The sequence below is a fragment of the Salvelinus namaycush genome, chromosome 1 (genome assembly GCF_016432855.1).
Source record: "Salvelinus namaycush isolate Seneca chromosome 1, SaNama_1.0, whole genome shotgun sequence".
In the NCBI taxonomy this organism is placed as follows: domain Eukaryota; kingdom Metazoa; phylum Chordata; class Actinopteri; order Salmoniformes; family Salmonidae; genus Salvelinus; species Salvelinus namaycush.
Window position 1 is genome coordinate 21,450,261 of NC_052307.1, and position 144,179 is coordinate 21,594,439.

At 43.7% G+C, this 144,179-nt stretch overlaps 3 protein-coding genes across 4 annotated transcripts in view; 1 reads left to right on the plus strand and 2 right to left on the minus strand.

Moving 5' to 3' along the window:
* The first annotated feature begins 4,932 nt into the window (after nucleotides 1-4,932).
* LOC120050996 (rasGAP-activating-like protein 1) lies at nucleotides 4,933-42,649 on the plus strand. Its single transcript, XM_038997566.1, has 20 exons — nucleotides 4,933-4,997; nucleotides 5,306-5,362; nucleotides 6,823-6,936; nucleotides 7,383-7,444; nucleotides 12,624-12,753; nucleotides 20,423-20,504; nucleotides 20,628-20,768; nucleotides 20,951-21,042; nucleotides 21,809-21,926; nucleotides 22,358-22,511; nucleotides 25,027-25,091; nucleotides 25,345-25,457; nucleotides 29,412-29,604; nucleotides 29,769-29,906; nucleotides 30,423-30,561; nucleotides 33,234-33,409; nucleotides 34,440-34,577; nucleotides 34,742-34,877; nucleotides 41,869-41,989; nucleotides 42,463-42,649. The coding sequence occupies exons 1-20, from the start codon at nucleotides 4,933-4,935 to the stop codon at nucleotides 42,647-42,649; spliced, it is 2,421 nt and encodes an 806-aa protein (XP_038853494.1).
* A 13,020-nt stretch (nucleotides 42,650-55,669) lies between these two features.
* On the minus strand, nucleotides 55,670-116,516 carry LOC120064518 (E3 ubiquitin-protein ligase DTX1-like). Of its 2 annotated transcripts, XM_039015228.1 has the most exons (10): nucleotides 116,258-116,516; nucleotides 73,996-74,561; nucleotides 73,802-73,869; nucleotides 66,746-66,807; nucleotides 66,434-66,595; nucleotides 62,065-62,126; nucleotides 61,765-61,914; nucleotides 61,284-61,445; nucleotides 60,370-60,459; nucleotides 55,670-59,935 (listed from the first exon to the last, which is right to left on the minus strand). In XM_039015228.1, exons 1-10 carry the CDS (start codon nucleotides 116,514-116,516, stop codon nucleotides 59,711-59,713), a joined length of 1,806 nt encoding a protein of 601 aa, XP_038871156.1. In that variant the 3' UTR covers nucleotides 55,670-59,710. The 2 variants fall into 2 exon arrangements, with proteins under 2 accessions (XP_038871156.1, XP_038871077.1); XM_039015149.1 differs by having other exon boundaries at nucleotides 73,802-74,561.
* Nucleotides 116,517-140,283: 23,767 nt separating this feature from the next.
* Nucleotides 140,284-144,179, minus strand: part of LOC120054485 (coiled-coil domain-containing protein 92-like) — a 6,049-nt gene continuing 2,153 nt past the window's right edge. The window contains exons 2-3 of the mRNA XM_039001913.1: nucleotides 143,786-143,827; nucleotides 140,284-141,239 (exon numbers count right to left, since the gene is read on the minus strand). Of these exons, the coding sequence (XP_038857841.1) occupies nucleotides 140,455-141,239; nucleotides 143,786-143,827 (827 nt within the window). The 3' untranslated portion in view covers nucleotides 140,284-140,454. The remainder of the gene's footprint in view (nucleotides 141,240-143,785; nucleotides 143,828-144,179) is intronic.

The following is a 144,179-nucleotide window of genomic DNA, read 5'->3' on the forward strand; positions in this document are numbered from 1 at the left end:
AAACAGCCCCCACAAACTTTGTATCATCAATTTCTCTAAGCCAATCATCAAATAGCATTGCATCTGGTCAATCACAATTTTTCCAAAAGTTTACTAAGGGTTGGTAACAGGCTGATTGGTCGACTATTTGAGCCAGTAAAGGGGGCTTTACTATTATTGGGTAGAGGAATGACTTTTGCTTCCCTCCAAGCCTGAGGGCACACACGTTCTAGTAGGTTTAAATTTTTAATATGGCAAATAGGAGTGGCAATATCGTCCGCTATTATCCTCAATAATTTTCCATCCAAGTTGTCAGACTCCGTTGGCTTTTCATTGTTGATAGACACCAATAATTTTCTCACCTCTTCCACACTCACTTTACGGAATGCAAAATTACAATGCTTGTCTTTCATAATTTGGTCAGATACTGTATACTTGGATGTGGAGTGTTAGCATTTGTTGTTGGCATGGCATCGCTAAGTTTGATGGAGCTGAGTTAGCTTTTTTCCCCAAAACTTCATTTATGGCGCTCCAAAGCTTTTTACTATCATTCTTTATGTCATTTATCTTTGTTTCATAGTGTAGTTTCTTCTTCTTTTTATTCAGTTTAGTCACATGATTTCTCAATTTGCAATGCATTTGCCAATCGGTTGTGCAGCCAGACTTATTTGCCATTCCTTTTGCCTCATCCCTCTCAACCATACAATTTTATAAATCCTCATCAATCCACAGGGATTTAACAGTTTTTACAGTCATTTTCTTAATGGGTGCATTTTTATTAGTAACTGGAATAAGCAATTTCATAAATGTGTCAAGTGCAGGGTTTACACTCTTTACACACAACAAATATTCTTTACCTAAACAATATAGGAATCACTACAAAACTTGTGTCTACCGACCTCTTATATACAATATTAGGCCCAGCCTTTGGAACTTTGGTTTTCCTAGATATGGCTACTATATTGTGATCACTACATCCGATGGATTTGGTTACTGCTTTCAAACAAATCTCTGCAGCATTTGTAAGGATATGATCAATACATGTTGATTATTTAATTCCTGTACTGTTTGTAACTACCCTGGTAGGTTGATTGATAACCTGAACCAGGATGTAGGCACTAGTTACAGTTTAAAGCTTTCTCTTGAGTTGGCAGCCTGTTGAAAGCCAGTCAATATTTAAATTACCCAGTAAGTTAAGCTCTTTATTGACATCACATACATGATCAGGCATTGCACACATGTCATCCAGATACTGACTATTAGCACTTGATGGTCTGTAGCAGCTTCCCACCAGAATGGGCTTTAGGTGATGCAGATGAACCTGCAGCCATATTACTTCAACAGTATTTAACATGAGATCCTCTCTAATCTTTACCGGAATGTGGTTCTGAATATATACAGCAACACCTCCACCATTGGCATTTCTATATTTTCTGTAAATGTTATAACCTTGTATTGCTACTGTAACAGTATAACTTTAAACCGTCCCCTCGCCCCGACCTCGGGCGCGAACCAGGGACCCTCTGCACACATCAACATCAGTCACCCACGAAGCGTCGTTACCCATCGCTCCACAAAAGCCGCGGCCCTTGCAGAGCAAGGGGCAACACTACTTCTAGGTTTCAGAGCAAGTGACGTAACTGATTGAAACGCTATTAGCGCGTACCCGCTAACTAGCTAGCCATTTCACATCCGTTACACTACCACTGTATCATCAAAGGTATTATCTAAGTAAGTTTCAGAGACAGTCAGAATATGAATGTCATCTGTTACTAGCAATTTATTGAGCTTAAGCTACATATGTTAACATGGGCTATTTTGAGCACTTTTCTTCTGGGATGCTTACTTGTTTTTATTGCTTTACTCGGAAGCTTAGCAGCGGTAGATGTGCTCATGTTCTTCATGCTAGTGCAGGGTGAGCTGCACACAGTGGACTTCCTCCTAGGGCACACCGGCTCAGTGCTAACAGTATAAATCGGGTTCGTAGGCACATTATTACTGCATACAGTAGCTGTAGGATCAGCAGAGGCACTCAGAACAGTTAGAGGGACATACATGATGTTACTTATATTGTGTCTACCGACACCTCTGGTGTAATGTACATTTGCTGAAGCATTATGACCACACTGCGTCACAATGTTAGGGATTAGCTGAGCTGGGCTTGGGTCATTGATAAGTCATTGTCTTGTGTCTATTGTCAGAATAAACAACAATCACCTGGGATCACTGGCTGGACAGTCCTTTCTTTAAAAACACAGCACATGACAGTTACGAAGTACGATCACATCTGTTACATTGATGCAGAGACCAGTCTTCTTGTCTTTGCTGGGTATCTGTTACAGAGGCACACAAGGACATTGCACCATTGTGTTCATGTATCTGCCATATGCACTAGAATGTACATTTACAAAGTGTTGATTCAACTGGGGATTGATTGGTGGTTATTTAGAACCCTGGTGTTCTGCTGGTTTATAACCTTTTGGTACATCTCCACCAAAATCTTGTCATCCATCATCTGTTCCTCTCTCATTTGAATCTCCAGAGCCTGATAGAGACAATTATGTCCTCAGACATGAACAATAGAAATCAGTTCTGTGGCTGTGATATAGAAGGAAGGATGTTTGGGATCATTTAACAGCACATCAATAACATGTGTTTGCAGTCAGTGCACAAACTGAATTTTAATAATGGTATGATGCTTTGTCAATTCCATACTTCTGTTTCTCCTTGTCTATTTGTTTTCATAACTACAAGGTTGTGTGGCTTGCAAACCTGTAGGGCTTCTTTATGCTTAAGAATCAAATCCTGCTTGAGTACTGGGCATGAGGAAGATAATATTGAGACATTGTAATGGTGAAATCCCTCAGATCCCTTGTATAATGCCACACTAACATACACTCAAGTGTTTTTAGATAAGACAGAGAACATGTGAAACCTAAAGAGAGAGAGATCTTGATGCTTACAGTGCAGCCTTTGTCTCTGGTTGTACAGATTCAGGTGCTGGATATCCAGGAGTCCCTATACTACATCATACACTATTCCATCTATGAGTCTCAGAGCCAGGTCACTCAGTGTGGTGTAGGACAGGCGCTGCTGGAAGGAGCTGGACATGGGGGTAAAACCATTAACAGAGATTACTTCCTGGACCTGGAAACAGAGGTCAAGTCCCATTTCTGTAACTCCCCATTCACTAGGAACCAAAAAGACCGAAATGGCGTGGTTCTACCTAAACTTGTCCAATAAAAAAGTTCTGACATGCTTCTGACATCTAACAACTGTAAATATTTAGGAACCATGCATGCACATAAGACATAGGGAGAATCTCAATTGCATTTTCTTGATTCCTCGTGCCCTCTCTCCTCACCTTCTCAAAACAAAAGGTCTATGGGAAGGGACATCTGACCTTCTCATCCAATGGGTTTTAAAATGCGGAGGCGACGAGGAGAGAGGAAGCGAGAAATCAAGGAAATGCAATTGAGATTCTCCAATGATGCTGGGTTGGGATGGTTACCTGGGCAAATCTTTGATAAGGGTTTGTAGTTCTGATGTATGGGGAGTTTAGTTTTCTCAGCTAGCTCCGTACTAGCAATCAAACATGCTTGCTAGCTAGCTAGCTTTACTCTCAGCCATAGCATAGGTTATTAGCATTTAGCAAACCCTTTACTGTAAAAGCTTTGAGGAACCACATAGGTACCTAGCTACAGTTATCTTTAGAAGTTCATCAAAATTCAGTATACACAAAGTAGTGTGTATTCGTGCTGTAGTTGGAGGCTAGCGACTGATGCTCGGATGCTCTGCCTGTGGAAGGACAGAAAAGTCTAAACCAAATCCTTGGAACCACAGAAGACTGCTGAGGGGAGGACGGCTCATAATAATGGCTGGAACAAAGCAAATGGAATGGCATCAAACACATGGAAACTATGTTTTAATGTATTTGGTACCCTCCCACTAATTCTGCTCCAGCTATTACCACAAACAAGCCTGTCCTCCCCAATGAAGGTGCCACCAACCTCTTGTGCTTGGGAGGTCTCAACTCTGACATCACCCCATTGAAGTTGGCATTTAAAATGGTTAATGTTAGGGTAAGGGTAGCGGTTAGGGTTATGGTTTAGGGTAGGGCCAAGGATTCCTATTAGCACTACCCATGGAAGGGTTTGTTGTCTATAAGATACCTGCTTGTAATTCATATTTTTGACTTTATTTATTACTTTTATTTTACTGCAGTTTTGTCATCATTCGTGGTATTTATCATATTAGCAAAGATAAGTTAAATGGAAATATTAAACTATTATTTTACAGAGACAAAAGCGAGTGTGGGGGTCGCGTGAACTAGCAGGAGCTAAATTCGTCCGCCAGATGGCGCGGGCTGTACACTGTCAATCGAGGGAAGATTCTACAGTTTCTAGCTGCGGTTGATCGTGTCATGTGTCATTTCGGCAAGTCGTGTGGAGGTTGATGAGAAGGCAATGACGCCTAAAGATGTTATGTTTTTAAAAGTAGCCACAGCAACAACAAAAAATGTAAAATAGTAGTATGATATAGGCTGCAAATGCTAATTTCATCTGGAAATGAAAAAAGAACGCATGGGATGATTATTTTCTTGAAATTACCCAAATTAGGAAAGTAAATGGCAGTAATTAGTAATTGGCACTATACTTTACATATTTTGTTTTTCCTTGGGTTGTTTCCACCCAAACATTTTATAACATTGTTGGCTTATAGTGACCTTACTCTTATGAATTTGCAACGTTGCTGTTAATTCTGTATCAAATAAGCCTTGAAAACGATAGATCATTGATTATAACATAGGCACGATACGCCGTCATGCGCAAAAGGTGCCAGAAATGAAGAGGACCCAGTTGCGGAGGAGGCGAGCACCATAGGGAGCACCGTTGAAAGGATCACGGATGTGCAGATTAAAATAATTGGCAAAACCATTCTTGTTAGTCAAAAATGGCCAAAAACACATCCCTATATTTCCGTATTGTAGAGGGCAGGAGCCTTCCAGTCAAAGACGTGTAAGTATGTCTTAATTGTACTTATGCAACAGGCAGCAATTACTCCTATTTTCTTATTTATAGGTTTCTCGTTGTGTGAAGTACTCTTATACTAGGATGTACACTTGTTTTGAAGTTAAGAATAGCTTTGTTTTACAGCACTTATTGAGATAGTGGTAAAATGTGACTACAAGTAGCCTAGACTTGACAGGCGTTTAAGATATTTATATCAATAATGTATTTCGCAACTGATAAGGGAAGAGCATATCTGTAGGTTTCCTCTGCTACCTTTTTCCATCTTTTAACATATCTTTTTTTTATCTGTCAAGCTCTGGGACCAGTGACCCATACTGCATTGTAAAAGTTGACAATGAAGTTGTGGCCAGGTGAGTCCATCATATCAGTCATATGCATTCTTGTTTTGTTTGCTGCTTAATTTGACTGTTTTATAAATGTGATTGATAAATGGGCTAAATGTTTACTTCAGAATTGTATGTGACAGCAAGTGGCATGCTGCTGCCAAAAACGTTAAAACTGATAGGGCACTACTGTTAATGCAATGGCAAAACATATTTATCAGTTGATAGGAAACAGTGTTGTATCCTATCATGTTGTCTTTACCCTGTGCCAAACCTCTGATTGCTCTCACACACGTTGAATTCAGAACAGGATAGGAACAGGGTGTATAATGAAGGAGTCGGTTGCTGGACTTTGGGTACCCCGCTATGTTTTATACAGGCTAGCATGGCAGGAGTGTGGTATAGTAGGCTAGGTGTGTGATCACTGATAAGGACTGTGGTGTTCTTAGGTTGAGCCCCCCAAGTGCAATTGAACCTGATCCAGGGCTGGCCTTTAAGACACCAGTAGGTAACCATGGAGAGGGGGCATAAATTATTGCAGGGAGCTCCCGTTCCCATTCCCGGCTCCAGGCAGGGGCATGCAAGGCTGATGGTAGGGGGACATGTGTTCATGCAGCGCATTGCCCGGGGTTTGGCTGTGTGTGTGTCCACACAAGTGTACTCTGTATATAAATTTAACATATGTTTCATTTGTTGTCTTTTGGGAACTATGTACTCCCCTCTGCTGGTTCATTACCTGTCGCATTGTCCTCATGTGGAATGACTAACGAGTTAATCAAAACTCCCGGCTAATCAAGACTCCCGACACTCCCAACACCTCTTTTCTGAAAAACTGATGTTTCAGCGGTTGATAAAATGCATTTGTTTTGTCTTTTCATTTAGTTGTTTCCTCTCCCACAATGAGAGGAGTTGGAGGGTTGACTGACTGCAGAGATCTGCATCAGTCTATGGCTGTCTCATTATCAGCTCACTGACTCATTGACTGTGTGCTTTCTGGACGCCTTGGTGCTTTGACCCTGCTGTGGGGTAATGGTGTCTGGAAAAACAGAGTTTCATTATAATAAAGGGATGCACATTACTGATGAAAATAGACCTTCCTGCTACCCATTGGCATAGAGGACATGATGTTAAAGTCATTCCTCAATTTCATGTCTAGACAGCAGGTTTGCAATCTCCAGTTTATGGTTAGAGCATTTGCAGTAGTTAATGTTTCATAATGGAAAGGCTGATTTAAAAATTATTGCATATTAGACTTGTATTTTGTTATTCCACACACTGCCTTTTGAAGTTATTGCATTGTTATTCTGTCACTGTTTCACAACTTTCAACACATCACAATATTCCCCACACAGCCTTCATTGTAAATTGTTGTCTTTCATTGTTACTGACATTCACAATGAAAGGGATTATGGTTATGAATAAGAAATAAGGGTCATGTAGTACTTGCTGTGGTTACGGTCACTATTATTTGCACTGTTACCTTGCAGGACAGCCACGGTGTGGAAGAACCTCAACCCTTTCTGGGGAGAAGAATACACACTGCACCTCCCAACGGGGTTCCACTCGCTCTCCTTCTATGTCATGGATGAGGACACCATTGGGTAAGATTGTCATTAACATCTGTCAGAGAGAATTATTGTAGTGTTTCTGTGTCAACAGATTAGTTATAACCTGTGGAGTTATCATAGTTTTGTAATTGAAGAGATGTTCATGATTGTGTTGGCTTGTTTACCAGAGGCTGTGATTTTAGAGTTTTGTATCCAGACTGACTGGGTGAAGAATCATGGATGTGTGTTTTGGAAAAACCTGAACGCTTTCAATAAACAAACATCAACATACAGATGGTACCACAGATTGAGAAATGAAATACTATCTCAGTCTCCTGATCAACAACCTCCTCAGTCTATGCATATACTCTTACTGTATTATGAGGTCACTTTATAGGATGTTAAGTCCTTTTTTGAGAAATACCTCATGTGAAGACCTTTATTTTCAATTATACGTTTTTGTTAATTGTGACATATGTTCTCCCTTTTTTTTGCCCTAGCCATGATGACATCATTGGAAAGATATCGCTGAGCAAAGACGCCATCGGGGCCAAGGTTAAAGGTAAACCTGATCACTATATGTCACAATACTGTTTGTGGCTTTAAATGAGTGGGTGGAACTGAGATGATGGGAAAAACTACCAGCACAGAAACACATCTAAATGCTTATTGATTTATAGAATTGTCGCGCTACGGTTGAGATCTGTGGGTCTGCTTCTCTGTATATGCCATGCTAGAGAGGGTAAACCAAAAGAGCAAAGGGTCATCAGAGAGGGGTTATTCCCATGACTCTGAGTAAGGCTCTGCCATGTAGGTCACTGTGATTGAAGAGCTGGGTCTTTTTTAGATCCTGTTGCTGGGAAAGGTTGCCAGTGTATTCTCACAAATCCATAGGTTCAGTTAGAGATTCATTTTCTGACTGCTATGCTTGTTAGTTTGATCACATAGTATTCTCTACTGATTCGTCCCTATGAGCCAAACAGCTTCCTTCTCAATGGACAGCGTACAAACAGGGAGAGAATGACCTGTACATGGTTACATTTGTTTGCAGGATTGCTCCTTGAATCAGGGTTTGCATCAACTCCAGGATCATTCATTGTACAGTACAGCTGTCCTTTTGTTTAAAACACCACTGTAGTCTGTGAGAAGAAACCGAAAGCTTTTCAAACAGCCAGCCTGCGCCTTCCTTCACCACAGCACACCTGGCTCTCCTACAGTAACTTTTAATGTGGGAATTAGTTAGAATATATAGCAATAATGTCTTTGCTGTGCTTTTCCTTATCCATGGCAACTGGGTATAAGAATTATATTGCTACTTTGAATGTGTTTTGACACTACATGAAAGCAAATGTGACACTTTCTCTGTTAGTTAGTGTCTTATACCAATGTCTCTCTCCAGGGAACATTCTGCATTCAGTCCTGATTCACTGCAACATGTTGCCACTGAGTCAACAACTCCTTCACAGGATCTTAGGAATTCTCTTCTCTTTTGGCTGTGAGACTGAAGTCACTGCCCTCGCCACCTTGTATCTCAATCAGAAATGTCAGCACCAGTCCTCATATTATCACACACAAACAATCCTCTTGTCTTTTGATATACTGTACACTATATATACAAAAGTATGTGGATTATTAGTGGATTCGGCTATTTCGCCCACACCCGTTGCTGACAGGTTTATACAATCCAGCACACAGCCATGCAATCTCCATAGACAGACATTGGCAGTGGAATGACCTTACTGAAGAGCTCAGTGACTTTCAATGTTGCACCGTCACAGGATGCCACCATTCAAATTTCTGCCCTGCTTGAGCTGTTCCAGTCAACTGTAAGTGCTGTTATTGTGAAGTGGAGACATCTAGGAGCAACAACGGCTCAGAGGTGAAGTGGTAGGCCACACAAGCTCACAGAACGGGACCGCCAAGTGCTGAAGCACATAGCGTGTAAAAAAATCTTCTGTCCTCGTGTGCAACACTCACTACCGAGTTCTAAACTGCCTCTGGAAGTAATGTCAGCACAATAACTGTTCGCCGGGAGCTTCATGAAATGGGTTTCCATTTCATGCCAAGCGTCAGCTAGAGTGATGTAAAGCTCACCGCCATTGGACTCTGGAGCCGTGGCAACGCGTTCTCTGGAGTGATGAATCACGCTTCACCATCTGGCAGTCCGACGGACGAATCTGGGTTTGGCGGATGCCAGGAGAACACTACCTGCCCAATGCATAGTGCCAACTGTAAAGTTTGGTGGATGACGAATAATGGACTAGGGCTGTTTGTCATGGTTTGGGCTAGGCCCTCCCATCTTAACGCTACAGCATACAATGACATTCTAGATGATTCTGTGCTTCCAACTTTGTGGCAACAATTTGGGGAAGGCCCTTTCCTGTTTCAGCATGACAATGTGCCAATGCACAAAGTGAGATCCATACAGAAATGGTTTGTCGAGATCGGTGTGGAAGAACTTGACTGGCTTGCACAGAGCCCTGACCTCACTAATGCTCTTGTGGCTGAATGGAAGTAAGTCCCTGCAGCAATGTTCCAACATCTAGTGGAATGCCTTCCCAGAAGAGCGGAGGCTGTTACAGCAGCCAAGGGGGGACCAACTCCATATTAATGCCCATGATTTTGGAATGAGATATTCGATGAGCAGGTGTCCACATATTGTTGATCATGTTGTATATGTACCAGCCATTTATCCAGGGTCGGACTTATCAATGGGAATGTGTTTAAGGCTTGAGTAAATGTCCACAATAACAGAGCCATGCATGGCAATGCCCGTTAGAGACACTAGGCATTATTGGTATAGTACTAGGCTGTCTGTTTTCTACGATTTCCCTGATAGGCTTTATTAAATGCCACATACAGTGCCTTCAGAAAGTATTCACACCCCTTGACTTTTTCCACATTTTGTTGTTACAAAGTAGGATAAAAAAATATTTAAATCAAACATTTTGTCAATGATTTACACAAAACACTAATGTCAAATTGGAAGAAAAATTTGAACATTTGTATGTAATATAACACTAATTATATCTTGATTACATAAGTATTCAACCCCCTGAGTCAATACATGTTAGAATCACCTTTGGCAGTGACTATAGCTGTGCATCTTTCTGGTTAAGTCTCTAAGAGCTTTGCACACCTGGATTGTACAATATTTGCACATTATTCTTTCAACATTCTTAAAAAATATGAAAAGTGGTACTCAGTGATGTGTTGTGTTGGATTTCCCCAAACATAATGCTTTGTATTTAGGACATAAAGTACATTTCTTTGCCACATTTTTTGCTATTTACTTTAGTACTTTATTGCAAACAGGATGCATGTTTTGGAATATTTTTATTCTGTACAGGCTTCCTTCTTTTCACTCTGTCGATTAGGTTAGTATTGTGGAATAACTACAATGTCGTTGATCCATCCTCAGTTTTCTCCTATCACAGCCATTAAACGCCGTAACTGTTTTAAAGTCACCATTAGCCTCATGGTAACATCCCTGAGCGGTTTCCTTCCTCTCCAGCAACTGAGTTAGGAAAGACAATCTGTATCTTTGTAGTGGCTGGGTGTATTGATACACCATCCAAAGTGTAAATAATAACTTCACCATGTTTAAAGGGATATTCAATGTCTGCTTTTTAAATCTTTACCCATCTACCAATAGGTGTGCTTCTTTGCGAGGCACTGGAAAACCTCCCTGGTCTTTTTTGTTGAATATGTGTTTGAAATTCACTGCTCGGCTAAGGGGCCTTACAAATAATTATAATCTCATTAAAAAAAAGAAACGTCCTCTCACTGTCAACTGCGTTTATTTTCAGCAAATTTAACATGTGTAAATATTTATATGAACATAACAAGATTCAACAACTGAGACATAAACTGAACAAGTTCCACAGACATGTGACTAACAGAAATGGAATAATGTGTCCCTGAACAAAGGTGGGGTCAAAATAAAAAGTAACAGTCAATATCTGGTGTGGCCACCAGCTGCATTGAGTACTGCAGTGCATCTCCTCCTCATGGACTGCACCAGATTTACCAGTTATTGCTGTGAGATGTTACCCCACTCTTCCACCAAGGCACCTGCAAGTTCAAGGACATTTCTGGGGGGAATGGCCCTAGCCCTCACCCTCCGATCCAACAGGTCCCAGACGTGCTCAATGGGATTGAGATCCGGGCTCTTCGCTGGCCATGGTAGAACACTGACATTCCTGTCTTGCAGGAAATCACGCACAGAACGAGCAGTATGGCTGGTGGCATTGTCATGCTGGTGGGTCATGTCAGGATGAGCCTGCAGGAAGGGTACCACATCAGGGAGGAGGATGTCTTCCCTGTAACGCACAGTGTTGAGATTGCCTGCAATGACAACAAGCTCAGTCCGATGATGCTGTGACACCCCGCCCCAAATCATGACGGACCCTCCACCCCCAAATCGATCCCGCTCCAGAGTACAGGCCTCGGTGTAACGCTCATTCCTTCAACGATAAACGCGAATACGACCATCACCCCTGGTGAGACAAAACCGTGACTCGTTAGTGAAGAGCACTTTTTGCCAGTCCTGTCTGGTCCAGCGATGGTGGGTTTGTGCCCATAGGCGACGTTGTTGCCGGTGATGTCTGGTGAGGACCTGCCTTACAACAGGCCTACAAGCCCTCAGTCCAGCATCTCTCAGCCTATTGCGGACAGTCTGAGCGCTGATGGAGGGATTGTGCATTCCTTGTGTAACTCAAGCAGTTGTTGTTGCCATTCTGTACCTGTCCCGCAGGTGTGATGTTCGGATGTACCGATCCTGTGCAGGTGTTGTTACACGTGGTCTGCCACTGCGAGGACGATCAGCTGTCCGTCCTGTCTCCCTGTAGCGCTGTCTTAGGCGACTCACAGTACGAACATTGCAATTTATTGCCCTGGCCACATCTGCAGTCCTCATGCCCCCTTTGCAGCATGCCTAAGGCACGTTTACGCAGATGAGCAGGGACCCTGGGCATCTTTCTTTTGTGTTTTTCAGTCAGTAGAAAGGCCTCTTTAGTGTCCTAAGTTTTCATAACTGTGACCTTAATTGCCTACCGTCTGTAAGCTGTTAGTGTCTTAACGACCGTTCCACAGGTGCATGTTCATTAATTGTTTATGGTTCATTGAAAAAGCATGGTGTGTTTAAACCCTTTACAATGAAGATCTGTGAAGTTATTTGGATTTTTACGAATTATCTTTGAAAGACAGGGTCCTGAAAAAGGGACGTTTCTTTTTTTGCTGAGTTTATGTGTTGTGTACAGAGATGAGATAGTTAGCCTAGTGGTAAGAGTGGCAGTTAGCCTAGTGGACAAGGTAAACATCTGTTGTTCTGCCCCTAAACAAGGCAGTTAATCCACTGTTCCTAGGCTGTCATTGTAAATAAGAATTTGTTCTTAACTGACTTGCCTAGTTAAATAAAAAGTTATTCAAAAATCATGTTAAACACTGTTATTGCACAAAGTGAGTCTATGTGACTTGTTACGCACATTTTACTCCTGAACTATTTAGGCTTGGGGTTGAAAGGGGTTGAATACTTATTGACCCAAGACATTTCAGCTTTTCATTTTTTATAAATTTTAATTTTTTTAGGAAAATATAATTCCATTTTGACATTTTGGGGTATTGTGTGTAGGCAAGTGACAAAAAAAATCTCAATTTAACACAACAGAATGTGGAAAAAGTAAAATGGTGTGAAAACTTTCTGAAGGCACTGTATGTGTTGTAATGTCCCCTGTGTCCAGGGCTGGATAACTGGCTGAATCTGACCCGGGTGGACCCGGATGAGGAGGTGCAGGGGGAGATCCATTTTGGTCTGGAGCTTCTCAAAGATGCCAAAGGTATAGGACTACGATGCCATTTCATAGAGGCCAGGTAAGACACATACTTTATTGGTTAATTGATGCGACTTTAAGCTGTTATGGTCTCTTGTTGAAATGTATAACTGCTTCTTCAATCTCAAAAGATTGGCAAAATGCTCATCCTCTTTGACAGATCATCATACAGTGACTAATGTGTTGTGGATGAATTCACAATATCTGCAATGCTCAGCAATCAATGTTATTGCTGTCGCCTTTATTCTTAAAGTAAATACAAGTCCTAGAGGATATTGTGTTTACCTGCCTGTTGAAGTGCCAGCAGACACCAAAGCCAAAGAGTTACAGAAAGCAGATTTTGAGGAGGATAAGCTAATTTCATTTAGCAAAAGGAACGTGCCACAGAGACATCCATAAGAAATGAGAGGCAGAGAGGTCCCTGAGAGGGCTTCAGTGACAGGATGGAGACTGACCACAGTGAGCATGGCCACCATCCAGCTTGGCTGTTTCTGAAGGCTTTATGCAATCATTGGCAACATACTCAATACCCTCTCAAGGAGGGCTTCCAACAAGATCTGGCCTTCTCTCAGCACTGCCATACGTTTAAAATTAGGGGTTCAGTTTATGTATTTTCTACTAAGAAATCCTAACATTTTTCCACTGAAGTCTTCCAGCTAACCTCTGCACAGAGGGTGACAACCAATAACAATGAGCATAGTGTTCCTGAGAATTGAGATTAGGGGATGAAGCAACTTTGTTTTCTCTCTTGGAAGCAGAGCACTGCATGGAAAACATAGTATCAAACAGCAGATTTTAGAATGTCTGGTGCTCCTTTGCCTCGGTCCTGCCCCCCCCCCCCCCCCCCCCCCCTTGGTTACACAGTTTGTTTTTTGCCCTAGCACTACACAGCTGGATCAAATAATCAAAGCTGGATGATGAGTTGGTTATTTGAATCTCACTGTCTCACTACACTTACTGTCTCACTCTCACTACACTTACTATCTCACTACACTTACCATCTCACTACACTAATTATCTCAATACACTTACTTTCTCACAACACTCACGATCCCACTACACTCATTATCTCACTACATTCACTATCTACCTACGCTCAGTATCTTACTGTCTCACTACACTTACCATCTCACTATCCCACTATACTCACTATCTCACTATACTCACTATCTCAATCTCACTACACTCACTTTCTCACTACACTTACTATTTCACTACACTTACTATCTCTTTATCTCACTACTCACTATCTCACTACACTCTCACTAATCTCACTGTCTCACTACACTTACCATCTCACTATCCCACTATACTCACTATCTCACTATACTCACTATCTCAATCTCACTACACTCACTTTCTCACTACACTTACTATTTCACTACACTTACTATCTCTTTATCTCACTAGTCACTATCTCACTACACTCTCTCACTAATCCCACTGTCTCACTACACTTACCCTCTCACTACACTTTATCTCCCTATCTCACAGTCTCTACACATACTATTTCACTATCTCACTACACTTACGATCTCACCGCACTTACATTTACATTTACATTTAAGTCATTTAGCAGACGCTCTTATCCAGAGCGACTTACAAATTGGTGCATTCACCTTATGATATCCAGTGGAACAACCACTTTACAATAGTGCATCTAACTCTTTTAAGGGGGAGGGGGGGGTTAGAAGGATTACTTTATCCTATCCTAGGTATTCCTTAAAGAGGTGGGGTTTCAGGTGTCTCCGGAAGGTGGTGATTGACTCCGCTGACCTGGCGTCGTGAGGGAGTTTGTTCCACCATTGGGGTGCCAGAGCAGCGAACAGTTTTGACTGGGCTGAGCGGGAACTGTACTTCCTCAGAGGTAGGGAGGCGAGCAGGCCAGAGGTGGATGAACGCAGTGCCCTTGTTTGGGTGTAGGGCCTGATCAGAGCCTGAAGGTACGGAGGTGCCGTTCCCCTCACAGCTCCGTAGGCAAGCACCATGGTCTTGTAGCGGATGCGAGCTTCAACTGGAAGCCAGTGGAGAGAGCGGAGGAGCGGGGTGACGTGAGAGAACTTGGGAAGGTTGAACACCAGACGGGCTGCGGCGTTCTGGATGAGTTGTAGGGGTTTAATAGCACAGGCAGGGAGCCCAGCCAACAGCGAGTTGCAGTAATCCAGACGGGAGATGACAAGTGCCTGGATTAGGACCTGCGCCGCTTCCTGTGTGAGGCAGGGTCGTACTCTGCGAATGTTGTAGAGCATGAACCTACAGGAACGGGTCACCGCCTTGATGTGAGTTGAGAACGACAGGGTGTTGTCCAGGATCACGCCAAGGTTCTTAGCACTCTGGGAGGAGGACACAATGGAGTTGTCAACCGTGATGGCGAGATCATGGAACGGGCAGTCCTTCCCCGGGAGGAAGAGCAGCTCCGTCTTGCCGAGGTTCAGCTTGAGGTGGTGATCCGTCATCCACACTGATATGTCTGCCAGACATGCAGAGATGCGATTCGCCACCTGGTTATCAGAGGGGGGAAAGGAGAAGATTAATTGTGTGTCGTCTGCATAGCAATGATAGGAGAGACCATGTGAGGATATGACAGAGCCAAGTGACTTGGTGTATAGCGAGAATAGGAGAGGGCCTAGAACAGAGCCCTGGGGGACACCAGTGGTGAGAGCACGTGGTGCGGAGACAGATTCTCGCCACGCCACCTGGTAGGAGCGACCTGTCAGGTAGGACGCAATCCAAGCGTGGGCCGCGCCGGAGATGCCCAGCTCGGAGAGGGTGGAGAGGAGGATCTGATGGTTCACAGTATCAAAGGCAGCCGATAGGTCTAGAAGGATGAGAGCAGAGGAGAGAGAGTTAGCTTTAGCAGTGCGGAGCGCCTCCGTGACACAGAGAAGAGCAGTCTCAGTTGAATGACTAGTCTTGAAACCTGACTGATTTGGATCAAGAAGGTCATTCTGAGAGAGATAGCAGGAGAGCTGGCCAAGGACGGCACGTTCAAGAGTTTTGGAGAGAAAAGAAAGAAGGGATACTGGTCTGTAGTTGTTGACATCGGAGGGATCGAGTGTAGGTTTTTTCAGAAGGGGTGCAACTCTCGCTCTCTTGAAGACGGAAGGGACGTAGCCAGCGGTCAAGGATGAGTTGATGAGCGAGGTGAGGTAAGGGAGAAGGTCTCCGGAAATGGTCTGGAGAAGAGAGGAGGGGATAGGGTCAAGCGGGCAGGTTGTTGGGCGGCCGGCCGTCACAAGACGCGAGATTTCATCTGGAGAGAGAGGGGAGAAAGAGGTCAAAGCACAGGGTAGGGCAGTGTGAGCAGAACCAGCGGTGTCGTTTGACTTAGCAAACGAGGATCGGATGTCGTCGACCTTTTTTTCAAAATGGTTGACGAAGTCATCTGCAGAGAGGGAGGAGGGGGGAGGAGGGGGAGGAGGATTCAGGAGGGAGGAGAAGGTGGCAAAGAGCTTCCTAGGGTTAGAGGCAGATGCTTGGAATTTAGAGTGGTAGAAAGTGGCTTTAGCAGCAGAGACAGAAGAGGAGAATGTAGAGAGGAGGGAGTGAAAGGATGCCAGGTCCGCAGGGAGGCGAGTTTTCCTCCATTTCCGCTCGGCTGCCCGGAGCCCTGTTCTGTGAGCTCGCAGTGAGTCGTCGAGCCACGGAGCAGGAGGGGAGGACCGAGCCGGCCTGGAGGATAGGGGACATAGAGAGTCAAAGGATGCAGAAAGGGAGGAGAGGAGGGTTGAGGAGGCAGAATCAGGAGATAGGTTGGAGAAGGTTTGAGCAGAGGGAAGAGATGATAGGATGGAAGAGGAGAGAGTAGCGGGGGAGAGAGAGCGAAGGTTGGGACGGCGCGATACCATCCGAGTAGGGGCAGTGTGGGAAGTGTTGGATGAGAGCGAGAGGGAAAAGGATACAAGGTAGTGGTCGGAGACTTGGAGGGGAGTTGCAGTGAGATTAGTGGAAGAACAGCATCTAGTAAAGATGAGGTCAAGCGTATTGCCTGCCTTGTGAGTAAGGGGGGAAGGTGAGAGGGTGAGGTCAAAAGAGGAGAGGAGTGGAAAGAAGGAGGCAGAGAGGAATGAGTCAAAGGTAGACGTGGGGAGGTTAAAGTCACCCAGAACTGTGAGAGGTGAGCCATCCTCAGGAAAGGAACTTATCAGGGCGTCAAGCTCATCGATGAACTCTCCAAGGGAACCTGGAGGGCGATAAATGATAAGGATGTTAAGCTTGAAAGGGCTGGTAACTGTGACAGCATGGAATTCAAAGGAGGCGATAGACAGATGGGTCAGGGGAGAAAGAGAGAATGTCCACTTGGGAGAGATGAGGATCCCAGTGCCACCACCCCGCTGACCAGAAGCTCTCGGGGTGTGCGAGAACACGTGGGCAGACGAGGAGAGAGCAGTAGGAGTAGCAGTGTTATCAGTGGTAATCCATGTTTCCGTCAGTGCCAAGAAGTCGAGGGACTGGAGGGACGCATAGGCTGAGATGAACTCTGCCTTGTTGGCCGCAGATCGGCAGTTCCAGAGGCTGCCGGAGACCTGGAACTCCACGTGGGTCGTGCGCGCTGGGACCACCAGGTTAGAGTAGCGGCGGCCACGCGGTGTGAAGCGTTTGTATGGTCTGTGCAGAGAGGAGAGAAGAGGGATAGACAGACACATAGTTGACAGGCTACAGAAGAGGCTACGCTAATGCAAAGGAGATTAGAATGACAAGTGGACTACACGTCTCGAATGTTCAGAAAGTTAAGCTTACGTTGCAAAAAAAAAAAAAAAAAAAAAAAAAAAAAAAAAAAAAATCTTATTGACTAAAATGATATAGTACTGCTGGCTGGTGAAGTAGGCTGGCTAGCAGTGGCTGCGTTGTTGACTTTGTTTGAAAGTGTAGCTGGCTAGGTAACCTCTAACTGGCTAGGTAACCTCGACAATTTCTCTAAATTTCTCTAAACTACACAATTATCTTGGATACAAGGACAGCAAAGACAACTATGTAGCTAGCTAACACTACGCTAATCAAGTCGTTCCGTTGTAATGTAAGTTTCTACAGTGCTGCTATTCGGTAGAAGTTGGCTAGCTAGCAGTGTTAGCTAGCAGTGTTGACTAGGTAGGAGAACGGCAGCGCGGCGGACGAAAATAGCTGGCTAGCTAACCGATAATTACTCAAAACTACACAATTATCTTAGATACAAAGATAGCAAAGACAACTATGTAGCTAGCTAACACTACACTAATCAAGTTGTTCCGTTGTAATGTAATCGTTTCTACAGTGCTGCTATTCGGTGGTTAGCTGGCTAGCTAGCAGTGTTGACTACGTTACGTTACGTTAGGACGAAAATAGCTGGCTAGCGAACCTCAATAACTACACAATTATCTTTGATACAAAGACGGCTATGTAGCTAGCTAAGATCAAACAAATCAAACCGTTGTACTGTAATGAAAATGAAAATGAAATGGTAATACTACCTGTGGAGCGAAGCGGAATGCGGAATGCGACTACTCGCTCCAACCCGGAAGTTGCAAGCGATGAAGGAGCTTGCAACGATGAAGGAGCTTAACGATGAAGGAGCTTCCTGGTTTTGTTTTCAAAGATGTCCACTGTCTGGGTGTTCACTTCCCCCACGGGTTACGAAGCAGTCTGAACAGCTTGAATGTTTCGGCATACTTTCTATCATACTACATTTAATATCTCACTACCCTTACTATCTCACTCTCTACACTTATCTCACTATCCTTACTAACTTTCCTTACTAACTTTCTGACACTACACTTAATATCTCACTACCACGCTAAACGTACTATCTCACTACACTGTCTCTACACAACTCACTACACTTAATATCTCACCACACTTACTATCTCATTATCTCACTACACTTACTATCTCACTATCCTTACTATCTCACTACACTTACTATTTCATTATCTCACCACACTTACTTTCTCACTACACTTACTATTGCACTATACTTACTATTTCATTCTCACTACACTTACTGTCTCACTACACTTTATATTCCTATCTCACAGTCTCTACACATACTTTTTCACTACACTTACCATCTCACTGTCTCACTACACCCACTATCTCACTACACTTTCTCATTACACTTACTATCTCAATGTCTCACTACACTCACTCTCACTACACTCACTATCTCACTACACTTACTTTCTCACTACACTCACTATATCACTGCACTTACTTTCTCACTACACTTACTATTTCACTACACTTACTATCTCTTTATCTCACTAGTCACTATCTCACTACACTCTCTCACTAATCTCACTGTCTCACTACACTTACTATCTCACTACACTTTATCTCCCTATCTCACAGTCTCTACACATACTATTTCACTATCTCACTATACTTACGATCTCACCGCACTGACTATCTTACTACATTTAATATCTCACTACCCTTACTATCTCACTCTCTACACTTATCTCACTATCCTTACTAACTTTCTGACACTACACTTAATATCTCACTACCACGCTATACTTACTATCTCACTACACTGTCTCTACACAACTCACTACACTTACTATCTCACCACACTTACTATCTCATTATCTCACTACACTTACTATCTCACTATCCTTACTCTCTCACTACACTTACTATCTCATTATCTCACCACCCGTACTTTCTCAATACACTTACTATTTCACTATACTTACTATCTCATTATCTCACTACAATTACTGTCTCCTTACACTTTATCTCCCTATCTCACAGTCTCTACACATACTTTTTCACTACACTTACTATCTCCCGGCACTTTCTCACTACACTTACTATCTCACTGTCTCACTACACCCACTACCTCACTATACTTTCTCACTACACTTACTTTCTCACTCTCACTACACTCACTATCTCTTTATCTCACTAGTCACTATCTCACTACACCTACTTTCTCACTACACTTACTATTTCACTACACTTACTATCTCTTTATCTCACTAGTCACTATCTCACTACACTCACTCACTAATCCCACTGTCTCACTACACTTACCCTCTCACTACACTTTATCTCCCTATCTCACAGTCTCTACACATACTATTTCACTATCTCACTACACTTACGATCTCACCGCACTTACTATCTTACTACATTTAATATCTCACTACCCTTACTATCTCACTCTCTGCACTTATCTCACTATCCTTACTAACTTTCTGACACTACACTTAATATCTCACTACCACGCTATACTTACTATCTCACTACACTGTCTCTACACAACTCACTACACTTACTATCTCACCACACTTGCTATCTCATTATCTCACTACACTTACTATCTCACTATCCTTACTATCTCACTACACTTACTATTTAATTATCTCACCACACGTACTATCTCACTACACTTACTATCTCACTATCCTTACTATCTCACTACACTTACTATCTCATTATCTCACCACACTTACTATCTCACTACACTTACTATCTCATTATCTCACTACACTTACTATCTCACTATCCTTACTATCTCACTGTCTCACTACATTTACTATCTCACTACACTTACCATTTCACTATTACAACTACACAGGCCCTCAAAGTTCTTTCATCTTTAGATATGTAGGAGAATGTAGGAGAATGATATATGCACATATCACCCCACTCGTTGAATAATTCCAGCACCCTGTAAAAGGTCAGGGGTTGCTCATGTACTAATGTGTTTCTGTTTGTTGACCTCTTAGAGACTTGGCACCAAGAGACATTTCTGGAACCTCTGATCCCTTTGCCAGAATCCTCTTCAATAACCACAGTGCAGAGACTTCGGTGAGGAGGGACATGAGCTGGATAACGTATACATGTCTGAATGAATCACCAACTTTAGCGGAGACAAAGACTGATTATGTTAAATAGTATATGAAATGTTTTTCTTCTGTGTTTGTCTGTCAGATCATTAAAAAGACACGTTACCCACACTGGGGTGAGACCCTGGAGTTGGAGCTTGAGACAGAGGAGCTGTCTGAGGGAGGGACTGTCACAGTGGAGGTCTGGGACTGGGACATGGTGGGCAAAAATGACTTCCTGGGAAAGGTGAAGCGGTTATGTTCCTAAAGTCCAATCCCTCATACTTATGTTAATCTGTGAGGACACGTGATACTTATTTCTACTATATAGAATGATTCATACTTTTACAAATACAAATATGTATTTTTGGTGGTATAATACCTTTTCAGTTTAGTGTATGATGTATTGGTTATTGTTTTCATGTTCAGGTGGAAATCCCTTTTGCTTGCCTGCACAAGACACCTCTGGTACAGGGTTGGTTTCGTCTGCTGCCCCTGGGAAACAATGAGGATGATGCTGGGTAAGGAGTGTGTGGGTGTTAGTGTGGTTGTGTGGATGTGTATCGGTTTGTGTGTGTAAGAGAGAGAGGGAGGGGGGTGTATTTTTATGTATATTTCTTCATCTTAAACGTCGCTTGTGACTTTAAGTATGACTTGAGGACATATTGGTCCCCCTCTAATGCCAGAGGCCACGATTGACGTCAGTTGTTTGTCTGGTATCCTGTCCGAGATGGTTTTTTATTTCTGTTTTTTTACTATTTTCGTTTTCAACGTGCGTGCGTGTGTGCGCACGCACGTTGAAAAAGAAAAAAAACAGAAATACTGACGTCAATCGTGGCACGCACGCACGCACGCACGCACGCACAAACACACACAAACACACACACACACACACACACACACACACACACACACACACACACACACACACACACACACACACACACACACACACACACACACACACAGAGAGAGAGAGTCATTAGGGAGTGAGTCACAGCTTTAGGGAGTGCTTGTTTGGGAAGGAATGAAAAGGTACTATCAGAAGGGAGGCCTGTCATTCCCAATATGTTAGGGGACAGGAAACTATAAAAAATAACCATTACAGGGTGGTTGTTGCACATCAAGCCACCAAACCTAATATAGTGTGGGCACATTCCCTTGGTAATGCTCAGCACTACCTGTCCTATAACATTCTTGTGCTAAGCAAACTTCTTGTGAGTATTGTTTAATTAAGAGTGTCGTGACTGTAGTGTCTCTGAGGCCTCTCGCTCTCGCTGTCCACAGAGGTAAGCTGGGTGCGCTGCGACTGAAGGTGCGTCTGGTGGAGGACCATATTCTTCCCTCCATGTACTACCAGCCTCTCATTGACCTGCTGGTGCAGTCAGTCATCTCTCCTGCTGAGGTCAACATCACACTGCTGTCACATACATAACCCATTGTTATTAACTAATTCTACAGGATATTTTTCTGATTTGTTCAACCACTAGTCTATTACATTTTTCATGCCATTTTTAATTTTAAATGTAATCTTTATTTAACTAGGCAAGTCAGTTAAGAACAAATTCTTATTTACAATGACGGCCTACCGGGGAACAGTGGGTTAACTGTATTGTTCAGGGGCAGAATGACAGATGCCATGGTGCGTGATTCCTTTCTATGAAAATAGATTTACTTTAGATTTCTTACAATATACCACATCCTTTCACCACAGAGTTTATACAGTATATAGAGCCTACTGTGCCCCATGGCTGACAGACACATAGCCAGCTTCCTCTCATAAATGAACACCTGGCTAATAGACCCTGACTGTCTCCACCCGCTGACCCACCCCAGGTGGAGGACGGCAGCCCCCTGACCATGCTGGAGGAGGTGACCACAGTGGAGAGCCGGCAGGACGTGGCCATGACCCTGGTCAAGATCTACCTGGGGCAGGGCCTGGTGGTGCCCTTTCTGGACTACCTCAACACCCGCGAGGTCAACCACACCTGTAAGATATACTGGCTGGCTGGGGAATTTAACATAGGACAGGAAAGTCATATTCCTGAGCGTAATGCTTTTCTAGATGCTCTTGTCAAAAATCATGGTTATATGACCACTAAGTCTCTTGGATGTAGTGAAACAAATCCATGTACAGCTGTGAACAACCAGACACTGTGTAGGTTAAGGTAGTGGACAGTGTTGGAAGGATCTTGCAGCTGTGAACAACCAGACAGTGTGTAGGTTAAGGTAGTGGACAGTGTTGGAAGGAACTTTGAGTGTATATGTGCTAGGCAGATTAAAAAAGAGCCCAGTTAATCACCTGCTCTTGTTCCTGCGTATCCTGCAGAGGCTCTAAGCAATGCTGGTATGTAACTCTGATTTGACGCCCTCTCTCTAATGGCAGCAGTAGCCACGGTCAGTCTGTCTGTGTGGGCGGGCGGTGCAGCCTTATATTAATCAGACCTCCTGCAATTATTCATCCTTACAGTTGTTTGACAAATTCTGGGTGTTCATTAATTATGTTCCTGTTTCCACTTGGGTCCCCAGGCTAAGTCATAAGGAGTTTAGTTGTGCTCTTTTAGTTTTTTTCACTTTCTGTTAGTGTGGCTTGTGATAACAAGCAAAGTTTCCATAGCAACTCCACACGATCTAAAAGGGAGCTCGTTGATCATAAGATCAAAATAGATATTGGGGAGTAGAAAAATGTGAGGGAAAGAAATGTGAGAAAAAATACTAGAAATTCATTTATGCTGAAGAAGGGGTGTGGTGGAACAAACTTTTAACATCCTTTTTAATATCATAAAAGAGCAGGCAGCTCTTCTCTTCTCACAAATGAGCTTCTGGCCTACAACTACACTGATCAAAAATATTTACGCAATATGCAACAATTTCAAAGATTTTTACTATCACTGAGTTACAGTTCATATAAGAAAATCAGTCAATTTAAATAAATTCATTAGGACCTAATCAATGGATTTCACATGACTGAGAATACAGATATTCATCTGTTGGTCACAGATACCTTAAAAAGGTAGGGGCTTGGATCAGAAAACCAGTCAGTATCTGGTGTGACCACCATTTGCCTCATGCAGCACGACACATCTCCTTTGCATAGAGTTGATCATGCTGTTGATTGTGGCCTGTGGAATGTTGTCCCACTCCTCTACAATGGCTGTGTGAAGTAGCTGGATATTGGCGGGAACTGGAACACACTGTCGTACACATTGATCCAGAGCATCCCAAACATGCTCAATGGGTGACATGTCTGGTGAGTATGCAGACCATGGAAGAACTGGGACATATTCAGCTTCCAGGAATTGTGTACAGATCCTTGCGACATGGGGGGTGTGCATTATTATGCTGAAACATGAGGTGATGGTGGCGGATGAATGGCACGACAATGGGGCTCAGGATTTGGTATCTCTGTCTATTCAAATTGCCATCGATAAAATGCAATTATGTTCATTGTTCGTAGCTTATGCCTGCCGATACCATAACCCTACCGCCACCATGGGGCGCTCTGTTCACAACGTTGACATCAGCAAACTACTCGACGCCATATACGCTGTCTGCCAACTGCCCGGTACAGTTGAAACCAGGATTCATCCGTGAAGCGCACACTTCTCCTGTGTGCCAGTGGCTTTTCCCAGGTGAGCATTTCCCCACTGAAGTCAGTTACGATGCCAAACTGCAGTCAGGTCAAGACCCTGGTGAGGACAACGAGCACGCAGATGAGCTGACAGTTTGTGCAGAAATGATTTGGTTGTGCATACCACACTTTCATCAGCAGTCCAGGTGAATGGTCTCAGACAATCCCGCAGGTGAAGAAGCCAGATGTGGAGGTCCTGGGCTGACGTGGTTACATGTGTTCTGCGGTTGTGAGGTCGGTTGGACGTACTGCCAAATTCTCAAAAATTATGTTGAAGGCGACTTATGGTAGAGAAATTAACAATCAAGTCTCTGGCAACAACTCTGGTGGACATTCCTGCAGTCGGCATGCCAATTGCACGCTCCCTCAAAACAGTGGCCTTTTATTATTGTCCCCTGCACAAGGTACACCTGTGTAATGATCATGCTGTTTAATCAGCTTCTTGATATGCCACACCTGACAGGTGGATGGATTATCTTGGCAAAGGAGAAATGCTCACTAACAGGGCTGTAAACAAATTTGTGCACAACATTTGAGAGAAATAAGCTTGTTGTGCTTATGGAACATTTCTGGGATCTTTACATTGCGTTTATATTTTTGTTCAGTATAAAACATTTTGCCCGGCAATAGGTCATATCACTATGACTACATCAATGTTCCTCCCTCCAAGGATAAAGGTAACTTCGGTAGCAAATGGGGTCAATGAAGTCCTCTTTGAAAATAGATTAGCGCTAGTATTGAAGTAGCCCTAGTTGACCAAGATCAGTATTTGGTTTATTACTCCTCTTGGCCCCATACACAGTGGTTTAGAAATATGATGTCCTTGAAATGTATAGCCTACATTACTCTACTCTTTAATGTATCTCTCTGACAGTGGATCCAAACACCCTGTTTCGGTCCAACTCTCTAGCTTCTAAGGCCATGGAACAGTTCATGAAGGTGAGTAGGAATTCTCATCATGTTGTCTGGGCATGCTCCCTCTGTCAATCCAACGTGTTAGCTGGATTCTCACTTTGCTCTTACCTGTCTCACAGTAAAGCACTATAGCCTAGTCCTAAAGACATGGGAATGACTTAAATCTAAGAACCATTGTTGTTCTGAATAATTGGCATTAGCTGTGTAAACTGACTGGATATATATAAAATAGCTTTGAATGGATGTTTTCTAAATGTGAGGTATTGTGCACTGGCAGGCCGTGGGGATGCTGTACCTTCATGAGGTCCTGAAGCCCATCATTAACCGCATCTTTGAGGAGAAGAAGTACATTGAGCTGGACCCGTGTAAAATTGACCTGAACAGAACCAGGTAAACAGAAAATACTGGAGTCGAAATACAGGTGTGATGATTGTTTACACCCTCAGAGATATACTAGTTTCCTGGATAACAACCCATAACATCTACAGTATATGAGACTTGCATCATAGCATAATCCCCACCTCCTCCACAGTGTGACTGGAGATGACAACATCAAGACATGAAAAAGGAATGTAAAAATGGGGGAAGTTTGTTGCCTAGCAACTAGAGAGAACCCCCTGAGATGCCTATCTCTGACACCCACCCATATCCAGTATCTATCATCCCTATATCTGCCCAGACCAGACCTGATCATTTACACAGACTGATCCTACATCTCCTTAGACTTAACCTGCTATCTACTGTACCACATTAGTGCTCAAGTTTCCACAGACGTAATAACACTGAGGGATCTATTGAGAGATGAAATGTATAAGACGGCGCCAGATTGACAAGATGTCGCCGATAGAGATGGCAGCTTCGCTTCTAGTCCTTAGGAAACTATGCAGTATTTTTTTTAATGTGTTATTTCTTACATTATTAGCCCAGAAAACCTTAAGTGTTATTACATACAGCTGGGAAGAACTATTGGATATCAGAGAGACGTCAACTTACCAGCACTACGACCAGGAATACGACTTTCCAAAAGCGGATCCTTTGTCTGCACCTCCCAGGGAATTTGAACTGATTCCAGAGGCTGACCCAAAACGCAGGAGAGGGTGCCGGAGCGGTCTTTTAGTGAGGCTTCGGATGTGCGCACACCACCCACCGCTTCCGAGTATATTACTCGCTAATGTCCAGTCCCTAGTTAACAAAATCTACGAAATCAGAGCAAGAGTTGCTTTCCAAAGACATATCCGGGATTGTAACATACTCTGTTTCACGGAGATATGGCTAGCTGGGGACATGCTGTCGGAGTCTGTACAGCCAACGGGATTTTCAGTGCATCGTGCTGACAGAAACAAACATCTCTCCGGTAAGAAGAAGGGCGGGGTGTATGTTTCATGATTAACGACTCATGGTGTAATTGTAACAACATACAAGAACTCAAGTCCTTTTGTTCACCTGACGTAAAATTCCTCACAATCAAATGCTGACAGTATTATCTCCCAAGAGAACTCTCCTCGGTTATCGTCACAGCCGTGTATATCCCCCTGCAATTGGATACCAAGACGGCCATCAAGGAACTTCACTCGACTTTATGCAAACTGGAAACCATATATCCTGAGGCTGCATTTATTGTAGCTGGGGATTTTAACAAAGCTAGATTGAGAACAAGGCTACCTAAATTCTATCAGCATATCGATTGCATTACACGAGCGAGTAACACGCTCGACCGTTGCTACTCTAACTTCCGCGATGCATACAAGGCCCTCCCCCGCCCCTCCTTTTGGCAAATCTGACCGTGACCATCTTGTTGCTCCCCTCCTATAGGCAGAAACTAAAACAGGAAGCGCCCGTGCTTAGGTCTATCCAACGCTGGTCTGACCAATCAGATTCCACGCTCAAGATTGCTTCGATTACGTGGACTGGGATATGTTCCGGGTAGCCTCAGAAAATAACATTGACGTATACTCTGACTCGGTGAGCAAGTTTATAAGGAAGTGTATAGGAGAGGTTGTACTTTCCCTAACCAGAAACCTCCCTAACCTTCCCTAATCAGAAACCGTGGATTGATGGCAGCATTTGTGCAAAACTGAAAGCACGTACCACCACATTTAATCATGGCAAGGCGACTGGAAATATGGCCCAATACAAACAGTGTAGTTATTCCCTCCATAAGGCAATCAAACAAGCAAAGTGTCAGTATAGAGACCAAGTAAAGTCGCAATTCAACGGCTCAAACACGAGACGTACGTGGCAGGGTCTACAGACAATCACGGATTACAAAAAGAAAACCAGCCCCGTCGTGGACATCGCCGTCTTGCTTCCAGACAAATTAAACAACTTCTTTGCGCGCTTTGAGGACAATACAGTGCCACCGACGCGGCCCGCTACCAAAGACTGTGGGCTCTCCTCCGTGGCCGACGTGAGTAAAACATTTCAACGTGTTAACCCTTGCAAGGCTGCCGGCCCAGACGGCATCCCTAGCCGCGTTCTCAGAGCATGCGCAGACCAGCTGGCTGGTGTGTTTACGGACATGTTCAATCCATCCCTATCCCAGTCTGCTGTCCCCACATGCTTCAAGATGGCCACCATTGTTCCTGTTCCCAAGAAAGCTAAGGTAACTTAAATAAATTACTATCGCCCCGTAGCACTCACTTCTGTCATCTTGAAGTGATTTGAGAGACTAGTCAAGGATCATATCACCTCCACCCTACCTGTCACCCTAGACTTACTCCAATTTGCTTACCGGCCCAATAGGTCCACAGACAATGCAATCACCATCACACTGCACACTGCCCTATCCCATCTGGACAAGAGGAATACCTATGTAAGAATGCTGTTCATTGACTACAGCTCAGCATTCAACACTATAGTACCCTCCAAACTCATCATTAAGCTCGAGACCCTGGGTCTCGACCCCGCCCTGTGCAACTGGGTCCTGGACTTCCTGACTGGCCGCCCCCAGGTGGTGAAGGTAGGAAACAACATCTCCACTCCGCTGATCCTCAACACTGGGGCCCCACAAGGGTGCGTTCTCAGCCCGCTCCTGTATTCCCTGTTCACTCACGACTGCGTGGCCATGCACGCCTCCAACTCAATCATCAAGTTTGCAGACGACACAACAGTGGTAGGCTTGATTACCAACAACGACGAGACAGCCTACAAGGAGGAGGTGAGGGCCCACGGAGTGTGGTGTCAGGAAAATAACCTCTCACTCAATGTCAGCAATACAAAATAAATTATCTTGGACTTCAGGAAACATCAAAGGTAGCACCCCCCTAGCCACATCGACGGGACAGCATTGGAGAAGGTGGAAAGTTTTAAGTTCCTCGATGTACATATCACCGACAAACTGAAATGGTCAACGCATACAGACAGTGTTTTGCAAAGAATGCGCAACTTCAGGAGGCTGAAAAAATGTTGCTTGTCACCGAAACCCCTCACTAACTTTTGCAGGTGCACAATTGAGAGCATCCTGTCGGGCTGTATCACCGCCTGGTACAGCAACTGCACCGTCCACAACCGCAGGGCTCTCCAGAGGGTGGTGCGGTCTGCACAACGCATCACCGGGGGTAAACTACCTGCCCTCCAGGACACCTACAACACCCGATGTCACAGGAAGGCAAAAAAGATCATCAAGGACAATAACCATCCGAGCCACTGCCTGTTCACCCCGCTTCCATCCAGAAAGCGAGGTCAGTACAGGTGCATCAAAGCTGGGACAGAGAGATTGAAAAACAGCTTCTATCTCAAGGTCATCAGATTGTTAAACAGCCACCACTAGCACAGAGAGGCGGCTGCCTTCCTACAGGCTGATATCATTGGCCACTTAAAAAAATGGAACACTAGTCACTTTAATAATGCCACTTTAAGAATGTTTACATTTCTCATATTGCTCATCTCATATGTATATACTGTATACTGTATCCTTCAGTATCTATTCTTACTATCTATTGCATCTTAGCTGCTCTGTCACTGCTCATCCATATATTTTATACTTAAATATTCTTATCCCATTCCTTTACAAGATTGTGTGTATTAGGTTTTGTTGTGGAATTATTAGATATCACCTGTTAGTTACTGCTGCACTGTCGGATCTAGAAGCAGAAGCATTTCGCTACACTCGCAATAACATCTGTTAACCATGTGTATGTGACCAATAACATGTTATTTGATTTGATTTGATAGATGTTGATGTATTGATTTGGCCAGTGCACAGACTTCATAATTAGTGACAATGCTGTCTGTACAAAGCAAAGGTCACAGTATGGGTCCCGCAGGCCTTTGTGTTTCAGAGCTCTTTTGAATTGTCAATATACATTTCATTTCAATGTAACACTGACCCCTCTATCTCTGGAGGCGTATCTCATTTAAAGGTGCGTTGTCTGAGGCTGAGGTGAGGGAGAGCAGTGTGGAGATGCTGCAGGGCTATCTGTCTAACATCGTGGAGTCCATCATTGGGTCAGTTACCCAGTGTCCACCTGTCATGAGGGTGGCCTTCAAACAGCTGCACAAGAGGGTGGAGGAGCAGTTCCCTAAGCCAGAGAATGAGGTCTGTTTCAAACCCAGAGGTCAAATGTCAAATTCAGCTACAAAGGTCACCTAGATGAAGACGTGTTTTCCTTGCTGGATAGTGAATAGACATGGGGATGTTGTTAGTGCATTTATTTTATTAATCTCTGTTGCACACCTTCCCTCCTGGCCCTATCCCCTTAGGATGTGAAGTATCTGGCCATCAGTGGGTTTTTCTTCCTCCGTTTCCTTGCCCCTGCTATCCTCACACCCAAGCTCTTTCACCTGAGGGACCAGCATGCAGATACACGCACCAGCAGGACACTGTTACTACTAGCCAAGGTACTGTGCCCTTGCACGCACACACTCATACGGACACACACGCATACGCATACGCACACACATGCACAGACAGTTTTTATCCTACAACAGTGCCACATAGTCCCGCACAGTGAAACAGCTGTGGAGAATAGAGTTGCTGTCCGTGGTGCTGAAGTCCTGTTGCTATGGGTCCTCTACAGAGAATGGTCTATTTTTACATCTGTGTGCGGCCAGGCTTGGGTTCAAAGCAGAGCTTCAGAGAGGGGTCCTTCAGAGAGGTTCCCATGCCAGGTGTGGGCAGGACAAAGAGGGCCTCACAGCAAGCCTGCTCACTGGGATGTTTGATGTTACTCAGAGACACATAGAGAGAGGGGTGTAGTAGTCTGTTACAGGAACCACAAGCACATCCTGATGATACTGTGCTGCTCATTTAATATCAGAATTGATAACGGTACTCCCTGCCCATTTGACAGATGGTAAGTTATGGTTACAGTAGAGAGTGGTGGGTGAACATGGCTGTGTTTCTCTATGCGCCAGGCAGTGCAGAGTGTGGGGAACCTGGGTTTGCAGCTGGGCCACGGTAAGGAGCTGTGGATGGAGCCCTTGCATCCCATCATCCTTTATAGCGTGGCCTCTGTTAAAGACTTCCTGGACAAGCTCATCGACATTGATAGCGGTAAGAAGCACCAGCAGGACACTGTTTATTCAGTAATGCATTTTTTAAAACCTTTATTTAACTAGGCAAGTCAGTTAAGAACAAATTCTTATTTACAATGACGGCCTAGGAACAGTGGGTTAACTGCCTTGTTCAGGGGCAGAATGACAGATTTTTACCTTGTCAGCTCGGGGATTCGATCTATCAACATTTCGGTTACTGGCCCAATGCTCTAACCACTAGGCTACCTGCCGCCCCATAAGGCCTGGAGTTTTTCCTCACCATGTCACCTTACCAGGGGGGAAACTCTAGGCCCTAGTAGTAATGTATCAGTAGCCTGCTGAAGGGCAAGCAGATAACCGTAGAGATCAGAGATAAGGTAGAGCCACTGGGGGGGACGAGGGGGGACGGACGACAGAGCAGCAGAGCTTGGCTGGGCTCCTATCCTGGTAGGCTAACCCGCCAGGTGCCAATATGGCAAGGCCAGTTATTACTGGTATCAATAGATACAATAGACCCAGTGGTGAAATATTCATAGGCAGCTGGGAGCTGATACTGGGACTAAAATGGAGTGCGGTGGGCTGCGCGTTGAACTGTGGAGCCCTCGCCACCCCTACACACCACACTGTATACATAGCACACCTATGCCCTTTTCTCATCGTCGCGTGTCAGCGAGTCTGTTGTTGTGATCCATCTTATCCCTCTGAAATATCATATTCCAATCTCCATGTCATCTCAGCCACTGGGCTCTCCCTCAAAGGCCACTTTGACATTTAATACACTTGATGTGAATGTGTTATGCAGGAGTGGATTTGTATTGTTCCATATGTCTGAGGGTGTGCCCGTGTTCATTTTGGCACTCTTTTTTAGATTTAGTCTAGTCTTAGTCATTTTGACTAAAATATCATTAAGTCACATTTTTGTCATTTGAATAATGATTTAGTCTAGTTATTGTTAAAATGACTAAAATAGTGGGCCATTTTAGCCAACAAAATGCCCTTTAATTTTAGTCACAACACATTTGTATTGCCTCAACCTATAGGTGCACAAACATACATAGCCTTGTCCTACCAACATATTTTTCTGCATAACATCCTATTCTCTTCCCAACAGCAGAAATACTGTATGAAATAATTCAGAGTAAATAGATATTGCACATTACATACAGAACAAACAGACACAAGCAAGCGCAGAAAAAGAGTTGCACAATCACCAGATGGTTCCGCAAAGTATTGCCGAAGGGTTGCACCTCCGTCCGGATGGATTGCACCTCCGTCATTCAGTCACGTCATTGCCATTGTTATCAAGGTTCCACAGACGCTGCAGCCACATTGGTGTCGACAAGTAAAATGGGAGCTAATGACTGTTTTGCCCAGTGATGTAGTAGTCACTGAACCTCAAGTCCGAATCAACTCTCAAGACGCCTGTGCTCCCGAAGTCCCTAAATCCCTAAGTCCAAGTCCCAGTGCTCGAGTCCTGGTCCAAGTGCTCAAGTCTGAGTCAGTGGGTCAACATTAAATCTAAATAAAGTAATTTACCCAGTCAGATATAGCGTAGTGGCAAGAGGAATTTAGTCAATCAATTGTTTGCTATCCCATTTCTTTCTGTTCCTCCAAATGTTTGCATATAGGCTACTAGTGATGTTACCAGGGCCACATTCAGTTCCAAAACGTTTTTGATTCAGATAGAACCCATGAATAGAGTTATTCCATATTCAACATATTAGAGAGGCATGTTTGTTCTACATAGAGATACGCTATCTGAACGTTCCAAAAGGTTGAGTCCTGCTGAACGTGTCCCAGGTTGGCTGTAGCTAGCTAATGAGATAACATGACAGAACAAGGTGTAGCCTAAACAAATTATTAACAGTCCGGTCCGGAAGTAGCCTCGTTTAGAATGGCCCGCTATGTGCTTAATGGATGTAAAATACGGCTCTCCAATGCACGATAGAAAGAAAACATCATAGCGTTGATATTATGGGTCATATCTTTTGACTGGTAAGGGCTAGAATCAAGCCGTTTTCTCTGAGGAAAAGAAGGAGACTTTGCTACGTTGGTTACAGAACCTGGCTATGAAATGCAGTGGGGAAAGTGGGAGGGTTTAGCTTACTCAAGGGATAGAAAAACATAGACTGTTGTTTTACTATTAAACTCAGTGCGACTATGGTTTTTAATTTCTTAAAGCAGCTTGTTTCCCAACCAGGCAACGGGCACCTGCACCTCAAATTTGAGCTCCTGTTTCACCTAATATAATATTAGCTCAATAATATTGTGGAGCTCCTGCACCTAAATATGAACAGTACCGGTACCCAACATGAGTACCAGCACCTGTTTCAGTCCAAGTCCAAGTATTTTAATCACTATTTTTGACAAAATTAACACTAGGGTGTGCTGAACACAAGGGTGACGAGGGAGGCAAGATGACACAAACAATGATGTACAATGAGATAATGCATCATGTGCTGTAATGTAATTCAACAATATGTATACATTAACCATAACTGTACTGCTACAGCTCCACCTTGTGTCCATATTGATAAAACGTAGAACTTCTGTTTCTGTGCTCCCGTTTTCACCCATCTTATTTCTCTCTTCCTTTCTCTCACTCCCTTCCCCTCCATCACTGTTCCTGTTCCATCTTGTTCTCCCTCTCTTTCCCCTCTCTTTTCTCTTGCTCCCTCTGTCTGTCTACAGTGTCTGAGGTGCCCCAGAGGGCTGTGTTCTTGCCCTCAGTGACAGTGAAGGAGGGCTATCTCCAGAAGCACAAGGCCGAAAGCCCCCAGCTCCTGTCCCGCTTTTCCTTCAAGAAGCGATACTTCTGGCTGAGCAGTGAGACGCTGTCCTACGCCAAGACCCCAGATCCCTGGCAGGTCTGACCCACACATACACAATCCTACCCATGACCAGCTCTATTGGCAATTCCTTCATTCTTTTACATCAGATAAAGACAAACAAGAAAACATTAAGTCCTCTGAAAGTAACTCATTATAACAAGGTAACACCATTTCCTCTGGTGTGAATTGGCTCCTGTACCCTTCAAAGGGTGTTTGATCGTCATCCTGCCTCATAAAAAAAAACAATTTTAATCACCCGTCTGCCTTATTTGTGTTTCCCTCTGTATGAGAACATCATTAGTGGGGAGGCTATTATCATGTGATGCCCAGTCTTTTGATAATGAGCTTCTCTCATTTGCCTAGCCAGTCCAGGACAGGAGTGGGGATGAGGGAGAGAGAATGATAGGGGGTAGAAGGGGAAGGAAGAGAGAGGGGCAGAGAGCGAGCGAGAAAGAGAACAAGAGAGAGAGGGGGGAGCGAGAAAGATAGGGATAGAAATAGGGGGGGTCAGAGAAAGAGAGATGTGGAGAATAGGCCAGTAAAAGAGGGTTCTCTTTGAGCGGACTTCTTCCTTTGTGGGGCTGGAATAAATGCTAGGTTCATTGAAGGCTGTGGATATTCATACTAACATTGCAAATCCAACTGTGGACCATATCCCCTACCACTGTGCTCTAGCCTGAGTGAGGCAGGCTTCCCATGGAAGCGGCTGATTTCTACATTAAAGCAGCCTTTCTGACATTTTTCTCCTGCCCTGCTCTCTCCCACTTTCTTCTCCATCTCTCCACCACTCTTTTCTCTTCAGTCCTTTTTCTTTGCGAAATGGTCTTGAATTGCTTAATGTTCAATAAAAAGTAGGGGAAGGATGAAAGCAGACATACTCTATCTACTGTACCCATAAGGGTGGCACTTGAAGCCGGGCCTAAACTCGCCTGAGGAATAGCTGATAACTGAATGATTCATTTGATGTGTATTTGCCTGCATCAGAAAATTGCCTACAAAGAGTAATACAGGAGTGCAACATGGAGCTGTGTGCATACTGATACTGTGTTATGTGTGCATCCTGCAGGTGCGCTCCTCCATCCCCATCCAGTGTGTGTGTGCTGTGGAGAGAGTGGATGAGAATGCCTTCCAACAGCAGCATGTGTTGCAGGTCGTCACCCAGGACAACGATGGACAGATGCACACCATCTATACCCAGTGCAAGGTATTGACAGACCTCCAGTCACTGACCACACTATTACTGACCACAGCACTACTGACCCTTGACTGGGTTGACTTTGTGGTGCTTTCTTTTCATCACTGTTCACTGTGGTTTGTGCGTACACTGGGACTGACCTGAGTGTTGTGTATGTCTGTCTGTGTCTGCAGAATGTGAATGAGTTGAACCAGTGGCTGTCAGCCATCAGGAAGGCCAGTATCTACAACAGGCGCATGCTGCCCTCCTTCCACCCAGGGGCGTACCGGAGTGGCAAGTGGACCTGCTGCCTACAGGCTGACCGCGCTAGTAATTAAAATATTAACTTATGTAGGAATCTTTGTTGAAGTACCACACACACTTAACATGTTAGTGCTTCCTTAACACTTCATAATGATCTTTTTATCTCACATTTATGTGCACTACTCTTAACACCAGCCCATATTTATTTGCTCACTGAGACTGAGAATCTCACAGACAGATTACCATACCCTTGTCTGTACATTATGCCTTGAATCTATTCTTCAGAGCCCAGAAATCTGCTCCTTTTACTCTCTGTTCCGAACGCACTGGACGACCAGTTCTTATAGTCTCTACCGTACCCTTCTCCTTCTCCTCCTCTGTTCCTCTGGTGATGTAGAGGTTAACCCAGGCCCTGCTGTCACATTCCTGACCTGTTTTCTGTTGTTTTTGTATGTGTTTAGTTGGTCAGGGCGTGAGTTGGGGTGGGCATTCTATGTTATGTGTTTCTATGTTGGGTTAAATGTGTTGCCTGATATGGTTCTCAATTAGAGGCAGGTGTTTGACGTTTCCTCTGATTGAGAACCATATTAAGGTAGGCTGTTCTCACTGTTTGTTTGTGGGTGATTGTCGCTGTGTCTGTGTTTTGTTGCACCACACGGTACTGTCTCGTTCGTTCATTCGTTTTTCCTGTTCGTGCGTTCTTCGTCTTATGTAGTTCTCATGTTCAGGTCTGTTTAACGTCGTTTGTTGTTTTATAGTTTATTCAAGTGTTCTTCGTGTTTCGTCTTGTTTAATAAATCATTATGTCTACATACCTCGCTGCGTGTTCGTCCGATCCATGCTCCTCCTCCGAGGAGGAGGAGGAATATGACGAACGTTACAGAATCACCCACCAACAAAGGATCAAGCAGTGGGGTAACGGGCAGCAGCGACAGCAGCAGCGGTACAAGGAGGAATGGACATGGGAGGAAATCCTAGACGGAGAAGGACCCTGGGCAGAGCCAGAGGAGTGTCGCCGCCCCAAAGCGGAGCTGGAGGCAGCGAAAGCGGAGAGGCGGCATTATGAGGCGCTAGCAAGGCAGAGCGGCTGGAAGCCCGAGAGGCTCACCCAAAAATGTCTTGGGGGGGGGCTAAAAGGGAGTGTAGCTGGGTCAAGTAGTAGACTTGAGCCAACTCCCCTTGCTTACCGTAAGGAGCCGGTCAGGGCGGAATTGGAGGTGAGCGACGCAGAGACAGTGAAGGAGTTAATGGGGAAATTGGAGGAGAGAGTTATGAGAGAGGTGCTGGTTTGGTGCATGAGGCACGACATCCGCCCGACTGAACGTGTCGGAGAGTTGATGTCACCGGGAACAGCTCTCCATACTCGTCCTGAGGTGCGTGCTAGCCGTCTGGTTAAGACTGTGCCAGCCTCACGCACCAGGCCTCCTGTGCGCCTTCCTAGCCCTGCACGTCCTCTGCCAGCTCGCCGCTACAGCTCTCCCAGCCGTGCTTCCAGTGGAGAGAGAGAGCGTCGTCCCGGGCAGGCACCGTGTTATGCGGTGGAGCGCACGGTGTCCCCGGTGCGTGTGCTTAGCCCGGTGCGTTACATCTCAGCTCCCCACATCTGCCGGGCTAGGGTGAAGATCCAGCCAGGGCGGATGGTGCCAGCCCTGCTCTCAAGACCTCCAGTGCGTCTTCACGGTCCGGTCTGTCCAGTACCACCAGTGCCTACACCCCGCACCATGTTTCCAGTGCGTCTCCAGAGCCCAGTTCCTCCTCCACACACTCTCCCTATGGTGCGTGTCTCCAGCCCAGTGCCTCCAGTTCCGGCACCACGCACCAAGCCTCCTGTGCGTCTCCAGAGCCCTGTACGCACTGTTCCTTCTCCCCGCACTCGCCCTGAGGTGCGTGCCCTCAGTCCGGTACCACCAGTTCCGGCACCACGCACCAGGCCTATAGTGCGCTTTGAGAAACCAGTGTGCCCTGTTCCTGCTCCCCGCACTAGCCTTGAGGTGTGTGTCTCCAGTCCGGTACCACCAGTTCCGGCACCACGCACCAGGCCTACTGTGCGCCTCAGCAGGTCAGAGTCGGCCGTCTGCCCAACGCCGCCTGCACTGCTCGTCTGCTCAACGCCGCCTGCACTTCTCGTCTGCCCAGCGCCGTCTGAGCTGCCTGCCTGCTCAGCGCCATCTGAGCCATCCGTCTGCCCAGCACCATCTGAGCCATCCGTCTGCCCAGCGCCATCTGAGCCATCCGTCTGCCCAGCGCCATCTGAGCCATCCGTCTGCCCAGCGCCATCTGAGCCATCCGTCTGCCCAGCGCCATCTGAGCCATCCGTCTGTCCCGAGCCGTTAGAGCCGCCCGTCTGTCCCGAGCCGTCAGAGCCGTTCGTCAGTCAGGAGCCGCTAGAGCCGTCCGCCAGTCAGGAGCTGCCAGAGCCCCCAGCCAGTCAGGAGCTGCCAGAGCCGCCAGCCAGTCAGGAGCTGCCAGAGCCGCCAGCCAGTCAGGAGCTGCCAGAGCCGCCAGCCAATCAGGAGCTGCCAGAGCCGCCAGCCAGTCAGAAGCTGCCAGAGCCGCCAGCCAGTCAGGAGCTGCCAGAGCCGCCAGCCAGTCATGAGCTGCCCTCCAGTCATGAGCTGCCCTTCAGTCATGAGCTGCCCTCCAGTCATGAGCTGCCCTTCAGTCATGAGCTGCCCTCCAGTCATGAGCTGCCTTCCAGTCATGAGCTGCCTTCCAGTCATGAGCTGCCCTTCAGTCATGAGCTGCCTTCCAGTCATGAGCTGCCTTCCAGTCATGAGCTGCCCTCCAGTCATGAGCTGCCCTCCAGTCATGAGCTGCCCTTCAGTCATGAGCTGCCCTTCAGTCATGAGCTGCCCTCCAGTCATGAGCTGCCCTCCAGTCCTGAGCTGCCATATAGTCCGAAGCAACCATTCAGTCCAGAGCTGCCTCTCTGTCCGGAGCTACCCCTCTGTCCTGAGCTGCCCCTCTGTCCTGAGCTACCCCTCTGTCCTGAGCTACCCCTCTGTCCTGAGCTACTTCTCTGTCCTGAGCTACCTCTCTGTCCTGAGCTACCTCTCTGTCCTGGGCTACCTCTCTGTGCTGAGCTACCTCTCTGTCCTGAGTTGTCTCCTCTATTTAGGAGGGGCCTTGGTGAAGGTTCCTGGACCAGGGTCGGGGGCGAGGGTCGCCACTCAAGGGACGCTAAGGAGGGGGACAAAGACAATGGTGGAGTGGTGTCCTCATCCTGCGCCAGAGCCGCCACCGCGGACAGATGCCCACCCAGACCCTCCCCTTGAGTTTTAGGAGTGCGCCCGGAGTTCGCACCTTGAGGGGGGGGGTTCTGTCACGTTCCTGACCTGTTTTCTGTTGTTTTTGTATGTGTTTAGTTGGTCAGGGCGTGAGTTGGGGTGGGCATTCTATGTTATGTGTTTCTATGTTGGGTTAAATGTGTTGCCTGATATGGTTCTCAATTAGAGGCAGGTGTTTGACGTTTCCTCTGATTGAGAACCATATTAAGGTAGGCTGTTCTCACTGTTTGTTTGTGGGTGATTGTCGCTGTGTCTGTGTTTTGTTGCACCACACAGTACTGTCTCGTTCGTTCATTCGTTTTTCCTGTTCGTGCGTTCTTCGTCTTATGTAGTTCTCATGTTCAGGTCTGTTTAACGTCGTTTGTTGTTTTATAGTTTATTCAAGTGTTCTTCGTGTTTCGTCTTGTTTAATAAATCATTGTCTACATACCTCGCTGCGTGTTGGTCCGATCCATGCTCCTCCTCGTCCGAGGAGGAGGAATATGACGAACGTTACACCTGCAGCCCCCAGCACCACCCCCATTCCCCAGGCGCTCTCATTTGTTGACTTCTGTAACCGTAAAAGCCTTGGTTTCATGCATGTTAACATTAGAAGCCTCCTCCCTAAGTGTGTTTTATTCACTGCTTTAGCACACTCTGCCAACCCTGATGTCCTAGCCGTGTCTGAATCATGGCTTAGGAAGGCCACCAAAAATCCTGAAATTTCCATCTTCCGACAAGATAGAACTGCCAAACGGGGCGGAGTTGCAATCTACTGCAGAGATAGCCTGCAGAGTTCTGTCATGCTATCCAGGTCTGTGCCCAAACAATTTGAGCTTCTACTTTTTAAAATCCACCTTTCCAGAAACAAGTCTCTCACCGTTGCCGCTTGTTATAGACCCCCTTCAGCCCCCAGCTGTGCCCTGGACATCATATGTGTATTAATTGCCCCCGATCTATCTTCAGAGTTCGTACTGTTAGGTGACCTAAACTGGGATATGCTTAACACCCTGGCTGTCCTATAATCTAAGCTAGATCCCCTCAACCTCACACAAATTATTAAGGAACCTACCAGGTACAACCCTAAATCCGTAACCATGGGCACCCTCTTAGATATCATCCTGACCAACTTTCCCTCTATATACAACTCTGCTGTCTTCAACCAGGATCTCAGCGATCACTGCCTCATTGCCTGCATGTGTAATGGGTCTGCGGTCAACTGACCACCCCTCATCACTGTCAAACGATCCCTAAAACACTTCAGCGAGCAGGCCTTTCTAATCGACCTGGCCCGGGTATCTTGGAAGGATATTGACCTGCCTGGTTGCTCTTTAAAAGTGCTTTCCTCGCCATCTTAAATAAGCATGCCCTATTAAAAAAATGGAGAACTAAGAACAGATATGGTTCACCTCAGACTTGACTGCCTTTGACCAGCACAAAAACATCCTGTGGCATTCTGCATTAGCATTGAATAGCCCCCGCGATATGCAACTTTTCAGGGAAGTCAGGAACCAATATACTCAGTCAGCTAAGTCTAGCTTTTTCAAACAGAAATTTGCATCCTGTAGCACTAATTCCCAAAAGTTTTGAGACACTGTAAAGTCCATGGAGAATATGAGCACCTCCTTCCAGCTGCCCACTGCACTGAGGCTAGGATGGACTGTCACCACCCAAAACAAATCTACAATAATCGAAAATTTCAATAAGCCTTTTTCTACAGCTGGCCATGCTTTCCACCTGGCTACCCCTACCCCGGCCAACAGCTCAGCACGCCCTGCAGCAATTGCCCAAGCCCCCCCCCCCCGCTTCTCCTTCACCCAAATCCAGACAGCTGATGTTCTGAAAGAGCTGCAAAATCTGGATCCCTACAAATCAGCTAGGCTAGACAATCTAGACCCTCTCTTTCTAAAAATATCCCCCAAAATTGTTGCAACCCCAATTACTAGACCGTTCAACCTCTTTTTCGTATCATCTGAGATCCCCAAAGATTGGAAAGATGCCGCGGTAATCCCCCTTTTCAATGGGGGAGACACTCTAGACCCAAACTGTTATAGACCAATATCCATCCTGCCCTGCCTTTCTAAAATCTTCGAAAGCCAAGTTAACAAACAGATCACCAAACATTTAGAATCCCACCGTACCTTCTCCACTATGCAATCTGGTTTCCGAGCTGGTCATAGGTGCACCTCAGCCACGCTCAAGGTCCTAAATGATATCATAACTGGCATTGATAAAAGGCAGTACTGTGCAGCCGTTTTCATCGACCTGGCCAAGGCTTTCGACTCTGTCAATCACCGCATTCTTATTGGCAGACTCAATAGCCTTGGTTTCTCAAATGACTGCCTCGCCTGGTTCACCAACTACTTCTCAGATAGAGTTCAGTGTGTCAAATCGGAGGGCCTGTTGTCCGGACCTCTGGCAGTCTATGGGGGTGCCACAGGGTTCAATTCTCGGGCCGACTCTTTTCTCTGTATACATCAATGATGTCACTCTTGCTGCTGGGGGTTCTCTGATCCACCTCTACGCAGACGACGCCATTCTGTATATATCTCGCCCTTCTTTGGACACTGTGTTAACAAACCCCGAAATGAGCTTCAATGCCATACAACACTCCTTCCGTGGCATCAAACTGCTTTTAAATGCTAGTAAAACTAAATGCATATTCTTCAACCGATTGTTGGCTGCAGCCGCCCGCCCGACTAGCATCACTACTCTGGACGGTTCTGATTTAGAATATGTGGACAACTACAAATACCTAGATGTCTGGTCAGACTGTAAACTCTTCTTCCAGACTCACATTAATCATCTCCAATACAAAATTAAATCTAGAATCGGCTTTCTATTTTGCAACAAAGCCTCCTTCATTCATGCTGCCAAACATACCTTCATAAAACTGACTATCCTACTGATCCTTGACTTCGGCGATGTCATTTACACAATAGCCCCCAACACTCTACTCAGCAAACTGGATGTAGTCTATCACAGTGCCATCCGTTTTGTCACCAAAGCCCCATATACTACCTACTACTGCGACCTGTACGCTCTTGTTGGCTGGCCCTCACTATATATTCGTCACCAAACTCACTGGCTCCAGGTCATCTATAAGTCTTTGCTCTGTAAAACCCTGCCTTATCTCAGCTCACTGGTCACCATAGCAACACCCACCCATAGCACGCGCTCCAGCAGGTATATTTCACTGGTCATCCCCAAAGCCAACACTTCCTTTGGCCGCCTTTCCTTCCAGTTCTGTGCTCCCAATGAGTGGAACGAATTGCAAAAATCACTGAAGCTGGAGTCTTATATCTCCCTCTCTAACTTTAAGCATCAGCTGTCAGAGCAGCTTACCGATCACTGTACCTGTACACAGCCAATTTGTAAATAGCACGGCAATCTACCTCATCCCCATATTATTATTTATCCTCTTGCTCTTTTGCACCCTCTACTTGCACTCTCTACTTGCACATCATCATCTGCACATCTATCACTCCAGTGCTAATGCTAAATTTTAATTATTTCGCCTCTATGGCCTATTCATTGCCTTACCTCCCTACTCTTCTACATTTGCACACACTGTACATAGATTTTTCTGTTGTGCTATTGACTGTATGTTTGTTTATGTGTAACTCTGTGTTGTGGTTTTTGTCGCACTGCTTTGCTTTATCTTGGCCAGGTTGCAGTTGTAAATGAGAACTTGTTCTCAACTAGCCTACCTGGTTAAATAAAGGTGAAATAAAATAAATAAATAAAATTAGAAAAGTGAATACACTGTATGGCCCCTCTGTTTTGTTCAGCTTCAGGTTGCAGTCGCACTCACTCTGCAGTGACTCTGGGCGACTGGAGTGACCCATTAGATCCAGACGCAGAGACTCAGACCATCTACAAACAGCTTCTTCAGGGAAGAGACAAGCTCAGGTCAGTGGAATACACTTTGACATGAGACATTTGGAGGCTATGATAAACCTTCTCAGACAGACAGACAGGGTGCAGTTCATTTACTTGTCATAAGGGGTCTACATTGTAACACTAGGACTATTATTCATTAGAATATAGCCTGTAACTCAGGAACACATCAGTGTGGATTATGTTCAGCCTCTCTCACACAATGCTTTCATACTTTGTTACACACTGTCTAAACATTGATAAACATGTTGATCAGTGTGTTAATGTGAGTGTGCTGTGCTGTGCCCTGTGCTGTGCTGTGCCCTGTGCTGTGTGCTAACAGGAAGCAGTATGTGGAGGTGGAGGCAGAGATGACCACAGAGGAAGAGAATAGAGTGAACTCTGGGCTGCTCCCTGGTGAGAGACTGTCAAAGCAGTGCCTTTTTAATATGCACCTTAGCTGTCAGAGAGGTTGGTTCCCTAGACAGTTGTACTGTCATTTAAAGCATTCAAGTTGCTTCAAATCTCTCTCTCTCCCCCCCAGATGGAGCAGATTGTAGCGTGGAGCTCCTGAAGCACAGGCAGGCTGCAGCGGTTCGGCTACTTGGAGTGGTTCTGGATCTGGAGCAGGCCCATGCCACCTTCCAGCGGCAGGAAAGAGAGGAGGCCGGTAGCCTCATCCTGACCCCCTAGATTGGGCCTTCCCTGGGGCCTGAGCCCGGGTCTGAAGGGGAGAGCAGCGTCCTCTATCAGACTCAATGGAGTAGGAAAACCAAGCGATCACAGAAGGAAGGCAGCCTCTCCCTGCTCCCTGTCATGTTGTTTGTTACATGTGATGTCTAGAGGAACTCTCTTCTCATCCAGATCACTTCTTCATAAGCCAGAATGAAGAGGATACCCATTCTGCATCATTCTTTTCCTGGGACGTTTGATATCACACACACAGGTTTTCAGCTGTGGCAGATATCACACACACAGGTTTTCAGCTGTGGCAGAGAAGTTATCTAGTGAAATAACTGATTGCCACAGGTCTTGCATTCAGATGGACTGCCACATAAACTTCTGCTACTCTCCCAAAGCTTGGGTTCTTATCGATTGAGCAGGACACAAACTGTTATGTGGAACTGAGCTGAAGCAGGGGCGCGCATGGAGTGTGTCATTCCCGTGGTACTGCATTATTGTATGGCTATCAAGGAATGTAGTGCATGCCCTGCATCCAGCGTCTGTGAAATGTGAAGATTTTTTAAATATTCAATATCATTATATGGGTCGTTCCAGCAATTCGGTGCCTTTTGAGAAGTGTAACATGGTAAAAAAAAAATACTTTGGATTTCACCTCATTTTAGCATTCTGTCATAAAGAGCACACGTTTTCCCATCTCAAGAGGTTAAATTAAAATAATTACTATAGTAAGTGCCTTTTAAATGTCAAATAAAGTAACAGGGTTGAACACAACAGGGTTGCGAATTTCATCTGAAAATCAGCCATAAATCCACTTTTGACAGGGGGAATGGAACAGGGAGTGGCAGTTGAATGCAGGCTTCCCATTTGTATGTATTTATTGTTACAACATTTCTAGCCTGTCTATCTATGGGTAACACTAATAAATAATCATCTTCAAAAATTACTTTTTCAAAGCAACAATAACTAGGGCTTTACATTGATGGTGATAAGTGGGTTAAAAACTTCCTAGAAGTCACAGAGGGTGCACGGAGGGACATGCCAAAGTGCTGAATTTTGGCACTTTAGCAAGTCTGTATTCATATAAAAAAAATAGGATTTATTGAATTATCCATGTGGTCTATATTAAATGGTATTTCATTTAATATAACAGGCTTTTAAAATTCAATATTGGTGCACAATTTCTAATTAAAATATCAAAGGGATCCAAAAGGCACTGTTTTCGTGTAACGACCCATACCTTGGAGGACGATTATGCAATCTACTCTAGTTTTAGATGAATCTACCTGAATGTATGCTATTTTGATATTGCTTTTATTTATGTTTTTTTACTCTCTAATTTATATATTTCAATTGATAACATCGACAATGTTGTAGTAAGATTGTGCTGGTGTTCATATTAATGAGGGTAATGCCCTGTGAGATTTCTAAGTAAGTGTTTTTTAATACAACGACACACACGCCATAATTGCTTGAACAGTCACTTGTTTGCTATTAGTATATTGTTTTCACTGTTGCCATAGTGAAGCTTGTGTTTGGTGCTGTTGCTCCGTGGATTTATGGGAAGTAACTTAAACTCAAATGTGTGGCTTTGATATGAAAAACATATTTTACATGGTCCACAGTTGATTGGTTAATTGGTAAAAACGTGTCTTTGAAGCAGTACTACTGACAATATTAAACAGTAGACCAAGTGACATGTTTACTGTTCTCCTCAGGTCATTGTATTTGAAGTCATTTTAAGACAGCTGATTTTGAGTGTCATACAGTAACTGTCATTCCTTTGTAATGAATGGAATTGAACATATGTAGATCATTTCTGTTCTACTCTAGTTAGGGTCCCATCACCCTCTGTAGAGAGCTAATGATGTCGACTCACAACCGTTTGAGCGTATCCTGTCTTAGCCATACCTTATATTTTGTATACATGTATGTATTCCCTACAATATTGACCAAATTCAGTTTGCTGGTTTTGAGCTAAGCTAAGCTAAGAGTTGTCAAACTCCAAGTGAGTGAGTTGAGTTGCGTGGAATGGCGTGCACCATTGAAAACGCTTTCTGTGGAGGTGTGGGAGATGTTTCAAATGCCAAACTGCATTTGTTGCCATGGTAAATTGTGTACTGTCTTTATTTTAGTAGTACTTTCTTTAAATTAGTGACAAGGAAGATTTTTTTTTGATCAGTCTTGTCGATTCAAGAAAGAAAAGCTAAGCGTATTGGATTGTTACAATTACACTGTTATCAAATTATATGTTACTGATATCCGAGTAGATTATTGACCTATTATTGTAATCTGTTTAGTAAATTGTATTTAACTTGGCTGGCTATCTTTAGAAGGTTATTATAGACCACTGTTGAATTCCGCTGAATTTCATTAAGCAGCCTCTCAAGTTCAAATCCAGACAAATATTGATTGTTGCTCGTTGACTTGTTATTTGCTGAAAGAGGGCTGCAATTTAGAAAATGAGCTTACATTTCATATTGCTGACACAAAATGATTGCATGCACAAAGCGGATGGTTACAGATTGGTGGTAACATCAGCTGTATTACTGTGAACTGTATTGGAAATATTGAGTAAAATGTAATGTTACCACTACTACTTAGTTTGAATTTGTGTTCATGCACACACTGAAAAACCTTTTGAATTTACAATCAGTCGTGTTTTTAAAAGAGGTTTTGGAGGGTCTGGAGATAGTCAGTGCTCGACTTGGGCTGAAATAGGTGCCGGTACTCATTTTGGGTGCCAGTACTGTTTATATTTAGGTGCAGAGCTCCACAATACCTTTTAGCTAATATTCTATGGGCCTGATTCCGATTTAGTTAATTACGCCTTTCTTACGCGAGCCTTTCTTTCACACTTCTCAGTAGTTGGTATTCAGACTTACATTTTGAAGATGCTTAATGGGCTTTGCAGGCGTGGTTCCCTTGTTCACGCTGAATAAATGTGATTCAATTGCTGAAAACCTTCACACCCTCCCAACAGATTCGTTTTAATTCAATAGGGGTTTCTGTAAATGTATCTTAAGCCATCCCTTTAAATATGGTGTACCTCTTAGTTAGAATTTTGTCGACAGACTCAAAAGAATACTGTATACGCTTATTCGTTTCCGTTTCAGCACCAATTGGAAGATATAAAAAATACTCTGATCTTATTTAGGGTCAGGAAAGTACTTATGAATCATAAGAAAACAGGTTTGGAAAAACTTTACACTCGAAAGAAAGAAAACGGTGGTTTGATTCATTCTGATAATTCCCACATTCAGTTCTTTAACCCATGGTAATGTTGGAAGAATAGTGTACAAAAGTAGGCTATAGTAGACTATACCCTGCACTAACCATGGAATTGTGTGATGACGCAGTCAAGTATGTCACGATCGTCAAAGGGACTGAGAGAGGACCAAGGCGCAGCGCGTGGAAAGTACATCTTTTTTATTTAAAGAAGGAAAAACCAAAACAAACCAACAAAACAGACGACCGTGAAGCTATACAAACATAAGTGCTGACACAAAACACTTCGACATAGACAATTCCCCACAAACAGCTAAAGCCTATGGTTGCCTTAAATATGGCTCCCAATCAGAGACAACAATAACCAGCTGTCTCTAATTGAGACCCAATTCAGGCAACCATAGACTTTCCTAGATACCTACACTCAACCATAGACACAGCTAGACTACTATACTAAACATAAACCCAACTACTCTAATAAACCCCCTAAACCTTACAACCACCCTAGACACTACAAAAAACACATACATTCCCCATGTCACACCCTGACCTAACTAAAATAATTAAGAAAACAAAGAATACTAAGGCCAGGGCGTGACATAACCCCCCCCTTAAGGTGCGAACTCCGGGCGCACCAGCACATAGTCTAGGGGAGGGTCTGGGTGGGCGTCCGTCCACGGCGGCGGCTCCGGCACTGGTCGTGGTCCCCACCCCACCATAGTCACTACCCGCTTACGTAGCCTCCTCCAAATGGCCACCCTCCACATTAACCCCACCGGACTAAGGGGCAGCACCGGACTAAGGGGCAGCACCGGACTAAGGGGCAGCACCGGACTAAGGGGCAGCACCGGACTAAGGGGCAGCACCGGACTAAGGGGCAGCACCGGACTAAGGGGCAGCACCGGACTAAGGGGCAGCACCAGGATAAGGGACAGCACCAGGATAAGGGACAGCACCAGGATAAGGGGCAGCTCCGGACTGAGGAACGGATCCTGGCTGGATGACGGCTCTGGCGGATCCTGGCTGGACGGCTCTGGCGGATCCTGGCTGTACGGCTCATGGCTGGCTGACGGATCTGGCTGCTCATGGCTGGCTGACGGATCTGGCTGCTCATGGCTGGCTGACGGATCTGGCTGCTCATGGCTGGCTGACGGATCTGGCTGCTCATGGCTGGCTGACGGATCTGGCTGCTCATGGCTGGCTGACGGCTCTGGCAGATCCTGTCTGGTTGGCGGCTCTGGCAGATCCTGTCTGGTTGGCGGCTCTGGCAGATCCTGTCTGGTTGGCGGCTCTGGCAGATCCTGTCTGGTTGGCGGCTCTGGCAGATCCTGTCTGGTTGGCGGCTCTGGCAGATCCTGTCTGGTTGGCGGCTCTGGCAGATCCTGACTGACGAATGGCTCTAGCGGCTCCTGACTGACTAACGGCTCTGACGGCTCGGGACAGACGGATGGCTCAGACGGCGCTGGGGAGACGGATGGCTCAGACGGCGCTGGGGAGACGGATGGCTCAGACGGCGCTGGGGAGACGGATGGCTCAGATGGCGCTGGGCAGACGGATGGCTCAGATGGCGCTGGGCAGACGGATGGCTCTGGCCGGATGAGGCGCACTGTAGGCCTGGTGCGTGGTGCCGGAACTGGAGGCACCGGGCTAAGGACACGCACCTTCAGGCTAGTGCGGGGAGAAGGAACAGGGCATACTGGACCCTGGGGACGCACATTAGGCCTAGTGCGTGGTGCCGGAACTGGTGGTACCGGGCTGGGGACACGCATCTCAGGGCTAGTGCGGGGAGCAGCAACAGGATGCACAGGACTCTGGAGACGCACAGGAGGCTTAGTGCGTGGTGCCGGAATTGGTGGTACCGGGCTGGAGACACGCACCATAGGACGAGTGCGTGGAGGAGGAACAGGGCTCTGGAGACACACTGGAAGCCTGTTACGTGGTGTAGGCACTGGTGGAACTGGACTGGGGCGGGGAGGTGGTGCCGGAAATACCGGACCGTGCAGGCGTACTGGTTCCCTTGAACACCGAGCCTGCCCAACCTTACCTGGTTGAATGCTCCCCGTAGCCCGACCAGTGCGGGGAGGTGGAATAACCCGCACCGGGCTATGTAGGCAAACCGGGGACACCATGCGTAAGGCTGGTGCCATGTATGCCGGCCCGAGGAGACGCACTGGAGACCAGACGCGTTGAGCCGGCATCATGGCACCTGGCTCAATGCCCAATCTAGCCCTACCAGTGCTGGGAGGTGGAATAACCCGCACCGGGCTATGAACACGTACAGGAGACACCGTGCGCTCTACTGCGTAACACGGTGTTCGCCCGTACTCCCGCTCTCCACGGTTAGCCTGTGAAGTGGGCGCAGGTCTCCTACCTGCCCTCGGCCCACTACCTCTAAGCCCCCCCCCAAGAAATTTTTTGGGCTGACTCACAGGCTTCCTACCGCGTCGTCGTGCTGCCTCCATTCGCCGGTATCCCTCCTCACACTGCGCCAGAGAATCCCAGGCTGGCTCCGGCACTCGCCCTGGGTCGATCGCCCACCTGTCGATCTCCTCCCACGTAGTGTAGTCCATATTATGCTCCCATTTCCATTCCTCCTTGCGCTGCTCCTGTTGCCGCTTTTCACGCTGCTTGATCCCGCATTGGTGGGGAATTCTGTCACGATCGTCAAAGGGACTGAGAGAGGACCAAGGCGCAGCGCGTGGAAAGTACATCTTCTTTTTTATTTAAAGAAGGAAAAACCAAAACAAACCAACAAAACAGACGACCGTGAAGCTATACAAACATAAGTGCTGACACAAAACACTTCGACATAGACAATTCCCCACAAACAGCTAAAAGCCTATGGTTGCCTTAAATATGGCTCCCAATCAGAGACAACAATAACCAGCTGTCTCTAATTGAGACCCAATTCAGGCAACCATAGACTTTCCTAGATACCTACACTCAACCATAGACACAGCTAGACTACTATACTAAACATAAACCCAACTACTCTAATAAACCCCCTAAACCTTACAACCACCCTAGACACTACAAAAACACATACATTCCCCATGTCACACCCTGACCTAACTAAAATAATTAAGAAAACAAAGAATACTAAGGCCAGGGCGTGACAGTATTGCACCATGAATCAGGTTCAGACTGTTACAACTTGGTCTGCGCTCCCCTCTCCATAACGATTTAGCCACAGTGCAACCCGTGATTCAGGGCAGGCCCACCTGTTTTGAGCCCCACCTGTTTAGCAAAAAATGACAGCTTGATGACAGGTTTTCACACTCTTGGCATTCTCTCAACCAGATTCACCTTGAATGCTTTTCCAACAGTCTCGAAGGTGTTCCCACATATGCTGAGCACTTGTTGGCTGCTTTTCCTTCACTCTGTTGTCCAACTCGTCCTATCTCAATTAGGATGAGGTCGGGTGATTGTGGAGGCCAGGTCATCTGATGCAGCACTCCATCACTATCATTATTGATCAAATAGCCCTTACACAGCCTGGAGGTGTGTTGGGTCATTGTCCTGTTGAAAAACAATGATAGTCCCACTAAGCGCAAACCAGATGCGATGCGTATTGCTGCAGAATGATGTGGTAGCCATGCTGTTTAAGTGTGCCTTGAATTCTAAATAAATCACTGACAGTGTCACCAGCAAAGCACCCCCACACTATCACACCTCCTCCTCGATGCTTCATGGTGGGAACCACACATGCGGAGATCATCCGTTCACCTACTCTGCGGTTGGAACCAAAAATCTCAAATTTGGACTCATCAGACCAAAGCACAGATTTCCACCGATCTAACTTCCAAAGCTTGCGTTTCTTTGCCCAAGCAAGTCTCTTCTTATTATTGGTGTTCTTAAGTAGTGGCTTCTTTGCAGCAATTCAACCATGAAGGCTTGATTCACGCAGCCTCCTCTGAACAGTTCATGTTGAGATGTCTGTTACTTGAACTCTGGGAAGCATTTAATTGGCCTGCAATTTCCAAGGCTGATAACTCTAATGAACGTATCCTCTGCAGCAGAGGTAACTGGGTCTTCCTTTCTTGTTGTGGTCCTCATGAGTTTCATCATAGCCAGTTTCATCATAGCGCTTGAAAGTTCTTGAAATTATCCGGATTGACTGATCTTAATGTCCAAAAGTAAAGATGGACTGTCATTTCTCTTTGCTTATTTGAGCTATTCTTGCCATAATATGGACTTAGTCTTTTACCAAATAGAGCTATCTTCTGTATACCACCCCTACCTTGTCACAACACAACTGATTGGCTCAAAAGCATTAAGAAGGAAAAAAAATTCACATATTACCTTTTAACAAGGCACACCTTTAATTGAAGTGGATTCCAGGTGACTACCTCATGAAGCTGGTTGGGAGAATGCCAAGAGTGTGCAAAGCTGTCATCAAGGCAAAGGGTGGCTACTTTGAAGAATCTCAAATATAAAACATATTCTGATTTGTTTAACACTTTTTTGGTTACTACATGATTCTATGTGTTATTTCATAGTTTTGATGTCTTCACTATGTACAATGTAGAAAATAGTAAAACATGTGTCCAAACGTTTGACTTGGTACTGTGTATATATAGTTGAAGTCAGATGTTTACATACACTTACGTTGGAATCATTAAAACTAGTTTTTCAACCACTCCACAAATTTCTTGTTAACAAACTATAGTTTTGGCAAGTCAGTTAGGACATCTACTTTGTGCATGACACAAGTCATTTTTCCAACAATTGTTAACAGACAGATTATTTCACTTATAATTCACTGTATCACAATTTCAGTGGGTCAGATGTTTGAAAATTGAAAGTTGAAAATTCCTGAAAATGATGTAATGACTTTATAGAAGCTTCTGATAGGCTAAATTTACATAATTTGAGTCAATTGGAGGTGTACCTGTGGATGTATTTCAAGGCCTACCTTCAAACTCAGTGCCTCTTTGCTTGACATCATGGGGAATCAACAGAAATCAGCCAAGACTTCAGAAAAAAAATTGTAGACCTCCCCAAGTCTGGTTCATCCTTGGGAGCAATTTCCAAACACCTTAAGGTACCACGTTCATCTGCACAAGCAATAGTACACAAGTATAAACATCATGGGACCACGCAGCCGTCATACCGCTCAGGAAGGAGACGCGTTCTGTCTCCTAGAGATGAACGTACTTTGGTGCGAAAAGTGTGAATCAATCCCAGAACAACAGCAAAGGACCATGTGAAGATGCTGGAGGAAACAGATACAAAAGTATCTATGTCCACAGTAAAACGAGTCCTATATTGACATAACCTGAAAGGCTGCTCAGCAAGGAAGAAGCCACTGCTCCAAAACCGCCATAAAAAAGACAGACTACGGTTTGCAACCGCACATGGGGACAAACTTTTTGGAGAAATATCCTCTGCTCTGATGAAACAAAAATATAACTGTTTGGCCATAATGACCATTGTTATGTTTGGAGGAAAAAGGGGGATGCTTGCAAGCTGAAGAACACCATCCCAACCGTGAAGCACAGGGGGTGGCAGCATCATGTTGTGGGGGTGCTTTGCTGCAGGAGGGACTGGTGCACTTCACAAAATAGAAGATATCATGAGGAAGGAAAATTATGTGGATATATTGAAGCATCATCTCAAGACATCAGTCAGGAAGTTAAAGCTTGGTCGCAATGGGTCTTCCAAATGGACAATGACCCCAAGCATACTTCCAAAGTTGTGGCAAAATGGCTTAAGGACAACAAAGTCAAGGTATTGGAGTGACCATCACAAAGCCCTGACCTCAATCCTAGAGAAAATTTGTGGGCAGAACTGAAAAAGTGTGTGTGAGCTAGGAGGCCTACAAACCCGACTCAGTTACACCAGCTCTGTCAGGAGGAATGGGCCAAAATTCACCCAACTTATTGTGGGAAGCTTGTGGAAAGCTACCCAAAACATTTGACCCAAGTTAAACAATGTAAAGGCAATGCTACCAAATACTAATTGAGTGTATGTAAACTTCTGACCCACTGGGAATGTGATGAAAGAAATAAAAGCTGAAATAAATCATTCTCTCTACTATTATTCTGACATTTCACACTCTTACAATAAAGTGGTGAGCCTAACAGACCTAAGACAGGGAACTTTTACTGGGATTAAATGTCAGGAATTGTGAAAAACTGAGTTTAAATGTATTTGGCTAAGGTGTATGTAAACTTCTGACTTCCACTGTATATATAAAAAAAATGTGTTGCCTGTTTTGCATGTTATTTTGGCATTAATACGTGTCACATATGTTTGCAAACAAAGTAAAAATAACAGTATTGAGTTAATAAAACCGCATACAAACATGGTCTCTTTTTTGCTTCCTTGGTGCTTCAGCCTAGCTCAGTGCTTTCTGTGGTGGTGGGGCAGCCAGCGGAAAATACGGAGTGTAGGGGTTGGCAATGTTCACTAGTTGTGCCGTGATTGGCTCAGTGTTCTGTCACTCACGGGGATACTACGTCACCGCAAAATCTATGAGGAGAGATGTCGAAAATGTAAGCCTCTTTGGTGCTGCCTTAGATTTACATTAGAAGTGCCCATCCAAGAAGGCTCAAGGTCATTGGCCACAGATACAATTACGTCAAATCACGTTATATCTACCATAGCTTTGATTGGACTGATCATGCCAACATCATACTTTTTAAATCTTATCTTGCAAGCTAGACAAGGAGTCATCATCATGAATCTGGTTGAGAATCTACTGGCAAATCCTTTTCAATTCTGGTCATATGAAGATACATTTTAAATAAAGCGTGTAGGTGTTCATCAGCCATTGGACATAAACACTACACAACACGTTGTAAATCGCAAATTCAACAATGAGTGTTTTGGAAGGAATCAGTGGCTAACTGCAAGCGTTGCAAAGCAATCACTAGCCTGCTATTCAGTGGAGTGGGTGTGTGGTCCAAGTCTGGGTTTATGCGTCTCTTCTCCAAGCTTAAAAGGATAAACATTCACAGACAACACTATGGGCCAGTAAAGGTTGAATACATTGACCATGCTGTCAATCCAGCATGACTTCTGCTGCGTTCAAAACAACTGGAAACTCAGAACTGGGAAATCTCAGACTTCAGTGAGCTCAAGGCAACTGGGAACTTGGGAAAAAACGAGCTATGTTTTGAACGGTCATCCAACTCGGAATTCCAAGTCGGGAACTCTGGGTCTTTCTAGAGCTCTGACCTGAAGATCACTGACGTCATGATTCAACCTTGTTATATTCTGAGTTCCCAGTTGTCTTGAAAGCACCACAAATCCAGACAAAATTTGCCCACAAGAAGGACCACCGCGCCACCTTCCTGTTCAGGTGAGCACGCACAACAAAGTCCAAAAATGTATTGTATGCTGCTGCATAATGATGTAATATGCTAGCACTGAGCTAGGCTGAAACACCTGCATTTTGGAGCTGCCTTACAAAAAAGAGACCATGTTTGTATGTGGCTTTATTCCCTCAATGACATATCTTTTTTTTTTACATTGTTTGCAAACTGATATGTGACACGCATTAATGCCAAAATAACATGCAAAACAGGCAAGCCCATTTTTTGCTAAAAATGTGGGGCTCAAAACCCACCTGCCCTGAATGGCGGGTCGCCACTGGTTATTAGGCCTACTGATGGTTGATACTGATAGTGGCTAATATTTAACATGATAGAAATAGAAAACATAGAAAGTCGGGGGAAGCCTATAATTAAGACATTTGAGAGTGCCCATCCCTGCAAGTTAAAAGGCTGTAGAATGAAAATGATGCATAATGGCACAGCATTTCATCAACTTTACTGTGGGAAAGTTGATATGTTGAAATGCTTCAGTTTGCTGCCATATGACTGGTTTCACATTTGTCTCGAGCAATAAGGTAAAATATATCTAAAACAAGTGTCCTTTATATTTACAATTCCGTTATCCAAACGGATTACTCATTTATCCAGCTCTTATCAATAGGGAAAGGGGGATACCTAGTCAGCTGTACAACTGAATGCATTCAACTGAAATGTGTCTTCCACATTTAACCCAACCCCTCTGAATCAGAGAGGTGCGGGGGGCTGCCATAATCAACATCCATGTCTTCGGCGCCCGGGGAACTGTGGGTTAACTGCCTTGCTCAGGGGCAGAACAACAGATTTTTACCTTGTCAGGTCGGTGATGGTAAAAATCTGTCGTTCCCCTGAACAAGGCAGTTGACCCACTGTTCCCCGGGCGCCGAAGATGTGGATGTCTATTTTTTTATTTCATAGTAATTTCCTATTTTTCTATTGATGTGGACCTGACAAAGACAATGTCATATTTTCAATGTTTTGGCAATTGAATGTTCACAATTTTTTGCTTTGGAATTTCCATTATCAAGCTCTAAAATCATTGAAAGATCACTATTTCATAATACACTTCATTTTTAAAAAAATATATATAAATATTATTGAATATTTTTTAATAATTGAACCAAAATCGAATGACCTGAATAAGCACCATTCGCTCAGCACTAATGCAACTGTTTATGTCCAAAAAATGTGTGTTGTACTTTTAGCTCTGGTTGTCCTGAAAAGAAAATAGTAAAACACTTCATTGTGAAGCTAAATGTAAGGACAGATAAATGAAAGTCAGATAAATCAAAAGCCGTTTTTTGCTGAGGTCTCAGGACTGATAGGGTTAACACCTTCCTTGGTGATGGAGGTGAGTGATGAGAGGAGTGGGCCTCAGCTGGGAGGGAGGGGGTCTGGGGTGTCAGACCATCTGAGCTGCTGTGTCACGGCTAGGACTGGGAAAGGGGAGATGCGCCCAGTGACAGACATCATAGGTTGTCCTCGGGATTACCAGGGAGACCTCCCATGACAGCCCCACAAGCTGTTCCTCCAGGTCTGGAGGGGAAGCAGGAGGACTGGGTGTATCTGCTTTAGTATTCACCCCAGTGCCTGCATGCATACCCAGCCCCCATCTTTCTCACACATCACCAACATTCATCAGCCAGTGACAGAAAATGACCATAAAGCAGAATTTACTGCATAATGATGCTCAGAGCACAGGGCAGCCCGGAGAAGAGGGGAACAGAAGAGCGAAAGGACGAGGACATGGTGGTAACGAAAGACAGTAAAGAACGAGAGGAGAGAGAAGGTCAAACAAACTACCCCGTTGAGGGCACATTTATTTTCCACATGAAACAAACAAACATGCAACAAAATCATCCCAATCCAGTAGAGACTGGTTCAGATTCAGAGCCCTTTAATGTCTAGTCAATGTCTCTAATCTTGCCTTTATTTTTTGTCATTCATTTTATTTTACACTTCAAATCTCCATTTCTCTTTGTGTGTTTTATTGAATGTTTTATATGTAATATGTTGCTTCTGATGAGAAATTAAATGTGAATGTTGAACCATAGCCACATGGTTCTCTGACATTTTGTCTGTAAAAAATGGGCATTGAAAATGCAGATGATGACCTGATACATACGATTGATTACCTTTTATGTGAAACAGAGAGGAGCAGCAAAGTGCTATTTCATGCTCATCTCTCTCCATCAAACCCTCTTAAGAGATCAAAACACACAGATAAACAGTGTAGTATGGAGCAGTCCACCATGCCAGTCCACACACATCTCTAAAGACTCCAGAACATTTTTGTCAGCAGACTTGTTGACATCTTGAGTAACATGCACTTCTATGACATTTTTTTTATTTCAGCCCCCAAATGTCTACTGTTTAAATATTTTAGAAGCTTAAACCAAGCATTTTCTCACACACACACACACACACACACACACACACACACACACACACACACACACACACACACACACACACACACACACACACACACACACACACACACACACACACACACACACACACACACACACATACCAATTTGTTGCAGGCATATCTGTGTACACAGATAAGTGCAATATGCCTTTGGATGTTTTCAATATGATTGTGAGGTAAACTCCTCATGAGAAAGGATCCCACACCTAATCAATATATGCTATGGAGAATCGTATGGAATGTTTCTTTAATTACTGTAATATAACAATGTTGCACACTATGATTGCTCAATTGAAAACAATCAATCTTTTAAAAAATACATCAAAAAATATATGTGTTCTCCTATATGGAGCATTTGAGCCATACCTTTGGATCACTGTCTCCTTTGGTCACAAATGGACACGCCTTACAGTATGTTGAACATCCATTCTCCTGTCCCCAACACCTCCTGATCCCTCCTGCTACACATAAGGTACAAATTGGTCGCATATATAATTGCATAAACTCTATTCCGCTGTCCAAAACTAGACCATAAAATGTATGCTCAAAATAAAGCTCCCCATGTACAGACCACTGAAAGTATACGGACTGTATGTACACACCTGAAAAGCTGAGGAGGCCTAGACAATGAAATATTTGATTAATATTACAGGTACATATGTAAGCATTTGGAGACTGGAAATCTGAGCATGATCTGGTATTGAAACATTAACTGAAAACATTTTCCCTGTACAACTCAATGAGTCTCACTTAAAATGGAAAATTCCCTGATAAGACTGAAATCAATTCTTTCCTGCTTTTCCCTATTACGAGGGTGACAAAAAACTTAAAATGTGTCAACTTGCAAAAGGATAAAGAAGAAATGAAAAGACAAAATGCCTCTTGTTTTTCATTCTCACCAGTTTGAGGTACTGACAGTATCCTCCTATTGGTTCTCTTAGGTTATACAAGGTAAATAACAGAACTAGAATTAGAATTCTATGGTCAATGACCCATCTGGGGTATAGGGTCGACGTCATGCTGCTAAACTCCCCCCAACAAATAATAAACAGGGACTTCCTGTACTTACTGAATCCCTCAGGGGCTCCACTTCACAGAATCTACATTAACAACAGCAGCAAACGCTAAGACTACTGCTAATACAGTATAAGACGCTCATAAGCTAGCATACACATTTCAACAGTCCCTGACATACTGGCAAATCACATATGCCAGATTTGATCTACTCATTTTATATGTTTCTGTGTGTGGGCGGGTAGATGTGAATGTTTATTTTCTTATATAGAAGAGTATAAAAATAAATTAAACTTACACCATATGACTCAAATTGAGCATACATGTACATTTAAAGGTAGATCACATCTGCAAATGTATAGATATATACTGTATATATATTTGAAGCAATACAAGACAAGTTTATAAACATGAAAATAAAAAACAGCAGCTATAGTAGCCAATACATTTAAAGACATCTTCCAAAAATGAAAGGATTAATTAAAGAAAACTGCTGTCTCAAAGTGCTACGGAAGACTATGATTCAGTCCAAAATATTCAAAAGCATTTAAAGGATCAAACCCTGTGAACTGGGTGGCACACCATAAAAACCTCAACACGAATCTCTTCTGGATTATACCAACATCTCCACTCATTCAAATTGATCAGATCCTACTCAAGGAGAGAATTATGCAACCTAAAGAAGAACTGTTATTTTAGGTAAAAGAAACATCACAAGATTTCATCATCAGACTTAGGGCTCAATTCAATCTGTATCGTGGAAGTTCAGTGCTATGGCACAATTGAAATGTAAAAGTAATTCTCAATTGAGCCGACAAATGCAGCGTTTACAGTGAAAGCAGTCTCCACAAACACGGGGACATTGCTTTTACATATCAATGGGTTGAATCGAGCCCTAAAACCTTAGAACTCTTTAGCTTATGGGCATAGAATCTGTGGGGATGGAAGGGAGGAGGTAGCAAAGGGAGTGGAAATTCCCAGTGCATCATCAGCTTCACATACTGTACTTTAAAGAACAACATTCTGATAGATCCTACTGTAGAATGAGCTCATCTAGCTGCTGAGGAAAGGGGATACAGCAGTATCAGACCTAAGTATCATACAGCAGTATCAGACCTAAGTATCATACAGCATTATCAGACCTAAGTATCATACAGCTGTATCAGACCTAAGTATCATACAGCAGTATCAGACCTAAGTATCATACAGCTGTATCAGACCTAAGTATCATACAGCAGTATCAGACCTAAGTATCATACAGCTGTATCAGACCTAAGTATCATACAGCAGTATCAGACCTAAGTATCATACAGCTGTATCAGACCTAAGTATCATACAGCAGTATCAGACCTAAGTATCAGAGCCTTCAGAGGGATCAGTGCCTTCAGAGGGATCAAACAGTATTGGGTAGTGGTGGTGGTGGTGGGGTGGGGGTCTGTTGGCTGCAGCACCAGGGAACAGCAGAGGCTCATCATGCATCCAACCCAGCACCGCAGAGCAGAGAGGAACACCAGGCTTGTACATCACAGGTTGTGTGTGCGTGTGCGTGTGCGCATGTGTGTGTGTGAGGGCTGCTCTGCCTACTCTACTGTATGATGGATCTCCTGGAAGAGGAGAGTCATTCTCTGAGGAGGACATCACTCCCTGAGAAGCATGTTCTGCTCCTGTGTTCAAGGTCTAGAGGGCCAGAGAACTTATTAACACCAGAGCACACACTCAAACACACACGCAAGTAGGCACACACACGTGCTGCGAGTGTGATAGATCATGCCAATAACTGGACCTCCTCCGCAGGGAGAATAATAAGGCAGGCTTATTCACAGAGGTCAGCATCATCAATGTGTCAACAAAACAAATGAGGTTAACCTTGGAGTGGAGCAAGGTGTGCTCTACTGCCTCAGTTCTTAACTTACAGGAGCATACCGTTTTAACAAACATCTAACTGGTCGGTTAGATGCTTATGTATGAACCTACAGGTTTTACTTCCAGAGGCATCCTCTCTGGTTGGCACGCCATTAGAATAGACATTTACTGTGAGACGGCTGCGTCCTCAGATCCTCTGACTGGCTCTCTGTCAGGTGGTGCATTTGAACATTCAATAGACTCATTGGCCAATGGCGCAAAGCGCTGTGAAACAGCCCTGTGTAGCCAATCAGAGATGCCCTGTCTCCTTTCTGAGAATCACATAGCCGTGACCGTCCACTCAGATCTACAGACAGCTTTGGTGTGGAAAACCACCAAGCTAAAACTAGCAATAGGCCTCACTTTTAAAAGACTCTCACTAGCAACCACATCAGCATGTCATAAGTTGCACTGTGTAGATTTGGTGTGAATTAGACTAATACAATTCTGATCTGGAATTGCAACCATGCTTTTCAAATTATATAAGTAAATTGTGCATATTAAAATTCTCCTGAAGATTTCCACACAAACACCAACTACAACTTCCCTATTCTTTCAAAAATGCACATCTGAAAAAAGTTGAATAAATGTGGCCAGACATGTAGAGCCTTCAGAGCCCTAGCCAACTGTTTAGCAAAAGTCGCAGTTATGCGGTCAACATTCAATGAAAACTCTGGGCCATATGGTTCGGTGGTGAACATTAACAGACATCTCCTCCAACGCCATGGTGTTAGTACAGAAGAGGAGGTTCAATATCCTGTCTCAGAGGAATCAATGACTGTTGACGTGCATCAATGTCTAAACCCCACAATAGAGCCAGTACACATTGAGATCAGTTTTACATCCTGTCTTTACATTCCTTTAACCTATCAGGTTGAAATTTTGGCAAAAACACACCTGCTCAAGGCATGGACAAAGAGACAGCAGTGGGAAAAGTTTTACAGTTATGTTTAGGTAAATGCAAATAACAGTATAACACAATCATGACGTTATCGTGTCATTATTATGTAATTTGCTATATATTAGTTTGCCCACATACAGAACATGAGGGTCTGTAGGTCTGTTTTGGGTGTGGGGAGCAAAAGACGGTTATCTGGCCTGCATGTTGCCTCCTCATTCAGAGACCCTGTCAGATATAGATATGGGAGGTGGTCCTCTGGGGCCTCTCTGTCCCCCCCTCTCAGTCCTTCAGGTTGTCCTGTCCCACCCCTTGGGCTGACAGCTCTGTCAGAACGTTGTCCAGGTAGTTGGGGTCTGGGTAGCCGTGTCCCGTCAGGTTGGAGCCAAACTCTGTCTTGTGGTGGATCTCATTCCACACCACTGTGTCTGACTCTCCCGTGGTGCTGGACGTGCCGATGGTGAAGATGAGGCGGCGGTCCCACGCCATGATCAGGAGCTTCAGGACCTGGGGAGAGACAGATGAGAGCCCAGGTAGATGAGATACAGCAGCTCACAGTGCACTGTAATCACCATCTCTCTTTCTAGTTCATTCAATGGGGGTATGGAAGGGAATTGGGATACAGTACCTAGTCAGTTCCACAACTAAATGCATTCAACCGAAATGTGTCTTCCGCATTTAACCCAACCCCTCTGAATCAGAGAGGTGCGGGGGGCTGCATTAATGGACCTCCACATCATCGGCGCCCGGGGAGTAGTTGTTGTTGCCTTATTCAAAGGCAGAACGGCAGATTTTTCCACCTTGTCGGCTCGGGTATTCAAACCAGCGACCTTTCGGTTACTGGCCCAATGCTCTTAACCGCTAGGCTACCTGCCTACTACATCATGTATTTTGAAGAACTGTTCTTCCCATATACAGATAGATAATACTGTAAGTCTTACCCTCCTGCCTTTGTTATTGTCTGGGAGGTAGCAGTGCCGGGGGAACCCCCTAGCGCTGAACTTCTTCCCTGGGTTGGGATGCTCTGTGGTCTGGTGAAAAGGACAGAAACAGTCACAACCCCTCTCTTTCTCTTTCAATTAACATTCAGTCAAGAGGGAAATGTCAAAAGTGCCCCCGGGACGAGCTTGTATATTCATAGTCTGACTACTCTGGGGGCTTTATTTGCACTATTTTAAAGCATTCATTTTGGTGGAAATGGACCCTTTCCCCCTTTCATCAAGAAACATGTTCTTTATACCAGCTGTAAAACAACCAATTAACTGTCATGCTGTGTGATGCAGGTCTTATGTGTTGACATGCCACACCATACTCATTGCACTCCACTCTACTTCAGAATGTACTGTATCATTACTATATCATGACTTTCTTACACAGAGTACAGCTGTCAGTGTAGATGTGTTAAAAGGGGGGAGTGAGGAGTGTGAGTGGTGTGCAGGGGCACTGTGAGTGGGCCGTGGCATGTTGTTCTGCTGCAGTGTGGATAACAGGGGACAGACAGCCCCAGCCTCTCTCCCTGCACAGGGATGCTCAGCCTGCTCTTCTGGTAGAAAGGTCACTTTATTGACTCTATTAAAGCTCAGCTCCGCAGAAAGGATGAAATATGCAGCCCTCTCCTCTCCCTGCAAAGAGAGGAGGTGAATCGTTCTCTCTTTCTCTTTATGAGGATGCAGTCACACGGCTTTGGGACACTTCAACCCCCTGAGCAACACGAAACAGGTTATCAAATACCCTCTGAAGCCTCCTCGTCAGACACAGCAGTGTTATAGCACCGTAGATGGAAGAAAATAGACTTAGGAAGGAGAGCCAGTGGATGAGTGGACTGTGTGAGTGTGGAGGATATGAGGGTGGTGACCTGTAGCCCAGCAGGAATGTCATAGACGATGCGGATGGTCTTGTACTCTGGGTAGCCGGGCAGGCAGTGGGGGATGACATGGTACTCCATCTTCCCAGGGGGCTGTGTGCCTGTCTTCTCCCCATAGATAGCCTTACAAGTGGGGCACTGAAGACTGCCATCCTGGATAGGGACAGATTCAATGTTCAATATTCATAACTAATCTAATCAAACAAATGTAATCTAATCTAGAGTTGGTTTCATGACAGCGATCCTTCTTCTGTCCTTAATTGACTTTTAAAATGACCATGAACTGTGTTTAGCTGAGTAAGACCTGCTTCCGATTAGTTTGATCTCAATCTAATCTAATTGTTATCATAGCATACCCCATCACATCAAATGGGGGGTGTAATTTCACCCACTACTTTACAATTTCACCCACTACTATACAATATAATATTATAATACCATAACAAGCGCTGGCACGTATGCGCCTTCTCACCTTGTTGCCATTGTTGTACATGGCAACCAGGCACAGCAGATGGTACATATGCCCACACTTGCCAAGTTTGCCCACCACCTCTGGCTTTATGCCCTTGACACCCTCGTAGCCTGATGACATCACCAGCCTCTCCCTGCAGATGGTGCAGTCCTGGGAAGGGAAGGTGAGTGGGCACCAGTTAGACCATAAGAGCTACTGCATGTTACTGTAGGGTTGGGATGCATAGCAATAATACACTGTATAATGATTACAAACTGTATTAAAACTGTGTACGTGTGTGTCATCCAGGACTCTCCTTACCTCATCAGGGGCTACTTTCACTTTCTCTGTGTATCTCCGCACCACATCCTCTGGGTTTTTCCCTAGCAATCAAACACAACATTGAAGGCATGTGGTTGAAAGGAACAAAAAACACTTACTCACACACACAAGCATTACTCGCAGACAGATGCATATTGTCCTTTGAAGACCCAAGATGACTAGATGGATCTGCATAAGGAGACGTCTATTTGAGCAATAGGTAAACCCAGTGACTGGTCTGGGTCTAAAGTACCATAGCCCTGCTTGATTGTGATGAGACCAGTCCAAGAAGAGAGCGTGTGTGAATAAATACAGTGTGTGATGTTGAAGATGAGGTCACCTTCAAAGTGACACAGAACAATGAGCCATCACCCAATCTCAGAGTGAAACCAAGCTAGCTTAGCTGACAGGAAGAGAGAGAAAGAGACAGAAAAACGAGAGCGACAATGTGAGAAATCGATGGAGAGGGTGAGAGAGAGACCGAGAGAGATGGAGAAGGTTTGAGTTAGGGGAGAGTGGGGTAAGTTGAGCCCTTTTTTAAATTCAGTATCACTACGTCAAGGGAAATATAGTATTCTTTCAGGATGTTGTGTATGCCTGGAAGTAATCAGAATTCATGTAAACAGCAGTTTTGAAAACATAGCTTGGCACAATATACCCTAAGTATGGAGTAAGTTGAGCATAGGTTGGGTAAGTGGGTGATGATGTCCTGTGACAGTGGGTGATGGTGCTAGTAGGTCAAAGTTGAATTCATGGAATGGGGGTGTGGTATATTGTATATCTTAAATGTATACCTACATTCTTTTCAGACATAGATCTATCTGTTCAATATCACTTCCCCTTCCATTTCTTGACCAGTTGTTGTTTCAATGTGACCATCCGTAGGCAAGTTCTCTGCATTTGAGGCTACTAAGCCCATTAAATGGTCTGTGAAATTCTATCATAGCCTCACTTTCACACAGGTACATTCTCGTTATCTTTTTTTCCTTCAGTGTCATTCAGTCTATTTGTTCATCCCTTGCTGCAGCTCGAATTGGACTTCTTCTCTCACTTCCTTGGCTGCTCTCTCAAGAACCTCAAGGGGGCTAGACCCCTGCTTTATGTTTGTATACACGGGGAACGATGATGTCTGCTTTGTAACAATAAAAATGCACTATCTTGAGTCCATATGCATGACACATTGCAAAAATACTATGCATATTATGCATAAAATGGACTAAATGTAATCATTATTTGTATGGGGTATCGTAGCCATTGGCTCAACTTACCCCAAGGCAGTGGTGGAAAAAGTACCCAATTGTCATACTTCAGTAAAAGTAAAGATACCTTAATATAAAATGACTCAAGTAAAAGTGAGTCACCCAGTAAAATCCTACTTGAGTAAAAGTCTAAAAGTATATCGTTTTAAATATACTTAAGTATCAAAAGTAAATGTAAAAGTATAAATAATTTAAAATTCCTTATATTAAGCAAACCAGATGGCACCATTTTCTTATTTTTTTAAGTTACAGATAGCCAGGGGCATGCTCCAACACCGAGACATAATTTACAAAGGAAGCATGTGTTTAGTGAGTCCACCAGATCAGAGGCAGTAGGGATGACCAGGAATGTTCCCTTGATAAGTGTGTGAATTAGACAATTTTCCTGTCCTGCTGAGCATTCAAAATGTAACGAGTACTTTTGGGTGTCTGGGAAAAAGTATGGAGTAGAAAGTACATAATTGTCTTTAGGAATGTAGTGAAGTAAAAGTAAAAGTTGTCATTTCTTTAGGAATGTAGTGAAGTAAAAGTAAAAGTTGTCAAAAATATAAAAAGTAAAGTACAGATACCGCAAAAAACTACTTAAGTGAAAAAAGCAAAAAAAGAAACGTCCCTTTTTCAGGACCCTGTCTTTCAAAGATAATTAGTAAAAATCCAAATAACTTCACAGATCTTCATTGTAAAGGGTTTAAACACTGTTTTCCATGCTTTTTCAATGAACCATACACAATTAATGAACATGCACATGTGGAACGGTCGTTAAGACACTAACAGCTTACAGACGGTAGGCAATTAAGGTCACCGTTATGAAAACTTAGGACACTAAAGAGGCCTTTCTACTGACTCTGAAAAACACCAAAAGAAAGATGCCCAGGGTGCCTGCTCATCTGCGTGAACGCGCCTTAGGCATGCTGCAAGGAGGCATGAGGACTGCAGATGTGGCCAGGGCAATATATTGCAATGTCCTTACTGTGAGACGCCTAAGACAATGCTACAGGGAGACAGGACGGACAGCTGATCGTCCTCGCAGTGACAGAAAATGTGTAACAACACTTGCACAGGATTGGTACATCCAAACATCACACCTGCGGGACAGGTACAGGATGGCAACAACAACTGCCTGAGTTACACCAGGAACGCACAATCCCTGCATCAGTGCTCAGACTGTCCGAAATAGGCTGAGAGAGGCTGGACAGAGGGCTTGTAAGCCTGTTGTAAGGCAGGTCCTCACCAGACATCACCGACAACAACGTCGCCTATGGGCACAAACCCACCGTCGCAAGACCAGACAGGACTGGCAAAAAGTGCTCTTCACTGACGAGTCATGGTTTGGTCTCACCAGGGGTGATGGTTGGATTCACGTTTATCGCCGAAGGAATAAGCGTTACACCGAGGCCTGTACTCTGGAGCGGGATCGATTTGGAGGTGGTCCGTCATGGTCTGTGTGTCACAGCATCATCGGACTGAGCTTGTTGTCATTGCAGGCAATCTCAACACTGTGCGTTACAGGGAAGACATCCTCCTCCCTCATGTGATACCCTTCCTGCAGGCTCATCCTGACATGACCCTCCAGCATGACAATGCCACCAGCCATACTGCTCGTTCTGTGTGTGATTTCCTGCAAGACAGGAATGTCAGTGTTCTGCCATGGCCAGCGAAGAGCCCGGATCTCAATCCCATTGAGCACGTCTGGGACCTGTTGGATCGGAGGGTGAGGGCTAGGGCCATTCCCCCAGAAATGTCCGGGAACTTGCAGGTGCCTTGGTGGAAGAGTGGGGTAACATCTCACAGAAAGAACTGGCAAATCTGGTGCAGTCCATGAGGAGGAGATGCACTGCAGTACTTAATGCAGCTGGTACTGACTGTTACACCAGATACTGACTGTTACTTTTGATTTTGACCCCCCCCCCCCCCCCCCCCCCTTTGTTCAGGGACACATTATTCCATTTCTGTTAGTCACATGTCTGTGGAACTTGTTCAGTTTATGTCTCAGTTGTTGAATCTTGTTATTTTCATACAAATGTTTACACATGTTAAGTTTACTGAAAATAAACGCAGTTGACAGTGAGAGGAAGTTCCTTTTTTTGCTGAGTTTAGTACTTTCAAGTATTTTTACTTAAGTACTTTACACCACTGCCCCAAGGTAAACATTTTGACTATATTAGCCCACACAGCTACAAGGATGCACTTTCATCCTAGGTTTAGGACCTCATATTGTAGATTATAGAGACCTCAACTGATGTATAAAACAGTCTTTTCATTTCACTTTGTAAAAATCTATTTTTTGGACCTAACTTGCATACAACTTTGCCATGTGGTTTCTTCCTTCACAGACTCCATGAAATTATGACCTCTTCCTAAATATTTGGTCACAATTCATTTTGTGTATGGTTTCCTAGAAACAAGGGATGACTCAACTAACAATTTGGCTCAATTTAGCCCACTCTCTCCTATGCATTTTCAGGCACTGCCTTTATAATGGCTTCATTAGCTGGATCAAAGGCCTCTTTAGCCTCCTTTTGAGTGGCAGACAGAACAGGTCAGGATAACCACAAATATCTGTCCTTTTCTGCCTTGCTCCATGTGGGCTATGCTGCATCAACGCAGGAACAATTGGCTTCGACCCATTTATTAATCTGTGTTGTCATCCCATCCCAATGCCACCGCCTGGGTCTAAGGCCGGGGATGGAAGGATAGAGGGAAGAGAGGAAGGGAATAGAGGTGGGGTCTGGGTAAACAGAGTGATGCAGGGCTGGAAAACCCACAGCCTCACTGACCAATTAGGACAAAAACTCGCCCGGGGTCGCCTGGAATTTCCACAGCATCAAATAGACTTTGGTCTAGCGCCATATCAGCTAAAGCCACACATCTCACCACTAGATCATCATCAACCCATCTCACTACAATAGCTTCCTCTTAATTATAGTTGTGGAAAAAGCTCTGTTCATTTCAATGTGGCGGGTGTAACTGTTAGCCCTCCCTTTCCCTTCTTATCCAGAGAAGATATTTACTTTACATCTCAATGTCTCAATAGCATCTGTCTCACGTTCCATGCCAGACCCTTCTCCCCTCCAGTGGTCCTAAGAGTCCTCCCTGTCATACATACATACCTCTCCTGAGGTGCTTCTTCTTGGTCTTGCGGCGGATGCCGTTGACCCCAGGCACAGGCTTCATGTCACTCTTGTTTATGGGCGGCGGGTGCAGAATGGGTTTAGGGGCCCTGGTCAGACACACAGGCAGGCCAGCCGCACACATCAGGATACCTGTCATACCTGGCATAGACACACATGCATACAATAAAGAAAAGAGTCGTGTTAGTTTACTATTATGAGTAAGAATGGATGCGAAAGCTAAAGCACTCAATTAAATGCAGCCTCCGAATTTTTATTTTATTTCTAATTGCAAAAGAGAAGAACAATTACCTGCAATTGCTGGGTGAACTGGTCCAGAGACAGTAAGGTTCTTAACAGGAAGGGGAGGGACCCTACAGAGAGAAAAACTTCCAATATGATATCAGGTTTTCAAAAGGGTAAAAATAATGACACTACAGTTAGTTCACTGTTATTAAGAACTGCACATTCTCAATTAGATCGGCCTCACTTACACAGATGTGGAATATGATGCCATTGTGCGAATAGTCCATGGTCACATGTACTACAGTAGCTATACCACAAACACAGTCAGGACAGCTTGACTCATCTCCAGACTGTTGAACCAGGGCATGATTCAGAACACACACTCCACACAGAGGACGAAGACTGTTGTTTACTCTCAGAGACATCTAAAATAGGAAGCGATAGAAAGCTGTGCACAAAGCATGTGGGTCATGATGAGCCTGTGTGAGTGTGTGTTGGTAAGTCCCTTTTGAGAAAACATGGCCTCAGCTCCAGTCTGGTAATAGAGGGCACTCCCATACAAGGCAGACCAGGCTGCAGAGAAAGGTCACCTGTCAGAGGAGATAGGGTAAGAGACCGCAGACTGAGCTTCTGTTGCTGCTGCTGCTGCTTCTGCTACTCTATGTGAAGAAAAAGAACAACTGATCTGCAGTGATGGAGAGGACCACATAGAAGAAAAGGCAGCCATTTTGATGTCAACACAGCCAAAACAGTTTGAGTGCTTAGACAACGGTAGCAAAGAAAAGAGAGAAACTTTGAATGACTGAATTATTACACTGTATTAACTTACATAGTATTCACATGCAAGAAGCATGTCACTTAATTACAGTAGAATGATATACATTTTCTCAGTTTCCCAAAGGTGTTATGTAACATTAATACCATTGATCTAGGAGATCCCTTCCCCCATCTCTCTGTCTCTTTCTCCTCTATCTCTCTCCAGCACCTCCCTTACAAAATCCCCAACGAGAGGCTGCTTTGATATGAGTAGAGTCCTGTGATCCTGTGCCAGGGGATCCCTTCAATGAACTCTGGAGAAATAAAAGGTCCACGTGACCTGGACACTCTGGGTCTGATCTGCCTTATCTCCACTCACTCTCAGGGGAACTATTGTAGTGCTACGCAGGGCCAAGCCACAGAGTAGTAGAGTAGAGATTTGAAGCTAAGGCCAGGGTATTGACCTAAACTATAGCATTGATGTACGCTACCATTCAAAAGTTTGGGGTCACTTAGAAATGTCCTTGTTTTTGAAAGAAAAGCACATTTTTTGTAAAATGTGGTCAGAAATACAGTGTAGACATTGTTAATGTTGTAAATGACTATTGTAGCTGGAAAATGGCCCATTATCAGCAACCATCACTCCTGTGTTCCAATGGCACGTTGTGTTAGATAATCCAAGTTTATAATTTTAAAAGCTAACTGATCATTAGAAAACCCTTTTGCAATTATGCTAGCACAGCTGAAAACTGTTGTTCTGATTAAAGAAGCAATAAAACTGTCCTTCTTTAGACTAGTTGAGTATCAGGAGCATCAGCATTTGTGGGTTCGATTACAGGCTCAAAATGGCCAGAAACAAAGATCGTTCTTCTGAAACTCGTCAGTCTATTCTTGTTCAGAGAAATGAAGGCTATTCCATGAGAGAAATTGCCAAGAAACTGAAGATCTTGTACAATGCTGTGTAGTACTTCCTTCACAGAACAGTGCAAATTGTCTCTAATCAGAATAGAAAGAGGAGTGGGAGGCCCTGGTGCACAACTTAGCAAGAGGACAAGTACGTTAGAGTGTCTAGTTTGAGAAACAAACACCTCACAAGTCTTCAACTGGCAGCTTCATTAAATAGCACCCGCAAAACACCAGTCTCAATGTCACCAGTGAAGAGGCGTCTCCGGGATGCTGGCCTTCTAGGCAGAGTTCCTCTGTCCAGTATCTGTGTTCTTTTGCCCATCTTAATCTTTTCTTTTTATTGGCCAGTCTGAGATATTGGCTTTTTCTTTGCAACTCTGCCTAGAAGACTAGCTCCCGGAGTCGCCTCTTCACTGGTGACATTGAGACTGGTGTTTTGCGGGTGCTATTTAATGAAGCTGCCAGTTGAGGACTTGTGAGGTGTTTGTTTCTCAAACTAGACACTCTAACGTACTTGTCCTCTTGCTAAGTTGTGCACCAGGGCCTCCCACTCCTCTTTCTATTCTGATTAGAGACAGTTTGCACTGTTCTGTGAAGGAAGTACTACACAGCATTGTACAAGATCTTCAGTTTCTTGGCAATTTCTCTCATGGAATAGCCTTCATTTCTCAGAACAAGAATAGACGGACAAGTTTCAGAAGAAAGTGCTTTGTTTCTGGCCATTTTGAGCCTGTAATCAAACCCACAAATGCTGATGCTCCAGATACTCAACTAGTCTAAAGAAGGGCAGTTTATTGCTTCTTTAATAAGAACAACAGTTTTCAGCTGTGCTAACATAATTGCAAAAGGGTTTTCTAATGATCAATTAGCCTTTAAAATGATAAACTTGGATTCGCTAACACAATCTGCCATTGGAACATAGGAGGGATGGTTGCTGATAATGGGCCTCTGTACGCCTATGTAGATATTCCATAAAAAATCTGCCGTTTCCAGCTACAATAGTCAAATAAAACATGAACAATGTCTACACTGTATTTCTGATCAATTTGATGTTATTTTAATGGACAATAAATTAGCTTTTCTTTCAAAAACAAGGATATTTCTAAGTGACCCCAAACTTTTGAACGGTAGTGTATGTCAGACAGCTGTGTGCATGTGTGGCCCATGTATGCTTGAAAGACATATATAATTCAGGCGTTTCATGGAGGGTGTTGTTTGTGATTAAACAACTCATTCTCACCAGGAGAGAGCAACATCCAACAAGAGCCCTTAGCGCTCTCACACGCACGTGGAAGTGCTACAGCATTTGTAAACATTACATGTTAACACCATGAGATCATTCAACCATATAACCTCTTGCTGAGCAAAAACACGCAACAGCATTCCTTGCTACATTTTATTTCAAAATATGGGAAGCTAATAACTCCAACTTTAAGCTTTTAACAAGACCCTTGAGTTCTTCTGGGGCCAGTGACCTGGTCCTTCCTGCAGCTGCAGCTGGGGCTCATACGTTTGGGCCACTGCTGACCTACATCCTCCCTCCACCCCTTCACCAGGGCCATGGTCACGAGTCTACAGCTGCTAACCTAAAGCCCTCACACTTGCTCCTAAGATCTACTGAACATTTAGTTGTATTTACATATATTACTAAGGCTGCTGGTCAGATTTTACCAGGAGGAAGTACCTTACAAATGTACAGTATAGGTACACATGTTCACTGAACACATATGCGTGTAGGCTACAGTATTGTAGGCGTGTTGTCGTATTCCATGATTTAGTAAGGACCCATTAACCTTTTTATCGCTTTGGTTCCGTCCACCCTTAGCACTCTCTTCATTCTCTGCTCTCTCTTCTCCTCACCTCTCTCCCAGACTGACTTTCCAGCCTGACTTGAGCAGGACTTAATTAAACTGAGAGCAATGTGATTTCCTCCCGATAGAGACCAAATTAGGCCCAGTTAGAGAAATGCTGACGGAGCCCTTATATCTCCTCATCTGTTTATCATGCACCAGGAAGACAGGGGGAGGAGGAGAAGAGGAGAAAACTCAAAAAATGCTTAATTTTATATTGATGTGATGGAGGACTGGGAGAGGCAGGCAGGCCCTGCCCAGGGAAAGAGAACAGCAGGAGTAATGCACTTCCCAAAGCATCCCAAAACAGACAAATAAGCAATAATGACACAGAGCATCTCTACAATTTCATCGGTTTGGTCTGGATGGGCCTTCATAATTTATTCAGTTATTTCTCCTTTAATTCTATCTAACGGAGACAGGGCTGAGGGCTCCAGTGGAGAGCAAAGCAGTGCAGTGGTTGGGCTGTGTAATCCCTACTGCGTCCCCTGACCTGTTCTCATCAGATAGCTAGCTCTCCAGCCTGAACAGTCCAACCGTTAATCAATTAACAGAAGGAGACATGAGCACCAAAACAAATCCTACTCACTCAGCCAAGGGCAGAGAGCTGGGCAGCATAGTACCTTTAACTGCTTCATAATTAAATGAGCTAGAAGTGCAAGTATAAAGGATGTCTCTTACCATGCCTCCTCCTTTGGTGTCTTCATCTTTAGAACACACACAAAGAAATAAAAACAATTCTATCTTTTAGACAGCACAAACAATCTCTGGGTTTATCTGTGTTCTCAAATGGGGAAGTGAATGGAGGAAGTTGAGATGAGGAAGTGGCTTGCTGATGTTGAAATGACAAAAATCACCTGCTAACTGTCTCTTTGTCAAATTCACATTCCAGAGGACTGGAGCAAACTCTGCAAGTGTCTCTGCAACTCTGTGCTCTGTACACTGCAGATAGACAGAGAACCAGAGGCCTTGTTCATTAGGAACTATCCCTCTAACATTTAATAAGGTGATATGCTCCTTATTATACTAACCACTAGGCTACCTGGGGTGGCAGATAGCCTAGCGGTTAGAGCGTTGGCCTCTGTACGCCTACAGAGGCCCAGATCAAATCTCAGAGCCGACAAGGTAAAATTCTGTTGTTCTGCCTGTGAACAAGGCAGTTAACCCACTATTCCTAGGCTGTCATTGAAAATAAGAATTTGTTCTTAACTGACTAGTTAAATAAAGGTAAAATTAAAAAATATCCACTCTAGTTTCTTCCTGTTTGGAAGAATAAGTTACTAGTAGGGTTGTTTTTATACGTTGATTTTATACATGTTCTGACATTTCTTATTTAGGTGCAGAAGATCAAGCGTAAAGGCCCATTGGAAAGTGAATTGCAGGTGGCAACCATTGGAAACCCATATGAAAAGCAAATGTGAAATGTCAAGACAGACCAGTAGGGGGTGCTCTTTACTCCCCCTCTGATATTCACGATGACGTCACAACAACCACAATGTTCGAGTAGAGTGAAACTAAGCCTGAAATGATCCGGTAGTAAACGAGTTAATTAAACTACCTTATGATCATCTACATGTTACCACAAGGTTACTATTTCAACTGCATTCTTTGTCATTGGCGACAGAGGTGTTTTACTGTTATCTGTCCATAAATGCACTCGCTGAAATGTGTGAGGGTATTCACGTGTCTGTCTGTGAGGGTATTCACGTGTCTGTCTGTGAGGGTATTCACGTGTCTGTGTGTGACGGTATTCAAGTGTCTGTGTGTGAGGGTATTCACGTGTCTGTGTGTGAGGCTATTCACGTGTCTGTGTGTGAGGATATTCACATGTCTGTGTGTGAGGGTATTCACGTGTCTGTTTGTGAGGGTATTCACGTGTCTGTGTGTGAGGGTATTCACGTGTCTGTGTGTGAGGGTATTCACGTGTCTGTGTGTGAGGGTATTCACGTGTCTGTGTGTGAGGGTATTCACGTGTCTGTGTGTGAGGGTATTCACGTGTCTGTGTGTGAGGGTATTCACGTGTCTGTGTGTGTTGTTGTTAACCACACACTTCCTTTGTGTGTAGAGCCACTTGCCTGGGAAACGTTGTTCTCCACCTCACCCCTTTCTCTCTCTGTCTCTCTATCTGTCTTTCTCACAGTCTCCCCCACAGCCTCTCATAGTTCCCTCCTGCCCACTGCACAGAGAGGTGAGAAACGAGCACTCCATCCACTCCAGGCCTCTGATTTGATAGGGCCCTTCTAAATCACCACAGGACTTTTCAGCTGTTACACACACACACACACACACACACGCACACGCACACACACACACACACAATAATACACTCCTGCCTGTTTCACACGCTCAGGTGAGCTAAGGGCAATATCAATCTGCCACATGTCCACTCAGTGATGTGCTTCCATGAGCTGCCAACACCACACATTCCCTTACACAGAACTGGGCCTTGTGAAGTCAGTGTGTCTGCCTGAAAGACAGTATCATTTCAACGTATACTGTCTAACTGTTTCTCTCCCCATCAGCTGTGAGAAGGAAATGGAATTAAATTAGTTCACCAGCGGGTTTATTTTGGTAAAGAAAACAGGATAGGGACTGAGGTATCAGTTCCAGCTCTAGATACTACTTTCCTTCAGTACTCTTCACTGAATCACTCTCAGGTCAGATCGCTCTGCTCAAGCTCCCATTTTTCCCTGATCTATTATTCATCTCTCCCCAGTGTATCTCTGCCTCCACGGCAAATGGGTTTCCACAGCTACACCGGAGCACAGCTTTACACATGGATACACACAGGCGTACACTTCCACAAGAACACGCACCTAAACACACACACACACACACACACACACACACACACACACACACACACACACACACACACACACACACACACACACACACACACACACACACACGCACGCACACGCACACGCACACGCACACGCACACGCACACGCACACAGACAGAACAGAACAGAACAACCACCCAGTGCTTAGCATCGAATAACACCACTATGTGGTAGAAATGAACTGGGTAAAATTAGAGGCACAGAGCAGATAACAGCTATTCAGAGTCTATTGAGGCAAGCGTAAGCTTATTATTCAGGACAACCATGCTAAGATTCAAATGTGGAGCAGAAGGAAACAGTTCCCCACACTCCCCAGTGCAGAAAGAGATGAGAGACGAGAAAGTACAGAGAGGAGAGGAGAGAGAAGATATGGGATAAAGAGGAGAGATGAGAGAGAGGCAGCTGAGGCAGTATAGCTGTCAATGACCTGGAGCTCCCTCTGCAGAGCCATTGATCCCCCAGTTAACAAGAGGTGCAGAAAATCAGTAGACACACAACAGAGAGATGGGGGGGGGGAGAGAGAAATAGTGACACAACACAATGCACCAGACACATACACTATATGCCAGCAGAGGTATTGTAAAGCTGTACAGCAGACAGGTAGACAGACAGAGCAAGATGGTGTTATTTTTCCTTTTATACCTTTAATTGCTTTCATCTATTGTCATCGAATTTAAAATGCATTCCTAGTGCATTTGTGTTATTCTCATGTTCTGTTTTGCAAATCTGTAGTGGAATGTAATTCAAATGAATGTCATGGTTACCCTGGTGGGATGGCTCCTCTGGCAGTGCCCATGGAAATGCGCTGGGTGCCCGGCCGGTTCAAGTTGTTCTGCCCATTGATGATGGCATGGTGACTGTGGGAGTGTGCGTGGGCGTGGGAGTGGCCATGTGCAGGCGGAAGGGACGGCAGCGCCGGGGAACATGGGAAGTTGGCACTAGACAGGAGAGACTGCACCTGTTCAGCTTTGGCTTGGCCTCCTCCTGCGCTTATGTTGTTATGTTGTATATTATTGGTCCCGGCACTAGATGTGGGGGACCAGAGGGTGGTTCCAGCGAAGGTGTGCGTGCCTGTAGCCCCCGAAGGCCCCGTAGCCCCACCATACAGCTTACGGTGCTGAGAGGCCAGGATGGCGTTGGAGGCAGCCCGCGTGCTGTTGACCAGGATGCACTGCTGACAGGAGCAGGGCTGGCCGGAGCTGGCTCCCACGGGCCAAGACTGGGACTTGGGGATGGAGCCCATGATGAGAGGGTAGGCTAGGTCCATGCGTCGGCGCAGGCGGCGTTTCCTCTGGCTCTGCCGGTTGGTCTGGACCATGCTGTTGAAGTCAATGAGGTAGCAGAAGCCCAGAGAGGTCAGGTCCAGCCAGGGGTGCTGCTTCTCATAGGCGTTCTGGATGGTCACACAGATCTCCATGTCGTAGGGCGTCCAGGAGCCGCTGTCGTTCTCCCATTCCCACACCACACCCTTCCCAGGGGCCGACGACGGCTCATAGAAGTTCCTGTGGACCGGCCTCATGGTGCCTGGAGGAAGAGAGGGAGGATAGGAGGTAAGCGGAAAGGGAATAACTGTACGCATCCATCATAGATTATTCACATACCAAGATATCAAACCACTTTTCGTTTAAATCATCATGCATTTAAATGTATAATTCATTGAATAAATTGGCCACGGAAGCTTCAAAATCAAAAAGCAACCCAGATACTAATATGTGAAAATGACAGACTGTCATGAATTCTACAGGTCTCTTTGTTGAGGAAGGGGAAGGGGAGGGGGAGACGGAGGTGTACCTCTGCCCCTCTGCTGATGGGCCCTCAGCCCCCACCTCCATTATAACACAATTATTGTGGTCACATGGGAAATCAGGACACCTCTCCCCATCCATCTCCTGGCTCTCCGGCGAGGAACAACAGAACCCTTCCCCCATTTAATTTAACGGCTAAATGCACACTCCCTTGCAGGGTAGCACCGGGGTGATAATGGAAGGATGAAGGTGTGTGTAGTGGGGCTGGTGGGGATGGGTGGGGGTCAGTGTTGGTAACCCCCCAGTCATACAGTCCAGCACCACAGGCTCCGGAGAATAAAACGCATCAGCAGAATCAGCAGCGCTGACCTTGAATTCCTGCCGCAAACTGTGGTAAAGGACTTGGCTTGGTGGCTGATTTCATTTGGAAGGCTGCTGAAAACCTCTGCACACAGACACACACACACACACACACACACACACACACACACACACACACACACACACACACACACACACACACACACACACACACACACACACACACACACACACACACACACACACACACACACACACACACACACACACACGAGAAATACAAATCTGAAAAACACGAACATGAGCCTAACATGCAGATTTACACTCTCTAAAAAGAGTGTGTTCTCAGGTCTCTGACCCAATAACTGGCTGTGCAGCAGCTCCACACTCTCTTGTTAAATGGTAAGTTAACACTAGCCTTATAAATATTTGATTATGTGGAGACTTTATTAGCTGTGCATCAATTTAGCTTCACCAACTAATGGTGAGTAAAAATAAACAGTCCCTCCCTTTAAGAGACAATTAGCTATTCATAGGCCGTAACAGAAGCTAATGTAAAGACAACGCTGTAACGAAATATACTTAACAAAAATATAAACGCAACATGCAACAACTTCAAGTTGAAGCTACAGTTCATATAAGGAAATCAGTCAATTGAAGAAAAAAAAAATGAGGCCCTAATCTATGACTTTCACATGACCAGGAATTCAGTTATGCATCTGTTGGTCACAGATACCTTAAAAAAAAGTAGGGGCGTGGATCAGAAAACCAGCCAGTATCTGGTGTGGCCATTTGCCTCATGCAGCGCAACACATCTCGTTCGCATAGAGTTGATCAGGCTGTTGATTGTGGCATGTGGAATGTTGTCCCACTCCTCTTTAATGGCTGTGAGAAGTTGTTGGATATTAGCGGGAACTGGAACACACTGTCGTACACGTCGATCCAGAGCATCCGAAACATGCTCAATGGAGGACATGTATGGTGAGTATGCAGGCCATGGAAGAACTAGGACATTTTCATCTTCCAGGAATTGTGTACAGATCCTTGCGACATGGGACCGTGCATTATCATGCTGAAACATGAGGTGATGGCGGAGGATGAATGGCACGACAATGGGCCTCAGGATCTCGTTACGGTTTCTCTATCCATTCAAATTGCCATCAATAAAATACAACTGTGTTCTTGTCCGTAGCTTATGCCTGCCCATACCATAACCCCACCGCCACCATGGGGCACTCTGTTCACAACGTTGACATCAGCAAACCGCTTGCCCTCACAACGCCATACAAGTGCTCTGCGTTTGTGAGACCGGTTGGACGTAATGCCAAATTCTCTCTAAAACAATGTTGGATGTGACTTATGGTAGAGAAATGAACAGTAAATTATCTGGCAACAGCTCTGGTGGACATTCCTGCAGTCAGCATGTTAATTGGGCACACCCTCAAAACTTGTGCTGGGGACAATAAAAGGCCACTCTAAAATGTGCCGTTTTGTCACAACACAATCCCACAGATGTCTCAAGGTGCACCTGTGTAATGACCATGCTGTTTGATCAGCTTCTTGATATGCCACACCAGTCAGATGGATGGATTATATTGGCAAAAGAGAAATGCTCACTACCAGGGATGTTTTTGAGAAATTAGCTTTTTGTGCATATGGACAATTTCTGGGATCTTTTATTTCAGCTCTTGAAACATGGGACAAACACTTTACATGTTGTGTTTATATTTTTGTTCAGCGTATATAAATGGTGACATGCCAAATGGAGGGTTGATTGTAAATCATGTTTCCTTGGTTATTAAAGCTAACTACCGTCAGAATATGATGAAGGTAGGGTCATGACACTCCCATGAGAAATAACCCCTCACTAGGGTCAACTTTTGAATACATTACCCCATCCTATTACAGACTATAAATCATATACATCACATGTAAACCCCAGGATATAACCTGTCAAAAGAAGAAACATGGGAATGTCGAACAGCCAAGAGCCAACCCTCTAATTAAATGACTGATTCTGGTCTAGTGTTTGTTTTCTATGCTGTGGTATTGACTGGGGTTAGCTAGGGCCTTAAGGAGAAAGTGAAGGTCACATGGAACCAAAACAGGAAGCTCCACTCACAAATAGCACAAACAACCTCCTCACAGTACCTCATATGGCTACCTGACCCATGTAATAATTTTCTGTTGTATATATAACGGGTCGAGCCCAAAAGCTGAGGCAGAGTTGTTGATCCTCTCCGTGCGACCCAGCCGACCCTGCATGCTCTTCCTGACAGGAAACGGAGAGAGAGTGGTCACTTCCTGTCTGACTCTATGTGCTTTTGGCAGCAGTATCTCCCTTCCTGGAGTCTCTCCTCCTCTCCCCTCTCCCCCCTCCTCATGACATCCTCCAGCTGTCCTTGCCCAACACGACAGCGGTCCCATTGGGTGAGGAGTAGTGGCTGTGTGATGTATCACTGTGTCAAGCCTCACTGTGGGACTCTAACCCTAGCTCAAACACGGGGTGAGTTGATGGTGAACTAAACTGTTAAGACTCATTCCACTAGTTCTGGAAAACTTAGTGGCTTCCTGATGATCTGTTCCCTCCCTGACAGAGTCTATCATTCACCTCTCTGTTTAATGGGGTTGTTTTGCCTTGAGTTGAAGACAGGTCAGTCTGATTCCCTCCCTTTGTCTTTCCTCAGGTAGGACATGTAACAAGACTGTCACTGCATCCTTCATTAGATAGCCCCCCAGATAATACAACAGGCCTCCTAAAGGAAGTGAAAGCAGATGCAATGTCACTGGTTCTGATATTATCGTGTCTTACCGCAGACTGGCTGTCATACGTGTTTGCTGTTTCCACAAAACAGAGGACCAGTTACATCATCTGCAGGGCAGTTAAATCATCATAAAAGCTTAACTCTTGGGATACACAGCAGCCATACTTTACAACCACTGAACAGAATCAATAGCATAAAAAAATATTTATACAGTGCTGTGAAAAATAATTTTCCCCCTTTCTGATTTTCTCTATTTTGGATACTGAATGTTATCAGATCTTCAACCAAAACCTAATATTAGATAAAGGGACCCTGAGTTTACAAATAACCAAAAAATTGATACTTAGTTTATTTATTTAATTAATTTAATTCATGCAACACCCAATTCCCCTGTGTGAAAAAGTAATTGCCCTTAAACTGGCGTGGCAGCGTAGCCTAGTGGTTAGAGTGTTGGACTAGTAACTGAAAGGTTGCAAGATCAAATCCCTGAGCTGACAAGGTACAAATCTGTTGTTCTGCCCCTCAACAAGGCAGTTAACCCACTGTTCATAGGCTGTCATTGAAAATAAGAATTTGTTCTTAACTGACTTGCCTAGTTAAAAAAAATAAAACACCTATGACTGCAACCAAATGCTTCCTGTAGTTGTTGATCAGTCTCTCACATTGCTGTTGCATGCAGAACTGCTTTAGCTCAAAGACATTTGTGGGTTTTCAAGCATGAACTGCACCTCAACATCTCAATTAGATAGAGATTAGGTCTGGACCTCAAATTTGTTTATTTTTAGCCATTTTCATGTAGACTTGATTGTGTTTTGGATCATTGTCTTGCTGCATTACCCAGCTGCGCTTCAGCTTCAGCTCACAGATGGATAGCCTGACATTCTCCTGTAGAATTATCTGCTGTTGAACAATTCATAAAAATCGCCACCGGACAATTTACATTGACCCCCTCCCCCCTTGTACACTGCTGCTACTCGCTGTTTATATTTGTTACCTATGCATAGTCACTTCGCCCCCACCTACATGTACACAACTAGACTGTACCCCTGCACACTGACTCGGTACCGGTGCCCCCTGTTGTATATGGCATCGTTATTGTTATTCTTTTTGTGTTACTTTTTATTATTACTTTTTATTTTAGCCTACTTCTTCTTGAAATGCACTGTTGGTTAAGGGCTTATAAGTAAACATTTCAAGGTAAAGTCTAAAGTATTCGGAGTTTGTGGCAAATAAAGTTTGATTTGATTTGATTTTTTTTGCCTTTACCTCCCTTATCTCACCTCATTTGCTCACATTGTATATAGACTTATTTTTCTACTGTATTATTGACTGTATGTTTGTTTTACTCCATGTGTAACTCTGTGTTGTTGTATGTTTCGAACTGCTTTGCTTTATCTTGGCCAGGTCGCAATTGTAAATGAGAACTTGTTCTCAACTTGCCTACCTGGTTAAATAAAGGTGAAATAAAAAAAATAAAAAATAAAAATGGGTTGGACTCGTCTCCTGTCTTATGCCATGCATGATTGTCTTAATTTGAAGCTGTAATCCAGACTGGTGTTTTCTACATCTCCTTAGCTATCATACTCGAATTCCATCATACTTGAACTGCACTGAAATCAAAAGTTTTATGTAACTGGGTTTCCCTTTCTAGTCCGTACTAGTTTTCAAGCCCTGCCACATCCGACGAGAGTCAGAGCCAGTGTAGTAGAAATCAATCTTAATCCTGTATTGACGCTTTGCTTGTTTGATGTATACTGGTAAGATTTTCAGATATTATATTTGACAGAAAGTGGTTTCATTTCAAGTGTACTGTTAGCTAGCTAATGTTAGCTGGCTGGGTTGCTAGCTAACATTGTGTATGATCTTATTCTTATTCTTCTCAGACACATTTGCTTGACTAGTTATAGCCATAGAACCTGGTTGGTAAGCTACCTGCAGATTCATGCAGGGTAGTAATGTCATGAGTTGTGATAATGATCCATTGTTTAGCTAGCTAGCTTGCTACATGTCTTAACAAAAGACTCCACTCTAATTTAAACAAAGTATTTTCATTTCAAGTTAAAGTGTACTGTTAGCTAGCTAACTAACGTTAGCTGGCTGGCTCGCTAACTAACGTTAAATCATGTGTTGGGATTCATTGTTTACCTAGCTAACTATCTAGCTACATTTCTTAACAAAATACTCTCATCTTAGTGTGCCAGAGCGCAGAATAACTGATGCATTTTTGAACGCTCAACACCCGTTGAATATGTCCGGTGTCAATAAACGTTGGCAACGAAGCGTAATTCAATTGTTGCCAGCAGCACAGTTACAGTCACCAATGCTCTGGATAACATGAAAAAAGTCTAAGCAGCTCTGCTAGGGCGAGTAAAATGGTCAGAGTGGGGTGTTCTCTCATTATGTGTCTGGAAGTAGCTAGCCAATGTTAGCCAGTTAGCTTGGGTGCTTGACTGTCGTTGTGAGGTCAGAGCTTTCGGAACAACCCTACTTATTGGCCAGAGCGTCCAGTGTGCGCTCTGAACGCGAAACCACAGATACAGCGAGTAATGTTCAGTGAGCTGTTCTCTCTCTCTCTTAGATGTGTGGAAGTAGCTGGCAAGTTAGTACAGAATGGTTGGATCAACCCTTAAAGAGTTGGGTGGGGCTAAGGCTTAAGAGCAGTGGTTGCCAACCGGTCGATCGCGATCGACTGGTCGATCTTCAAGGCATTCCTAGTCGATAACCAAATATTTCTGTAGAAAAGCCAACAAGCGATAAAGGTTTGCACTTGTTTTTTAAAATCGTGTTGAGCTGTTGCCGGTAGGTGCACTTGATTCAAAAGTCCTATGCACCTGGTAAGCAAAGTGTTCCCATGAGACAAACTCCCCACCAAATCTGTGACTAAATCAAGAGCACCTACTGTGCTGCCCAATTGGATAGCTCAAATCACTGTGGCTACAGAGCTTCCATGACCCTGGCCATAGTCAAGTTTAATAGGTTACTAGCCTACGTAAGATTTAATAACTTTTAAAACCATGACCACAGAGAGACTGTCAACGGATACAGCAAAGAGCTGCTATTTTTATGAGTGAGCTATTACTATTAACACTATTACAAAACGCACTTCTCCGTACAATGTGAATTTGTGCATGAGGCAGATGCGGTGCGACTCGAGTTTCGCCATCAGGTAGAAGACGGTGTCCCCTCTCTCTGGTCAGTCTCACTGGAGGAAAGGAAGTAGAGAGCAGGGACTGTGAGAGGCGGTTGGGAAAAGTTGTTTTTAACTGACATCCAACTTTGAGTTCCAAGTTGGAAACTCGGCATCTTCCTAGAGCTCCGACTTTTCAACCTGGAGATCACTGACGTCGTGATTTGACCTCGTTGACCATCAGATGCAGGTACCATCAGTCCAGTAAAATAAAAAAGCTAATGATTTCAATTCATGCTCAACAAGTGCTAAACCAACTGATCTATTTTGTTATCAAAGCTCGAGTTTTGAAATATAATATGGTCTGATTAACAATATTGGCAGGCCAATCATATATCTAATATGCTGTGATAATGTATTAGGCCTAGTGCCCAAACCTCATTCCTATTAAACAGTTTGTGTGAGGTTAATGTAAAATAAAAAATCTGAGCAGTAGATCTCAGCTTGCTTTTTGACTGTGAAAGTGATCTTGACTCAGAAATGGCTGGTCACCACTGCTTAAGAGGGTGTCGACAATGCTGAATGGGTGTAGACAAAGAAGGGCTTTCCAATAGTAATACCAAAACATTGAAAGACGGTTTTCTCAAAAGTGAGTTTACAAGTTGATTAACTTTCAAAGGAGAATTACTTTCCCATTGTTTCCTCAAATGCAGTGTATGATTGACCATTTTGTAGCTCTGAGTCTCTACTTTCATCCAATGCAAAAAACAGAAATTAAAATGCTGCTACATAAGACCGAATCCAGGTGGTGATACACAACAGATAGGTTCAGTGAAATGTGCAGATTAGGGTTAAGTGCCTTAGTCAAGGGCACAGACAGATTTTCACCATGTCGGCTCAGGTATTCGAACCAGCAACCTTTTGTTCACTGGCCCAAGGCTCTAACCGCTATACAACCTGCTGCATTAGCACACTGACCTTGCACACAGGCAACATCCCTAGCTAAGGATTACTTAAGGTAGTTTCAAGACTGACTAACCCCTTTATACTCATATGGTCATAGTAAATCCTATCCAAATCTGTCCATTTGGCTTATTGATGTGTCCCTCCTGACTCTGTGATGTTTCAGTGGCCTCCCAGGGGGATCCTACAACACCCTGAATGGAATGTTCTGGCCTGATAATGACGCACACAGATAATTTAATAGCACAAGTAAAACCTGACTTCATCAAAAACCCGCTGAAAAATTCATGAGATTCAGGCTTTGTTGTCAGAGAAACGCGGAGTTAGGATTTGTTGTCATGGTCATGGAAGCCTCCAAGGGTTTGTCCACAGCTGTGTGTTCCCAGTAACCGTCTCCTCTCCTCACGGAACAAAGTACCAGTGGGTGGACAGCCCCCTGTCCTCTCTTCCACTCTCTCATCTCATCTCCTGCTGACGCCAGCCTTCTCTTTCCCCTCCTGTCACTCCTGGCTAGTCACCAACACTCACTGACCCATTGTTCACATTTTCCAACCTGTCACTCATTGGCCACCATCCTGATCTTAGACAACACCCTTGTTGTCCACCTAGGCGATGGACAGATCTAGAGCTGGGAGAATCTGCTATAGTCAATTAAGGTCCACATTACCCAGCACTCATGGACACTCTTACTGACACTTGTGGCTGCTTCGTGTGATGTATTGTTGTCTCTACCTTCTTACCCTTTGTGCTGTTGTCTGTGTCTAACCATGTTTGCACCATGTTTGTGCTGCTACCATGTTGTGGTGCTACCGTGTTGTGTTGTTGTCATGTTGTGTTGCTACCATGTTGTGTTGTTGTCTTAGGTCTCACTTTATGTAGTGTTGTCTCTCTTGTCGTGATGTGTGTTTTGTCCTACATTTTTATTTTAATCCCCCGTCACCGCAGGAGGCCTTCTGCCTCTTGGTAGGCCGTCATTGTAAATAAGGATTTGTTCTTAATTGACTTGCATAGTTAAATAAAGGTTCAATAAAAAATTATGTGGTGCGATAAGCAGGCTGATGAAAAACCCCCTCGTGTCTCCAGCTACAGGCCTATTATATATCCCAATAATTGACAAGCTTCTCCAATTCCCAATGGGCCACGCTGAGCTTATTAAAAATAGCTCCATGATTTCCTGTAACTACAGAGGAAGAGAGACCAGTAACAGGTAGCCTACACTGCGAGGCTGCTGAATGCTGGCTGAGGGGTATTTAACAGGAAGAGGGAAATATATGTTTTTATTACAGAAGCCAAACTGACTCGCCAGCAGCGTACACTGTGGCGCTTGGTCAGGGGCACTCTTTTTCTCACTAATATATCAGAACATTACATGCATTATAGCTGTACCTTTATTACATCAGGGTTTGGCATATAAAAGCTTTTACATTTCACTTCTGTAGGATATACTGTATAGCAACAATATTTCGTACAGTTCATCAACCTAATTTCTAACAAAAAGTTTATTGAGCTGTACATTACTTTGCACTTAGAAGCATTCATTCTGTTGTTTATTATCTTGAACATATTCTCTGTGACAATATTGTATGTCAGTGAACGCAGTGAATAAACAATAAGTATTTCATTAAGTTCAACTGTATACAGGCAATAAAGTAATTGAGGTATGTTTGATGTTTTCCATAAACCCCACTAGCGCAGCCTGAAATGAAATTTCCCTTTCATCTCCTCAAAACGACCTTCACAAACAATTAACTGATACCGTTATGAGAGAACACACAGAACCAGTTGAGAGAACACTTAGTAGCAGCTCTTAGAGAACACACAGAACCAGTTCTTAGTGAAAACACCGAACCAGTTGAGAGAACACTTAGTAGCAGCTCTTAGAGAACACACAGAACCAGCTCTTAGTGAACACAAAGAACCAGTGGAGAACACACAGAACCAGCTCTTAGAGAACACACAGAACCAGTTGAAAGAACACACAGAACCAGTTAGGGAACACACAGAACCAGCTCTTAGAGAACACACAGAACCAGCTCTTAGAGAACACACAGTAGCAGCTCTTAGAGAACACACAGTAGCAGCTCTTAGAGAACACACAGTAGCAGCTCTTAGAGAACACACAGTAGCGGCTCCTAGAGAACACACAGTAGCAGCTCTTAGAGAACACACAGTAGCAGCTCTTAGAGAACACACAGTAGCGGCTCTTAGAGAACACACAGTAGCGGCTCTTAGAGAACACACAGTAGCAGCTCCTAGAGAACACACAGTAGCGGCTCTTAGAGAACACACAGTAGCAGCTCCTAGAGAACACACAGTAGCGGCTCTTACAGAACACACAGTAGAAGCTCTTAGAGAACATACAGAACCAGTTGAGAACACACAGAACCAGCTCTGAGAGAACACACAGTAGAAGCTCTGAGAGAACACATACCATGAGGGAGTGGAGGAGAACAGATGAAACTGCATTATCATTATGAGATAAAACATCTAGGTCAAAGATCTCTTGAATGTGATAAATAGTAGTGAAAATGCAATCTCTAGGTGGGTGCTTCTCATGAAACCAGTTTTAATTAAACATGTCTGTAGCAAATTGAGTTACAAAAGCATGATGCATCTGCAAAAATAAACTATCATTCTGAGGACTAAGATGTCTAGCTTTGTCAATTTTTTTGTCAAATTATAATTTCGCCAGAATTTATTACATTTTCACTCCAAATTCTCATTATCGAATTCTCAGGTCACTTTATACAATTTTACTTTGGAAAAACCTAACTTATTTGTATAAAACACAACATCTGTTGCTGTAGTTTTGTCAATAAATCATAGAAATGGTATACTAGTTTAAGTTTACATTAAACTATAATATTTATTACGTACAAACACAGTGTCTGTGTCTCATTACCGTAACACTTTTTCAAGTTCTTGTAAAAACTTTGGAGCACCCGAGTGGCGCAGTGGTCTAAGGCACTGCATCGCAGAGGTGTCACTACAGACCCTGGTTTGATCCTAGGCGGTATCACAACTGGCTGTGATTGGGAGTCCCCTAGGGAAGTGCACAATCGTGCGGGTTAGGGGAGGGTTTGGCCGGGGGGGCTTTACTTGGCTCACAGCGCTCTAGCAACTCCTTGTGCGGGCCGGGCGCCTGCAGGCTGACCTCGGTCGTCAGGTGAATGGTGTTTCCTCCGACACATTGGTGTGGCTGGCTTCCGGGTTAAGCGGGTGGGTGTTAAGAAGCGCGATTTGGCGGATCATGTTTTGGAGGACGCATGACTCAACCTTCGCCTCCTGAGCCGGTTGGGAAGTTAAGGTTGCTGCCCCTATTACCCCTATTATCTCCAACCTTTTTAACCTCTCTCTCCTTTCTGGGGAGGTTCCCAGTGCTTGGAAGGCAGCCACGGTTCGTCCTTTATTTTTAAAGGGGGAGATCAAGCTGATCCTAACTGTTATAGGCCTATTTCTATTTTGCCCTGTTTATCAAAAGTGTTGGAAAAACTTGTCAATAATCAACTGACTGGCTTTCTTGATGTCTATAGTATTCTCTCTGGTATGCAATCTGGTTTCCGCTCAGGTTATGGATGTGTCACTGCAACCTTAAAGGTCCTCAATGATGTCACCATTGCCCTTTATTCTAAGCAATGTTGTGCTGCTATTTTTATTGACTTGGCCAAAGCGTTTGATGCGGTACACCATTCCATTCTTGTGGGCCGGCTAAGGAGTATTGGTGTCTCTGAGGGGTCTTTGGCCTGGTTTGCTAATTACCTCTCTCAAAGAGTGAAGTGTATAAAGTCAGAAAATCTGCTGTCTCAGCCACTGCCTGTCACCAAGGGAGTACCCCAAGGCTTGATCCTAAGTCCCACGCTCTTCTCAATTTACATCAACAACATAGCTCAGGCAGTAGGAAGCTCTCTCGTTCATTTATATGCAGATGATACAGTCTTATACTCAGCTGGCTCCTCCCCAGATTTTGTGTTAAATGCTCTACAACAAAGCTTTCGTAGTGTCCAACAAGCTTTCTCTACTGTTAACCTTGTTCTGAACACCTACAAAACAAAGGTCAAGTGGTTTGGTAAGAAGAATGCCCCTCTCCCCACAGGTGTGATTACTACCTCTGAGGGTTTAGAGATTGAGGTAGTCACCTCATACAAGTACTTGGGAGTATGGCTAGACGGTACACTGTACTTCTCTCAGCACATATCAAAGCTGCAGGCTAAAGTTAAATCTAGACTTGGTTTCCTCTATCGTAATAGCTCCTCTTTCACCCCAGCAGCCAAACTAACCCTGATTCAGATGACCATCCTACCCATGCTAGATTACGGGGACATAATTTATAGATCGGCAGGGAAGGGTGCTCTCAAGCGGCTAGATGTTCTTTACCATTCGGCCATTAGATTTGCCACCAATGCTCCTTACAGGACACATCACTGCACTCTATACTCCTCTGTAAATTGGTCATCTCTGTATACCCGTCGCAAGACCCACTGGTTGATGCTTATTTATAAAACCCTCTTAGGCTTCACTCCCCCCTATCTGAGATATCTACTACAGCCCTCATCCTCCACATACAACACCCGTTCTGCCAGTCACATTCTGTTGAAGGTCTCCAAAGCACACACATCTCTGGGTCACTCCTCTTTTCAGATCACTGCAGCTAGCGACTGGAACGAGCTGCAACAAACACTCAAACTGGACAGTTTTATCTCAATCTCTTCATTCAAAGACTTTGCGTGATGCATTGTTGTCTCTACCTTCTTGCCCTTTGTGCTGTTGTCTGTGCCCAATAATGTTTGTAGCATGTTTTGTGCTACTACCATGTTGTAATGGCCTTCTCATTACCGAAACGGCTAAAAAGCTCAAATTGGGAAAATGTTTTTTTAAATACTTTTATTTTCAGTGTTATGTTTAACTCAGGCCTTTTCATTAGGGAAGCAATGTTAAAACTGAAACATTTTTGGATACTGTTGCAGTAATGAACATTTTGTGGAAATTGTGGTCAAATGCATAATATCTCATGAAAAAACATAATAATAATTATGAAAGAGATCAGTACAGATCCTAATCTCAGTGACCCAAGAACAAAATAGTGAATGACCCAGGTATGTTCCAGTTAGCATTAGGACCCCTGAAACACATGGATGGCATGCATACAGCATCAGCATACATGTTCACAATTTACTAAAATATACTTCATAGGTATTGTGAGATACTGTACGAGCGCTATACCAGCACGTCCCAAACTCATCTGATATCACAGATGTAATGATAACAGTGTGGTATCAGTAAGTGGCTTGAGAATGTTACTGGCTAGTGGCTACAACATACTGGTTGTCACTAGTTACCATAGCCGCAAGTCAGAAGGCCTGCCTACTCGACCAATCAGATGAGGGAGTGTGATGACGAGCATGCCGAGCGGCTTGCAGGAGCAGACAAAAGACATGCATTTATTTTATAAAAAATTTAAAAGGCATGTAGACGTACACAATTTCACAAAAATGTTCTAATAACTGTATATTATTCATACACTTGACATACATGGTACTTTTATATACAGTATTACATGATAGGAATACAGTTTGAAATACACAAGCGGTGAAAACAGGACAAATATAAGCACACTCCATGGGATCTTTAGTGACCACAGAGTTGGGACACCTGTTTAAAGTCCCATCTTCTTCAATTTTATTGAGGAACATTCCATTGTTAGTTAGTACAACATTATTAAAATTAAATTGTTGTAAAAGTGTATGGTATAAATTACAGTGACCCATCTTTGAACTTACTGCCTTCCTGTTCATTTCAGCAGCATATTTCTCTTTGGCTTTTGTTTGTGTCTTACCCATGGTGTCGTTCGTAAGTCTTTGTGCCCACAACTTGAAACAGAACACCATGGAATGGAAGACTTTTACTCTCCAAAATGAGTTGTTTTCCTGCCAAAGGCTGTGCATCTGTTGAAAGTCAAGAATATGATATATTACTATTAGAATGAAAGGTTTGTAGGGAAACTAACAATGTTGCTCTGTCAAATAGAATAACTCCTCAGTGATTGTAATGGAATCCCTTATGCTAGCTAACTCAATTTAGATGAGTAGCTAAAGTTATCTAGTAGTTATGTAAAAAAGAAACGACAACTTGCCCTTTTGCCCAAAACAATGTTATGAATTTTAGTGACGTTGCCAATTCTTGTTCCCGAATGTATTTAGTTATTTTGTACTCAAACTTGAACTGGAGATATGGCATTTCGAAAATGAGGCTATTCCAGCGAAAGGAATTTACATCACACTCCCTCATCTGACTGGTTGAGTTGGCGAGTCTTCTGACTTTGTGGCGGTGGTAACTAGTGACGACCCAACATACTACTCCTCACCATCCTATCCCACCCATGTATGCTACTGTACAGTTTTCATATAATAATGCAGAGCTTAGTTATGTCATGACGTTACCGACAGTTATAAGGGAGCCGATGGGCTCCCCAAACCTAGAATCCCTACAGAAGCAGCAGCAAGCTCCTCTCTCTAGCCAACTTGATGGATGAACAAAGGATGAAAAGGTACAGGTGGTTGGGAGGAGAGGAAGAGGCTTGCGGGAGAGGGTTGGTGATGTGCAGAGAGCTACTCTGCCACGGAAGAATAAAATAATGTCTCACTCTCTCAACCAGACAAGCCTACAATGTGAATACTGCAGCAGAGCAGATCAGCCCCCTGTGACTCAGTTCTCCTCAGTCAGGCTGCCAAACAAGAAAATCTAGGGGGGGGTGTAGCAGATCCCCCTGCCCTGGGGAGCTAGCCAGTTACAAAGCACTTGTGCAGAGTATGGTTGTAAGAAATAGAGACAAACCCCCCCACAAAAAGTTCTAAAATTGAGTTTGGCTTACCACATGAAGACTGATATTGTGCTGCAGCAATGCAACAGACCCTTAAACAACCCTCCTGACTTTGCTCTGGATAAGGGCGTCTAAATGACAATAAAAAAATAAAAAATAAGACACTGTCCAGGCCTGCCACAGAGGATACAGTAAGCAGCCTTCTTGTTGGCAAAGCACGCACTCTGCAGTACTGTAATGTGTTGGGGCGGGAAGTGGGTGGTGGCAGGCGGGGGGCCTGTGCGGTGAGTGCAGGTGTCTATCTGTCTGAGCCATCTGGAGATAGTGCAGTGCTGGAGCTCAGAGGCCTCTCTATCTCTGACAGGTGACCTTGCATGTGGGCAAACAGCATCTCTCTCTAACTCCACTCACTACAAGAGAGAGTGACAAGCACACGCAACCCCACCATCAACCCACGCCTGCTCTAAGGAGTCTTTCTCTAATAGACAGGACGATATTTCATGTTAGCCATCAGCCAGTAAAAAAGCGTGCAGTGCAGTGCACTTCTCCTGACCCTGGACACTCATTATGTGAATTTAATCAAGCCCCAGGAAGGTGATTTTGCTATGTACTGCATAACAAATAATACAACTAATGGGGTATCATTCTCACACTCTATTCTTGGCAAATGTAGAGAGAAAAGCGTAGCTGGTGTGTACACACTAAAAACAAATGGTTCTATATAGTGCCAAAATAAGGGTTATTTGGCTTGTAACCATAGTGGAACCCTTTTTGGTGCTATATGGAACCTTTAAGGTTCTATAAAGAACCATGCTCTTAAGGTTCTAAATGGAACCTGTATGGTGTTTTATAAAAAAAACTCTTTCCTAAGCTTCTATAAAAAAAACATTTTAAAAAGTTTCAATATACAGTAGCACCCGAAGAGGGTTCCGCTATGGTTACAACCCTTTTTGGGGCTATAAAGAACCCTTTTGTTCGGTTCTTTATGGAGAATGACAAAGGTTCTTTATAGAACCAATCTCAAAGGTTCTTTGTAGGACAATACAGGTTTTTTTTATTCTGGTTTAACAGCAATATTATATTGTTAAAATTCTTTATGTTTTCTTATTGTGTTAATTAAGAAGTTGAATCAGGTGTGCTAACTCTGGAACAGCTGGGGTTCCCTGAGGAGAGAATTAAGAACTGACTTAGTCAATTGTTCTCAAATGACATAAGGCCATACGTCAGTCTTTCACACAACACTGACACTAGCCACAGTCATGTAATTTCATAACACAACCGATTAGATCAACTGGATTGACACTCACTCCAGGTTGCACAAAAAGAGCTGTGAACAAACCACGCACCCAAATATTCTAATGGGCCGTCACCCCTACATTTTAATTATCACTAAAAGAGGAAAGAACCATTTTTTTAACTGCAAAGAATCATTGAAGGGCTCAAGGGGTTCTTGGGGTCAATATGGTTCCACAAAGAACCATCACCCTTCCCAAAGAACCCTTAAGGAACCCTCATTTTTGTGTGTGTATTGTACCCTATAGCCTTTGCTTCCTGTAGGATGCTGTGGTTGAGTGGACAGGCTGTTATTCGCTGTGCTGTTGATACAGGGCTTAACCCATACAGATCCTATTAAATTATTCATATTGTTTTATCCGGTGTATTTTACAATTATTTCATGTTGTTCCAAAAGTATTGGGACAAATTAACTTATATTTGTATTAAAGTAGTAACAAGTTTAGTATTTGGTCCCATATTCCTAGCACCCAATGATTACATCAAGCATGTGACTCTACAAACTTGTTTGTTTTGGTTGTGTTTCAGATTTTTTTTGTGCCCAGTAGAAATTAATGGTAAATAATGTATTGTGTCATTTTGGAATCACTTTAATTGTAAATTACAAAATAATATGTTTCTAAACACTTCTATACTGAACAAAAATATAAACGCAACATGTAAAGCGTTGGTCCCATGTTTCATGAGCTGAAATAAAAGATCCCAGAAATGTTCCATATGCATAAAAATATTATTTCTCAAATTTGTTTACATCCCTGTTAGTGAGCATTTTATCCTTTGTCAAGATAATTAATCGACCTGACAGGTGTGGCATATCAAGAAGCTGATTAAACGACATGATCATTACACAGATGCACCTTGTGCTGGGGACAATAAAAGGACACTTTAAAAATGTGCATCTGTGTCACAACACAATGCCACAAATGTCTCAAGTTTTGAGGGAGCATGCAATTGGCATGCTGACTGCATGGAATGTCCACCATAGCGTTCTACTGGCATTCGCCAAACCCAGATTCGTTTGTTGGACTGCCAGATGATGAAGCGTGATTCATCACTCCAGAGAATGCGTTTCCACTGCTCCAGAGTCCAATGGTGGCGAGCTTTACACCACTCCAGCCAACGCTTGGCATTGCGCATGGGGATGTTAGGCTTGTGTGCAGCTGCTCGGCCATGGAAACCCATTTCATGAAGACGAACAGTTCTTGTGCTGATGTTGTTTCCAGAGGTAGTTTGGAACTCGGTAGTGAGTGTTTACACGCTTTAGCACCCGGTTGTCCCATTCTGTGAGCTTGTGTGGCCCACCACTTCGCGAATGAGCCGTTGTTGCTCCTAGACATTTCCACTTCACAATAACAGCACTTTCAGTTGACTGGGGCATATAGTCTATAAGTGAATTTGTCCCAATACTTTTGGTCCCCTAAAACGGAGGGATTATGTACAAAAAGTGCTGTAATTTCTAAACTCAAATTAAAGCTGACAGTCTACAATTTAACCTCATAGTCATTGAATCATTTCAAATCCAAAGTGCTGGAGTACAGAGCCAAAACAACAAAAATGTTGTCACTGTCCCAATAGTTTTGGAGCGCACTGTATGATGAAATATGAATGACTAGTGCTTTGGGAGACTCTTGAATTCAGGATAACTGTCTTCTATTGGAGTTATAGCCTTTAGCCTACACTGGTGCACACTAAGTATTGTATTTTCAGTAGAGTACATTGATAATTACATGTAGCTAGTATACTATGAATAGCTGGAGGGTGCTTATTATTCCTAAAATAAAGTAAAATCAACTTCAGATCCATAACTGTTCCAAATGCAAAGAAATATATATTTTTCCAAGATCAACTATTGAGGGGAAAAACTCTAGGTCATTCTCAAGCAGATTATTGGAAGTTCTAGAGGCTATATTGATTTATATTTATTGACATTCTAGACAAAGTTCCCCAAGGGGACACAATGCAGTAAAACTACATTAATGCATTTCTATTCAAATATTTCAATCATTTTATTATTTATCAGATTAAAATCAACGTGGTAATATTCCATCTAACAGATTGAGCTGCAATGTGTGATCTTTGCTTCAGATCTATCGTCTGTTAGGCATCCATATTAACTGGGAAACCATCTGCAGTGAAAACCCACACACATTTTCAACCAGAGAAAAGACATCTCTGATGTGACTCCTACTCCCGTTCACATTGACTAATGTCTCTCAGACTGATAGACAAAACAGTATGTGAGAGTCAGAAAGGTATTGAGGGGAATTCACCTTGAGACAGTAGTAACAAACCCCGACGGTGTGTTTGCCGTCATTATTAATGAGACGTCTGGAAAGTGAAGCCGCTCGGTGCTCCCTTCAGGATGGACAGCTCAGAGTCAGGGGCAGGGCCGGCTGAGTCTGGGGGACCGCAATTCTGCCCATTTTGCCATGGGGTGGAGATAAATTGTTTCAGTTTTAAAGCAAATTTCCTGCAATTCTACACATTTTGCCATGTTGATGTCTGAGAGTGACAAACAAAATCAATGAGGGCCCCCTGGAGGTCAGGCCCCCTGGGCACCTGCCCTGCGTGCTCGGTCGCTATTCAGTCATGATTACTACAAGTGTTGATAGCTGGCTGGACTAACTTATCAATCTAAAAAAATGTTAGCTGACATGGCTAAATGAGTGACTGTCAGTGACTAACATAATAAAAATTGCTGATGCACTACCAAATTTCAAACTTGCACCTTGTGTAATCTACTATTCTAACCCTAATCAGTACTTTGAGACCCTGACTGAGTTCCTAAAAATACAGACATACATACATAGTACCAGTCAAAAGTTTGGAGACACCTACTCATTCAAGGATTTTTCTTTATTTTTACTATTTTCTGGATTGCATTAAATATATTTAGATTTGTTTAACACTTTTTTGGTTACTACATGATTCCATATGTGTTATTTCATAGTTTTGATGTCTAGTGGTTAGAGCGTTGGGCCAGTAACCGAAAGGTTGGTGGATCGAATCCCTGAGCTGACAAGGTAAAAATCTGTTGTTCTGCCCCTAAACATGAACTGCCCCTGAACATGGCAGTTAACCCACTGTTCCTAGGCCGTCATTGTAAATAAGAACTGGTTCTTAACTGTCTTGCCTAGTTAAATAAAAGGTAAAAAAAAAAAAATCTACAATAGTAAAATAAAGAAAAACTCTGGAATGAGTAGGTGTCCAAACTTTTGACTGGTACTGTATTTACATACAGTACTTTTTGGGTGGGGGGGGGGGGGGGGGGGGGGGGTTCTGGGGCCCCAGGCAACCACTTGTGTCACTTATGCCTGGAGCCGGTCCTGGTCAGGGGGGCTCTGCCAAGAACACCTGGCCAATATTATTCACCTCACAGGCTGCGGCAGGATGTTTCTCCTGCTGAACACTCACAGAACTTGGAGTGGGACCAAGAACAGCTTACAGGTGAAAGTGAGAAAGATGGAGAGAGAAAAGAAAAGTAGAGAGTGCAAGACAGACAGAGACAGAGAGAGAGAGAGAGAGAGAGATTCACATTGATATTCTGCAGAGTGGCCATGCGGCAAACAATCTAAATAAGTGATTGTAGTACCATGGGACTGTGAACCCCCGGGTTGTCTTCCAGGCGTGTCTTGTATCGTCCCTCCCCTGGCTTGTTGCAGTCATCCCCCTCTCATTCTCATTAGTACTTGGGACAGCCTTTAAGGGTTTGAGTAAAGTCTTCACAGTTCACATACCAAAGACCTGGGGACAGACAGACTGCACAAATCTTCTACCCTCTGGAGCTAGGACATAAAGCATGCAGAAATAAAACCCACAAACACTCTCCTAAACTAGTTAATTTCAAATTGCCAAACAACAAATTCTGTTTGTCTTTAGTTGAGAGCTGATGTAAACTTTTGGCAGCATCATCCACTTATTTCCACAATGATTCAAAACATAAAACAGCACCAATGTTAACTTGAAGCCAGTTTGTTCTTACATCTATTTAATCATTAAAGCCTCAAACTGAGCTCTGCTTGTTCACTTCAGTTGTTTTGAGGGCACACCGAGAATCAACCCAGGTGGTCACAGCTTAATTACCAATGTCCCTCTGACACCCAGAAGATGGTGATAGATTAAACCAGGCAGCAGAGTGGGAGACCCTAATGGAGTTGTTTAGAGTGAGAGACTCTGATCTGAGTGACCTCCCAGAGGGATTCACCGGCGGAGAGCAGTTTTAAAAGCTGTAGCCTTGATGAATGAAAAAGATATCCGCCTCAGAAGTTAAAAGTAGTGACTCATTGAATTAGAGGTTGAGAGGAGGGAGAGATGCCCTGGGTGTCTGCCTGCGCTGTTGCGAGTGCCAGGCTGCCAGCCCAGAGCAGCTGGCTTACCATAATCAGGGAGGGAGAGGCCACATATCAGACTCTGTCTCCTCCTCACAGGACCAAGTCCAGAACTACACACACTACAGCCCCATGGTCCAGGAAAAAACAGAGACAAAGGGTCACTTTCACCCCAGGAGCTGGAGCAGGACCTGGTCTGGACAACAAGCAGTTGGCTACTACCTCTCCAAGCTGCTAGAGAGTGGAACAGTACCACAGAGCTACATTCCCATTCCAGAACCATGAGGTGGTGATGGAGTCCATTGAGGGGAATGGAGATCAGGAGTGTATGACTGTGTACTTGGTTGATACTGAAAGAATCAGTCTTCATAAACAGTATTTATGATCCATATGCATAAATGCTGTATAGCCCCCTCAAGTTAGAATGTGGTCCTGCAAATCAATGATTCTCAATTGGTCAGTTGCGGCCCATATTTGGGTCGCATGAGGTTTCGAGTGGGTCACGGCATCTGAGTAAAAACATTTTTTTATTGAAAAATACTCCAGTCTGAACGTAGATGACTTAAACCAGGTAGAGCATGAGTAGAAATGATAATGTACTTACATTTTGAAAAAATGTATTCTCAGAAATGTTTTTCTTCAATCACAGTATTTTCAATATAGAGCTATTAGCAGCACTATTTTGGTTGATTTTGTGGTCTCAAGCTAGTGAGTTTATTAACATTCTTCATCAAGAATATGGGCAAAATGGCTGCAGTGCTTAAGGCGTCACTATAGACTCGGGTTCGATCCCAGGCTGTGTCGGGTTTGGCGGGCCGGGATGTCCTTGTCCCAGCGCGCTCTAGCGACTCTTGTGGTGGGCTGGGTGCATGCATGCTGACTTTGGTCGCCAGTTGTACGGTGTTTCATCCGACACATTGGTGCGGCTGGCTTCTGTGTTAAGCGAGCAGTGTGTCAAGAAGCAGTGTGGCTTGACAGGGTCGTGTTTCAGAGGACGCATGGCTCTCATCCTTCGCCTCTCCCGAGTCCGTACGGGAGTTATAGCGATGGGACAAGACTAATTACCAACTGGATATCACGAAAGAGGGGTAAAAAGTTTTTAAAAATGTAAAGAATATGGGCAAAATGTAATTATTGACAATGAGAGGTGGGAATGTTGTTCTCGTCATATAATTGCAACATTTACTATCAATATAGCATTAAAATAGTTTTCAAATCAAATTGTATTTGTCACATACGCTGAATACAACAGGTGTAGACCTTACTTATAAGCTTACCTGCTTACTTAAGAGCCCTTAACCAACAATGCTTTAGAAGGTAAGAAAAAAGTGTTAAGTAAAAAATAGAAAATAAAATTAACAAATAATTAAACAGCAGCAGTAAAATAACAATAGCGAGGCTATATACAGTGGGTACCGGTACAGAGTCAATGTGCGGGGGCACCAGTTAGTCGAGGTAATATGTACAGGTATGTAGAGTTCAAGTGACTATGCATAGATAATAAACAGAGAGTAGCAGCAGTGTAGAAGAGGGGTCTGGGTAGCCATTTGATTAGCTGCTCAGGAGTCTTATGACTTGGGGGTAGAAGCTGTTAAGAAGCCTTTTGGACCTAGACTTGGCGCTCCGGTACCGCTTGCCGTGCGGTAGTAGAGAGAACAGTCCATGACTTGAGTGGCTGGAGTCTGACAGTTTTTAGGGCCTTCCTCTGACACCACCTGATAGAGATCCTGGATGGCAGGAAGCTTGGCCCCAGTGATGTACTGGGCCGTACGCAATACCCTCTGTTGTGTCGGAGGCCGAGTAGATGCCATACCAGGCAGTGTTGCAAACAGTCAGGATGCTCTCAATGGTACAGCTGTAGAACCTTTTGAGGATTTGAGGACCCATGTCAAATCTCCTGAGGGGGAACAGGCTTTGTCGTGCCCTCTTCACAACTGTCTTGGTGTGTTTGGACCATTCTAGTTTGTTGGTGATGTGGACACCAAGGAACTTGAAGCTCTCAATATGCTCCACTACAGCCCCGTCGATGAGAATGGGGGCGTGTTCGGTCCTCCTTTTCCTGTAGTCCAAACTTCTCCTTTGTCTTGATCACCTTGAGGGAGAGGTTGCTGTCCTGGCACCACACGGCCAGGTCTCTGACCTCCTCCCTATAGGCTGTTTCATCGTTGTCGGTGATCAGTCCTACCACTGTTGTGTCATCGGCAAATTTGATGATGGTGTTGTGGTCATGCCTGGCCATGCAGTCATGAGTGAGTACAGGAGGGGATTGAGCCGCACCCCTGAGGGGGCCCCGTGTTAAGGGTCAGCGTAAGTGTTGTTACCTACACTTACCACCTGGGGGCGGCCCGTCAGGAGGTCCAGGATCCAGTTGCAGAGGGAGGTGTTTAGTCCCAGGGTCCTTAGCTTAGTGATGAGCTTTGAGGGCACTATGGTGTTGAACGCTGAGCTGTAGTCAATGAATAGCATTCTCACATAGGTGTTCCTTTTGTCCAGGTGGGAAAGGGCAGAGTTGAGTGCCCACACACACACACCACACACAGATTGTATTTTGGCAATTCCTTTTCACGATGCGAATATTGGATCGTGACTGAGACAACCTGGTTCAATTTGGGTCCCGAGGCAGAACCAGTTGAGAACCACTGCTGTAAATTGTATTAGAACTGGCAGTACTTTCCATTGATGTGATCTACACAAGGCAATGTCAAAATAACAAACTAAAGTTCTGAAGGACCAGAGGAGGTGGAAAGCTGACTTCTAGTCAGAGTGAACAGGGGAGGTGGGAAGCTGAATTCTAGTCAGAGTGAACAGGGGAGGTGGAAAGCTGACTTCTAGTCAGAGTGAACAGGGCAGGGTGGAAAGCTGACTTCTAGTCAGAGTGAACAGGGGAGGGTGGAAAGCTGACTTCTAGTCAGAGTGAACAGGGGAGGTGGAAAGCTGACTTCTAGTCAGAGTGAACAGGGGAGGGTGGAAAGCTGACTTCTAGTCAGAGTGAACAGGGGAGGTTGGAGAGCTGACTTCTAGTCAGAGTGAACAGGGGAGGGTGGAAAGCTGACTTCTAGTCAGAGTGAACAGGGGAGGGTGGAAAGCTGACTTCTAGTCAGAGTGAACAGGGGAGGGTGGAAAGCTGACTTCTAGTCAGAGTGAACAGGGGAGGGTGGAAAGCTGACTTCTAGTCAGAGTGAACAGGGGAGGGTGGAAAAGGAAAAAAGAGAATAGGGATAAAGAGAGAAACAGAGAGAAAGAGAGGGCAGGTCTGAGCTGTACACCTGCCCCTGCATCTTCACTCTCAGGCTCTCCCCATCAGTCCTCAGCTCCTCCAAGCACCCTTCTCATAGCCTTTTGCTTTGTATGCTAAAAAATAATGGGTTTGCCTTAACTAAAACTCCTTTCAAATACGAGAGGGTAAAAGTGAGTTCATTTGGGAGCATACTGTAGCTTGTGATTCATTAAATCTACTCATCTCAGCTTTGGATGTAATGACTGTAAATCATAACACCAGTGTTAAAATGAAGGTAGGAACATTCTTTCTCTCTCTCACTCAACAATCCTAACACTGACGTGGTCTTATCTAACCAGTGCATAGAATATCTGCTCAAAATAACCCCATTGTGTCAATCAACAACACGCCTGCCTTGACAGGGAGGGCATCACACACACACACAAACACACACCCCAACCCCAGTAACGTTTTAATTTCACACAGTGACGCCTGAGGGTCAACTCATACCTGACCTGTAGCACGTACATAGCAGGAATCCTTCACAGAACTCCCGCCCACACATCACTGAAACGACCCCCACACACACCACACGCAAGTAAAAAACCATACATTGCCTTCCCCCCCAACACACCTGCAGTACACACACTCAACAAGACGCTGTCGACAGCAATAGAACCAAGACCGCAGTTACTGCCGGTTGTCATCTACACATGAAAATGGTGATGGCTTTCATTTTCTGTCAGTCTATCTTTTTCCACCACAGGCAGTGTGGTGATCACCAACACATTTTTAATTAGTCAACGAGGAGCGTGAGCACAGAGAAAGCAGGTCAGAGGAGAGCAGGTTCTCACGCCTACAATACCAAAACAAACAGGGAGTAGAAACAATGCAAGACACTGGCCATAGCAATGGATTGGAGCCGCTCTCATAGACTTTCTCTCTGTAGTCAGTCACGCACTAGAATGTCAGACCAGCAACCCACAATGTAGCCTACTGTAAATCTCACTCAGTAGCGGAAAAGTTATCAACTAAAGGCTACAGTGTTTCTAAAGAATATTGTGTTTATAAACAATTTATCTAAAAGGGTACATATACAAAGTGTATAAAATGTCACGCTGGTATAAAGGATTTGGAGACAGGCGCAGGAATACATCTGGGTTTTTAATACACCCAAAACAAACACGTATACAAAACACTGGGATGTACCCAAACAAAAGAGCAAGGGTAAACCTCGTAGAACGACACAGGACCCGTAAAACACAATGCACAAAACACGCAGCACAGGCTGAGACAACACATAAGTACTCACACGACCAACGGACATGGGAACAATAATCGACAGCCCAATGGGGAAACAACGGGCACATTTCTACAAACACAGTGAGGAATTGGAACCAGGTGTGCATAATGACACAGTTCAGTGCAGCCTAGAAGGCCGGTGACGTTAACCTCCGGAACTGGTGAAGAGAATGAGCAGCAGTACCAGGGGGATCCTTGACACAAAACATTAGGAATAGCTTTCTAATGTTGAATTAAACCCCCTTTTGCTCTCAGAACAACCTCAAATCTACAGGGCATGAATTCCACAATGTGACTAAAGAGTTCCACAGGGATGCTGGCCCATGTTGACTCCAACGCTTTCCACAGTTATGTCAAGTTGGCTGGATGTTTTTTGGGTGGTGGACCATTCTTGATACACATCGGAAAATGTTGAGCGTGAAACACCCACCAGCGTTGCTGTTCTTGACACACTCAAACCGGTGCGCCTGGCACTTACTACCATACCCCGTTCAAAGGCACTTAAATCGTCACTCTCTGAATGGCACACATACACAATCCATGTCTCAATTGTCCCAAGGCTTAAAAATCCTTCTTTAACCTGTCTCCTCCCCTTCATCTACACTGATTGAAGTGGATTTAACCTTTCACGAGTATCAACCCCGTATCCGGGATCACCCCCCACCCCCCCCACACTGATTAGCATCGCTAGCATAGCTTCACAAGTAAATAGTAGCATCTAAATATCATTAAATCACAAGTCCAAGACACCAGATGAAAGATACAGATCTTGTGAATAAACCCATCATTTCTGTTTTTTAAAATGTTTTACAGGGAAGACACAATATGTAAATCTATTAGCTAACCACGTTAGCAAAATACACCATCTTTCTTTGTCCACCATTTTCTCTCTCCACCACTAGCTATCACCAATTCGGCTAAACTAAGATATTGATAGCAACAAACCAAGAAAAAAACTCATCAGATGACAGTCTGATAACATATTTATGGTATAGGATAGGTGTTGTTAGAAAAAAGTGCATATTTCAGGTAGAAATCACAGTTTACAATTGCACCGACCATCACAAATCGACTAGAATTACTAGATAGAGCAACGTGTATGACCAATTTACTCATCATAAAACATTTCATAAAAATAGACAAAGCATAGCAATGGAAAGACACAGTTCTTGTGATTTCAGACCATATTTCAGATTTTCTAAGCGTTTTTCAGCGAAAACACAATAAATCGATAAGTTAGCATACCACATGTACAAACGTTAGTAGAGCATGAATTCAAGGCAAAGGGAGCTATAACGTTATCATCGCCAAAATATATTAATTTTTTCACTAACCTTCTCAGAATTCTTCCGATGACACTCCTGTAACATCATTTTACAACATACATATACAGTTTGTTCGAAAAGGTGCATATTTAGCCATACAAAACCGTGGTTACACAATAAAAATACTAGGAAATCAAGCCTCAATATGTCTGACGTCATCTATCAGAGTGATCTAGTTTAATTGAAAGCTAATCATATACTTGACTAAAAAATACAGGGTTGACAGGAATCGAAAGACAAATTAGTTCTTAATGCAACCGCTGACTTACATTTTTAAAATTATCCTTACTTTTCAATACAGGGTTCGCCAAGTGAAGCTATACCAAACAAAATGGCGAAATATGCGTTTAAAATATTTCGACAGAACAACGATTTATCATATTAAATATTGCTTACTTTGAGCTGTTCTTCCATCAGATTCTTGGGCAATGTATTCTTTCTTGGGTTTAATCTTCTTTTGGTCGAAAGATGTCCTTTGTCCGTCTAAATGCCCGCTAACGTTCGACCGGGACCCCGAAATGTGCCCGGTGCTTCACATAGAAATGCATCAAAATCGCACTAAACGGATATAAATTGCTATAAAACGGTTTAAATTAACTACCTTATGATGTTTCTAAGTCCTATATCGAATTAAATTACAGACGGATACATTTTACGTTGATAACCGAGCCTTTGAAAATGGCATCCGGAGGTGTCTTCCTGCGTAAAGGCGAGCGTCGAAAGGGGGGCTACCCTCACTCCTTGGTCCTTTATAACCTCTGAGAGCTACGCAGAAGGCCCATTCCACTTCTCATTGGTTACTGACATCCAGGGGAAGGCGGGTGCAGTTCGTGTCGTTCCATAGGATAGACACAGACTTTTAAAACTGATCTGAAATCAGAGCTTCGCTCTCAGACCTTTCACTGTCTGTCATGGATTTCGCTGTAGAAAGAGTTCTGGGTCACCCACAGACATCATTCCAACTTTGTATGAAACTAGAAAGTGTTTTCTATCCAATAGAATTAATAATATGCATATTGTACGAGCAAGAATTGAGTACTAGGCAGTTTAATTTGGAGACGACAAAATGCTAATTCGGAACAGCACCCCCTGTAGTCGCAAGAAGTTAACAAGTGACATCAATAAGGGATCATTGCTTTCACCTGGATTCACCTGGTCAGTCTATGTCATGGAAAGAGCAGGTGTTCCTAATGTTCTGTACACTCAGTGGTACAGTATACACATTCTATAATGTCTTTATAGTCATAGCATAACATGAAGTAGTCACGGGTTCAACATGTTGATTAGTCATAAGCTGCTGTGGAGTTTCAAGCGTGTTGATTTCCATGCTAAAATAGCATAGCACATTCATGTCTCATGGGATGAAATTACAAACAACAGTGTTTGTGTGTCTAATGTCATGTTCTGCATATGTAACACTCATGTAGTGTTCCGTGACAGTGTGTGATGCATAAATGGGGTTACTGGCTTCTCTACACTGGCTTTCCATCATCAGGAGAAAGAGAGAAATGGTGGAGATGCAGCACTGAGGTTATGTATGGCAGTGTGAACCCTATCAGACTGGCAAGTGTCAGGGAGAGTGTTAGGGTATGATAGCGTTGGCTGATAAGCTCCTGTGTTGTGCTATGGGAGTTGGTGGAGTGAAAGGGGATCAGTCCACAGCAGTGTTTAGGGGTTCAAACACCCCTCTGGGAAGGTGAATGGATCGATCCACGTTGGATATGAACCAACCCATTTCCAGCCTCCAGACAGATATTCTTCCACACACACACATGTACGGATGCACTTATGCAGGCATAAGTTGGTAAATACATTTTTTACACTTCACCACAGACTGGTATCTTCTCTTCACAAGCCAGTGCTGAACTGAGATCTGTGTAACCCCTGTGTTTAAAATGGCAGTAGCATGTAGATGTGCCTGGCAGGCTTATAGAGAGAGGGGCCCTGCTGCACAGGCTGTGGTGTGTGCTGCTGCCGCCATGCTTCACTGAATACAGGGAGAAGAAGAGTTAAAATAGAGCTGCTGTGGTCTCATTAGGGTAGTATGGGCTATGGGTTTGGTGTGTGTAGGTCTATGGTCTGGATCCTACCCATTGGTGGTCTGGGTTTGCCCAAAGCCACAGGAGACTGTCCAGATCCCGGACAGCGTGAAGAGAGAGAACACACACCACCCAAATGACAGAGCACTCACACTCAACCTGGCTCACCATGGACACACAAGCATAACACAACACTGCTGTGTCCAGCCTCTAGCTCCATCCACAGCTGCAGTAGACAGAATCCCCACTGGCATATAAACCGTGGTCTTCCCAAGGAAGAATACGAGGCCCTACAGCAGTCTGATTGATTGTGGTTTTGCACCTGTCCTTCACATAGCAAACATCCACTGTAAACAAATGTATTGAAAGCCATAAACAGAGCTGAGGCTACAGTTTCATGTAAATGGTGGCAGTGCATCAATATGGCATTGCCTCTCACCAGGGCCCTATATGAAGACAGATCAATAGGACAGCCATAGCTTGAGGAGCCTATCACAGTTTTTAGGAGGAGAGGGTGTCCAGGATGTCGTCCGTCTGGACCTTTTGTGACAGTTTTATCCCAGCTGAGGGGGAAGGTAACACGGAGAATGCCACAATGAGGAGCGATAAACGTCAGGCCCAGCGCCATGGTAATGGCTGACAAATGGTTGTCTGGCTCCTCTCTCTATCTCAGCCACCCAGTCCTAGACACGTGCAGCTCTCTGTTATACTCTATAAGAGGGCACAATGACAGGAAGAGCAAAAAAGAAATCACCCACGGCACTTCTGTAGGCAAGTTTGACAGGCAGCCATGCTAAGTTACTGCCTCTGTCACATTCACACCAGCTAATATGATTTCAATCCACATAGCAAAACATTATTGTTAGCCAATGCTGTGAAACCTAAGTGAGTTGATATTTTATGAAAAAGGAATAGACCGCACTAGCTGGTATGGGACACAGTCTTCTCACACCATTTCAACTGGTGGGCGGTGCTATACGTCACAATGGGCGTGGGTTTCAAAGTGCAACTTAAGGATTGTCTGATACGCGTCCACGTTCAACCGAGAACCCTTCTTCTAGGACCTCATTCAGAAATTAAGGGTTTATACTTTATAATTGCACTTTCATATTAATACATCATTTTGCTTTATTTGAACTAACGATAGCTAGCTACCAAGTGACCAAAAGGCTTCTCAACAGCTTTTACCCCCAAGCCATAAGACTCCTGAACAGGTAATGAAATGGCTACCCGAACTATTTGCATTGTGTGTCTGTGTCCCCCGCCAACCCCTCTTTTACGCTGCTGCTACTCTCTGTTTATCATCTATGCATAGTCACTTTAACTATACATTCATGTACATATTACCTCAATTAGATCGATTAACCGATGCCCCCGCACATTGACTCTGTACCGGTACCACCTGTATATAGCCTCGCTACTGTTATTTTCACTGTCATTTTACTGTTTATTTTTTCTTTACTTATCTATTGTTTACCTAATACCTTTTTTTACTTAAAAATTGCACTGTTGGTTAGGGCTTGTAAGTAAGCATTTCACTGTAAGGTCTACACCTGTTGTATTTGGCATACGTGACAAATAAACTTTGACTTGTTTTGAAGTGGCTGTTTCCCCAAAAGTGAACGATGTGTAACTCATGTTTTGTTTGCTAGCCAACCAACAATGTCAATGCCGCTACCAAGACAATCTACTAAGATTACCTGAATAGAATATATGAAACTGATCATGACTAGACTTCATCTATACTGAACAATAATATAAATGCAACATGTAAAGTGTTTTTATTTAGTTTTTATTTCACCTTTATTTAACCAAGTTGAGAACAAGTTCTCATTTACAATTGCGACCTGGCCAAGATAAAGCAAAGCAGTTCGACACATACAACAACACAGAGTTACACATGGAGTAAAACAAACATACAGTAAATAATACAGTAGAAAAAAAAAGAAAAGTCTATATACAATGTGAGCAAATGAGATGAGATAAGGGAGGTAAAGGCAAAAAATGGCCATGGTGGCGAAGTGAATACAATATAGCAAGTAAAACACTGGAATGATAGATTTGCAGTGGAAGAATGTGCAAAGTAAAGATAGAAATAATGGGGTGCAAAGGAGCAAAATAAAAAATAAAGAAAATACAGTAGGGGGAGAGGTAGTTGTTTGGGCTAAATTATAGATGGGCTATCTACAGGTGCAGTAATCTGTGAGCTGCTCTGACAGCTGGTGCTTAAAGCTAGTGTCTTTACTGTCATTAAATTGAAGACTTAGTTTTTATCAAAGATTCTCTGTAATTAGTTATTACGCGATCAACTAAATAATAACGTAATAATTAACTAGGAAGTTGGGGCAACAGGGAAAGTAGTCAGATTACAAAGTTATAATTTCCCAATATAACCTTTCAGATATTTTCATATCTGATCAATAGTCTTCTGATTAATGATTTATTTATTTTACCTCACGTTAGTCTCATTCCAAACGTTGTAAATTGTTGGTTATCTGCACGAACCCAGTCTTCACCATGAGTCATCCATACATCAATTGTCTTAAATCATTTATTTATTACTAACTAAGTAATTCACAGAAATGCATAAACAAACAAACATACTTAAAATGGTTACATGAAATGGTAGGAGAATAAGCCCTAGTGGGCTGAACCGGCATGGCGGCTTGTTAGACAAAGGGGAAATGGGGGGGGGGGGGGGTCGACCAAGAAGTCACTGCAGAGTTCATAATTATAACAATTGACATGCTAATCCTTTACACATGAACGCTCACTCATTCGGGAACAATTGCAATCAATATATATACACTGCTCAAAAAAATAAAGGGAACACTTAAACAACACAATGTAACTCCAAGTCAAACACACTTCTGTGAAATCAAACTGCCCACTTAGGAAGCAACACTGATTGACAATAAATTTCACATGCTGTTGTGCAAATGGAATAGACAAAAGGTGGAAATTATAGGCAATTAGTAAGACACCCCCAAAAAAGGAATGGTTCTGCAGGTGGTGACCACACACCACTTCTCAGTTCCTATGCTTCCTGGCTGATGTTTTGGTCACTTTTGAATGCTGGCGGTGCTTTCACTCTAGTGGTAGCATGAGACGGAGTCTACAACCCACACAAGTGGCTCAGGTAGTGCAGTTCATCCAGGATGGCACATCAATGCGAGCTGTGGCAAAAAGGTTTGTTGTGTCTGTCAGCGTAGTGTCCAGAGCATGGAGGCGCTACCAGGAGACAGGCCAGTACATCAGGAGACGTGGAGGAGGCCGTAGGAGGGCAACAACCCAGCAGCAGGACCGCTACCTCCGCCTTTGTGCAAGGAGGTGCACTGCCAGAGCCCTGCAAAATGACCTCCAGCAGGCCACAAATGTGCATGTGTCTGCTCAAACGGTCAGAAACAGACTCCATGAGGGTGGTATGAGGGCCCGACGTCCACAGGTGGGGGTTGTGCTTACAGCCCAACACCGTGCAGGACGTTTGGCATTTGCCAGAGAACACCAAGATTGGCAAATTCGCCACTGGCGCCCTGTGCTCTTCACAGATGAAAGCAGGTTCACACTGAGCACATGAGCACATGTGACAGACGTGACAGAGTCTGGAGACGCCGTGGAGAACGTTCTGCTGCCTGCAACATCCTCCAGCATGACCGGTTTGGCGGTAGGTCAGTCATGGTGTGGGGTGGCATTTCTTTGTGGGGCCGCACAGCCCTCCATGTGCTCGCCAGAGGTAGCCTGACTGCCATTAGGTACCGAGATGAGATCCTCAGACCCCTTGTGAGACCATATGCTGACACATGCACATTTGTGGCCTGCTGGAGGTCATTTTGCAGGGCTCTGGCAGTGCACCTCCTTGCACAAAGGCGGAGGTAGCGGTCCTGCTGCTGGGTTGTTGCCCTCCTACGGCCTCCTCCACGTCTCCTGATGTACTGGCCTGTCTCCTGGTAGCGCCTCCATGCTCTGGACACTACGCTGACAGACACAACAAACCTTTTTGCCACAGCTCGCATTGATGTGCCATCCTGGATGAACTGCACTACCTGAGCCACTTGTGTGGGTTGTAGACTCCGTCTCATGCTACCACTAGAGTGAAAGCACCGCCAGCATTCAAAAGTGACCAAAACATCAGCCAGGAAGCATAGGAACTGAGAAGTGGTGTGTGGTCACCACCTGCAGAACCATTCCTTTTTTGGGGGTGTCTTACTAATTGCCTATAATTTCCACCTTTTGTCTATTCCATTTGCACAACAGCATGTGAAATTTATTGTCAATCAGTGTTGCTTCCTAAGTGGACAGTTTGATTTCACAGAAGTGTGATTGACTTGGAGTTACATTGTGTTGTTTAAGTGTTCCCTTTATTTTTTTGAGCAGTGTATATATTTACGCTCAGTGTGTCGTCTTGATCGCTGGAGAAAAGTTAGTTTCTGTTGGAGAGTTTCGTCCGTCTCTGTCTTGGTTATTGTGGATAGTTCAGAGTGACATTCGTTATAGAATGGATGTTTCGGCGGTTGTCGTTCTTCGCGTTCAATGATATCGAATTCCTAGCTGCAGACTAGTAATCAATATCAAAGACTTGTTCTTATTCTGTTGGTATAGTCTAAGAATTTAACCACGTGGTATGGTTAAAGATTCAGCAATGGTACACAACCTTCGTTCCTCTCCTAATGGAGAAAAACATGGTCTAGTGATAATTTCTCAGAGTTGGGTTTTTATTAGGATTGCAGAAAGGGGCTGTCCCAGGATGTCTGACCCAACTGGGCTCAGGGGCGGGTCCTCGGATTTAGTTCAAATCAAAAGGAATTGTATTTTTCTTCATTAAACAGTCCCACATCATATTACATAATTACACGAACAGTATCATACTCACTCATTCATCTTATACAACAATTAGATGTAAACCTCATATCTGAGGCTATTATATAAACAGTGGTATGGTAATGTAGCCACACAGTCTCCCATGAGTTTCCCAAGTTGTGACAAACGGACCAGTTAATAGCTGGAATCTTCACCAATCTTTTATACTTTTTCCGGGAACATGAAATCTGTTCGTACCTCAAGTTCTGTGAGGTGGAAGAAATCCCTTTGTTCTCTATGAAAGTTTTACCCTCTGCTATACTGTGTGTCCATGAGGAGATTCTCAGGAATTTACGACATCTCTCTGGCCACAGCATGGGTTGAAGGAGGAAAGGGGGAGACAGAGAGTGGCAGGGAGAGGGGGATGGGGCTTGATGTACCCAAACAGGCAACGTCATGACACTAGTGAGGGAGATAAGTGTTTCCAGTTTCAGAGATTTTTGTAGTTCATTCCAGTCATTGGCAGCAGAGAACTGGAAGGAGAGGCGGCCAAAGGAAGAATTGGTTTTGGGGTGACCAGAGAGATATACCTGCTGGAGCGCGTGCTACAAGTGGGTGCTGCTATGGTGACCAGTGAGCTGAGATAAGGGGGGACTTTACCTAGCAGGGTCTTGTAGATGACCTGGAGCCAGTGGGTTTGGCGACGAGTATGAAGCGAGGGTCAGCCAACGAGAGCGTACAGGTCGCAGTGGTGGGTAGTATATGGGGCTTTGGTGACAAAACGGATGGCACTGTGATAGACTGCATCCAATTTATTGAGTAGGGTATTGGAGGCTATTTTGTAAATGACATCGCCGAAGTCGAGGATCGGTAGGATAGTTTTACAAGGGTATGTTTGGCTGCATGAGTGAAGGATGCTTTGTTGCGAAATAGGAAGCCAATTCTAGATTTAACTTTGGATTGGAGATGTTTGATGTGAGTCTGGAAGGAGAGTTTACAGTCTAACCAGACACCTAGGTATTTGTAGTTGTCCACATATTCTAAGTCAGAACCGTCCAGAGTAGTGATGTTGGACGGGCGGGCAGGTGCAGGCAGCGATCGGTTGAAGAGCATGCATTTAGTTTTACTTGTATTTAAGAGCAATTGGAGGCCTCGGAAGGAGAGTTGTATGGCATTGAAACTCGTCTGGAGGGTTGTTAACACAGTGTCCAAAGAAGGGCCAGAAGTATACAGAATGGTGTCGTCTGCGTAGAGGTGGATCAGAGACTCACCAGCAGCAAGAGCGACATCATTGATGTATACAGAGAAAAGTGTTGGTCCCATGTTTCATGAGCTGAAATAAAATATCTCAGAAATGTTCAATATGAACAAAAAGCTGATTTCTCTCAAATCCCTGTTTGTGAGCATTTCTCCTTTGCCAAGATAATCTATCCACCTGACAGGTGGGGCATATCAAGAAGCTGATTAAACAGCATAATCATTACACAGGTGCACCTTGTGTTGGGGACAATAAAAGGCCACTCTAAAATGTGCCGTTTTGTCACAACACAATGCCACTGATGTCTCAAGTTTTGAGGGAGCATGTAATTGGCATGCTGACTGCAGGAATGTTCACCAGAGCTGTTGCCAGAGAACTGAATGTTAATTTCGCTACCAACGTTGTTTTATAGAATTTGGCAATACTGGCAACCGGCCTCACAACCGCAGACCACGTGTAACCACGCCAGCCCAGGACCTCCAAATTTGGCTTCTTCATCTGCGGGATCGTCTGAGACCAGCAACCCGGACAGCTGATGAAACTGTGGATTTGCACAACCAAAGAACTTTGCCATCAGAAACCATCTCAGGGAAGCTCATCTGCATGCTCGTTGTCCTCACCAGGGTCTTGACCTGACTGCAGTTTGGCATCGTAACAGACTTCAGTGGGTAAATGCTCACCTTCGATGGCCAATGGCACGCTGGAGAAGTGTGCTCTTCACAGATGAATTCCTGTTTCAACTGTACCAGTCAGATAGCAGACAGCGTGTATGGCGTCGTGTGGGCAAGCGGTTTGCTGATGTCAACGTTGCAAACAGAGTGCCCCGTAGTGGCGGTGGGGTTATGGTATGGGCAGGCATCAGCTACGGACAACGACCATAATTGAATTTTATCGATAGCAATTTGAATGCCCAGAGATACTGTGATGAGATCCTGAGGCCCATTGTCATGCAATTAATCCGCTGCCATCACCTCATTTTTCAGCATGATACTGCACGGTCCCATGTTGCAAGGCTCTGTGAACAATTCCTAGAAGCTGAAAATGTCCCAGTTCTTCCATGGCCTGAAGACTCACCAGACGTCACCCATTGAGCATATTTGGGATGCTCTGGATTGACGTGTACGACAGGCTGTTCCAGTTCCCGCCAATATCCAGCAACTTCGTACAGCCATTGAAGAGGAGTGGGACAACATTCCACAATCAACAGCCTGATAAACTCTATGCGAAGGAGATGTGTCACGCTGCATGAGGCAAATGGTGGTCTCACCAGATACTGACTGGTTTTCTGATCTAAGCCCCTACCTTTAAAAAAAAAGAAGCTATCTGTGACCAACAGATGAATATCTGTATTCCCAGTCATGTGAAATCCATTGATTAGGTCCTAATGAATTTATTTAAATTGACTGATTTTGTTATATGAATTGTAACTCAGTAAAATCTTTGAAATTGTTGCATTTATATTTTTGTTCAGTGCAATTTCACTGCGATTGGTTAGTCAATATGCAATAATACCTGTATACTGTCATTGCTGGCTTCATTAAAAACTGTTAATCTGATGGATTTTGGATGTCCTTGGTTTTATTGATTTGTTCAAGGGCCTATACGTGAGGCCAACTTTGCCATATTATCCTGGAGGCATACTTATACACCCAGTCTAATTACTTTGCGTGCATGATATCTCTTAACCTTAAACAATGCAAAATTTGGATACAAAATTATTTGTTTCAATTCTGTGGCTGAATGAAATAGCAAACGTAATGTGAATTCAGTGATTACATTTGTTTACTTCATCTTTGTGGCTCCCTGATGAAACAGTAACACCCATTAGCCTACTGTAGGTAGGCTTAGCCAACCTGTACTCTATGGGTTGAATAGATTCCAAGATCCGGACAGCAGCTCGTTCTCGGCACTGTGACCTCGCCCGCATGCATGCATACTCTCCCGCAACACACTGCGACGGCAGATACATCTAAAACTCAGACAAAAACGCTTTGATAATCTTAGGCAAACACAATCATAACTCAGACGCAAACGTGTCCAATAAACAGAAGCAACAGAGGTAGGCAGATGAACACCTCAGTGGAATACATTTGGAAGCTCAATGACCAAACAACCTAAAGGATGAATGAAAAGCCTAGTACGTTACGGTTTATTTTTGCTGGGATTGTAACCTTTGGTTTATGTACTGAATATCTATTGGATATCTCTATTTCTAAGAATATCTCTATCTACTAACTAGATGGAGTGAAAGGTCGCTTTGCTCATCATAAATGATTGATAGGTTTGTCACCACTGTGAGTACTGGGAAGAGACAATAAGATGAACCATGAAAATACCACATCAAAACCAAACATGAAATGATTTATCGTTCACAATTATTTTTTTTACAGAAAATATAAATTGTCCTTTTTTTATGGTGATGGAGAGTGGCGATTATAGCAGTTGCTCACTTGACAAACGCTCCGCTGCCTCAGCAAGGTCATGACATTAAAACTGTAGCATAGAAGAGGAGGGAATGGAAGTGGAACTGACAGCGTTTTTGAAACATGAAATCGTATTCAAATCCGTTCATATACACCCCCAGGAAGAACATGACACTTTTTTTTGACATTTTCTGACCAAGCGAGCCCTTTTTCACAAACTCATAGAATGTTTGGGAATAATGTAGATTAAGGCATTTGTGAAAATTCTATAGCAATATAGAGTGGGGAAATGGCTGTGTGTTTGGACAATTTATAGACATTTATAGCAACAAATAAAACCTAAACAACATGTCTTGTCCGGCCCGGAGTCTACGCAGACCGGTGCGCCATAGCCAATCAGAGCAACAACAGACCTTTATGCAAATAACTATTTGCCACACGGGCCTGCCATCATACACTTCAGACTGGACTGTGTTTACAGCCAGTAACAAAAGCGCGACTTTAGATCACTAGAACACACGCATTCGCCGTGAATGTATTTCTGCAAATATGTAAATACCATGGGAGTCCTCTTAGATTTGGGAACTTTACAGTCCTACTGATCAAACAACCATGAAAAGGTAGGCTCTCTCCCTCAGTTATGTACATCAACAACAACAAGATCAACAACTAATGATAGCCAGAGCGAGATGAGATCAAATCTAATGAGTGAACATTAGATAAACCCTCTGACACGTTTTCAGCTAGTTGGCCTTCGATGGGGAATAAAATGCTTGTCCCAACCCACATTTTGACAACTGAATGGGAACTTGCCTGCCCGCCCATTTGATCGATGCCAAATACATTTGATTGACAACTAAGGGTGCGTTCATAAATTGCCTCCAGTGTGCTCTGGGTCGTTCGTAAATTCAGAGCGTTGTCAGATTGTCTGTTTGTAAATTCAGAGCGTTTCGCGCCCCGAGTGTTCAGAGTGCGCACTGCACTATGACACTGGACGCTCTGTCAGAGGAGTAGGGTTGATCCGAGCGTTCCTCCCAAAGGTAGTCAAGCACCCAAGCTAACTAGCTCAAGTTGGCTAGCTTGCTAACTACTTCCAGACATTAATGAGAGAACACCTAACTCTGACCATTTTACTCACCCTAGCAGAGCTAGTTAGGCTATTTACATGTTATCTAGAACATTAGTGACTAACACTGCTGCTGGCAACAATTTAATTACTTTTTTGCTGACATTTACTGACACTGGTCATATTCAGCGGGTGTTGCGCGTCTGTAAATTCATCAGTTATTATGCGCTCTCTGGCACACAGACGAGAGTGATCTGAAAACGGAGTAGATCGGCAGAGTTAATTTACGAACACAAGCGATATGCTGACTGGATAACAGTTGTTCAAGTTCAGTATAGCTAGTTAGCTAGCAAAGCGATTCACATTTCTTGCTAGCTAACCAAATTACACCTGCATCTCTAGCTGTAGCCACAGAAACAAGATATGAGGGGGAAAAGTCGGTCACTCAACCACTCCTCCAATGACATAGCATATTTAATTAATGGGACCTCATGAGTCAATACATGTTAGAATCACCTATGACAGTGATTATAGCTGTGAGTCTTTCTGGGTAAGTCAAACCTGGATTGTACAATATTTGCCCATTATTATTTTTTAAATTCTTCAAGCTCTGTCATGTTGCTTGTTGATCATTGCTAGACAGCCATTTAAGTGTTGCCAGAGATTTCCAAGACGATTTAAATCAAAACTGTAAAAAGGCCACTCAGGAAGATACAATGTCGTCTTGGTACGTAACTCCAGTGTATATCTGGCCTTGTGTTTAGGTTATTGTCCTGCTGAAAGGTGGATTTGTCTCCCAGTGTCTGTTGGAAAGCAGATTGAACCAGGTTTTCCTCTAGGACTTTGCATGTGCTTAGCTCTATTCCTTTTTTTTTTAATCCTAAAAAACTTCCTAGTCCTTGCTGATGACAAGCATACTCATAACATGATGCATCCACCACCATGCTTCAAAATATGAAGAGTGGTACTCAGTGATGTGTTATATTTGCCCAAAACACAATGCTTTGTATTCAGGACAAAAAGTTAAGTTCTTTGATACATTTTTAGCAGTATTACTTTAGTGCCTTATTGCAAACAGGATGCATGTTTTGGAATATTTTTATTCTGTACAGGCTTCCTTCTTTTCACTCTGTCATTTAGGTTAGTATTGTGGAGTAACAACATTTACATTTAAGTCATTTAGCAGAACAACAATGTTGTTCATCCATGCTCGCAGCAATTTAACTCTAACTGGTTTCAAATCACCATTGGTCTCCTGAGCAGTTTCCTTTCTCTCCATTAATTAAGTTAGGAAGGATGTAAGATTTTATGTATGATTTTTTAAAATTACAATGCAAAACATCCACATAGAAGCGACAACAGATGCACACAAACATCCACAACATCACCCATGCCCAGACCCACCTGCTCACACCCCATCTCCAGCGCCCGTATCACTCTCCGCCACACGGCCTCAAACTGCACCATTTTGTCTCTCTCCATCGCCCACATACTATCAACATTTAGATAATAAAGCATTTGACCTTTCCATTGTGTTAACGATGGAGGATTGGTTGATTTCCAGTTAAGTATATACAGTGGGGAGAACAAGTATTTGATACACTGCCGATTTTGCAGGTTTTCCTACTTACAAAGCATGTAGAGGTCTGTAATTTTTTATCATAGGTACACTTCAACTGTGAGAGACGGAATCTAAAACAAAAATCCAGAAAATCACATTGCATGATTTTTAAGTAATTCATTTGCATTTTATTGCATGACATAAGTATTTGATACATCAGAAAAGGAGAACTTAATATTTGGTACAGAAACCTTTGTTTGCAATTACAGAGATCATACGTTTCCTGTAGTTCTTGACCAGGTTTGCACACACTGCAGCAGGGATTTTGGCCCAATCCTCCATACAGACCTTCTCCAGATCCTTCAGGTTTCGGGGCTGTTGCTGGGCAATACGGACTTTCAGCTCCCTCCAAAGATTTTCTATTGGGTTCAGGTCTGGAGACTGGCTAGGCCACTCCGGGACCTTGAGATGCTGCTTACGGAGCCACTCCTTAGTTGCCCTGGCTGTGTGTTTCGGGTCGTTGTCATGCTGGAAGTCCCAGCCACGACCCATCTTCAATGCTCTTACTGAGGGAAGGAGGTTGTTGTCCAAGATCTCGCGATACATGGCCCCATCCATCCTCCCCTCAATACGGTGCAGTCGTCCTGTCCCCTTTGCAGAAAAGCATCCCCAAAGAATGATGTTTCCACCTCCATGCTTCACGGTTGGGATGGTGTTCTTGGGGTTGTACTCATCCTTCCTCCAAACACAGTGAGTGCAGTTTAGACCAAAAAGCTCTATTTTTGTCTCATCAGACCACATGACCTCATTCCTCCATTCCTCCTCTGGATCATCCAGATGGTCATTGGCAAACTTCAGACGGGCCTGGACATGCGCTGGCTTGAGCAGGGGGACCTTGCGTGCGCTGCAGGATTTTAATCCATGATGGCGTAGTGTGTTACTAATGGTTTTCTTTGAGACTGTGGTCCCAGCTCTCTTCAGGTCATTGACCAGGTCCTGCCGTGTAGTTCTGGGCTGATCCCTCACCTTCCTCATGATCATTGATGCCCCACGAGGTGAGATCTTGCATGGAGCCCCAGACCGAGGGTGATTGACCGTCATCTTGAACTTCTTCCATTTTCTAATAATTGCGCCAACAGTTGTTGCCTTCTCACCAAGCTGCTTGCCTATTGTCCTGTAGCCCATCCCAGCCTTGTGCAGGTCTACAATGTTATCCCTGATGTCCTTACACAGCTCTCTGGTCTTGGCCATTGTGGAGAGAGTGTGTGGACAGGTGTCTTTTATACAGGTAACGAGTTCAAACAGGTGCAGTTAATACAGGTAATGAGTGGAGAACAGGAGGGCTTCTTAAAGAAAAACTAACAGGTCTGTGAGAGCCGGAATTCTTACTGGTTGGTAGGTGATCAAATACTTATGTCATGCAATAAAATGCAAATTAATTACTTAAAAATCATACAATGTGATTTTCTGGATTTTTGAAGTTGAAGTGTACCTATGATAAAAAATTACAGACCTCTACATGCTTTGTAAGTAGGAAAACCTGCAAAATCGGCAGTGTATCAAATACTTGTTCTCCCCACTTTAGGTTTTTTCAAGATGACAAGAAAATTATTTGTCCAACCCATTGGGTATCTCACTGCACCCTCATATGCCATGTCTTGAAATATGCAGACAGACGGATTAAAAGTACATTTACATTGTACTACTTCTGACAGCCAACTTTCTAACTCCGCCCATAACTTTTGGGCTTTATAGCATTCCCAGAAGGCATGGATTATTGAGTCAATATTAGTTTTATACTTCCGTTGTGCTGTAGAATTTGTGAAATTTGTGTAAATTCTATACATTAGTTTATACTGGACTAAGCGTACATGAAATTACAGAACTGTAATTTCATTAGTTATGTTCCAACATTCCCTCCAATATCAGTTATTTTAAAGTTTTGGTTCCAGTAGCTTATATTTTTCTTGAAGAGTTTCAGTTGGAAAGGCTCTCTGCAATGTTTTATATATAAATATATATATATCTTACCTACCATATGAATATATTTTCTGACTCAAATAGGGTTCCCTCAAGATTACTCTGATGTCCAAAAGATTCAAATCGAAATGTCTTGATATGAAACTTTTACGTTGCATGTATTTGAAAATATCTACAATGGTCAGTCCAAAATTGCTTTTTAAATCTGTCATGGAAATAAATTAATTTCCTTTTACCAAAGGAATGTTCAATGTCTTCTTTTAAAAAATGTTACCCATCTACCAGTAGGTGTCCTTCTTTGCAAGGCATTGGAAAACCTCCCTGGTCTTTGTCGTTTAATCTGTGCGTGAAAGTCACTGCTCGACTGAGGGACCTTACAGATAATTGTGTGTGGTGGGTACAGAGATGGGGTAGTCATTCAAAAATCTTGTTAGTTAGAGTTAATCCATGCAAATTATTGTGTGACTTGTTAAGCACGTTTTTACTCCTGAAGTTATTTAGGCTTGCCATAACAAAGTGGTTGAATACTTATTGGCTCAAGACTTTTCAGCTTTTCATTTTTTATTAATTTGTACAAATTTCTAAAAACAAAATTCCACTTTGACTTTATAGAGTATTGTGTGTAGATCAGTAACACAACACCTAAATGTAATCAATTTTAAATTCAGGCTGTAACACAACAAAATGTGGAAAAAGTCAAGGGGTGTGAATACTTTCTGAAGGCACTGTAAATAATATGTACTGCATGCTGTGGCATGGACTGCACCTTTTACATTGTTCATCTATTCAACCATTGAAATTCATAAATAATAGGAAATAGTTATATCATTGTCTGTGACCCCTGTATGTATCACATGATGATGAACTACACAGTTTTTTTGAATGGTTCTTACCTGTGTCCTGTCTGAACTGGTGCATGGACTGCAGGTCTATGACGTAAGGGGCAAGCTGGGCATCCACCTGTCCAAGGACCACAGTCCCCCGCGTATCCCCCTTCAGTACGTTCTCTATGTGGTGGCAAGTTGTCACGTTGTAGGGCCGCCAGCGCCCATGTTCATTCAGCCACTCCCACACCACCACCCGGGCCAGGTTCTGAGGGGGGTACCCCAGCCCGTTGACCGACACCAGCACCCCAGAGCCTGGCCGTGCCATTGTCCCACTATGGTAATCGTGGTTCAGCCACTCCTACTACAGCACAAGAAGACCACTGCTACCCAGCAGGTCACCAGAGATGCCCACACATTTCTTCTTCTTTTTTTAAAACAACAATTACAGCTGTGAGGTCAGCAGTCACTCTGATAGTTCTCAGTCAAATGGTGTTGTTTCCAGGGCACAGGTCCGGTGGAGTCTTCTGGTTCACTCAAGAAACTCACTGTCTTACTGAAGGTGTTTTCTTCACTGCAGTTTTGACTTCTTCTTTGATCAGCGTCTTTTTAAAATGCCAAAAGCAGCTAGGCTCCCTCCTCTTGTGGCGTGATGTGTTTGAAGTGGCTGAAGATGTTGATGCTGATGAGCTTTGCAAAAGTATACAGCCGGAGCAGTCTCAGAAAACCCCAGCAGAATGAACATGGGATATACACTCTAAATCAGACAGGAGACAGGAAAGTACATGTGATACAAACCAGATTGAAAATGCACAATGGTATAATTGGTCCTGAGTTGATTTAAAAAAGAAATCTCACCATGTCTTTTAACTAAAGGGGAAAAATGGCAACAACAACCATATTAAACAGATGACCATTTAAATACATTCATAGGATACCATCAACACTTGCAATGTTATTACCCCATAATAAGCATGCTGCTGCAGGAGCATAAATTCTTTGCGTAGTGATTTCTAGGTAGTATGGTGACACAATTCCTCTGTTATGAGCATATTTATCAACTGCAGGGTTTCCCAAACTCGGTCCTGGGGCCTCTCATGGGTGGACGTTTTGGTTTTTGCTCTAGCACACGTGTCAAACTCATTCCACGGAGGGTTGAGTGTCTGCGGGTTTTCGCTCCTCTCCTGTACTTGATTGATGAATAAGGAACTCCCCTCACCTGGTTGTCTAGGTCTTAATTCAAAGGCAAAACCAAAAGACACAAGGCCCTCCATGGAATGAGTTTGACACCCCTCCTCTAGCACTACACAACTGCTATAAATAATCAACACACAATCCATTTTTCTCTAGCACTAAACAGCTGCTTTAAATAATCAACTCACTATCCATTTTTTTCTCTAGCACTACACAGCTGCTTTAAATAATCAATTCACTATCCATTTTTTTCTCTAGCACTACACAACTGCTTTAAATAATCAACTCACTATCCAATTTTTCTCTAGCACTACACAGCTGATTCAAATAATCAACTCATTATCAAAATTAGATGATCTGAATCAGCGGTGTAGTGCTAGGGCAAAAGCCAAAACGTTCACCCCTGGGAGGCCCCAGGACCAAGTTTGGGAAACCCTGATCAATAGCAATGTAAGGATGATTGGAGTCAACCATGCCATGGATGTAGCCTACACAAAGCAAAACCATAGGCCTGGGGATGAAGATTGTAATACCATGTCTTGGCAATACTGGACAATCATGATCCACACACTGCCCATCGCGTAGAAGGGGTGGGGGTTGGTTTGGGATTTAATTACTACAGCTTATTTATTCATCATTTACAATCATGGGCACGATATTCCTCAATGGTATACAATATTATCGAGATCTCTATACCGACATTTTGCATTCCTATTCACCTTTCAAGCGTCTGTGTTGAATATAAATATAGCCTAATCCAAAACATAGTACTGAGATGTTAATTCTAAATAAAAATATATAGGCTATAGACGTTAAAGCACAATTTTCGCTGGACTCGATAAACCATTGTAATAATCGAGGTTAATTGTTCTAATCCAGTGGAGTTTGCATTGACAGATTCATGCAAAAATAAACACAGGTGCAAAATCAAATCATAGGTTGTGATCTAGGCTATAACGCAGGCATACTTACAAATGTTGTCTTCTATTGTGCAGGACAGAAGCGTTATTCAAGCCTGTAATATTTCCTTCCTTAAAATTACAAATAAAAATGCTTTTCAGATTATGGATACCCTCATAATCAAGCAGTGCCTCGTGTTATTTCCAATTATTTGCTATGTTTTGTTTTTTGCATCTAGGTTTATCGAAACTCCGACAGTCCGCTATGGATAAACAATAAAACGCATGCCCCAATTACAATCAACCGAACGTTAGAGGTGCAGAACCATTCTTGCTGTAGGACTGTTCTGGTGTTTTCCCCTTTGATGTATTAAATGAATTCGCTTATACACTGAACATGCAAAGTGGTCCAAAATTACGCACAAAGGTCCACGAGCACCTGTGATGCAAATCTCTACCGTCCTCTTGGCTACGCGCGTAATCGCGTAGAGTTGTGGAAAATTCAGAGGATGTTGCGTCGCTAAAGTGAAAATGAGACGACGGTGAACAGTCTATTCTAAAAACAGCAACATATTGGTAACATGGAAATGAATTAAATCAACTATATAAGCCTATTTATTCAACAAATGTTAAAAATCATTGCATGAAATTGGTCATCTTCAACGCTTTGATCTGAGGGCTTCCCGTGAATTTCATTAGGCTACATTCGGTAGACCCAAGTCGACACTGGGAGAAAAGCCTACGCGGTGTGCACATAACAGCACACTGGACTGTTGCTCCACAACCCTCAGTAGCATCGTTGTGGGAAGCGACAAAAGAGATAAAATAGGATAGTAGGCTATAGAGAGATAGGCCTAACAGAAAGACCAGTCTTGCGGCAGCGGATACTTCTACGTATGACTTGAGTTATGAATTTGACATTATTATAGTGTAGCGAACCGTGTCTAGGTAAACCTGTTACGACCTCCCCCAAAACGGGTCAATACTTATTGAAGCAGTGGTTAGCAGGTCTGACTACGGGCTGAAGAACATGGGTTCGAGACCTGTAAGGGGCGCTACACTGTTGCCGTTTGCAAAGATTGCTACATTGGTGGGATGGAGCCATCAGAGAGGTGTGCAGTGTGAGGGACTTGGTCTAGGCCAAATCCCAAATTGAGCCCTATGTACTTGTAGAGATTTGACTGTGTTACAGTGTCTCAGAGTGCTGATATAGGATCAGTTTGGCCTTTAAGGTCATAATTAATAAGATTAGGCAATATGGACAGGAGGGGACCTGATCCTAGATCAGCACTTGTGGTAAAGTTGCCTTCGCCTCTCTCTCTCTCTCATATAGTGTAACCTACTACAGTCTCCGCTAAGAGGTCTGGACCTGTAGTCCTGTACTTGTTCTGCAACTCCATAGTTACATGGTTCAAGCCCTGCTCTGGCTGTGTCTCCTCAATCACTACGCCTATTTGTTCTATCCCTGTATGCTCTATTTAGTCTTTTGATATAAATATTTGTCGTTGACAGTCTGTACTGATAGTATAGTGACATCTTGTGTCTAGATATGGAAATGTAGGCTATAGGTAAGTAATGCAATTATGCCCAAAATTTCATTCATCCCATAAACTGTCTCTCCGTATCTTTCAACCTATGATACAATATGAGGCCCTTTTCTGCCTATAAATAACACATAGAAAATGCAGTAGATCGACTAGATGAGCCAGTCCTTTTCTTTTGTAACATAAATAATGCAAATAGTAAACATGTCATCCTCCACTAATGATATTTTAGGTAATTACTATACCCACCGTGGCCCAATCAGTGTAAGTTTGCAAATGCCAGATCTCTATAACAAGACACGTAATTCACCCAGGTTTCATCAAAAATCGGGCCAGTACTGTGAGATATCGCGTGTGATGAACATACTGACAGATTCACAGTCCCTTCCCAATTTCATCGTGGGGGACAATAAAATACATGAGAATGGAGCAGGGGTATGAGGTATTTGAGGTACAGTTGAAGTCGGAAGTTTACGTACACTTAGGTTGGAGTCATTAAAACTCGTTTTGCAACCACTCCACACATTTCTTGTTAACAAACTATAGTTTTGGCAAGTTGGATAGGACATCTACTTTGTAATTTTTCGAACAATTGTTTACAGACAGATTATATCACTTATAATTCTCTGTATCACAATTCTAGTTTACATACACTAAGTTGACTGTGCCTTTAAACAGCTTGGAAAATTCCAGAAAATGATGTCATGGCTTTAGAAGCTTCTGATAGGCTAATTGACATAATTTGAGTCAATTGGAGGTGTACCTGTGGATGTATTTCAAGGCCTACCTTCAAACTCAGTGCCTCTTTGCTTATCATGGGAAAATCAAAAGAAATCAGCCAAGACCTCAGAAAAAAAATTTGACCTCCACAAGTCTGGTTTATCATTAGGAGCAATTTCCAAATGCCTGAAGGTACCACGTTCATCTGTACAAACAATAGTACGCAAGTATAAACACCATGGGACCATGCAGTCGTCATATTGCTCAGGAAGGAGATGCGTTCTGTCTCCTAGAGATGAACGTACTTTGGTGCGAAAAGTTCAAATCAATCCCAGAACAACAGCAAAGGACCCTGTGAAGATGCTGGAGGAAACAGGTACAAACGTATCTATATCCACAGTAAAACAAGCCCTATATTGAAATAACCTGAAAGGCCGCTCAGCAAGGAAGAAGCCACTACTCCAAAACCGCCATAAAAAAGCCAGACTACAGTTAGCAACTGTGTGCATGGGGACAAATATCGTACTTTTTGGAGAAATGTCCTCTGGTCTGGTGGTGGAAACATTGCTAGTTAGGGAAATTATACTCAGGTTCGGAGTGCCTGAGGTTTGTCTGCAGACAATGGGACACATCTCATAGGAGATGTGGTTGCCCAAGTGGCCAAAATTATGGGTGTTGACCAGAAGTTTGTGTCCATCTATCACCCGTGGAGTAACAGGATTACAGAGAGGGCTAATTAAATGATCAAAGGGGGATTGCAAAAGCCTGCCATTCCACAAAAATGCGCTGGGTGGAATGCTTGCCCCTTGTCCTCGTGAAAATGCGCAGCAGCCTTAACAAAGGTATTGGGTGTACACCTTATGAAATGTTAACAAGATGACCAATGAACAACCCAGGGGTAAGACCTATGACTGACCGACAGATAGACATAACTAAGACATAGTGTGACCATTTTGAGTACATGAAGGAACTAACTTCTGTTGTAAGTTTTCTCCACTCTCACACTAGGAAAGCAGCAGAACCAATCCACGAGGTCCGGATGGCACCATCTCTCCCATCCCAGGCGACTCCCAGGTTGGCAACCATCCTGCTTTAGGACACAGAGGAGGAAAGAGGCTGAGATCCACCGATGAGGAGGGGCCAGAGGAGAAACGGGGGAGACCACAGCCAGAGGGCCAAGACCAAAGGCCAGAAGAACCAACAGAGGGTTCTGCCACAGAACCTGAAGAGTCATCAGATGTCGAGGACACCATCATACACACACACTATGATTGTGAATCAAGAAAATCGCAACCATGGAAACACACATGCATGGTATTTATTGCTCTTCAAATCCTACTCGTTTCCTTTGTGGATGGGGATGTGGAGAATAATGAATGGGTGAAGGCAGTGACATATGTAGGATTACAGGGAAAGGGGAACACATCTGGCACACGGGTAATGATTTTCCATAAACCCACCTCCACAGCCTTTCTGTGAGGAACCCAGGCAGTACCAACTGGAAAGAATGATTTTATGCAAAGGAACAATACCAGGGTTCGACAAAGAAACAGCAATTATACTATTCTGATGTTGGTCACTAGGGGGAAGGAAGCAGCATAGGAAGGTGGATTATCCAATAGGACAACAGGTAATAATTCAGATGCAGCTAAAGAATTTAAGGAGGGTGGATCCATTGAGACTAAATGGCCAAGGTGGACAAAGGTTCCTAGCGTACAAGGTAATGGCTAAATGTCTTCTGGTCTGATGAAACAAAAATAGAACTGTTTGGCCATAATGACCATCGTTATGTTTGGAGGAAAAAGCGGGCGGCTTGCAAGCCCGAAGAAGACCATCCCAACCGTGAAGCACGGGGGTGGCAGCATCATGTTGTGGGGGTGCTTTGCTGCAGGAGGGACTGGTGCACTTCACAAAATAGATGGCATCATGAGGTAGGAAAATTATGTGGATATATTGAAGGGACATCAGTCAGGAAGTTAAAGCTTGGTCGCAAATGGGTCTTCCAAATGGACAATGACCCCAAGCATACTTCCAAAGTTGTGGCAAAATGGCTTAAGGACAACAAAGTCAAGGTATTGGAGTGGCCATCACAAAGCCCTGACCTCAATCCTAGAGAAAAGTTGTGGGCAGAACTGAAAAAGCGTGTGCGAGCAAGGAGGCCTACAAACCTGACTCAGTTACACCAGCTCTGTCAGGTGGAATGGGCCAAAATTCACTCAACTTATTGTGGGAAGCTTGTGGAAGGCTACCCGAAACGTTTGACCCAAGTCAAACAATTTAAAGGCAATGCTACCAAATACTAATTGAGTGTATGTAAACTTCTGACCCACTGGGATTGTGATGAATGAAATAAAAGCTGAAATAAATAATTCTCTCAACTATTATTCTGACATTTCACATTCTTAAAATAAAGTGTTGATCCTGACTGACCTAAGACAGGTGTATGTAAACTTCCGACTTCAACTGTAAATATGTACATGAAGGCAGGGTAAAGTGACTGGGCATCAGGATAGATAATAGTAAGAGGAAAAAAGGAAACAGTAAACATGTAGTCCCCCACGAATGATGCAGCGCCCCCCTTGGGTCAATCAGTGTAATTTTGTAAAAATGCTAAATCTGTCATTCACCGAAGAAAATTGGTCCAGTGGTGCCTGAGATATTGTGTGACTAATGTACGTACAGTTGATTACTATACAGCACCCCTTGGGCCAATCAGTGTAATTTTGTATATAGTGGATCCCTATGGCAGGACGCATAATTCACCCAAGTTTAGTCTAAATCGGGCCTGTGGCGTTTGAGATATCACATGGCTAGCTAGACTCATATCCCAGAGCATGTGTGCCAAATTTTAGCACTCAAGTCAAACAGATCAAGATATAAACTTGTGCCCGTTATAGCGCCACTGTGTGGTTGATATGAATGTTCTTTCAAATTGATGGATTCGTTGACAACGTCACTAAAACGATGTGTGCTTCCATGTGGCAGAAGTTAGCCTGTTGTGATTCTGGATGGCCAGATTGCTAGCGAGAATGAAAAGAAACTGCCATGTGTGGAAACGTAAGTGGTTAGTTTCATCTTGTTATTGATACCATGTCTTGTTTTAAGGTGTTTTGACTGATTTCATGTCAATGCTTATAAACATTGGAGACTAAATATAGCTTCCATGTTGTCAACAATCTAAGCCAACCCTGTCCGTTTTGCCCCTTAGTTGCGCACGCCTCGGTTTTGTTGCTAAACAACCAACCTGTCTATGTTGAGTCTTGTAACCAAATTGTGTTACAATGCGAATATCCTTGACTGATTCATATGCATTTATGTGGCAGACCACACCTATGTGAAGGGTTATTGGTCAATATGTTGCTTTAGGTACTAGTCTGGAAAATATTGCTTTGAGAGACCTTTGGCCCTAGAACCACATATGGAGCGATTTCAGTGCCAACAGAAATTGTATTTGATATTTATAATTTGTATTAGGATATTGAATTTTAATGTAATATTTTTGAATGTTTAATTCACAAATTTAAACATTGAATTCATAAATTGAACTTTCATGATTTGAAACTGAATTGAATACAAATAAAATTGACATTTGATTGAATATTCAAATTCAATATTCATATATTCAGTTTCAATATGGTAGATATTGCATTGTCTGTGTATCAAGTTTACAAACCATAATTTAATGTTAATCAAAGTTTAATTGAATCAACTTCTCAGATGCATTCAGATTCAGATTCCAAATTCAGTGCTCTTTATTCAGATTCAAAACCAAAGACAATATCCTGGTACTTTGCAAGACAGAAAAGGTAGAGGAGAGCATATAGAATAAAACACTCTCTGTGGTAAATAGAAGCTTCTGGTCATTTCTGAAGCCAATGTGGCATGCTCAATTTATTTTCTTTCTATGAATTTGTCTCTAGCGTTTGAGCCGCTTTGGCTATAAGCCATTATGACCCCATTCCTGAAAGCTAAGACTCTCTGGAGCATGGATGTGCCTTCTGTTCCCGTTTTTAATCTTGCTCTTGTTACTGACTGGGTTCGAACCAGGTCTCCTGCATGTCACAAGACCATGTTAGCCCACTTAGATAAAGCCCATAGGAATTAGTTCAAGAAGCTAACACAAGTCTTCAAGTCTCCAGCAAGGTTCATCGAACCACCTGGGTTGCATTTCACCCCCCCCCCCCCCCCCCCCCCCCCCCCCCCTCTTTGACTTCATACTCAGAGATCATGGCAGCAATATAACTGACTGGGTTTCGAAATCAGACCTAATGCGCAACAACAATACACAAGCATAAGGATCTGTGCACCTCATTTAATGAGAGCGCAATATAGGTGGTTTGGTGATCCATCCATGTGATGAGTAGCCTCGTAATTACCAGACTGATGACCATGTGTAGCGAACCATTCATGTAAGCTCGCGGGATCAGGCCGCTCACGAGGCTATATGATGAGCAACCTTGGCTGAGACATGAAGACGTGTTAGCTTGACTGACGGTGTTCTAACCCAGGTCTCCTATAAACCAGACAATGCAATTTTTAAAGTCTCAGACAAGACACTCTTCACACGAGCGTGGTCACTGAACCACCTGTGGTACACTTCACCCCCCTTTGACCTCGTCCTTGAAGAGACCCATCCAAGTCACAGGACCAATGCCTAGGCTTTAGCTCAACAGTCTAACACAGTCTTAATGCAGTCCGTCACATATGACTACCCTTGCCGGAGACTTGAAACCAGGGGTGGACTGAGACCAAAAATCGGCGATGGCATTTCTAACACATTGGCCCATTATTTTCCTTGAGGCCCCCATTATTATTAGCCAGATAATTATAATTTTGCATAAAAAATTGTTTGACAGGCCCACAGGGCTAAAAATGGACCACCCATCTGGCATTTGCCCAAAATGCCAGACAGCCAGTCCGCCCCAGCTTGAAACTAGACTATGTCTAACACATCTTCAGGGCTCAGGCAAGGTTCTCATCCCATAAGCATGGATCACCAAACCACGCAAGTAGACTTGTAGAATTTCTGCACAGAAATTGTATTTGAATTCCATATATATTGTTGTTTGTTTATTGTTGTTTGTTTATTACATCTCTTGCCGCTAGAGGACACTCGTTCTCTGCTTCACACATACACCAGGTTACTTGTGTTTCTGAGAGGATGACCCCTGCTGGATGTAGAGCAGACTCCTGGAGAGAGGGAATGAGAATGAGAAGTAACTGAGAATGCATGCACATGTCAAAGGTGGGATCTGAACCCAGGTCCCCCACGGTAGAAACCGTGAGTCTTAACCGTTAGCCCAATAGGAAATTCCCGCTGAGTCCAAGGGTGACACTGATTTTGAAGTTGCAAGCAGGGCTATATCACGAGATCATGGGCCCGACTCAACATCTGCTACATTCACCTCCCTTTGACCCGACCTCCTCCCCCCAAGAGAACGTCCCACAGTTGGGCGCCATAGTCAGGGTCGGGATCTGAATCTAGGTCTCCCACGGGATAAACCAACGTCTTAATGGTTAGCCAATAATCATAACTGAACATGATGAGTGTGGAAACTAGTTGTTTTCATTTATACACAGAAAGAAGCTGTCCCACACTTTATTACCAATAAAAGATGCCGTCTTGCCATTTTGCCTTTGACCAAACCTACATGTATTGTAAAATATCTACTTTAAATTACAGTACTTGTGTTGTAACATTATCATGACAGTGTGATAGTGTTCGTCTAATTTTACACACACCCAGTGTTACAATAGTTGCAAAAACACACTGTGTAATGAATTACCTGTTTCCAGTGGCAACACATCATTCAGAGCCCCACCTGTTTTTGAGCCCCACCTGTTTAGCTAATAAAAAATAAAATAAATAAATAAACATGATTTTTTCCTGTTTTGCATGTTATTTTGACATTAATATGTGTCACATATCAGTTTACAAACAATGTAAGAAAAAAAAGTCAATAATGTCGCATACAAACATGGCCTCTTTTTTGCTTTCTCGAGTAAGGCAGCTCCAAAATGCAGGTGTTTCAGCCTAGCTCAGTGCTTTCTGTAGTGGTGGGGCAGTCAGCGGAAAACACTGAGCGTAGGGGTTGGTAATGTTCTCTAGTTGCGCCGTGATTGAAAATCGCCGTGATCTCTAGTTGCGCAGTGACACTACGTCCCTGCGGGGACACTACGTCCCCTCAAAATATAAAATTATTTATTTCAGCAATTATTTCTTTCATCACATTCCCAGTGGGTCAGAAGTGTACATACACTCAATTAGTATTTGGTAGCATTGCCTTTACATTGTTAAACTTTGGTCAAACGTTTCGGGTAGCCTTCCACAAGCTTCCCACAATAAGTTGGGTGAATTTTGGCCCATTCCTCCTGACAGAGCTGGTGTAACTGAGTCAGGTTTGTAGGCCTCCTTGCTCGCACACGCTTTTTCAGTTCTGCCCACAACTTTTCTATAGGATTGCGGTCAGGGCTTTGTGATGGCCACTCCAATACCTTGACTTTGTTGTCCTTAAGCCATTTTGCCACAACTTTGGAAGTATGCTTGGGGTCATTGTCCATTTGGAAGACCCATTTGCGACCAAGCTTTAACTTCCTGACTGATGTCGTTTCAATATATCCACATAATTTTCCTACCTCATGATGCCATCTATTTTGTGAAGTGCACCAGTCCCTCCTGCAGCAAAGCACCCCCACAACATGATGCTGCCACCCCCTTGCTTCACGGTTGGGATGGTGTCCTTCGGCTTGCAAGCCTCCCGCTTTTTCCTCCAAACATAACGATGGTCATTATGGCCAAACAGTTCTATTTTTGTTTCATCAGACCAGAGGACATTTAGCCATTACCTTGTACGCTAAGAACCTTTGTCCACCTTGGCCATTTAGTCTCAATGGATCCACCCTCCTTAAATTCTTTAGCTGCATCTGAATTATTACCTGTTGTCCTATTGGATAATCCACCTTCCTATGCTGCTTCCTTCCCCCTAGTGACCAACATCAGAATAGTATAATTGCTGTTTCTTTGTCGAACCCTGGTATTGTTCCTTTGCATAAAATCATTCTTTCCAGTTGGTACTGCCTGGGTTCCTCACAGAAAGGCTGTGGAGGTGGGTTTATGGAAAATCATTACCCGTGTGCCAGATGTGTTCCCCTTTCCCTGTAATCCTACATATGTCACTGCCTTCACCCATTCATTATTCTCCACATCCCCATCCACAAAGGGAACGAGTAGGATTTGGAGAGCAATAAATACCAATCATGTGTGTTTCCATGGTAGCGATTTTCAAGATTCACAACCATAGTGTGTGTGTATGATGTCCTCGACATCTGATGACTCTTCAGGTTCTGTGGCAGAACCCTCTGTTGGTTCTTCTGGCCTTTGGTCTCGGCCCTCTGGCTGTGGTCTCCCCCGTTTCTCCTCTGGCCCCTCCTCATCGGTGGATCTCAGCCTCTTTCCTCCTCTGTGTCCTAAAGCAGGATGGTTGCCAACCTGGGAGAAGCCTGGGATGGGAGAGATGGTGCCATCCGGACCTCGTGGATTGGTTCTGCTGCTTTCCTAGTGTGAGAGTGGAGAAAACTTACAATAGAAGTTAGTTCCTTCATGTACTCAAAATGGTCACACTATGTCTTAGTTATGTCTATCTGTCGGTCAGTCATAGGTCTCACCCCTGGGGTGTTCATTGGTCGTCTTGTTAACATTTCATAAGGTGTACACCCAATACCTTTGTTAAGGCTGCTGCACATTTTCACGAGGACAAGGGGCAAGCATTCCACCCAGCGCATTTTTGTGGAATGGCAGGCTTTTGCAATCCCCCTTTGATCATTTAATTAGCCCTCTCTGTAATCCTGTTACTCCACGGGTGATAGATGGACACAAACTTCTGGTCAACACCCATAATTTTGGCCACTTGGGCAACCACATCTCCTATGAGATGGGCCCCATTGTCTGCAGACAAACCTCAGGCACTCCGAACCTGAGTATAATTTCCCTAACTAGCAATTTTGCAACTGTTCGCGCAACGCAGTTGGTGGTGGAAAATGTTTCCACCCACCTGGTGAACCTGTCAATTATCACCAGGCAGTTTCTCTTTCTTTCTTTTCGCTCTACCATGTCTATGAAATCCATAGCAAAGTGGACCAAAGGTCTTTTTGGAGTGGGGAACTTCCCTGGTTGCAGTGGATTTCCCTTGTCTATTTTATATAACAAACATGTCGCGCAACGATAAATGAACAGTTTTTATATATATATATATATATATATAGTTAACGTGCTGATTCAAATTTTGGCAAAACCATTGGGCCGAAATATTCTCCTCCTAATATCCCCCCTTTGATGAATGGCTCAATCCATGAGCCAATCGGCAAATATTAAAGATCATGGTTGATGGTAAACAGGGCATGCCAGACAAAAGATGTAGCCTTAAGCCAGACCTAGGACAGAGAGCACACTCTCCCTCCACACTTGGTGATTTGAGAATATCAGCCTGCTGCTGTTTCTCAAGATCAGTAGTTTCAGTTGACACAAACGACAAAAAATAAAATGGATGTGTGTGACAACGGGAAACAGCCATCATGGCCGCCTCATCAGCTATGCTGATATCAATTCTAGCACAATCACAGCAACCTGTGTGTGCCTCAACCTTAACAATAGCCAATGTGTTAGGTTTTCACATAGCTTCAATCAACTGTTCAACATAAGGTCTGTTTTTAAATAGGTGTGCCTGTGGACTTAGTAAACCCTCTTGCTCTCTAAACCCCACGAGCAAGTAAGGGCCTTCCCTTCCCCCAATTCATAAGATATGGTCAGAGCTAATAAATATGCCTGTTGCGCGGATAAATGGTCTGGTAGGGGCCTCAATATCACCTTCCACATCTACTACAGCTAATCCTACATGTCATGGAGGAGTGGAAGAGGACTCCAGTGGCAACCTGTGAAGCTCTGGTGAACTCCATGCCCAAAAGGGTTAAGGCAGTGCTGGAAAATGATGGTGGCCACACAAAATATTGACACTTTGGGCCCAATTTGGACATTTTCACTTAGGGGTGTACTCACTTTTGTTGCCAGCGGTTTAGACATTAATGGCTGTGTGTTGAGTTATTTTGAGGGGACAGCAAATGTACACTGTTATACAAGCTGTACACTCACTACTTTACATTGTAGCAAAGTGTCATTTCTTCAGTGTTGTCACATGAAAAGATATACTTAAATATTTACAAAAATGTGAGGGGTGTACTCACTTTTGTGATATACTGTATATAAGCAGAACCATCAACAAACAGCACCATGTCAAGCAGAGGTTCATCAAACAATTCTTTGTTCAGTACACATTCCTAGGCTGTCCCGATGTCCCTGTTATTATTACTGATGATTTGCTCAGAGAAGCCCAAACAACCTTTCCAGGTTTGTCTAAACAGGAACAGTGAACTCTAGTGTCTTATTAGAAATGGTAGGTCATGTCCTTAACATTAAGAGTAACCATTGGCTCTTCTCTTCCATTATTGAATTCATACTGGAGCAGGGGTGTCGGGCACCTTCATTGTTGATTCTGAGGGAAATAATAACTGTTGGTGTTCTGATTTCGCATTGGCCATGGCTGTCCTCTGTCATGAACTTGTCCTCCTTGTCCATAGGGCATAAGTGGCCCCGGGGAGCATTTCCAGCTCTGGGCGAATGTTACTGGGGCTGAGTTTCCTCTTCCTCTACCAGACCCAAAGTTTCCTCTGCCCCTGTTGTAACCTCTTCCATTTCCCCCACTGCGAACTCACATGCCCCAACTGCCCACAGGTTCAGCATTGAGTGTTGTTCCATTCACAAAGGGCTCTGGCGGGCCCACCTCCTCTTCGAGTCCATGTTTGTGGGTCACCATAATGTTGAGTGGTGAAAAGCACATACCCTGCAGGCACCAGGTTCACAGGTGTGACTGATGTGAATGTGGGGGAGATGCAGGCTGTGGTTGTGGTGAGCCTGTAGAAACAACTTGAGCAGATGTCTAGGGTCTTCCAGTCTGTCCTTTTTGTGGAGTGAGTTGGGGTGGCGAGGGAAACTCCCTCCAGGAACTGTGCCTCCTTTTTCTTCCAGCACCATCAATCCCATCACCGTTTCTGATACAAGGGCACTTCTCTTCATCCCCTTCTCCTTGTCTGAAATACCTCCTTGACTAAATCCAACCTAGTCTTGTTGAATGAACCAGCCATTGGATATCTATGTTCTCATACCATCTCTGTCCAAACATGCCATTTCTTAAAAGGAAATGTAAATTCCACAGCAGTAAACTTCTTTTGCATATAATCAACAGGCGTAACAGGCTTCATTGCTCCTATCTCCTCATTCTGGTTTGACTGTGCCATGGTGCTCCGGCTTTTTATTTAGATAGTCTGCGTGTAATGTGTTTTCTATAGGGTTATTCTAAAGTGGGTGTAATATGTAGGAATATGCCTATATCTCCTTTCAGTGTGTGTTAAACAACAGTGGGTGATACTGAAATCCTAATTCTACTCTCACTTCCTCCAGGCTATGGTAAATAGTAAACAGTTCTACTAAACTTAAATATATTTCACACACGTGCCTCACATAGACAACCACATGCTAGACTTCAATTCCTAAGGGTAGAGTATCAGTAATATTTTATTCACCAGTTCCCCCTGGTGATAGCGTCACAAAGTAATTTTCTATGAAAATCTCTACAGAACACCACTTCCTTGTAATAATTTTACTGGTATATTAGGGGTTGTAGGGTTGTACCTCTCCTATACTATCCTATGGTAGGAAAGTGTCACTAACAAATATGTTCAACCTGTTATTCAAATAACTTCTGTCCTACTGCTAACTTTTTATTCCACCATTGGCCATTACCTAATAAAACCTACTTTGCAGGCCTTTGCAGACATGGTGAGCATCTGTTTGGTTTTATTTGACAGTCAGCCGTGTAATGATAATGGTGTAGGTGCTCTATGTTAGCCTTTCCTACCTACCTATTATCTAACTTGCAATAATATCTATAGTATTGTATCAGTTTTAACTCTATTTCCTCCACTGTCTTCTCATATGCCCATAAAACAAAACCTCCTCTCCACCAATTCCACTTAAAAGTATCCTTATCTATCCTCCTACAAGTAATTATAGGTCGTATGTCAACTAATACAAAATATGTTGAGGGTATTACTAGTTCCTTGGGGTGTAGGGTAATATACGTCATATAGGTATTATCTTTATCAAACCCGCCTTTTCTTATACAATGACAGAACTCCTTCCTGCTGTCTTCACTTCCAAAAATCCCTTTCTTATACTATTCCAGTTTAATGCCTTTATCTATATACTGTTCCTCATCCTCCTCCTTATCATAAATAACCAATTCACGATTCGTTTATCTCCTCACCCACTGCGCATTTCACTCACACCAAACACATAAGGACAGACAACATATTATTCCTATCTTCCAGGTGCCCCATAGGTTATCGCCTGTTTCAGAACTTTCCCGCTAGATACAGCTTCTGATCCTAACTACTCTTGAGTACCCTTCCGGAAGTTACCCCAGCACCCCAACACGCTAGAAGGCGAGCTACTCTTCTTATCCATATGACATATAACACACATTGACATACAACAATTACCACACATTCATTGACTTATACATGCACATTTTAGGTTCCTTTGTTTTTACAATTACAAGAGGGAGGCGGCGCTTTTACATACCAGCGAAACACTGAACACCCACTTCTTATAAATTACAGACTTCGATATAACAGGTGTCTGCTTACCTTACAATTTGGTGATCAGAGAAGGGGGTTCAGGTTCCGTCCAGTAGCGTTGCACTCACTCCCTCCTGGCAAGCTCGCCAAATGTTGGTTCTGTTTTTCTGTGCTCCGTTTTATTTACTTAACAAATAAGGAACACTCAAAATGTGCACTTATAAATCATAACAATTTTAATCGAAATACATGTACAGCTGTAGACAGAAGTCAAAGATCAAACATCACATATACAACTGATGTCTCTCATGAGTTCTGCCCCATAGGAATCGTCCCAAGTTATTTTATTAAGCCTGAAGTCCAGCCCTAGTGATGTCACTGCATATGTCATTACCTGCTACTCCTCAGACCAAGCCCATGCTACAGCTATACAAACTTGCAAGAGAGATACAATAGTTCCAGTGTTTTCTAAGGCCTCAGCAGTAAATGTCCACTCCCCCAAGTTGATTTATGTGCAGATGAACGTGGTACCTTCAGGCGTTTGGAAATTGCTCCCAAGGATGAACTAGACTTGTGAAGGTCTACAATTTTTTTTCTGAGATCTTGGCTGATTTCTTTTGTAGAGCTCGAAAATTCAAGCCCCTTGGATGCTGCCATAGACTTACATTAGAAGTGCTCATCCAAGAAGGCTCAAGGTCATTGGCCACAGATAAAATGTCAAATCGCGTTATATCTACCATAGCTTTGATTGGACTGATCATGTCAACATCATACTTTCTAAATCTTAACTAGCAAGCTAGACAAGGAGTCATCATCATGCATTAAGTCAGAAATCTACTGGCAAATCCTTTTCAATCCTTGTCATATGAAGAGAAACTATAGATAAAACGTATCAATACACAACAAGTGGGAAATTGCCAATTCAACAATGAGTACTAATGCGCCATTGCAGCTCCGAGTTCAATCTCAGTCTGTGTCACAGCTGACTATGCCCGACTCCGTATGGGAGTTGCAGCGATGAGACAAGATCGTAACTACCAATTGGATATTATGGAAAAGGGAGTAACGCCATGGGCCAGAAAAGTTTGAATACATTGGCCATGCTGTCAATCCAGCATGACTTCTGCCGCGTTCAAAACAACTGGAAACTCTGAACTGGGAAATCTCGTACTTTTGTGAGTTCAAGACAACTGGGAACTCGGATAAAACTAACTCCAACTGGGAAAATACGGAAAACAATTTTGAACGGTCATCCAACTCAGAATTCCAAGTCGAGATGTTGGCCTCCTTCTAGAGCCCACAAGAAGGATCACCGCGCCACCTTCCTGTTCAAGTGAGCACAGCACAACAAGGTGAGTCCAAAAATGTATCGTATGCTTCTGCATAAATGATGTAATATGCCAGGGAGATATGTATACTATAACTAAGAAAGTAATACGAAGTGTATGTAGTAAGCTGTTAGTAGCCCATGTGCCTCACCCTAATAATTTTGTCCATTTCCCCCTCATAATTTAGCCTACTCTTCTGACTTGGTGGTGCACATGTAGCCTGTAGCCTGTTTAACAGAAATGTAATCATTGAATATTGTAAGAGCTTTCACTGTCTGCTTATATGCCCCCTTTATTTATCCTACGGTTCTGACTTGGTGTACAGGGAGAATACTGTAAGAACGGCCCATGTTCTGAATTCTGTTGCTGTACATTTCAAAAGTGTTGAACAAATATTTATGTTGACTACGTCCGTCCTAGCTCGCTCATTAATGTCTTTATCGAAATTACGGATTGCCTCTTATCCCCTCGTCTACCCCTTATGCCATAGTTTTCACATCTCAATTGTCAGTTGAAACAACATTTGTTTAAGCAAGTCAGCCATATCAGCTATACAGTTCAAAAGTTTGGGGTCACTTAGAAATGTCCTTGTTTTTGAAAGAAAAGCACATTTTGTCCATTAAAATAACATCAAATTGATCAGAAATACAGTGTAGACATTGTTAATGTTGTAAATGACTATTGTAGCGGGAAACGGCAGATTTTAAATGGAATATCTACATAGGCGTACAGAGGCCTATTATCAGCAACATTCACTCCTGTGTTTGAATGGCACGTTGTGTTAGCTAATCCAAGTATACCATTTTAAAAGGCTAATTGAACATTATAAAACCCTTTTGCAACTATGTTAGCACAGCTGAAAACTGTTGTGCTGATTAAAGAAGCAATAACACTGGCCTTCTTTAGACTAGTTGAGTATCTGGAGCATCAGCATTTGTGGGTTCGATTACAGGCTCAAAATGGCCAGAAACAAAGATCTTTCTTCTGAAACTCATAAGTCTATTCTTGTTCTGAGAAATGAAGGCTATTCCATGTGAAAAATCACCAAGAAACTGAAGATCTGGTACAACGCTGTGTACTACTCCCTTCACAGAACAGCGCAAACTGGCTCTAACTAGAAAAGAAAGAGGAGTGGGAGGCCCCGGTGCACAACTGAGCAAGAGGACACAGGATCTCAACCCTATTGAGCTGTTGTGGGAGCAGCTTGACCGTATGGTACGTAGTGCCCATCAAACCAATCCAACTTGTGGGAGGTGCTTCAGGAAACATTGGGTGAAATCTCTTCAGATTACCTCAACAAATTGACAACTAGAATGCCAAAGGTCTGCAAGGCTGAAATTGCTGCAAATTGAGGATTATTTGATAAAAGCAAAGTTTGAAGGACACAATTATTATTTCAATTAAAAATCATTATTTATAACCTTGTCAACATCTTGACTATATTTCCTATTCATTTTGCAACTCATTTCATGTATGTTTTCATGGAAAACAAGGACATTTCTAAGTGACCCCAAACTTTTGAACGGTAGTATATGTTTTTTTTAAACAATTAATGAGGCTGAATTAAATGTTTCGCTTCCAGACAAGGCTCTGCTGATAGCCAGGTGTAGCAGGGGTAAGGACTAATTCACTGCATGGTGCTGAAAAGAAAGCTCTGCTGTTTGGACCGCTTTATGTAGGCCCTAACAGTTTGTGGGCACCGTTTGTCACCATTATAGTACAATTAATGTATTGTTTAGTGTTGTGTTATGTAGTGGCTTTGCTGGCATGCGTCTAAAAATATTACGTTTGCCCCACCAAGTTTTACATGCTTAAATTGCCACTGCATGTTTCTCATCCTACAGTATGTCCACTGGAAGCCTGAAACTTCAAGCAGTTTCTGCTTCAGATTCTTCCTAGGCTCGGCTCCCATGCTTCGCTGACGTTGTGAAAGCCTTTGACAGAGGTTAGATTCTTTCCAACACACACCACATTAGTAAGAAAAAGGACCACTTTAATATATTGTCATATACATAGTATTCAAGGACAAGTGTGATGTGAGAAGAATGACAATAAGTGATTATATAATGCCATTATTTTGATACTTGGGATGTATTTTTCTATATTAAAGTAAAACAACCAACCAATAAATAAATCCATTACATATTTACAGATATCATAAAGGACATATGTCATACAAAGTTGTGTGTCTACAATGTCTTAGTGAAAGCTATGACATTGGCATTTTTGTGTCACATACATGACACATACACACCTCACTCTTGCTTCCACTTACACCTAAAGAACACATACTGTACACCGCCCTATTTGACCCATTCTTAAACAGCATAAAGAACTTGCCAATTACCTATTCATTTGTGTGATTCTTTCCTGTTGTTTTGTCCATATATTGACATGACATCACAATAAGATGAATAACATTCAGGGAGTATTAGTTTAATAAGTTAACTTCTATAGCATGTACGTAGCTGTATACTTTATATACAGTAGCTTGTTGACATGACTGGACAATATTGCTGACCAGATGAAGTATGGATGGATAACTTAACTGTAGTAGTAACCAGGGGTGAAAGTAAGGCGATATCTGTCCCATACAGCGTCCTGGCTAAATAAATTGTTGGTTATATCGGTAAAACGTGAGCCTATCACAATTAATACAACATGCCCAAATAACGATAGGCCATTACAGCATTATTTAACATTACTGCAGGTCAGCCGCATGACACATTTGCGAATTGACTGGAAACCGGCTGGTATTCGATCCGAATTGCATTGTGGTTTGAGGAGAATACTTACATTTTGTCAAGGCGGGGAGCTGAGTGGCGGAGATGCTAGTGGACAAGGCGGAGATGAGTGGCAGAGACCCAAGGCTCGCAGTTGATGAATCAATTCATACTACAAATCTAGGCCTAATGACAATCGTAGAATTACAATACACATAGGGGTTTTGTAACAGATGTCTCTTTCCATTCATCAAATTGCGGGTGCACAGTGCACTGTTGGGGTTTGGATGTTGAAATTATTTTGTGAGTGGACGAATGTGCGCGAGTAGCCTACAGGAGCGCCTTTGTTGAGTGACTGATTAACAATCAGATGAAAACATAATGACTGGTGTTGTTTATGCCACATTAAAAACATAGGCGGCGTGTCCATAATGCTAGGGGAAGCTTTCCCTAAAGTACATTGAATTGCCAAAATTATATATCCTAATTAGCTTACTCCTGTCTATACATAAATAAATAATTCAAAACAGTCAACTACAGCAGAAAGCATGACTTGGCCATAGAGGATCATTGGCGTCTTAAAAATAAAAAATAAATGTTTTAAATTGCCTAGGCTACAGTCGGAAGTGCCCGCAATTTGGGCAGCGCACGCAGCAAATATCAAATACACAACATATGTGGACACTTACACATCAAACATCTCATTCCAAAATCATAGGCCTTAATATGGAGTTGGTCCCCACTTTGCTGCTATAACAGCCTCCACTCTTCTGGGAAAGCTTTCCACTTGATGTTGGAACATTCACCCACAAGAGCATTAGTGAGGTCGGGCACTGATGTTGGGCTTCATCCCAAAGGTGTTCGATGGGGATGAGGTCAGGGCTTTATGCAGGCCAGTCAAGTTCTGCCACACCGATCTCAACAAACCCTTTCTGTATGGATCTCGCTTAGTGCATGGGGGCATTGTCATGCTGAAACTGGAAAGGGCCTTCCCCAACCTGTTGCCACAAAGTTGGAAGCACAGAATCGTCTACAATGTCATTGTATGCTGTAGTGTTAATGTTCCCCTTCACTAGAACTGAGGGGCCTAGCCCGAACCATGAAAAACAGCCCCAGACCATTATTCCTTCTCCACCAAACTTTACAGTTGGCACTATGCATTGGGACAGGTAGCATTCTCCTGGCATCCGCCAAAACCAGATTCGTCTGTCTGACTGCCAGATGGTGAAGGGTGATTCATCACTCTTGAGAACGCGTTTCCACTGCTCCAGAGTCCAATGGCGGCGAGCTTTACACCACTCCAGCCGATGCTTGGCATTGCGCATGGTGATCTTAGGCTCGTGTGTGGCTGCTTGGCCATGGAAACCCATTTCAAGGAAGCTCCCGACGAACAGTTCTAACGTTGCTTCCAGAGGCAGTTTGGAACTCTGTAGTGAGTGCTGCAACCGAGGGAAGATGATTTTTATGCGCTGCAGCACTCTGCAGTCCCGTTCTGTGAGCTTGTGTGGCTGAGCTGAGCCGTTGTTGCTCCTAGACATTTCCACTTCACAATAACAGCACTTACAGTTGACCGGGGCAGCTCTAGAAATTTGACGAACTGACTTGTTGGAAAGGTGGCATCCTATGACACTGCCACATTGAAAGTCACTGAGCTCTTCAGTAAGGCCATTCCACTGCCAATGTTTCTCTATGGAGATCCTTTGGCTTTGTGCTCGATTTTATACACCTGTCAGCAACGGGTGTGGCTGAAAGAGCAGAATCCACTAATTTGAAGCGGTGTCCACATACTTTTGTATTTATACACACACACACACACACAGTTGAAGTCGGAAGTTTACATACACTTAGGTTGGAGTCATTAAAACTTGTCTTTCAACCACTCCACAAATTTCTTGTTAACAAACTAGTTTTGGCAAGTCGGTTAGGACATCTACTTTGTGCATGACACAAGTCATTTTTCAAAAAATTGTTTACAGACAGATTATTTCACTTATAATTCACTGTATCACAATTCCAGTGGGTCAGAAGTTGACTGTGCCTTTAAACAGCTTGGGAAATTCCAGAAAATTCTGTCATGGCTTTAGAAGCTTCTGATAGGCTAATTGACATCATTTGAGTCAATTGGAGGTGTACCTGTGGATGTATTTCAAGGCCTACTTTCAAACTCAGTGCCTCTTTGCTTATCATGGGAAAATCAAAAGAAATCAGCCAAGACCTCAGAAAACAATTGTAGACCTCCACAAGTCTGGTTTATCATTGGGAGCAATTTCCAAATGCCTGAAGGTACCACGTTCATCTGTACAAACAATAGTACGCAAGTATAAACACCATGGGACCACGCAGCCATCATACTGCTCAGGAAGGAGACTCGTTCTGTCTCCTAGAGATGAACGTACTTTGGTGCGAAAAGTGCAAATCAATCCCAGAACAGCAAAGGACCCTGTGAAGATGCTGGAGGAAACAGGTACAAAAATATCTATATCCACAGTAAAACAAGCCCTATATTGAAATAACCTGAAAGGCCACTCAGCAAGGAAGAAGCCACTGCTCCAAAACCGCCATAAAAAAGTCAGACTACAGTTAGGAACTGTGCACATGGGGACAAATATCATACTTTTTGGAGAAATGTCCTCTGGTCTGATGAAACATAAATAGAACTGTTTGGCCATAATGACCATCGTTATGTTTGGAGGAAAAAGCGGGAGGCTTGCAAGCCGAAGAACACCATCCCAACCGTGAAGCACGGGGTTGGCAGCATCATGTTGTGTTGGTACTTTGCTGCAGGAGGGACTGGTGCACTTCGCAAAATAGATGGCATCATGAGGTAGGAAAATTATGTGGATATATTGAAGAAACATCTCAAGACAGTCAGGAAGTTAAATTCGTCTTCCAAATGGACAATGACCCCAAGCATACTTCCAAAGTTGTGGCAAAATGGCTTAAGGACAACAATGTCAAGGTATTGGAGTGGCCATCACAAAGCCCTGAACTCAACCTATTGAACATTTGTGGGCAGAACTGAAAAAGTGTGTGCGAGCAAGGAGGTCTACAAACCTGACTCAGTTACACCAGCTCTGTCAGGAGGAATGGGCCAAAATTCACCCAACTTATTGTGGGAAGCTTGTGGAAGGCTACCCGAAACATTTGACCCAAGTTAAACAATTTAAAGGCAATGCTACCGAATACTAATTGAGTATATGTAAACTTCTGACCCACTGGGAATGTGATGAAAGAAATAAAAGCTGAAATAAATTATTCAACTATTATTCTGACATTTCACATTCTTAAAATAAAGTGATCATCCCAACTGACCTAAAACAGGGAATTTTTTACTAGGATTAAATTTCAGGAATCGTGAAAAACTGAGTTTAAATGTATTTGGCTAGAGTGTATGTAAACGTTTGACTTCAACTGTATATATAATGTTGATGATTGTTGAGTTGTGACTGTCAGTGAAAAGCAGAGACCCAGCCAGGCATATTACAATAAAAGTACAATCGCGGAAAAACGGTTGGCTATTACTTTAAAGAGATGAATGAAAATATTGTCACTGTCTTTTAGTTATCAAAATTCTTAACTGAATTCTGCGAACAGTAGCATATCATATTGGCAGTAGCAGAAAACATCGGCCATATCCCTGGAGTGCGCATATTCAGTGTCTTTGTCATTGGGTCAGTGCCACTTTTGTTTGTCTTTGGACAATAACTTCCTCCTCTAGGTTAGATGGTCGTCATATTGTATTTGTGTCTCCCCTTTTCGTAGGCCAATTATATGGATCAGACAACATTGTTTTTATTGATCCGTTTGTCCGTGTCAGCAAAGTAGACTACTGTAATTTCTGTAGTCCCGCACTGGTAAGAAATTAAATATACTTTCACCCCTGGTAGTAACGATGACAATATGTGTATGGTTTCACCAGGTAAGCAGGCAATAATGCAGATGTTTGGCAGATAAGTTTATGTGCACAATGTATGACAGAGTGAAATGAGAGACAAAGCAAAAAAAGGACAGGATGTGTAAGTCACATGTGTTTCAAAACAAAACATTTGGCATGGTGGTATTTTTTTGTCTGTTTTCCATTTTACATTCTTTGCTCATTGCAGTGTTGCATAAAAAGCAGGTGATTTATACAGTAGGTGATGCTCCTTCTCGCTCTTGTGTGTGAGTGTGTTAAACTGTTCTGTCTGCCCCAGAGCGCTTCCTCACCACCTTGCCCCCATTGACCTGGTCCACAGCCAGGATCTCCAGCTCTGGCTGAGGAGGCACCACGGGAGGGGTGCAATGGTGGATGCGGTGTGCAACGCCCATGTGTGCATGGTGCTGCCGGTCCCGTGCCGGGCTGTGGCTGGACGAGCGATCACAGGTGATGGGGGGTATGACGGCAGGCCGGTCTCGTACCATCTGCAGATCAGGCATGTCTCGAGATGCCTGCAGGAAGGGGGTGGGGTCGGGCATTGCATCCACCGCCTCCCGTAGGACCATCCTCCTCCCATCAGAACCCAGCCGGTACACCTCGGTTAACTCCGAGTGCAGCGGCTGAGACAGGCTCTTCTTCATGCGGCGGCGAGGGGTCTCAGGGCCAGGCTGCCGGTCTTTAGCTGGGGGAGGGGTGGGCTTGTAGGAGCTCACAGGGCTGACGTTGGGACTGGCCTCGGAGGAACTGCCTGCCAGGAGCTTTTTCTTGGTGGTGTGGAGCTGAGAGGTGAGGTAGGCGATGGTGCTGGCTCTCTGCTCTAGCTCCCCAGACAGGACAGCCAGCTTGTGGCTCTTTATCTTCAGCTCCTCCAGGTACTTCTTCTCCCTCTCCTTGATGGTGTTCTCCAGGACAGAGATCATGGCGTTCTTCTGCTCCAGGTCTCTAAGCAGCTCCGTGTTCTCCTCCTCCTTCACCTTCAGCTGAGCCTCCAGCTCCTCGCACTTACTGTGCAGTTCCCTGCAGCGCGCCTCACTGCTGTCTGCACAAACACAAACAAATCACACTGTTAGACCTGTATTTGAAGACAAAACACACACAACCATCAGAAACCCAGTATTCACCGTCACCAATACAGTAGCCTGCTTCATTTGGATCCACAATAAAACATGGTCCATTCCTCTCAAAATATTCCATAAGGAATACATAAGGCTGTTTTCCTATTGGGTCTGGTAGGGCTACCATCTGCAGTCAACATACCGTAGGCATGTGTACATGTCAGATACTACAAACGAAATACAAAAAGCTGTCACTTAAATCCAAATAATGCTTAACACGCGCACACACACACACACACACAGCAATTTTGTATAAAATATAGGCTACACATACTGTACATCCAACCTTCCACCCCTCCCACACACACACTAATTGCCCATAGGCACTTTAAGTGCACCCACTGGCCATGGATTCAGTCTATCAGCTGATGTGAGTGGGCGAGAGGGATGTCTACAGAGACTCATCAGCAGTGGGCAGAGCGAGAGGCAATAGCTCCTGTCTCATAATACAGCTCTGGTCCATAGCCAGGGCACAGCTCTCCTCTGACCTTCATTATTGCCCATCCTCCTCCCTCGCCAGCTCAACACTGCCCACACATCGCCTCCCCCCAACCCAATGATCAAACACACATTCACAATCAGCTACGGTACAGATATAGCCTAGCTATTAGCTCTCTGTAGCAGATAGGCCTAAAGCATACCATAGATCCTAGATAATGATATCTACCCAACACAACCATCTACATCTAATACTAGAGTATATGTCGATTTTCTACTGCTTAATGGGGGGGGGGGGTTGTCCATGTCTGTGTTTAAGAGCTGCAATTTTCTCCTATTAGGGGCGTGGGGGTGATGATATGTTTCTCTACCAGCTGAGAAGGGGGATGTCGTCTTTGTTTTGGACCCCAGCTAGAGCCGCTGAGTCCTGCCTGCTGCACTAAGTAAGTTGCAGACTGTGCATTAGTGCTGTGGCACATCATCTAATTTCCTGCACTGCAATCTGCATGATGTCCAACACTAACCTGCTACTGTCTCCGACAATCCCCACAGTACCACACTGTCTGCACTGCACATAGCCAGGAAGAACACCTCCCCATTACAGGATTCACAAGGTAACATTGAGACATGTTACCTGTCATACAACCTGAACCTACTCTTATTCTGTAACAGTGAACTGACTGATTTCCCATTCAATAATTCAGTAGCACAAAATACATCAAATATCAAGCCAATGTAGCCCAAAGATCAAGCCTGATTAAAACAGTTCCGATTTCAGCAAAAGGATGTTTTTACTTTCCTATCATTTTTTTTTGCTTGGGTCCATGGTTAGAGATGCTACAAAGTGTGTATCAGCCCATTGTTCTCTGGCTAGTATATAGAGCTATTTCAGCGGCTTAATCAGGACTGTAATGATGTCCTGAAAGGTCAGCATGAGGGTAGAAGGGCTTAGTTACAACTGTTTACTGACAGGTTTACTGGCAGAGCTTTAACCTCTTCCCATTGTTAACACTGTTTCTATATTACTGACTGAATATCTAACAACATCACATTGATTGCTATATTGTTTCCCCATTGCATAGATGTCCTGTAATTATTGATCAATTCTTTGAGTCTGTCTACTAGCCTACAGGTCAGATTCCAAGGTTAGACCTCCATGTGGTTCTAATGCATGCCCATGGGCAGTTCTCCTGTGTATATAATTCAGACTGTTTGACTCTGTTACATGTCCATGGTAATATGGGGGATGGGAGGGGGCTGTGCTGTGAGCTAGGCAATGAGCTGACTGTGAAAGGAGGACAGTGCCCTGAACAGCAGGCGGTTCTGGCTGCAGCGCAGTTTCCTGGGTGGAAAAGTGTTACCAGGATACAGCCCTAGCCTTCTGCTTTCTCCCATTCCCAGGGCAAAGAAATACAGAGGCCTCTGTTCTGTTCTGCTGCAGAAAGTCTTATTTAATAGCGTTGCAGGTTTTAGGGCCTGGGCTGTTCACTGTCACTGCCACTGTTGAACAGCCAGGGTGAAGGCAAGCAGAGCCTGAACTTTATATATATTGAGTGATTCTTAGTTCACATAGGCTACATAACATCATTAACAATACAACTGCCAGCACGATAGTTTGCAGAAAATATATCAATTTAATTTGAAAGCACATAATCCTAAAGTAATTGCGATTGGTAAAACATTATTGGCTACAAAATACATCAAATATTTTCCATGTCTCTGTCCAACAATGCACTGCACTGCTAGGGCCTATATTACTTACACAATGACAGCAGAGTCAAGTCAAAACACAGAGAGAAACGATTCCCACAGAATTAAATATACAGAAAAATCATGTGAAAATTAACTGACCCTGCCTGCCAATCCCAGTAAAGATCCATAGTATTCTCTCAATAACTATGCTATTAGTTATTGAGCGAGAAAGTCAGGCCAATCGCTCTAGCAATGGAATGTGACGTGTGAAACAGATACCTGTGTGGATATGTGTGTACTTGGGGTCCCATAATAGAGGAAGGCCTGGGAAACGTCTTACCTGTTGGATCTGAACTTCTCACTGTCAGCTCATAGGTCAAGTCTGTGAAAAGAGAAGAGGATCAGGCCGGGAAGTGAAAGCTTCAGCTCTGACAGGAGCGGTGCAGTGGCATCAAGGAGCATGCTATTCAGAGAGCCTATGCAGAAGCAGGTATCTAGTGGAGAGGTGAGATGGCAGGCCTCTACAGATGGGTCAGGATTAGTGAGAGTCACAGGCCAGCTTAGCAGTAGGTTGTCCAAGGACATTTGACAAATCGGCCAAAGCACAGAGCGATGGAATTAATGGACCTGGCCCTGGCTAGCCACCCTGTGGTGTGCTCTGGTTTGTGGCTCAGGGTGTCATGCTTTACTTATGGTGTAGTCCAGGGGTCATCAACTAGGTACAGCCGCAGGCC

What these genes read in the sequence shown, in the direction of transcription:
- LOC120050996 (XM_038997566.1), top strand. Translation starts at nt 4,933, where the DNA reads ATGGCCAAAAACACATCCCTATATTTCCGTATTGTAGAGGGCAGGAGC. An exon ending in ATGGATGAGGACACCATTGG is followed by an intron (nt 6,937 to 7,382) that starts GTAAGATTGTCA and finishes TTTTTGCCCTAG; the next exon opens with CCATGATGACATCATTGGAA. An exon ending in ACCACAGTGCAGAGACTTCG is followed by an intron (nt 20,505 to 20,627) that starts GTGAGGAGGGAC and finishes TTTGTCTGTCAG; the next exon opens with ATCATTAAAAAGACACGTTA.
- LOC120064518 (XM_039015149.1), bottom strand. Translation starts at nt 116,516, where the DNA reads ATGGCACGGCCAGGCTCTGGGGTGCTGGTGTCGGTCAACGGGCTGGGG. An exon ending in CCAGTTCAGACAGGACACAG is followed by an intron (nt 74,562 to 116,257) that starts GTAAGAACCATT and finishes CTCTTCCTCCAG; the next exon opens with GCACCATGAGGCCGGTCCAC. An exon ending in GAAGAAGCACCTCAGGAGAG is followed by an intron (nt 62,127 to 66,433) that starts GTATGTATGTAT and finishes TTTGATTGCTAG; the next exon opens with GGAAAAACCCAGAGGATGTG.